At 46.2% G+C, this 144,179-nt stretch overlaps 1 protein-coding gene across 1 annotated transcript; it reads right to left on the bottom strand.

Annotated features, from left to right (window-relative positions):
- Positions 1 to 39,222: 39,222 nt before the first annotated feature.
- LOC144687966 (sperm flagellar protein 1-like) lies at positions 39,223 to 124,536 on the bottom strand. Its single transcript, XM_078554629.1, has 7 exons — positions 124,427 to 124,536; positions 120,916 to 121,027; positions 85,343 to 85,502; positions 66,346 to 66,385; positions 54,247 to 54,334; positions 41,432 to 41,543; positions 39,223 to 39,971 (listed from the first exon to the last, which is right to left on the bottom strand). Exons 1-7 carry the CDS (start codon positions 124,533 to 124,535, stop codon positions 39,870 to 39,872), a joined length of 723 nt encoding a protein of 240 aa, XP_078410755.1. The 5' UTR covers position 124,536; the 3' UTR covers positions 39,223 to 39,869.
- Positions 124,537 to 144,179: the final 19,643 nt, after the last annotated feature.

Below are 144,179 nucleotides of genomic sequence, written 5' to 3'. Positions count from 1 at the left end.
ACATACACGCACATACACACTGACTCTCTCACATACACGCACATAAACACTGACTCTCTCACAAACACGCACATACACACTGACTCTCTCACATACACGCACATACAGACTGACTCTCTCACAAACACGCACATACACACTGACTCTCTCACATACACGCACATACACACTGACTCTCTCACATACATGCACATACACACTGACTCTCTCACATACACGCACATACACACTGACGCACCCACATACACGCACATACACAATGACTCTCACACACATGCACACACACACTGATTCTCACACACACGCACATACACACTTACTCTCAAATACACACTGACTCTCTCACATACATACTGACTCTCTCACATACACACACATACACACTGACTCTCTCACATACACACTGACTCTCTCACATACACGCACATACACACTGACTCTCTCACATACACACTGACTCTCTCACATACACGCACATACACACTGACTCTCTCACACACACGCACATAGACACTGACACTCACACACGCACATACACACTGACTCTCTCACATACACACTGACTCTCTCACATACACGCACATACACACTGACTCTCTCACATACACGCACATACACACTGACTTACATACACGCACATACACACTGACTCACATACACGCACATACACACTGACTCTTTCACATACACGCACATACACACTGACTCTCTCACATACACACTGACTCACATACACACTGACTCTCTCACACACACGCACATACACACTGACTCACATACACACTGACTCTCTCATATTCACGCACATACACACTGACTCTCTCACATACACGCACATACACACTGATTCTCTCACATACACGCACATACACACTGACTCTCTCACATACACACTGACTCTCTCACATACACGCACATACACACTGACTCTCTCACATACACACTGACTCTCTCACATACACGCACATACACACTGACTCTCTCACACACACGCACATACACACTGACTCTCTCACACACACGCACATACACACTGACTCTCTCACATACACACTGACTCTCTCACATACACGCACATACACACTGACTCTCTCACATACACGCACATACACACTGACTCACATACACGCACATACACACTGACTCACATACACGCACATTCACACTGACTCTCTCACAAACACGCACATAGACACTGACTCTCCCACATACATGCACATACACACTGACCCTCTCACACACACGCACATACACACTGACTCACATACACACTGACTCTCTCACACACACGCACATACACACTGACTCACATACACACTGACTCTCTCATATTCACGCACATACACACTGACTCTCTCACATACACGCACATACACACTGATTCTCTCACATACACGCACATACACACTGACTCTCTCACATTCACACTGACTCTCTCACATACACGCACATACACACAGACTCTCTCACATACACACTGACTCTCTCACATACACGCACATACAGACTGACTCTCGCACACACATGCACATACACACTGACTCTCTCACACACACGCACATACACACTGACTCTCTCACATACACACTGACTCTCTCACATACATGCACATACACACTGACTCTCTCACATACACGCACATACACACTGACTCACATACACGCACATACACACTGACTCAAATAAATGCACATACACACTGACTCTCTCACATACACGCACATACACACTGACTCTCTCACAAACACGCACATAGACACTGACTCTCCCACATACACGCACATACACACTGACCCTCTCACACACACGCACATACACACTGACTCTCTCACATACACGCACATACACACTGACTCTCTCACATACACGCACATACACACTGACTCTCTCACATACACGCACATACACACTGACTGTCTCACATACACGCACATACACACTGACTCTCTTACATACACGCACATACACACTGACTCTCTCACATACACACTGACTCTCTCACATACACGCACATACACACTGACTCTCTCACACACGCACATACACACTGATTCTCACACACACGCACATACACACAGACTCTCTCACATACACGCACATACACACTGACTCTCTCACACACACACACTGACTCTCTCACAAACACGCACATACACACTGACTCTCACATACACGCACATACACACTGACTCTCTCACACACACGCACATACACACTGACTCTCTCACATACACGCACATACACACTGACTCTCTCACATACATGCACATACACACTGACTCTCTCACATATACGCACATACACACTTAGCCTCACACATACACGCACATACACACTGACTCTCTCACATACACGCACATACACACTGACTCTCTCACATACATGCACATACACACTGACTCACCCACATACACGCACATAAACACTGACTCACACACACGCACATACACACTGACTCTCTCACATACACGCACATACACACTGACTCTCACATACACGCACATACTCACTGACTCTCTCACATAAACACTGAGTCTCTCACATACACGCACATACACACTGACTCTCTCACATACACACTGACTCTCTCACATACACACACATACACACTGACTCTCTCACACACACGCACATACACACTGACTCTCTCACACACACGCACATGCACACTGACTCTCACACATACACACTGACTCTCTCACATACACGCACATACACACTGACTCTCTCACATACACGCACATACACACTGACTCTCTCACATACACGCACATAGACACTGACTCAAATACACGCACATACACACTGACTCACATACACGCACATACACACTTACTCTCTCACATACACGCACATACACACTGACTCTCTCACAAACACGCACATACACACTGACTCTCTCACATACACGCACATACACACTGACTCTGTCACATACATGCACATACACACTGACTCTCTCACATACACGCACATACACACTGACTCACCCACATACACGCACATACACACTGACTCTCACACACATGCACACACACACTGACTCTCACACACAAGCACATACACACTTACTCTCACATACACACTGACTCTCTCACATACATACTGACTCTCTCACATACACACACATACACACTGACTCTCTCACATACACACTGACTCTCTCACATACACGCACATACACACTGACTCTCTCACATACACACTGACTCTCACATACACGCACATACACACTGACTCTCTCACACACACGCACATACACACTGACTCTCTCACACACACGCACATACACACTGACTCTCTCACATACACACTGACTCTCTCACATACACGCACATACACACTGACTCTCTCACATACACGCACATACACACTGACTTACATACACGCACATACACACTGACTCACATACACGCACATACACACTGACTCTCTCACATACACGCACATACACACTGACTCTCTCACAAACACGCACATAAATACTGACTCTCTCACATACACGCACATACACACTGACTCTCTCACACACACGCACATACACACTGACTCTCTCACATACACGCACATACACACTGACTCTCTCACATACACGCACATACACACTGACTCTCTCACATACACGCACATACACACTGACTCTCTCACATACACGCACATACACACTGACTCTCTCACATACACACTGACTCTCTCACATACACGCACATACACACTGACTCTCTCACACACACGCACATACACACTGACTCTCTCACACACACGCACATACACACAGACTCTCTCACATACACGCACACACACACAGACTCTCTCTCATACACGCACACACACACTGACTCTCTCACAAACACGCACATACACACTGACTCTCTCACATACACGCACATACACACTGACTCTCTCACATACATGCTCATACACACTGACTCTCTCACATACACGCACATACACACTGACTCTCTCACATACACGCACATACACACTGACTCTCTCACATACATGCACATACACACTGACTCTCTCACATACACGCACATACACACTGACTCACCCACATACACGCACATGCACACTGACTCTCTCACACACATGCACACACACACACATACACACTTACTCTCACATACACGCACATACACACTGACTCTCTCACATACACGCACATACACACTGACTCTCTCACATACACGCACATACACACTGACTCACATACACGCACATACACACTGACTCACATACACGCACATACACACTGACTCTCTCACATACACGCACATACACACTGACTCACATACACGCACATACACACTGACTCACATACACGCACATACACACTGACTCTCTCACATACATGCACATACACACTGACTCTCTCACATACACACTGACTCTCTCACATACACGCACATACACACTGACTCTCTCACACACACGCACATACACGCTGACTCTCTCGCACACACGCACATACACACTGACTCACATACACACTGACTATCTCATATACACGCACATACACACTGACTCTCTCACATACACGCACATACACACTGATTCTCTCACATACACGCACATACACACTGACTCACATACACGCACATACACACTGACTCACATACACGCACATACACACTGACTCTCTCACATACACGCACATACACACTGACTCTCTCACAAACACGCACATACACACTGACTCTCCCACATACACGCACATACACACTGACCCTCTCACACACACGCACATACACACTGACTCCCTCACATACACGCACATACACACTGACTCTCTCACATACACGCACATACACACTGACTCTCTCACATACACGCACATACACACTGACTCTCTCACATACACGCACATACACACTGACTCTCTCACATGCACACTGACTCTCTCACATACACGCACATACACACTGACTCTCTCACACACGCATATACACACTGACTCTCACACACACGCACATACATACAGACTCTCTCACATACATGCACATACACACTGACTCACCCACATACACGCACATACACACTGACTCACACACACGCACATACACACTGACTCTCTCACATACACGCACATACACACTGACTCTCACATACACGCACATACACAGACTCTCTCACATACACACTGACTCTCTCACATACACGCACATACACACTGACTCTCTCACATACACACTGACTCTCTCACATACACGCACATACACACTGACTCTCTCACACACACGCACATACTCACTGACTCTCTCACACACACGCACATACACACTGACTCTCTCTCATACACACTGACTCTCTCACATACACGCACATACACACTGACTCTCTCACATACACGCACATACACACTGACTCTCTCACATACATGCACATATACACTGACTCTCTCACATACACGCACATACACACTGACGCACCCACATACACGCACATACACACTGACTCTCACACACATGCACACACACACTGATTCTCACACACACGCACATACACACTTACTCTCACATACACACTGACTCTCTCACATACATACTGACTCTCTCACATACACACACATACACAATGACTCTCTCACATACACACTGACTCTCTCACATACACGCACATACACACTGACTCTCTCACATACACACTGACTCTCTCACATACACGCACATACACACTGACTCTCTCACACACACGCACATACACACTGACTCTCTCACATACACACTGACTCTCTCACATACACGCACATACACACTGACTCTCTCACATACACGCACATACACACTGACTTACATACACGCACATACACACTGACTCACATACACGCACATACACACTGACTCATTCACATACAAGCACATACACACTGACTCTCTCACATACACACTGACTCACATACACACTGACTCTCTCACACACACGCACATACACACTGACTCTCTCACATACACACTGACTCTCTCATATTCACGCACATACACACTGACTCTCTCACATACACGCACATACACACTGATTCTCTCACATACACGCACATACACACTGACTCTCTCACATACACACTGACTCTCTCACGTACACGCACATACACACTGACTCTCTCACATACACACTGACTCTCTCACATACACGCACATACACACTGACTCTCTCACACACACACACATACACACTGACTCTCTCACACACACGCACATACACACTGACTCTCTCACATACACACTGACTCTCTCACATACACGCAAATACACACTGACTCTCCCACATACACGCAAATACACACTGACTCTCACACACATGCACACACACACTGACTCTCACACACACGCACATACACACTTACTCTCACATACACGCACATACACACTGACTCTGTCACACACACACATACACACTGACTCTCTCACATACACGCACATACACACTGACTCTCTCACATACACGCACATACACACTGACACTCTCACATACACGCACATACACACTGACTCACATACACGCACATACACACTGACTCACATACACGCACATACACACTGACTCTCTCACATACACGCACATACACACTGACTCTCTCACATACACGCACATAAACACTGACTCTCTCACAAACACGCACATACACACTGACTCTCTCACATACACGCACATACAGACTGACTCTCTCACAAACACGCACATACACACTGACTCTCTCACATACACGCACATACACACTGACTCTCTCACATACATGCACATACACACTGACTCTCTCACATACACGCACATACACACTGACGCACCCACATACACGCACATACACACTGACTCTCACACACATGCACACACACACTGATTCTCACACACACGCACATACACACTTACTCTCAAATACATACTGACTCTCTCACATACATACTGACTCTCTCACATACACACACATACACACTGACTCTCTCACATACACACTGACTCTCTCACATACATGCACATACACACTGACTCTCTCACATACACACTGACTCTCTCACATACACGCACATACACACTGACTCTCTCACACACACGCACATAGACACTGACACTCACACACGCACATACACACTGACTCTCTCACATACACACTGACTCTCTCACATACACGCACATACACACTGACTCTCTCACATACACTCACATACACACTGACTTACATACACGCACATACACACTGACTCACATACACGCACATACACACTGACTCTTTCACATACACGCACATACACACTGACTCTCTCACATACACACTGACTCACATACACACTGACTCTCTCACACACACGCACATACACACTGACTCACATACACACTGACTCTCTCATATTCACGCACATACACACTGACTCTCTCACATACACGCACATACACACTGATTCTCTCACATACACGCACATACACACTGACTCTCTCACATACACACTGACTCTCTCACATACACGCACATACACACTGACTCTCTCACATACACACTGACTCTCTCACATACACGCACATACACACTGACTCTCTCACACACACGCACATACACACTGACTCTCTCACACACACGCACATACACACTGACTCTCTCACATACACACTGACTCTCTCACATACACGCACATACACACTGACTCTCTCACATACACGCACATACACACTGACTCACATACACGCACATACACACTGACTCACATACACGCACATTCACACTGACTCTCTCACAAACACGCACATAGACACTGACTCTCCCACATACATGCACATACACACTGACCCTCTCACACACACGCACATACACACTGACTCTCTCACATACACGCACATACACACTGACTCTCTCACATACACGCACATACACACTGACTCTCTCACATACACGCACATACACACTGACTGTCTCACATACACGCACATACACACTGACTCTCTCACATACACGCACATACACACTGACTCTCTCACATACACACTGACTCTCTCACATACACGCACATACACACTGACTCTCTCACACACGCACATACACACTGATTCTCACACACACGCAAATACTCACAGACTCTCTCACATACACGCACATACACACTGACTCTCTCACACACACACACACACACTTACTCTCTCACAAACACGCACATACACACTGACTCTCACATACACGCACATACACACTGACTCTCTCACACACACGCACATACACACTGACTCTCTCACATACACGCACATACACACTGACTCTCTCACATACATGCACATACACACTGACTCTCTCACATACACGCACATACACACTGACTCTCTCACATACACGCACATACACACTGACTCTCTCACATACACGCACATAGACACTGACTCAAATACACGCACATACACACTGACTCACATACACGCACATACACACTTACTCTCTCACATACACGCACATACACACTGACTCTCTCACAAACACGCACATACACACTGACTCTCTCACATACACGCACATACACACTGACTCTCTCACAAACACGCACATACACACTGACTCTCCCACATACACGCACATACACACTGACCCTCTCACACACACGCACATACACACTGACTCCCTCACATACACGCACATACACACTGACTCTCTCACATACACGCACATACACACTGACTCTCTCACATACACGCACATACACACTGACTCTCTCACATACACGCACATACACACTGACTCTCTCACATGCACACTGACTCTCTCACATACACGCACATACACACTGACTCTCTCACACACGCATATACACACTGACTCTCACACACACGCACATACATACAGACTCTCTCACATACATGCACATACACACTGACTCACCCACATACACGCACATACACACTGACTCACACACACGCACATACACACTGACTCTCTCACATACACGCACATACACACTGACTCTCACATACACGCACATACACAGACTCTCTCACATACACACTGACTCTCTCACATACACGCACATACACACTGACTCTCTCACATACACACTGACTCTCTCACATACACGCACATACACACTGACTCTCTCACACACACGCACATACACACTGACTCTCTCACACACACGCACATACACACTGACTCTCTCTCATACACACTGACTCTCTCACATACACGCACATACACACTGACTCTCTCACATACACGCACATACACACTGACTCTCTCACATACATGCACATATACACTGACTCTCTCACATACACGCACATACACACTGACGCACCCACATACACGCACATACACACTGACTCTCACACACATGCACACACACACTGATTCTCACACACACGCACATACACACTTACTCTCACATACACACTGACTCTCTCACATACATACTGACTCTCTCACATACACACACATACACAATGACTCTCTCACATACACACTGACTCTCTCACATACACGCACATACACACTGACTCTCTCACATACACACTGACTCTCTCACATACACGCACATACACACTGACTCTCTCACACACACGCACATACACACTGACTCTCTCACATACACACTGACTCTCTCACATACACGCACATACACACTGACTCTCTCACATACACGCACATACACACTGACTTACATACACGCACATACACACTGACTCACATACACGCACATACACACTGACTCATTCACATACAAGCACATACACACTGACTCTCTCACATACACACTGACTCACATACACACTGACTCTCTCACACACACGCACATACACACTGACTCTCTCACATACACACTGACTCTCTCATATTCACGCACATACACACTGACTCTCTCACATACACGCACATACACACTGATTCTCTCACATACACGCACATACACACTGACTCTCTCACATACACACTGACTCTCTCACTTACACGCACATACACACTGACTCTCTCACATACACACTGACTCTCTCACATACACGCACATACACACTGACTCTCTCACACACACACACATACACACTGACTCTCTCACACACACGCACATACACACTGACTCTCTCACATACACACTGACTCTCTCACATACACGCAAATACACACTGACTCTCCCACATACACGCAAATACACACTGACTCTCACACACATGCACACACACACTGACTCTCACACACACGCACATACACACTTACTCTCACATACACGCACATACACACTGACTCTGTCACACACACACATACACACTGACTCTCTCACATACACGCACATACACACTGACTCTCTCACATACACGCACATACACACTGACACTCTCACATACACGCACATACACACTGACTCACATACACGCACATACACACTGACTCACATACACGCACATACACACTGACTCTCTCACATACACGCACATACACACTGACTCTCTCACATACACGCACATAAACACTGACTCTCTCACAAACACGCACATACACACTGACTCTCTCACATACACGCACATACAGACTGACTCTCTCACAAACACGCACATACACACTGACTCTCTCACATACACGCACATAACCACTGACTCTCTCACATACATGCACATACACACTGACTCTCTCACATACACGCACATACACACTGACGCACCCACATACACGCACATACACACTGACTCTCACACACATGCACACACACACTGATTCTCACACACACGCACATACACACTTACTCTCAAATACACACTGACTCTCTCACATACATACTGACTCTCTCACATACACACACATACACACTGACTCTCTCACATACACACTGACTCTCTCACATACATGCACATACACACTGACTCTCTCACATACACACTGACTCTCTCACATACACGCACATACACACTGACTCTCTCACACACACGCACATAGACACTGACACTCACACACGCACATACACACTGACTCTCTCACATACACACTGACTCTCTCACATACACGCACATACACACTGACTCTCTCACATACACTCACATACACACTGACTTACATACACGCACATACACACTGACTCACATACACGCACATACACACTGACTCTTTCACATACACGCACATACACACTGACTCTCTCACATACACACTGACTCACATACACACTGACTCTCTCACACACACGCACATACACACTGACTCACATACACACTGACTCTCTCATATTCACGCACATACACACTGACTCTCTCACATACACGCACATACACACTGATTCTCTCACATACACGCACATACACACTGACTCTCTCACATACACACTGACTCTCTCACATACACGCACATACACACTGACTCTCTCACATACACACTGACTCTCTCACATACACGCACATACACACTGACTCTCTCACACACACGCACATACACACTGACTCTCTCACACACACGCACATACACACTGACTCTCTCACATACACACTGACTCTCTCACATACACGCACATACACACTGACTCTCTCACATACACGCACATACACACTGACTCACATACACGCACATACACACTGACTCACATACACGCACATTCACACTGACTCTCTCACAAACACGCACATAGACACTGACTCTCCCACATACATGCACATACACACTGACCCTCTCACACACACGCACATACACACTGACTCTCTCACATACACGCACATACACACTGACTCTCTCACATACACGCACATACACACTGACTCTCTCACATACACGCACATACACACTGACTGTCTCACATACACGCACATACACACTGACTCTCTCACATACACGCACATACACACTGACTCTCTCACATACACACTGACTCTCTCACATACACGCACATACACACTGACTCTCTCACACACGCACATACACACTGATTCTCACACACACGCAAATACACACAGACTCTCTCACATACACGCACATACACACTGACTCTCTCACACACACACACACACACTTACTCTCTCACAAACACGCACATACACACTGACTCTCACATACACGCACATACACACTGACTCTCTCACACACACGCACATACACACTGACTCTCTCACATACACGCACATACACACTGACTCTCTCACATACATGCACATACACACTGACTCTCTCACATACACGCACATACACACTGACTCTCTCACATACACGCACATACACACTGACTCTCTCACATACACGCACATAGACACTGACTCAAATACACGCACATACACACTGACTCACATACACGCACATACACACTTACTCTCTCACATACACGCACATACACACTGACTCTCTCACAAACACGCACATACACACTGACTCTCTCACATACACGCACATACACACTGACTCTGTCACATACATGCACATACACACTGACTCTCTCACATACACGCACATACACACTGACTCACCCACATACACGCACATACACACTGACTCTCACACACATGCACACACACACTGACTCTCACACACAAGCACATACACACTTACTCTCACATACACACTGACTCTCTCACATACATACTGACTCTCTCACATACACACACATACACACTGACTCTCTCACATACACACTGACTCTCTCACATACACGCACATACACACTGACTCTCTCACATACACACTGACTCTCACATACACGCACATACACACTGACTCTCTCACACACACGCACATACACACTGACTCTCTCACACACACGCACATACACACTGACTCTCTCACATACACACTGACTCTCTCACATACACGCACATACACACTGACTCTCTCACATACACGCACATACACACTGACTTACATACACGCACATACACACTGACTCTCTCACATACACGCACATACACACTGACTCTCTCACATACACGCACATACACACTGACTCTCTCACAAACACGCACATAAACACTGACTCTCTCACATACACGCACATACACACTGACTCTCTCACACACACGCACATACACACTGACTCTCTCACATACACGCACATACACACTGACTCTCTCACATACACGCACATACACACTGACTCTCTCACACACACGCACATACACGCTGACTCTCTCACACACACGCACATACACACTGACTCACATACACACTGACTCTCTCACACACACGCACATACACACTGACTCACATACACACTGACTCTCTCATATTCACGCACATACACACTGACTCTCTCACATACACGCACATACACACTGATTCTCTCACATACACGCACATACACACTGACTCTCTCACATTCACACTGACTCTCTCACATACACGCACATACACACAGACTCTCTCACATACACACTGACTCTCTCACATACACGCACATACAGACTGACTCTCGCACACACACGCACATACACACTGACTCTCTCACACACACGCACATACACACTGACTCTCTCACATACACACTGACTCTCTCACATACATGCACATACACACTGACTCTCTCACATACACGCACATACACACTGACTCACATACACGCACATACACACTGACTCAAATAAATGCACATACACACTGACTCTCTCACATACACGCACATACACACTGACTCTCTCACAAACACGCACATAGACACTGACTCTCCCACATACACGCACATACACACTGACCCTCTCACACACACGCACATACACACTGACTCTCTCACATACACGCACATACACACTGACTCTCTCACATACACGCACATACACACTGACTCTCTCACATACACGCACATACACACTGACTGTCTCACATACACGCACATACACACTGACTCTCTTACATACACGCACATACACACTGACTCTCTCACATACACACTGACTCTCTCACATACACGCACATACACACTGACTCTCTCACACACGCACATACACACTGATTCTCACACACACGCACATACACACAGACTCTCTCACATACACGCACATACACACTGACTCTCTCACACACACACACTGACTCTCTCACAAACACGCACATACACACTGACTCTCACATACACGCACATACACACTGACTCTCTCACACACACGCACATACACACTGACTCTCTCACATACACGCACATACACACTGACTCTCTCACATACATGCACATACACACTGACTCTCTCACATATACGCACATACACACTTACTCTCACACATACACGCACATACACACTGACTCTCTCACATACACGCACATACACACTGACTCTCTCACATACATGCACATACACACTGACTCACCCACATACACGCACATAAACACTGACTCACACACACGCACATACACACTGACTCTCTCACATACACGCACATACACACTGACTCTCACATACACGCACATACTCACTGACTCTCTCACATAAACACTGAGTCTCTCACATACACGCACATACACACTGACTCTCTCACATACACACTGACTCTCTCACATACACACACATACACACTGACTCTCTCACACACACGCACATACACACTGACTCTCTCACACACACGCACATGCACACTGACTCTCACACATACACACTGACTCTCTCACATACACGCACATACACACTGACTCTCTCACATACACGCACATACACACTGACTCTCTCACATACACGCACATAGACACTGACTCAAATACACGCACATACACACTGACTCACATACACGCACATACACACTTACTCTCTCACATACACGCACATACACACTGACTCTCTCACAAACACGCACATACACACTGACTCTCTCACATACACGCACATACACACTGACTCTGTCACATACATGCACATACACACTGACTCTCTCACATACACGCACATACACACTGACTCACCCACATACACACTGACTCTCACACACATGCACACACACACTGACTCTCACACACAAGCACATACACACTTACTCTCACATACACACTGACTCTCTCACATACATACTGACTCTCTCACATACACACACATACACACTGACTCTCTCACATACACACTGACTCTCTCACATACACGCACATACACACTGACTCTCTCACATACACACTGACTCTCTCACATACACGCACATACACACTGACTCTCTCACACACACGCACATACACACTGACTCTCTCACACACACGCACATACACACTGACTCTCTCACATACACACTGACTCTCTCACATACACGCACATACACACTGACTCTCTCACATACACGCACATACACACTGACTTACATACACGCACATACACACTGACTCACATACACGCACATACACACTGACTCTCTCACATACACGCACATACACACTGACTCTCTCACAAACACGCACATAAACACTGACTCTCTCACATACACGCACATACACACTGACTCTCTCACACACACGCACATACACACTGACTCTCTCACATACACGCACATACACACTGACTCTCTCACATACACGCACATACACACTGACTCTCTCACATACACGCACATACACACTGACTCTCTCACATACACGCACATACACACTGACTCTCTCACATACACACTGACTCTCTCACATACACGCACATACACACTGACTCTCTCACACACACGCACATACACACTGACTCTCTCACACACACGCACATACACACAGACTCTCTCACATACACGCACACACACACAGACTCTCTCTCATACACGCACACACACACTGACTCTCTCACAAACACGCACATACACACTGACTCTCTCACATACACGCACATACACACTGACTCTCTCACATACATGCTCATACACACTGACTCTCTCACATACACGCACATACACACTGACTCTCTCACATACACGCACATACACACTGACTCTCTCACATACATGCACATACACACTGACTCTCTCACATACACGCACATACACACTGACTCACCCACATACACGCACATGCACACTGACTCTCTCACACACATGCACACACACACACATACACACTTACTCTCACATACACGCACATACACACTGACTCTCTCACATACACGCACATACACACTGACTCTCTCACATACACGCACATACACACTGACTCACATACACGCACATACACACTGACTCACATACACGCACATACACACTGACTCTCTCACATACACGCACATACACACTGACTCACATACACGCACATACACACTGACTCACATACACGCACATACACACTGACTCTCTCACATACATGCACATACACACTGACTCTCTCACATACACACTGACTCTCTCACATACACGTACATACACACTGACTCTCTCACACACACGCACATACACGCTGACTCTCTCGCACACACGCACATACACACTGACTCACATACACACTGACTCTCTCATATACACGCACATACACACTGACTCTCTCACATACACGCACATACACACTGACTCACATACACGCACATACACACTGACTCACATACACGCACATACACACTGACTCTCTCACATACACGCACATACACACTGACTCTCTCACAAACACGCACATACACACTGACTCTCCCACATACACGCACATACACACTGACCCTCTCACACACACGCACATACACACTGACTCCCTCACATACACGCACATACACACTGACTCTCTCACATACACGCACATACACACTGACTCTCTCACATACACGCACATACACACTGACTCTCTCACATACACGCACATACACACTGACTCTCTCACATGCACACTGACTCTCTCACATACACGCACATACACACTGACTCTCTCACACACGCATATACACACTGACTCTCACACACACGCACATACATACAGACTCTCTCACATACATGCACATACACACTGACTCACCCACATACACGCACATACACACTGACTCACACACACGCACATACACACTGACTCTCTCACATACACGCACATACACACTGACTCTCACATACACGCACATACACAGACTCTCTCACATACACACTGACTCTCTCACATACACGCACATACACACTGACTCTCTCACATACACACTGACTCTCTCACATACACGCACATACACACTGACTCTCTCACACACACGCACATACACACTGACTCTCTCACACACACGCACATACACACTGACTCTCTCTCATACACACTGACTCTCTCACATACACGCACATACACACTGACTCTCTCACATACACGCACATACACACTGACTCTCACATACACGCACATACACACTGACTCTCTCACATACACGCACATACACACTGACTCACATACACGCACATACACACTTACTCTCTCACATACACGCACATACACACTGACTCACAAACACGCACATACACACTGACTCTCTCACATACACGCACATACACACTGACTCTCTCACATACATGCACATACACACTGACTCTCTCACATACACGCACATACACACTGACTCACCCACATACACGCACATACACACTGACTCTCTCACACACATGCACACACACACACATACACACTTACTCTCACATACACGCACATACACACTGACTCTCACAGACATGCACACACACACTGACTCTCTCACACACACTGACTCTCACACACACTGACTCTCACACACACATTGTCTCTCTCACACACATGCACTGACTCTCAAACACACTGACTCTCACACACACACAGACTCTCACACACACGCACACACACATTGTCTCTCTCACACACATGCACTGACTCTCACACACACTGACTCTCACACGCACACACACACTGACTCTCTCACACACACTGACTCTCACATGCACACACACACTGACTCACACACACTGACTCTCTCACACACACTGACTCTCTCACACACGCACACACACGCTGACTCTCTCACACAGACGCACACACAGACTCTCACACACGCTGACTCTCTCACACACCCTGACTCTCTCACACATGCACACACACACTGACTCACACACACTGACTCTCACACACACTGACTCACACACACGCACTGACTCTCACTCACACACTGACTCTGTCACACACACTGACTCTCTCACACAGATGCACACACACAGACTCTCACACACACTGACTCTCACACACACACTGACTCTCACACACACATTGTCTCTCTCACACACATGCACTGACTCTCTCACACACGCACACACACACTGACTCTCTCACACACACTGACTCTCTCTCACACACACACAGACTCACACACACGCATACACACATTGTCTCTCTCACACACATGCACTGACTCTCACACGCACACACACACTGACTCTCACACATACTGACTCTCACACGCACACACACACTGACTCTCTCACACAGAGACTCTCTCACACACACTGACTCTCTCACACACGCACACACACACAGACTCTCTCACACACACGCACATACACACTGACTCTCTCACATACACACTGACTCTCTCACATACATGCACATACACACTGACTCTCTCACATACACGCACATACACACTGACTCACATACACGCACATACACACTGACTCAAATACATGCACATACACACTGACTCTCTCACATACACGCACATACACACTGACTCTCTCACAAACACGCACATAGACACTGACTCTCCCACATACACGCACATACACACTGACCCTCTCACACACACGCACATACACACTGACTCTCTCACATACACGCACATACACACTGACTCTCTCACATACACGCACATACACACTGACTCTCTCACATACACGCACATACACACTGACTGTCTCACATACACGCACATACACACTGACTCTCTTACATACACGCACATACACACTGACTCTCTCACATACACACTGACTCTCTCACATACACGCACATACACACTGACTCTCTCACACACGCACATACACACTGACTCACATACACGCACATACACACTGACTCAAATACATGCACATACACACTGACTCTCTCACATACACACACATACACACTGACTCACATACACGCACATACACACTGACTCAAATACATGCACATACACACTGACTCTCTCACATACACGCACATACACACTGACTCTCTCACAAACACGCACATAGACACTGACTCTCCCACATACACGCACATACACACTGACCCTCTCACACACACGCACATACACACTGACTCTCTCACATACACGCACATACACACTGACTCTCTCACATACACGCACATACAGACTGACTCTCGCACACACACGCACATACACACTGACTCTCTCACACACACGCACATACACACTGACTCTCTCACATACACACTGACTCTCTCACATACATGCACATACACACTGACTCTCTCACATACACGCACATACACACTGACTCACATACACGCACATACACACTGACTCAAATACATGCACATACACACTGACTCTCTCACATACACGCACATACACACTGACTCTCTCACAAACACGCACATAGACACTGACTCTCCCACATACACGCACATACACACTGACCCTCTCACACACACGCACATACACACTGACTCTCTCACATACACGCACATACACACTGACTCTGTCACATACACGCACATACACACTGACTCTCTCACATACACGCACATACACACTGACTGTCTCACATACACGCACATACACACTGACTCTCTTACATACACGCACATACACACTGACTCTCTCACATACACACTGACTCTCTCACATACACGCACATACACACTGACTCTCTCACACACGCACATACACACTGATTCTCACACACACGCACATACACACAGACTCTCTCACATACACGCACATACACACTGACTCTCTCACACACACACACTGACTCTCTCACAAACACGCACATACACACTGACTCTCACATACACGCACATACACACTGACTCTCTCACACACACGCACATACACACTGACTCTCTCACATACACGCACATACACACTGACTCTCTCACATACATGCACATACACACTGACTCTCTCACATATACGCACATACACACTTACTCTCACACATACACGCACATACACACTGACTCTCTCACATACACGCACATACACACTGACTCTCTCACATACATGCACATACACACTGACTCACCCACATACACGCACATAAACACTGACTCACACACACGCACATACACACTGACTCTCTCACATACACGCACATACACACTGACTCTCACATACACGCACATACTCACTGACTCTCTCACATAAACACTGAGTCTCTCACATACACGCACATACACACTGACTCTCTCACATACACACTGACTCTCTCACATACACACACATACACACTGACTCTCTCACACACACGCACATACACACTGACTCTCTCACACACACGCACATGCACACTGACTCTCACACATACACACTGACTCTCTCACATACACGCACATACACACTGACTCTCTCACATACACGCACATACACACTGACTCTCTCACATACACGCACATAGACACTGACTCAAATACACGCACATACACACTGACTCACATACACGCACATACACACTTACTCTCTCACATACACGCACATACACACTGACTCTCTCACAAACACGCACATACACACTGACTCTCTCACATACACGCACATACACACTGACTCTGTCACATACATGCACATACACACTGACTCTCTCACATACACGCACATACACACTGACTCACCCACATACACGCACATACACACTGACTCTCACACACATGCACACACACACTGACTCTCACACACAAGCACATACACACTTACTCTCACATACACACTGACTCTCTCACATACATACTGACTCTCTCACATACACACACATACACACTGACTCTCTCACATACACACTGACTCTCTCACATACACGCACATACACACTGACTCTCTCACATACACACTGACTCTCTCACATACACGCACATACACACTGACTCTCTCACACACACGCACATACACACTGACTCTCTCACACACACGCACATACACACTGACTCTCTCACATACACACTGACTCTCTCACATACACGCACATACACACTGACTCTCTCACATACACGCACATACACACTGACTTACATACACGCACATACACACTGACTCACATACACGCACATACACACTGACTCTCTCACATACACGCACATACACACTGACTCTCTCACAAACACGCACATAAACACTGACTCTCTCACATACACGCACATACACACTGACTCTCTCACACACACGCACATACACACTGACTCTCTCACATACACGCACATACACACTGACTCTCTCACATACACGCACATACACACTGACTCTCTCACATACACGCACATACACACTGACTCTCTCACATACACGCACATACACACTGACTCTCTCACATACACACTGACTCTCTCACATACACGCACATACACACTGACTCTCTCACACACACGCACATACACACTGACTCTCTCACACACACGCACATACACACAGACTCTCTCACATACACGCACACACACACAGACTCTCTCTCATACACGCACACACACACTGACTCTCTCACAAACACGCACATACACACTGACTCTCTCACATACACGCACATACACACTGACTCTCTCACATACATGCTCATACACACTGACTCTCTCACATACACGCACATACACACTGACTCTCTCACATACACGCACATACACACTGACTCTCTCACATACATGCACATACACACTGACTCTCTCACATACACGCACATACACACTGACTCACCCACATACACGCACATGCACACTGACTCTCTCACACACATGCACACACACACACATACACACTTACTCTCACATACACGCACATACACACTGACTCTCTCACATACACGCACATACACACTGACTCTCTCACATACACGCACATACACACTGACTCACATACACGCACATACACACTGACTCACATACACGCACATACACACTGACTCTCTCACATACACGCACATACACACTGACTCACATACACGCACATACACACTGACTCACATACACGCACATACACACTGACTCTCTCACATACATGCACATACACACTGACTCTCTCACATACACACTGACTCTCTCACATACACGCACATACACACTGACTCTCTCACACACACGCACATACACGCTGACTCTCTCGCACACACGCACATACACACTGACTCACATACACACTGACTCTCTCATATACACGCACATACACACTGACTCTCTCACATACACGCACATACACACTGATTCTCTCACATACACGCACATACACACTGACTCACATACACGCACATACACACTGACTCACATACACGCACATACACACTGACTCTCTCACATACACGCACATACACACTGACTCTCTCACAAACACGCACATACACACTGACTCTCCCACATACACGCACATACACACTGACCCTCTCACACACACGCACATACACACTGACTCCCTCACATACACGCACATACACACTGACTCTCTCACATACACGCACATACACACTGACTCTCTCACATACACGCACATACACACTGACTCTCTCACATACACGCACATACACACTGACTCTCTCACATGCACACTGACTCTCTCACATACACGCACATACACACTGACTCTCTCACACACGCATATACACACTGACTCTCACACACACGCACATACATACAGACTCTCTCACATACATGCACATACACACTGACTCACCCACATACACGCACATACACACTGACTCACACACACGCACATACACACTGACTCTCTCACATACACGCACATACACACTGACTCTCACATACACGCACATACACAGACTCTCTCACATACACACTGACTCTCTCACATACACGCACATACACACTGACTCTCTCACATACACACTGACTCTCTCACATACACGCACATACACACTGACTCTCTCACACACACGCACATACACACTGACTCTCTCACACACGCACATACACACTGACTCTCTCTCATACACACTGACTCTCTCACATACACGCACATACACACTGACTCTCTCACATACACGCACATACACACTGACTCTCACATACACGCACATACACACTGACTCTCTCACATACACGCACATACACACTGACTCACATACACGCACATACACACTTACTCTCTCACATACACGCACATACACACTGACTCACAAACACGCACATACACACTGACTCTCTCACATACACGCACATACACACTGACTCTCTCACATACATGCACATACACACTGACTCTCTCACATACACGCACATACACACTGACTCACCCACATACACGCACATACACACTGACTCTCTCACACACATGCACACACACACACATACACACTTACTCTCACATACACGCACATACACACTGACTCTCACAGACATGCACACACACACTGACTCTCTCACACACACTGACTCTCACACACACTGACTCTCACACACACATTGTCTCTCTCACACACATGCACTGACTCTCAAACACACTGACTCTCACACACACACAGACTCTCACACACACGCACACACACATTGTCTCTCTCACACACATGCACTGACTCTCACACACACTGACTCTCACACGCACACACACACTGACTCTCTCACACACACTGACTCTCACATGCACACACACACTGACTCACACACACTGACTCTCTCACACACACTGACTCTCTCACACACGCACACACACGCTGACTCTCTCACACAGACGCACACACAGACTCTCACACACGCTGACTCTCTCACACACCCTGACTCTCTCACACATGCACACACACACTGACTCACACACACTGACTCTCACACACACTGACTCACACACACGCACTGACTCTCACTCACACACTGACTCTGTCACACACACTGACTCTCTCACACAGATGCACACACACAGACTCTCACACACACTGACTCTCACACACACACTGACTCTCACACACACATTGTCTCTCTCACACACATGCACTGACTCTCTCACACACGCACACACACACTGACTCTCTCACACACACTGACTCTCTCTCACACACACACAGACTCACACACACGCATACACACATTGTCTCTCTCACACACATGCACTGACTCTCACACGCACACACACACTGACTCTCACACATACTGACTCTCACACGCACACACACACTGACTCTCTCACACAGAGACTCTCTCACACACACTGACTCTCTCACACACGCACACACACACAGACTCTCTCACATACACGCACACACACACAGACTCTCTCACATACACGCACACACACACTGACTCCCTCACAAACACGCACATACACACTGACTCTCTCACATACACGCACATACACACTGACTCTCTCACATACATGCTCATACACACTGACTCTCTCACATACACGCACATACACACTGACTCTCTCACACACACGCACATACACACTGACTCTCTCACATACACACTGACTCTCTCACATACACGCACATACACACTGACTCTCTCACATACACGCACATACACACTGACTCTCTCACATACACGCACATACACACTGACTCACATACACGCACATACACACTGACTCTCTCACATACACGCACATACACACTGACTCTCTCACATACACGCACATAAACACTGACTCTCTCACAAACACGCACATACACACTGACTCTCTCACATACACGCACATACAGACTGACTCTCTCACAAACACGCACATACACACAGTCTCTCACCTCCACGCACATACACACTGACTCTCTCACATACATGCACATACACACTGACTCTCTCACATACACGCACATACACACTGACTCACCCACATACACGCACATACACACTGACTCTCACACACATGCACACACACACTGACTCACACACACGCACATACACACTTACTCTCACATACACGCACATACACACTGACTCTCTCACATACATGCACATACACACTGACTCTCTCACATACACACTGACTCTCTCACATACACGCACATACACACTGACTCTCTCACATACACACTGACTCTCTCACATACACGCACATACACACTGACTCTCTCACATACACACTGACTCTCTCACATACACGCACATACACACTGACTCTCTCACACACACGCACATACACGCTGACTCTCTCACACACACACGCACATACACACTGACTCACATACAGACTGACTCTCTCACACACACGCACATACACACTGACTCACATACACACTGACTCTCTCATATACACGCACATACACACTGACTCTCTCACATACACGCACATACACACTGACTCTCTCACATACACGCACATACACACTGACTCTCTCACATACACGCACATACACACTGACTCTCTCACATACACGCACATACACACTGACTCACATACACGCACATACACACTGACTCACATACATGCACATACACACTGACTCTCTCACATACACGCACATACACACTGACTCACATACACGCACATACACACTGACTCACATACATGCACATACACACTGACTCTCTCACATACACGCACATACACACTGACTCACCCACATACACGCACATACACACTGACTCTCTCACACACGTGCACACACACACACATACACACTTACTCTCACATACACGGACATACACACTGACTCTCTCACAGACATGCACACACACACTGACTCTCTCACACACACTGACTCTCACACACACTGACTCTCACACACACATTGTCTCTCACACACATGCACTGACTCTCAAACACACTGACTCTCACACACACACATTGTCTCTCTCACACACATGCACTGACTCTCACACACACTGACTCTCACACGCACACACACACTGACTCTCTCACACACACTGACTCTCACATGCACACACACACTGACTCACACACACTGACTCTCTCACACACGCACACACACGCTGACTCTCTCACACAGACGCACACACAGACTCTCACACACGCTGACTCTCTCACACACCCTGACTCTCTCACACATGCACACACACACTGACTCACACACACTGACTCTCACACACACTGACTCACACACACGCACTGACTCTCACTCACACACTGACTCTGTCACACACACTGACTCTCTCACACAGACGCACACACACAGACTCTCACACACACTGACTCTCACACACACACTGACTCTCACACACACATTGTCTCTCTCACACACATGCACTGACTCTCTCACACACGCACACACACACTGACTCTCTCACACACACTGACTCTCTCTCACACACACACAGACTCACACACACGCACACACACATTGTCTCTCTCACACACATGCACTGACTCTCACACGCACACACACACTGACTCTCACACATACTGACTCTCACACGCACACACACACTGACTCTCTCACACAGAGACTCTCTCACACACACTGACTCTCTCACACACGCACACACACACTGACTCACACACACTGACTCTCACACACACTGACTCACACACACGCACTGACTCTCACTCACACACTGACTCTGTCACACACACTGACTCTCTCACACAGACGCACACACACAGACTCTCACACACACTGACTCTCACACACACACTGACTCTCACACACACATTGTCTCTCTCACACACATGCACTGACTCTCTCACACACGCACACACACACTGACTCTCTCACACACACTGACTCTCTCTCACACACACACAGACTCACACACACGCACACACACATTGTCTCTCTCACACACATGCACTGACTCTCACACGCACACACACACTGACTCTCACACATACTGACTCTCACACACACACACACACACTGACTCTCTCACACACACTGACTCTCACACGCACACACACACTGACTCTCTCACACAGAGACTCTCTCACACACACTGACTCTCTCACACACGCACACACACACTGACTCTCTCACACACACTGACTCTCTCACACACACTGACTCTCACATGCACACACTGGCCTGAATTTCAACCTTGGCGGCCGCCGCGCATGATTGTTGGGCCTGGGAACGGTTGGGGAACAGGTAAGAGTACAGTGCACAGATTTGAGAGTTTCAGATGGTGCAAACATTCTTGTGCAGTCTCTTCATTGATGGGAGCCTCAAAACTGGATTCCCCATTGGTCATTGAAAAACGATGACCCCCGATGCAGATCTCCATTGCCTTACCAGGGTGTCTTCGGAGATAACATGGACAGTGACAGTGTGATGACTTAAACCAATGACATGTCATTGTTCTCCCTTAGATTCGCCAGCAAGCACTCGTTTGCAGGATAGCGAAGAGCTACCCCTGATGCCAGAGGACCAGCGGACTTCAGATGCACCTGCATCGCACCTGCTCTCTGAAACAGGCACCAGCGCAGATACCAGCACCTCGGTGGGCATTAGATTGGCGGCTAGAAGTCTGTGCACAGTGGGGAGGGCACTTCATACTCGCTCGAGGAGCAGGCAGAGGTAGAGAGTGCCCAGGGTGTCGGCAGTTGGAGGACTGCTGGAGACCAGGACGATTGAAGAGCTTTGGCACCTGGGAATGTGTCAGGATATAAGTGTCATGGAAGCTGCCAGGGTACCTCGCACAGACTTGCTGAATCTGCGTCTTGTGGTCATTCTGGACATTCATTGAGCGGAATCCCTTCCTGTTGATGAAAGCACTCGGCTGACCCGCTGGCGCGTTGATGGCCACATGTGTGCAGTCAATTGCGGGGGAAGCCAGCAATCGCTGAGAAGCCTCTGGCTCGCTCAGCCTGGCTGGCCTTGCCCGTACAGCAATGAGTAAATGTCATTTCCCATCTGAACAGAGCTTCTGTCACCAACTTGATACAACTGTGGACAGCTGATTGGGACACTCCACACAGATCCCCCACTGACCCCTGGAAAGAGCCGGAGGCATAGAGGTTGAGGGCCTCTGTGACCTTTAGAGCCACTGGCATGGGGTGTCCGCCCACACAGTCGGAGCTGATCTCAGGCGCAATCATATGACAAAAGGAGGCCACATTCTCCATTGAGAGGCGGAGCCTCCTTTGGCATTGCGCCTCAGACATGTTGAGCTAGCTGCATCGCTGCCTGTAAACCCTGGCAGCTGGAGAGTGGCGTTTTCTGTGGCTCCTTCCGCCATGGACTACCTGGGCCTGTGCCCCTTGTGCCTGCGCCTCTCCTCCCACAGGTCGCTCCCCTGGAAGCTGCATTGGGATACCTGGCCTCCTTTCCCTTCTGCTCCTCTCCTCCTCAGAGGAGGAGGTGCCTCCAGCGGGGAGCACAAGCCCTATTACCAGGATATGTCTGATGCCCTGAAGGGTCCGCACGGTCAAAATTCTCTGGGGGCATTGGAGACACCAATGAGTCCTGAAACGAAGCCTGGAAATGCTAAGAATGAAATTCAGGACAGAGATGAAGCTGTCAAGTTCAAATAAGCAACCAGCAGCAAACCATCTGGCGAGGGGCCAAATGGTCTACTCCTGTTCCTATTTCTTATGTTCTATTTGCTAAACTATTAACTACTCACAATGGCAATGCTGCTGACCCTTTTTATCCTGCCCTTGGATGAGGTTTTGTAAAAAATGGGCTGCCCGCCTGCCCATGAGACGAGCGTGAAATCGCACGGGCAATGTAAAATCTGGTTCAATTGGCTTTTTAATGGCCTAATGTGGCCCTTTAATTGTTGGGCATCGACACATGTGTGCGCCTGCCAACCTGCAACCCCACCCCCCACCCCCGGTACCCGTGCGGAATGACGTCGGGGCGCTCACCCGACGGTCATCTTGCGCGATTTTACGCCCGATCCCCTCGATGCATAAAATTCTGCACACTGAAACTCACAGACACACACTGACTTTAACATGCACATTGGGCAGGATTTTTCGCCCAGCGGGCAGGCATGCGCCCCACCTGCTCGAGCATAAAAAGACGCACTACGTCAGGCGAGCGTCCTGATATCATCGCGCACTCGCGTGATTTTTCAGCTGGCGGGCACGCATGGGAGATGGCAGCGGGCACGCCGACAATGAACAGATTTATTAAGGCCATTAAAGTGATAATTAAATGCATTTTTTTGCTGCCCGTCCAACCTTACGGTTGGCTGGCAGGTGAATCAGCCAGGCGGCCTTTGGATTTTTTAATGGAACCTCATCTACGGGCAGGGTGAGGTTTCCAACAGAAATCTTCAGCTCCCTGTGCCTTCTGGTTTCTGTGTGCACACGCAAACTTCCACTCTCGCCCTCCTCCTGCCCCCGCCCTGGCAACGCTCAGTGTTGCAGCGGGCGAGTCACGCTGGCCGGCCACTGGCAGCCAGCGTGAAATCGTGGGTTGGGGCCTGATCGCGGGCGTTGGTCAGTTCCACAACTGCTCCCCGGGCCCACCCGCCGCGCCCTCCTGACAAGATAAAAATCTTGCCCATGGACAATCTCACATGTGCTGACTCTCTCACACACACACTGATTCTCACAGACACACACTGACTCTATCACACATGACACTGAATCTCACACACATTGGGCGGAATTTTCCCAAATTCACATGAAGGCCAGTAGCGGGCGGGTTAAACAACAAGGCGGGTTTTCACGCTGTATCGTCCCGAACCTGTCTCATTATTTATGTATTCCCAGGAAGCACGCTATTTCTATGGCGGGCAGGCTCTCATTCGCCCTCCAGCCATCACCCTGCCGCTGCATCATGCCAGGCAGAATGTTTAAAGTCTAGCCACAAGCACAGCACTCGTTGCTTCCAGCTCACCACCACTGCACGGAAGACATGGCCCTGAAACTGCAGAAGACTTGCAGCACCCCAGTTCAGCAACGTGTCTCTCGAGCAACTTTTGGATGCCGTGGAGGTCCGCCGGGGTGTCCTCTACCTCTGCTCTGGCCGCAGGGTACCAGCAACAGGACTAACCAGACTTGGGAGGTGGTGGAAGTGGTGGTCAGTGCCAACGCTCTGCAAAAGAGGACAGCCACCCAGTGCCGCAAGGGGATGAATGATCTCCTCCGTTCTGCCAGGATAAGTCACTGATCAAATCACTCTCAACTCACACACTCACAAACCCATCACACAGCCACAGGGCCCTCACTCACTGCTGGTTCAAGGGACATCACACTCACCGTCATTGTCCTCATCCCGTTCATGGGACCACTCACCACACGCACAGGCCAGGCATCCTTATCATCTGGCCTGGAAGGTATCTTGCTTACACTTTCTCCATCTCTATCCATACAGGACAAGCTGGCGATAAGAGAGGTCACAGACTGGTGGTGGAATGCCTGAAATCAAGGTCCTCATGGACTCTGAAAACAGAGCCTTCCAGCTGTCCGGTGAGTACCTGGCCGGTCCTGTGCTGACGGTGAAGTTGGCGCTGCTCTACCAAGTGAGGATCCAGCAGTGCAACATCCATCAGACAATCATGCTGTGAGTGATGTGTCCTGTTTCACAGGCCACTCCTATGCACTAATGATCTCTTCTTGCTTTCGCAGGCACATCTGCCAAACAGCCGACAAAGTCCATGACCCAGGACCTCCAATCAAGCCCTGAAGAAGCCTCTGAATAGGAATCTGGAGGCACCCTCCCTGAAGTCCCATCACAGCTCTCACCCACACCCTCCATCAGCGCAGAGACACAAACCTCGGTGGGACCTAGCTTTAGGGTAGCCCCGGGATCACAATCTAGTGAGCACATCACACTGGCTGATCCATAACAGGCAGAAGCAGGGACTTCCCAGGTCCCCAACACTCGGAAGGCTGCTGGAGACCAGAACGTTGCTGAGTCTGAGTCAGATGATGAGCCTCTGGACTCGGTCACACAGTTGCTGGAGCTGCAAAGGCAAGCTCGGGAACATCAGGAAGGGATGTCCACTGCACTCCTCGGATTGCAAGGCAAGATGAAGGAGTCCATCCGCCTTCAGGCTGAGGTGATAGCGCCGGCATGCCAATGCACCGAGGTCAACACTGGTAGGATGGCGGCCGCCATGGAGACCTTGGTCCAGGACTTCGCTCCTGCACTGCTGCGCGGGCACAATTCCATCGCTGATGCCATAGTTGGCCTTCAACAGCGTGAATGCGAGAGGGGTGCCGGGCAGCTTAACCTCAGCGACCGCTGCTCCACAAGGAGTCAGCCCGGAGCCCCCGGGCACCCATAGGGAGGAGGATCCGCAGGTGCACACTCCGGGGCCATCCATCCAGGTGACTCCGAGAGTGTCCAGCCCATCTGACTCCCCTCTTCCTGTGACCTCAGCATCTCTAACCCTCCAAGTCTCGGGTCTCCAGAGGACACCTGCCAAAGTCATCACAGACAGGGTGTAGCGGTCAGCAGGCTGCCCCCACCTCCACTGTGGATGTCCGGGGAGCACCAAGATGTAGCGGCAGCGTTAGGAAAGTTAAGGAGAATTAGTTGCACAGCCTGGCCATGGTGTTGATCACTTGTACACACTGTTCACTATTGTCAATAAACTCCCAAGAATGTCTCCCTGCCTATGGCTCCTTGTTCTGATGAGCAGTGTTCTTGTCACTCAGATGTGAAACCTTTCTGCACAAGATAAAGGCAGGTGTCTCAGTCCAGGCCTCTTCTCTGTGTTCTGTGCAGCCTTCAGACCACAGTGATGGTCTGGCCTCACACTCCCTGGAAACATTATTGATACCTGCACCTCAGAGCTGCTTGTCATTGCTGCCAGAATGTAGTGTGTAGGTGCCACAGAGTTCTCTCCTCCTCTCGGTATGCTCTCAGCACCTTTAAGGAGAGGCTGACTCCCTTCTCATCAACATATGTGACCACTGATGCTGTTCTCCAGCTCCTGAAGAGCTCAGGTGCTGAAGGCGGACAAAGCATCAGATGCTTCTAAAGTTTCATGGCTGTGTCTCTATGATATGACCCTGATCACGGAGGACAAGTGAGCTGCCCTCGGCCAGACAGGAGTTGGACATTCTCAGAGGATGTGTGAAGATTTATGGATTGTCCTCAATGCATGTCATCATCATACTCCTGCAATCGAACGACTATTAGGGCCTCCACTGTGTCTCCATGACATGAGCATTCTCACAAAGGGTATTGCATTGCCATAAGCCAGACTGGAGTCAAACATTCACAAATGCGATATGAGGAACTATGGGGTCACCTCACTGCATGTCGTCATCCTCCACAAATCTAACAGCTGAGTGCCTCCCGAGCCTGCCTCGCTAGCCAGTGTGAGGGCCTCGTCCCCGTCATCATCTCTTCCAAGGACCTCCTCAACCTTATCCCTGTTGGTGTCCTCCTCATCGTGCAGCTCCTCCATCTCCTCCTAGTCATCTCATTTCCTTGTTGGAGTGACAAGTTGTAAAGGGCGCAGCAGACAACAACGATGCGTGACACCCTCTGTGGACTGTATTGCTGGGCTCCACCAGACTGGTCCAGGCGCTGGAACCTCATCTTCAGCATCCCAATGGTCTGCTCCACCAAGCTGCGAGCTGGTGCATGAGCCTCATTATACCGTCAGTCTGCTGGAGTCTGAGGCCGCTGCATGGGTCTCATCAGCCACGACCTCTCGGGTAGCCCTTGTCCCCGAGTAGCCAACCCTGCAGCTACTGTGGACCCCGGAAGACTCCAGGGATCTGTGACCAACTGAGGATGTAGGCGTCATGCACACAACTGGAAATCATGTGCACACCTGCAGGGTGCCTTTCTGGTGGTCGCACACCAGCTGCACATTCAGAAAATGGAAGCCCTTGCAGTTGATGTAGTCCACCATGTGTTGCAATGGAGATCTGAGTGCCACATGAGTGCAGTCAATGGCACCCTGCACCTGTGGGAAACCTGAGATCTGGGCGAATCCAATTGCTCTTGCATCCTGTCTATCCTCATACCAGGCAAAACGCACAAAGTTGTGTACCCTCGCAAAGATGGCATCCATGACCTCATGGATGCATTTGTGGGAGGAGGCTTGAGAGATCCCACCGAGGTCACCTGTGAAGCCCTGAAAAGAGCCACTGGCATAGAAGTTGAGCGCCACTGTCACTTTCACAGCCACTGGCAGTGGATGTCCCCATGTTGCCAAATCCTGCAATAACTGGCAGATGTGAGCAACCAGTTCCCTAGACAATCGCAGTCTTCAGCGACACTGGTTCTCAGTCATCTGCAGGAATGAAAGGCGGCGTCTATAGACCCTGGGTGATGCTAGGCATCGGCCCGCGACAGCTCGCTGTGGATCTTGAGCAGTGTGTGCGGGAGCCCCAGCCGCCCCTTCGTCCTGAGTTGCTGCCCTTGCCTCTGCGCAGCCAAGAGCCTCAGTTGCTCTCTCCTCCATCTTCTTCATGCTCATGCAGCTAGTTCACCAGACTCCATGATCCTGATGTACTCCTCATGCAGGATGAGAGAGAGACACACGGTTAGCACAGGTGTACTAAGATCCTGAACAAAAACAGAATTACCTGGTAAAACTCAGCAGGTCTGGCAGCAACGGTGGAGAAGAAAACAGTTGACGTTTCGAGTCCTCATGACCCTTCGGCAGAACTGAAGTATAGTTAGGAGAGAGGTGAAATATAAGCTGGTCTAAGGTGGGGGGGCGGGGGGAGAGAGAAGTTGAGGGTGGGGTGGTTGTAGGGATAAGCAAGCAGTGATAGGAGCAATAATCAAAAGATGTCACAGACAAAAGGATCAAAGAGGTGTTGAAGGTGGTGATATTATCTAAGAAAAGTGCTAATTAGGAATGGATGGCGGGATACTCAAGGTACAGCTCTAGTGGGGGTGGGGTGGAAAGACTAACAAAGTATTAGTTGTAGATTTAAAAATAATGGAAATAGGTGGGAAAAGAAGAATCTATATAAATACGCCCTTACGCCCTCATCTCAATGAATTTCGGGCTCGGCATGATGCTGAACTCTTCTTCCGCCGTCTTCGTCTCCGTGCTCACTTCTTTGGGCAGGAGTCCTCTCCCCGTTCAACGGATCCTTTTACCCACCTCCAATATTCTCCCTCCACCTGGACCCCTCCCTCTGGATTCTTACCTTCTCTTGATCTTTTCATTGAGAACTGTCGGCGTGACATTAGCCGTCTCAATTTCTCTGCTCCTCTCACCCATTCTAATCTGTCTCTCGCTGAACTTACTGCACTCCGTTCTCTCAGGTCCAACCCCAACATTGTCATCAAACCCGCTGACAAGGGTGGTGCTGTTGTTGTCTGGCGCACTGACCTCTACCTCGCAGAGGCTGAGCGTCAACTCGCAGACACTTCCTCTTACCTCTCCCTGGACCATGACCCCACCACTGAACATCAAGCCATTGTTTCCAGGACTGTCACTGACCTCATCTCCTCTGGTGATCTTCCTCCCACAGCTTCCAACCTGATAGTCGCCCAACCTCGGACGACCCGCTTCTACCTCCTACCCAAAATCCACAAACAGAACTGTCCTGGCAGACCGATCGTGTCAGCCTGTTCCTGCCCCACGGAACTCATTTCTCGTTATCTTGACTCCCTTCTCTCTCCCCTTGTCCAGTCCCTTCCCACCTACATCCGTGATTCCTCTGTCACCTTACGTCACACCAACAATTTCCAGTTCCCTGGTCCCAACCGCTTCCTCTTCACCATGAATGTCCAATCCCTCTACACCGCCATCCCCCACCAGGATGGTCTGAGGGCCCTTAGCTTCTTCCTTGAACAGAGGCCCAAACAATCCCCATCCACCACTACTCTCCTCCGTCTGGCTGAACTTGTTCTCACACTGAACAATTTCTCCTTTAACTCCTCTCACTTCCTCCAAATAAAAGGTGTGGCTATGGGTACCCGCATGGGCCCCAGCTATGCCTGTCTCTTTATGGGGTACGTGGAACATTCCTTGTTCCAGTCCTACTCCGGCCCCCTCCCACAACTCTTTCTCCGGTATGTCGATGATTACTTCGGTGCTGCTTCATGCTCTCGTCGGGACCTGGAAAAATTTATTAATTTTGCTTCCAATCTCCACCCCTCCATCATTTTCACATGGTCCATCTCTGACACTTCTCTTCCCTTCCTTGACCTCCCTGTCTCAATTTCTGATGATAGACTGTCCACCAATATCCATTACAAGCCTACCGACTCCCACAGCTACCTCGACTACAGCTCCTCGCACCCCGTTTCCTGTAAGGACTCCATCCCATTCTCTCAGTTCCTTCGCCTCCGTCGCATCTGTTCTGATGATGCTACCTTCAAAAACAGCTCCTCTGACATGTCCTCCTTCTTCAAAACCGAGGTTTTCCACCCATGGTCGTTGACAGGGTCCTCAACCGTGTCCGGCCCGTATCCCGCGCATCCGCCCTCACGCCTTCTCCTCCCTCCCAGAAACATGATAGGGTCCCCCTTGTCCTCACTTATCACCCCACCAGCCTCCGCATTCAAAGGATCATCCTCCGCCATTTCCGCCAACTCCAGCATGATGCCACCACCAAACACATCTTCCCTTCACCCCCCCCTGGTGGCATTCCGTAGGGATCGTTCCCTCCGGGACACCCTGGTCCACTCCTCCATCACCCCCTACTCCTCAACCCCCACCTATGGCACCTCCCCATGCCCACGCTGAAGATGCAACACCTGCCCCTTCACTTCCTCTCTCCTCACCGTCCAAGGGCCCAAACACTCCTTTCAAGTGAAGCAGCATTTCACTTGCATTTCACCTAACTTAGTCTACTGCATTCGTTGCTCCCAATGCGGTCTCCTCTACATTGGAGAGACCAAACGCAAACTGGGCGACCGTTTTGCAGAACACCTGCGGTCTGTCCGCAAGAAAGACCCAAACCTCCCTGTCGCTTGCCATTTTAACACTCCACCCTGTTCTCTTGCCCACATGTCTGTCCTTGGCTTGCTGCATTGTTCCAGTGAAGCCCAACGCAAACTGGAGGAACAGCACCTCATCTTCCGACTAGGGACTTTACAGCCTTCCGGGCTGAATATTGAATTCAACAACTTTAGATCTTAAACTCCCCCTCCCCCCATCCCCACCCCGTTTCTTCCCCCTCCCTTTTTTTTCAATAATTTATATAGATTCTTCTTTTCCCACCTATTTCCATTATTTTTAAATCTACAACTAATACTTTGTTAGTCTTTCCACCCCACCCCCACTAGAGCTGTACTTTGAGTATCCTGCCATCCATTCTTAATTAGCACTTTTCTTAGATAATATCACCACATTCAACACCTCTTTGATCCTTTTGTCTGTGACATCTTTTGATTATCTGCTCCTATCACTGCTTGCTTATCCCTACAACCACCCCACCCTCAACTTCTCTCTCCCCCCGCCCCCCACCTTAGACCAGCTTATATTTCACCCCTCTCCTAACTATACTTCAGTTCTGCCGAACGGTCATGAGGACTCGAAACGTCAACTGTTTTCTTCTCCACCGTTGCTGCCAGACCTGCTGAGTTTTTCCAGGTAATTCTGTTTTTGTTTTGGATTTCCAGCATCCGCAGTAGCTTTTAGCTTTTTGTTTTTATTTTTGTACTAAGATCCTGTCGTGGTTAAGTGTGACGGCCCCTTAACACTTCCTGGAGATTTCTGGCCACCACTTGGATGGCCAGAGATTAGTGTGCTACATGGCTGCCCTGTTAGCTTGAACCATGGTGGATTCCGCCCACTGACTTGCTCACAGAAACAGATTCACTTCCCACCAGGGCCCACAAAGTTTGGACACTTTACGTCAGGAGGAATTGATCAGGAAGTAGCGGGTGGGCCCTCCTCCCATGTGGCAGGCCTTCCCGACCTCCACCTGCTCCGCAGACCATGTTGCTGCTTCTAGTTCCGCGGGCCTACTGACCTCCACCCGCTCGACAGATCTTCCTGACCCTCCACTTAATTGCTGAACATGTGTTGCTTTTCCTCGTGGCTCTCTCCACCACCTTGGCCCTGCGCTCCTTTAGGGGCTGGTGCCTGCACAAAAGGCCGAGAGAGAGCATGCGCGCTTTGAAAACAGAGGAGCCACTCACCTTCACACGCTGCTCCTCCATTCAGAGACTGATCCTCTCCTGAATTTACTGCTGATAGACTTGCCTCTGAGCCTATCAGCAGTAAAGGCAGGAGAGAAATGGCACGTTATTGGAGCAGCAACTTCTTGCTGATCTTTCATTCAACTTGACAATAGTTCGAACAGTGAGTCCACTGGCCGGATACAGAGGCTTTGGGGACCGGGTTGTGGTCCGCGGGCCAGGCATTGGACAAGCCTATTCCATATAAATACGGCTTGAAAAGATTTGAACTGAGTTCTTAACTGGATGTACAATTCAAATCTCTGTCTCTGTTAGCACTAAATTAACAATCTCACTGAGAGCTCACAGGATGATTGGAGTGGGAGATGGAAAAGTGTCAGTTCATTTCACAGTATTGATGTTCAGAAACACTACTAAAAACTATAATCTTAAATTATGGTTGAAGGAGTATTTGCGATTCTTTATTAACATCTTTATTTAAAGGATTTAAATCATAATGTGGGTAAATATGGTTTTACATCAAAACTTGTTAAAATCAAGGCAAACAATTCTAAATCAATTATATAATTTTCCATTAGCGTCCCATTCTGTGGAAAAAAATAGTATATTCTGTGAAAGTAAATTGTCAGATACCGAGAAAACTACTTTTAATTATTGCAACTCAAGTTTCAATCCAATTAAATCAATGCTTCTCATGTACATACTCTATACTTTGTAATCCTTTGTTTTTTTTACAAGAACCTTTAGCAGCTGAAGATCATTCAACATTTCTAGACATTAATACCATTTCATCCCTGAACCACAGATTATAAGGCTGCTCAATTCACTGATACAGTTAATCTTCAAAGAGCTTCAACTCAAAGGGAATGGAAAGTTTGGGTGGGTAGGGGAGGCGAGGGATACGTTTTACTCAAAGTGCTAATCCATTGCCTGTTAAAAAAAAATGTAAATGATAAAAGTTTAAAAAGGTAAATTAATTGAGGAGATAAATAATGAACCAGATTGTTCTGAAATTATAACTCCCCTGACATCAATAGAACTGCATTGTTAGTCACATCACTACAGTGGCTTAGCAGTAAGGAGAGCCAACACAATACATGGCTCTTCCATTTGGGTGAGTTAATTGATTTGCTGTTTTGCAAGGGCAAGGATGCTAAGCCATTGATATTGCTGGTGGATCTCTCATGATGGTACTCACAATGAGTCAGAGGATGTGCTGTTTTATCAGGGCAGGCGTTATTATATTATGTAATGTACAGTGTACTGTTTCTCACTAAAGAGTAGTTGTAAATCCTTTTCAGGCTAGCCATTATAAGGTGCGATCACTATGCTCAGAGGCAACATCTGGTTGGACTCACTTGAAATTAGCATATGCGTTAATTAGATGCATGATATTTGCCAAATAATTAGATGTCAAAGAAAGTGTGATGGCAGAAAATGCATATGCATGCGTTGTTTACTGTTAAATTACAGAAATTATCTTTTTTCATAAAGATGTCTGAGAAATCTAAATGAAAGAGAATTCCACCCCCCATCCCACCACCACCATTTAATGATTATATCCTTTAATAATGTTAATTCAGCACCTGCACAATGTTCAGTTAGTCCAAGAAGCCAATACTGTCAATGGCATCTTCAACAGTCATCATAGACATTTCAAACAAATATGAATGGTTCAAAAAATAATCTTAATCATAATTCTTCATAGCAGCTGATTCTTGAAGGAGTCCCTTTTTAACACAGTAACAAAATCAATTTACTAAAATTAACATTCGACCTACTGGTGGTATACAAGACACTCAATATTAAAGTGTTAAATAAAGCACCTGTTGTGGCTGTGAATGGGACCACAGCACGCTCTTGTCTAAAGGTTGTGAATGCTTTGCGGCTTGCTGAAACTGTTAATTTGATAAAGGAAGCAGAGTGTGTTCTGCTGGTCACCTACCTGCATATGCAAGAGAAAAGGCAATTATTCGCTACGATCATGCTCATTGCTAACCCGAGTTAATGAACGCCATCCTGAGCTCACTCCCCTCTCAAGGAGCTTTGCGTATCATAAATGTCTTGGAGTGCAGTGTCTCGAGGCAAACATGGCAGCCTTTTTGTATTTATTGAGCTCCGACAAATTAGTAACAAGATGGATGACGAGTTTCTTTCTCCCCCTTGGTAACATTAGTTGTGGGAGTAATATTAGTTTGGGAGAAGCATGATCTTTTCATCCTTGAAAGGAGGTGACCAAAACTGCTGACCTCATGGCCGTGACAAAGGAAATAAATTTTGTCGCAGTTTAAAGCCGTGAGGTGATTTCAAAATAATGGTAGCACTAAGGCAAGTGGTACAAACTCAAATTAGCTGAAAACAAATTGAGGACAGGTGCCAGGAAAATCTTCCTTTAAAAAATTTGATCAAGACTTGGAACAGACATCCAGATAAGGCAGAAGGCAAAAACACTGAAGTCATTTTAGAAAAAAATCAGAGCGTAAGATGGGGACACTGTGGGCCCTTTTTGGAGGTATTACTTAAGGTGATGAAAAAGGCCTTCCTCTGTGTCTATTTTGTGATCGGAGTCACTATTGTAGCTGACATGAGGGCTGAAAATGCGACACAATTACTAGGTTCCATACAAGACTGAGGCCATAGCTCATCATCCTAAATGTGCTGAGTTTGACTATGTTTCTGAAAAGGTTACATGAACAGTTTCAGTGTACTGGGTTAGACAGTGGAAAATTGCTTGTCACAATCCAGTAGACCAAGCCATAAGGTGCATGCAAGTTGATGTCAGGTGAGGAAGGATTGGGGTCTGGTTTTGATGCCCAGCAGCCCAAATTAGCTGCTACATCTGAGACCAGGTTCATAGTTCCCATTGACAACCTGCTATACATTTTCAGTCAGGTTGGTAAATGTCAAGAGATTTTTGTGATCATTAATCCTTTTAAACACTGATCCGTAAAAAGCTTTAATATGGTTGTCATGGCTGAAATGAGAGGTGAGAGGAAAGGCGCTTTTATCTTTGCTCAGCTTGCTGCACACGCCGTGTGAGGTCATCAATTCGGACGTTTTTCAGGTATAGAAGGTGCTCAAGTCGGCGAACTTTCACCTGGAGTATCTGAAACACAATACCCAAGCTCCATTTAAAACAGTGATATTGACATCATCCCAGATCCCAGGACCTCAGCTGCAACATTAGAAGAGTGACTACACTTTTAAAAAAAAAGTACTTCATTATCTTGTAAAACGCTTTAGGATTTCTTGTGGTCATGAAAGGAGGGATATAACTGGAAGTAGTCCTTTCTTTCTAGTAATGAAGAAAGACTCAGATGCCAGAACTTAATTCTGCTGGAGAAGACTGAAGAGGAGGCACGATACAGAACAATGAAAGGCATAACCAAAGGTCCACTATCTGGTTGACTTTTAATAAAATAAAGCAAAAAAAAAAGACTTAAGTTTGTAGGCACATTTCAGGGTGCCTCAAAGCACTTTACAGCCCACAGAGTAATTTTTTGAAGTGCAGTTATTATTAGAATAAGAAATGTCCTCTGTCAAGCAGCTTAGTTATAAATAATTGTGAGAATGATTACCAATAAGTAGGAGTAAAGCAGTTCAAGAAGGCTGTCCACACCACTTTCTCAGGATAGGGCAATAATATCTGCCTTGGCAGAGTTACCCACATCCCTTGAAGCAATAATGATTTTTTAAAAAGTTGTATAGCTTAAATCTATTCAATGCCAGGTGAATTATGAGGACAAGTTGAATGGATTCGGAATAAAACCAGAAACTGTTGGGAAATACTCAGCAGGTCAGGCAGCATCTGTGGAGAGAGAAACTGCGGTAATGTTTCAGGCCGTAGACCTTTCATTAGAACATGAAAACAATCCTGTCAGAAGGTCATCAACCTGAAACGTTAACTCTGTTTCTCTCTCCACAGTTGCCACCTGAGTATTTCCAGCATTTTCTGTCGTTATTTCAGATTTCCAGCATCAATAGTATTTTGATGGAAGATTAAGGGGTGACCTAATAAGATGATCGAAAAGGAATTGATGGGCTAGATGGAGAGAAACAATTTCCTCTGGTGAAGGAATCCAGAACAACCTTAAAATTGGAGCTAGGCCATTTTTAAAAAATTCATTCACGGGATGTGGGCTTTGCTGGCTGCCATTCAGAGGTGTTGTCAGAAAACACTTCTTTACACAACGGTCAGTAGAAGTTTAGAACTCCCACCTTCAAAATAAACCTGTTGAGGCTGGGGGTGTACTGACAATTTCAAAACTGAGATCGTTAGGTAAAAGTATTAAGGGTTTCTGAACCTAGATGGTTAGATGGAGTTAAGATACAGAACAACGATTTCAAAAGGAAATTGGATGGGCGCTTGAGGGAAATAAACTTGCTGGGCTACGTGAATAGGGCGGGGGAATGGGACTGGCTGGATTGCTTTACAGAGAGCTGGTGTGGACTCAATGAGCCAAATCGTCTCCTTCTATGACGCAATAATGACTCCATTACTCTAACAACCATGATCTAATTAAATGGCAGAAGTAGCTTGAGGGGCTCCTGTTTGTGTGTTCCTACCTGGATAGTTTCCTGAAAAGCCATCATTGCCTGTTCTTTTTCCTCCATCAAGATCCGTACCTCTGGGCTCAGTTGGCTTTTCTGTGTGCATGCAGGTGGTGCCTTCATTGGACTGGGGATTAAGACAAAACTGCAAACATTATTCATGACTGGGTCAAGAACCTGTGTAGAAAATTAAAAGAGAAATTCGACTAGCAGATCCCCCCCTATCCGTTGACCAATTTATGAGTGGCACAGTGACCGAAGGAAATTTATTTGTTCTGGCTAGGTGAAAAAACTCAATCTTCCCTCTGGTTCCTTTGCCAATTGCAGTAACTTCATTCTATTAAATCTGGCTAATGAGCCTCAAGGCAGTGGAGACAGTTTCTCTTTTTCACTTTTATAGCTCTATGCAAGAAGGCCAAGTTGAGATCAAAGGAAATAGAAATAATTGTTCTGGTAGATTATTCTACATTATGTTTCTTTTTATTTCATTGATAGTTGGGGCTTAACTGTGCATAAATTGGGTGCCACATTTGCCTACATAACAATACTATTGTATTTCACAACTGATTGGAAGTAGTGAAAGGCATCTCCCATGCAAGTTTCTTTTTAATTGAAGAAAATAAACAGGCTGGGATATCCTATGTCTAAATCTGATCCCCCCGCATTCTTTTTGCTGGGTTAACAAGAAAAATTAAGACAGGATAAGGCGCTGAGTCCCAGTTCAGTCAAAGCTTTGTGTGCAATCAGTCTTTTTTCCTATCTCTAATATTTTTATAACTAATAAATAGAGCGTTCAAAGAAAACAAAAAAAAACGCACAATTTGCTTTAAAATCTTGGGTTTGTTCAGGCCAGTGTTCTGTTGAGCAATCATTCATTTTAGAAGATTTTAAGGAATCTCCATTCCAGTACATTCTTTTTCTAGATGTGCTTACTATTAATATCTATGATGTTTCCTTTTAATAATGGATTAAATACATATGAACAATTGTGGATAACAGGAGGCCCAATGGTCGATCCACAAAAACAACAGTAAAATTCTATTATTTTTTAATTTGCTGTATGTAATTGTTTTCTCGACTAAGGGCAGAATATCCCCGCTGTTGTGCGGGGGCGGGCCCCGCACGTCTGCGTGTAAATTGACGCGCGGTGAGGTCAGGTGAGCGTCCCGACATCACCGTGCGCCATCACGATATTTCGCTGGGTGGGCGTGCAATGATGTCTGACGCCCACCCGCCATTAATTAACGGGCCACTTAAGGCTCTCGAGTGTTCAATCAACACCGATTTTTTGGCGACGGTGCAATCGTCGGATCGGCGCACGGGCGCAACGGGCAGGCGGGTAGGACACATTTGTATAAACCTCATCCGCGGGCGGGATAAGAGGGCTCACTGGGGTCACGAATGTGCACAGTCAAGGATTTATTCATGAAAGTTTGTCAAACTTGTCTGCGTGATCTGCAGTGCTTCAAAACACATACCAGCTGCTTTTTCTGGCCTCCTAACCTTCAGGTCAGCGCTCTGCAATGGAATCTTTTCTGGGCCTGCAGGTTTCAGGAAGCCTTCCCTTAGCCTGGGAATGGGAGATGAACTGTCCATTGGAGGCACCTCCTCTGAGGAGGAAGGGAGGGCTAGAAGGAGGAGGAGGCCAGGAGTGCACATTCAGCCTCCAGGGGAGGACACGCGCAGGGCCAAGGCGGAAGGGGCCACAGAAGACGCCAATATCTTGCTGCCAGGGTATACAGGTGGTGAAGCAGCTATCTCAACATGTCTGAGGTGCTGTCCCGAAGGAGGTTCCGTCTCTCAAGGGAGACAGTCAACAATATCTGTCAGATGATTGGGCCTGAGATCTCTGCTAACTGTGTGGGCGGACATCCCATACCAGTGACTCTAAAGGTCACAATTGCCCTCAACTTCTATGCCTCTGGCTCCTTCCAGGGCTCAGTGGGTGATCTATGCAGTGTCTCCCAATTGGCTGTCCACACTTGTGCCAAGCAGGTTACAGGCGCTCTGTTCAGACGGGCATTGACTTTCATCCACTTCCGTTGGGACCAGGCAAGCCAGACACAGTGAGCCAGAGGCTTCGTAGTGATTGCTGGCTTCCCCTGCATCCAGGGTGCTATAGACTGTACACATGTGGCCATCAAGACGCCAGCAGGTGAGCCCGGTGCCTTCGTCAACAGGAAGGGCTTCCACTCCATGAACGTGCAGATAGTGTGTGACCACAGGATGCTGATTTTACAAGTCTGTGCAAGGTGCCCAGGCAGCTCCCACGATGCCTACATCCTCAGACACTCCCAGGTGCTGGGGCTCTTCAGTGCTCCAGCCTGGCTGGATGGGTGGCTACTGGGTGACAAGGTGCTATCCCCTCAGAAGGTGGCTCACGACGGTGTGAGAGGGGGCCTCTGCTGCTCCTCCTCCCAGCCCTGCTCCAACGATGCTGAAAGGAAGAACAAGGACAGCGGATCAATTAGTGTGGAGACAATGACAAAGTTCATCCCTGTCCCGCGGATCATTATGCGCTCATCCTTCCATAACCAATGGTCAAGCCATGTTGCAAAATTAAATCATTTAACATTCAGCAGTGCTTTGGCTGTTGGGAGGACAATGTTACCCTCACTGTTGGCCACAAACACCTGGTCGTGGCACCCAGCCTCACTGACACCAGTGGACCTGGGTGCATGGCACCTCTCCAGATCCAGGGTCTCCTGTTCGAAGCGGCTGAGAATGGTGATCTGTGCCTGGCCGCTGCCAGTCCTCACACGCTCTGCTTCATTATGAGCATTCTTCTCCTGAAAATGAGAGAAGAGCATTGATTAGTGAAAATTGCACATGGACTCTGTTTGCGCACGGCCCACCCCAACGAGAGTGGAACATATCAGGGCTCCAGTGCCTCCTCACCCTGCTGCCGGCGAGCACTCACACAAAGATGTTAGGCCTGTTCCACACCCCCCTCCTTGGACAGATGCTGCCTACATCAACATTAGGCACCACACGGTATATCCTTCCATAGCAAGGAGGTGCAAGCATGTGGAGCGCAGAGGGCAGCAGATGTTTCGTTGCCACGCCAGCTTGAAACTCACCTCCCACCATCTCATCACCCTAACTAGGACATGTCCTGGAGTTCCAGCACAGCGCCTAGGTGCAGCTCCTCCAGGTTGTCCCCACACCAGTCATGTGGGACTCAGTGTAACACATGATGCGGGGGCAAAACACATCTCTTCACCACCCTCTCAGGCTGACCTCAGCATGGGCAATATCTGCTTGCCCACCCAGCAAAGGACAAATGCCGTCAATGGTTCAATGCAGCCATGACACTCAGATTGCTGGGTTAAATGCCCAATGCCAACATGGTACTCACCCTGCCAGAGCACAACAAGTCGTTGAAGCACTTGCAGCACTGGATCCAGGTGCACCACGCCACGTCGCAGGAGCTCTCTGCCACCTCCTCCCAGGCACGTTTCGTCATGTGGGAGGGCCTCTTCCTCCCATCCTGGGGGACCAGCATCTCTTGCTGCACCTCCTGAAGGAGGGCAGCAAGGCACTCATCCAAAAAACAAGGGGCACACTGGCCCCTCCGCCCTACCCTCCAGCCTGGCCTGTCCCACTGCCCTACCCTCCAGCCTGGCCTGCTCCGTTGGCCTAGCCTCTGGACTGGCTTGCTTAGCAGAAGTCCTCTGCTGTGGCCTTGCACTGGCCATTGTGAGCAGCCAACAAAAGGCTGCCAAGCCTTCATTTAGACAGACTGCCAGGTCGCCATTGAACCCGGCGGTCTGTGTACGCCCACCGCTGCCTGTCCACTTCCGCTATCCTCGGGAGTCGAGAAATACGCTGGGAGGCTTTAATTGGCCCACCCACGTAAAATGGCGGCGCGGACCCCATCATGGGCAGTGATCGGGTCCGAGCCTGCCCATGCCTGCTCTGCTCCGCCGCCAACCAGAAAATTCAGGCCTATATTTTCAATTGTTTCAAGGCTGAGTGAGGAAACATGATGTTTCAGTCTTCACCCCATATGCCATGGGATACACTTGGTCATCCTGAAATATTGGGCTGAATTTTACAGCCTCCCGCCGGCATATTTGAAGGTGAATGCGGGAGGTTGGCGGGAGTGGGAACTGCTTGTAGTCCCAGTATGTGGACAATATTTGATCCTGGCACTGCTGAAACTCCAGAGCTGTCAGCCAATCAAATTCACTGACAGCTCTCGAGGGCTGGATTAAGGCTGCTCCAGTATATTGTCGCTGCGGGGCAGTCAGTTTTCTGGTCAGTGCAGCAGATATCCTTCCCGAAATAGCACTGGTGAACCAGATGGTTTTTAACGACAAACAATGATCGTTTCGTGGTCACCATTACTGAAACTAGCTTTATATTCCAGAGTTATTAATTGAATTTAAATTCCACTAGCTGCCATGGTGCGATTTGAACCCATGTCCCCTGAGCATTCGTCTTGGCCTCTGGATTAAAGGTCCAGTGATTTAACCACTAAACCACCATCTTCCCCATTAATCTGACAGAATGGATCATCCACCATTCACAGTGCCTGCCTGATTCTCATTTCATTGATTTGATTTCAATGATATGAAAGTCATGGACAATTTCCCATTGGTTATATGCAGAGGTTGAAATTGCTTCCAGAGAAAACAGAGATTAAGTGAGAATAAGGGATAGGGAGAATGGAGCGACAGATAAAAAAGGCACACACACACAAACAGCCACTCGGCCCCTTGAGCCTGCTCTGCCATTCAATTAGATCATGGCTGATCTTATTTGTAACCTCAACCACCCATTCCTGTCTACTTACAATAACCTTTCACCCCCTTATTTATCAAGAATCTATCTAGCTCTGTCTTAAAAATATTCACATACTCTGCTTCCACCACCTTTTGAGGAAGAGAGTTCCAAAGTCTCACCACCCTCTGAGAGAAAAAAATTTCTCCATCTCTGTCTTAAATGACCGATCTCTTATTTTTAAACAGTGACCCCTGGTTCTAGATTCTCCCACAAGAGGAAACATCCTCTCCACATCCACCCTGTCAAGATCCCTCAGGATCTTAAAGCTTTCAATCATGTTTCCTCTTACTCTTCTAAATCCCAGTGGATGCAAGCCCAAGACCATAAGACGTAGGAGCAGAAGTAGGCTCCGCCATTCAATGAGATCATGGTTGATCTGATAATCCTCAACTCCACTTTCCTGCCTTTTCCCCATAACCCTTGATTCCCTTACTGATTAAAAATCTGTCTATCTCAGCCTTGAATATACTTAACGACCCAGCCTTACAGCCCTCTGCGGTAAAGAATTCCACAGATGTTTCGAGTCCATATGACCCTTAGTCTCTCCACTGATGCTGTTAGACCTGCTGAGTTTTACCAGCATTTTCTGCTTTTGTTTCAGATTTCCAGCATCCACAGTATTTTACTTTAACCTTTCAGCATTTACCCTGTCAAGCCCCCTAATAATCTTACATATTTCAATAAGGTCACCTCTCATTCTTCTAAACTCCAATGAATACAGGACCAACCTACTCAACCTTTCCTCATAAAAAAATCCCTCCATGCCTGGGATCAACCAAATGAACCTTCTCTGCACTGCCTTCAATGCCAGTATATCACACAGTGCAGAAGAGGTCCTTCGGCCTATCGAGTCTGCACCGACACGTGAGAAACACCTCACCTACCTACCTAATCCCATTTACCAGCACTTGGCCCATAGACTTGAATGTTATGACATGCCAAGTGCTCATCCAGGTACTTTTTAAAGGATGTGAGGCAACCCGCCTCCACCACCCTCCCAGGCAGTGCATTTCAAACTGTCACCACCCTCTGGGTAAAAAGGTTTTTCCTCACATCCCCCCTAAACCTCCTGCCCCTCACCTTGAACTTATGTCCCCTCGTGACTGACCCTTCAACTAAGGGGAATAGCTGCTCCCTATCCACCCTGTCCATGCCCCTCATAATCTTGGTACATCTCGATCAGGTCACCCCTCAGTCTTCTCTGCTCCAACGAAAACAACCCAAGTCTATCCAAAACAAAAACAAAAATACCTGGAAAAACTCAGCAGGTCTGGCAGCATCTGTGGAGAGGAGCACAGATAACGTTTCTAGTCCACATGACTCTTCAACAGAACAGTATTCCACTAATGCCTCCGCTGATTTGCTTCCCTTGTACCTGCTAAAAGCCTCTCTTTTCCTTCTCATCATATCCTGAATATCCCTGGTCATCGATAGTTCTCTGGGCTTATTACTCCTTCCTATCACCCTAGAGGGAACATGTTGACCCCATTTCCTTTTTGAACGACCCCCACTGCTCCTCCGTAGATTTCCGCACAAGTAGCTGTTTCCAGTCTACCATAGCCAGGTCCTGCCTTATTTTACTAAAGTCCGCTCTTCCCCAATCCAAAACATTTTTTTGCAACTTGTCTATTTCTTTGTCCATAACAAGTTTAAATTGTACCATGTTGTGGTCGCTATCACTAAAATGCTCCCCCACCACCACCTCAGCCACCTGTCCGGCTTCATTCCCCAGAATTAGGTTGAGCACTGCACCGTCCCTTGTTGGACCCTCCACATATTGACCTAAAAAGTTCTCCTGTACAGATTTTAAGAAATCCACTCCATCCAAGCCCTTAACACTATGTCTATCTCAATTAATGTTGGGAAAGTTGAAATCACCAAAAATAATTACCCTATTGTTATAGTTTTTACACACCTCTGCGAAGTGTGCACATATTTGCTCCTCAATTTCCTGCTGACTATCTGGGGGTCTATAATAAACACCTAATAATGTGGTTGCCCCTTTTTTATTCCTAAGCTCTACCCACAAAGCTTCATTTGATGCCCCCTCCAAAATATCATCTCTCCTTACTACAGTAACTGATTCCTTAACTAATAATGCAACGCCTCCTCCTCTTTTACCCCCTCCCCTGTTCACCTGAAGATTCTATATCCCGGAATGTTGAGCTGCCAATCCTGCTCCTCCCTCAACCACGTCTCAGTGATGGATACTATATCACAATTCCACGTGTCAATCCTCACCCTTAACTCATCCGTTTTACCAGTAATACTCTTGGCATTAAAGTAGAGGCCATTTGCCTTCCCTATTACTGGTTGAATTTGTAAGTTAGCTTTTTGGGATTCATGGACAAGGACTCCCAAATCACTCTGTGCTACAGCCTTCTGCAGTCTTTCTCCATTTAAATAATATTCAGCTCTATTCTTCCTGTCAAAGTGCATAACCTCACATTTTCCCACATTACATTCCATCTGCCAAGATTCTGCCCACTCACTTGTCTATATCCCTCTGTATATCCCTCTTTGTGTCATCTTCACCACTTGCCTTCCCATCTATTACATAACTTGTCCAACCTTTTCTCATTAGACAACCCGCCCATTCCTGATACTCGTCTTGTAAACCTTCTCTGAACTGCTTCTAGCACATTTACACCTTTCCTTAAATAAGGAGACCAGGCCCCTGGCCTCCTTGCTCCAGGCCTACTTTACAGGCCCCTGACCCCCGCTGTTCCCTAGCCTCCCTACTGGCCCCCGGTCTTCGCTGCTCCCAGACTTACTTACTGAGCTCCGGTCCAGTGCTCACAGCCATCTCTGACCTTGATTGCTAGTGTGTTAATGATGACAGGGAAGGGGAATCAGCATGGGTCTGGGGAGGGTGAAATGGCATGGTGGGGGGGTGGAATGGCATGGGTGGGGGAACGGGGACGGCACGGGAGAGAAGCTCAGAAGAAAGTATGAGATGGGGAATGGGATTGGGATCATATAAGAGTGAAAGGAATAGAATAGGTATGGCTTGAGGGGAATGGCATGGGAAGGGTGGGTTGGGGATTTAGTTAAGTGTTGTTACAATAAAGATACTAATTTCATCGCAGAGGTTTTGCAGTTCTCTGCTTGTATCATAATAATATAGCCAAGCTTTATTCATAATAGCTCACTTATCCAAAAAGGAGGGGGGTAAGGGGTGAAGGTTACATCCCTCGAAAATCCTACTGCTTCCATGCAGCCATTAAGTTGATGAGAAGTAGCCAAAGTTTCATACTTCAGCAGCTGAGTCACAGCTCTGAATCAAGTTACTTTCTTGGAATCCATAGTGAATTTACCAAAATTGTTTATTGTGTAACAAACAATTATCTTTCAGGCTGGGACTCTTATTCAAAACAGTTACGGTATATGTGGAATTTTTCTGTCATGTGGTAGCAGACACTTGTGCTAGCACAGAACAAAGCATGCAAGGCTGTGCTGGTGGTTTCCATTTCTCTGAATCACAGGGAATGCAACCAAACTGCCCTGGCGGCATTCCGTAGGGATCGTTCCCTCCGGGACACCCTGGTCCACTCCTCCATCACCCCCTACTCCTCAACCCCCACCTATGGCACCTCCCCATGCCCACGCTGAAGATGCAACACCTGCCCCTTCACTTCCTCTCTCCTCACCGTCCAAGGGCCCAAACACTCCTTTCAAGTGAAGCAGCATTTCACTTGCATTTCCTCTAACTTAGTCTACTGCATTAGTTGCTCCCAATGTGGTCTCCTCTACATTGGAGAGACCAAACGCAAACTGGGCGACCGCTTTGCAGAACATCTTCGGTCTGTCCGCAAGAAAGACCCAAACCTCCCTGTCGCTTGCCATTTTAACACTCCACCCTGTTCTCTTGCCCACATGTCTGTCCTTGGCTTGCTGCATTGTTCCAGTGAAGCCCAACGCAAACTGGAGGAACAGCACCTCATCTTCCAACTAGGCACTTTACAGCCTTCCGGGCTGAATATTGAATTCAACAACTTTAGATCTTAAACTCCCCCTCCCCCCATCCCCACCCCGTTTCTCCCCCCTCCCTTTTTTTTCAATAATTTATATAGATTCTTCTTTTCCCACCTATTTCCATTATTTTTAAATCTAAAACTAAAACTTTGTTAGTCTTTCCACCCCACCCCCACTAGAGCTGTACCTTGAGTATCCTGCCTTCCATTCTTAATTAGCACTTTTCTTAGATAATATCACCACCTTCAACACCTCTTTGATCCTTTTGTCTGTGACATCTTTTGATTATCTGCTCCTATCACTGCTTGCTTATCCTCACAATCACCCCACCCTCAACTTCTCTCTCCCCCCGCCCCCCCACCTTAGACCAGCTTATATTTCACCTTTCTCCTAACTATACTGAGTTCTGCCGAAGGGTCATGAGGACTCGAAACGTTAACTGATTTCTTCTCCACCGATGCTGCCAGACCTGCTGAGTTTTTCCAGGTAATTCTGTTTTTGTTTTGCCCAATCCATTCCTTGCACATGCACAGCCAGGCAACACACACAGCCAGGCAATGGACACCAGTCACGCAACCTGTGTAGTCAGGCAATGCGCGTCACCAGGCAATGCACACAGTTAGGAACATGCAACCAGGAAACACGCAACCATCAGGCAACCCGCAGTCCGGCAATGTGTCACCAGGCAACGCACACAGTTAGGAACATGCAACCAGGAAACACGCAACCATCAGGTAACCCGCAGTCAGGCAATGTGTCACCAGGGAATGTATACAGTTAGGAACATGCAACCAGGAAACACGCAACCATCAGGCAACCCGCAGTCAGGCAATGTGTCACCAGGCAACACACACAGTTAGGAACATGCAACCAGGAAACAAGCAACCATCAGGCAACCCACAGTCAGGCAATATGTCACCAGGGAATGCATGCAGCCAGGCAGTGTGTCAGGCATAAAAAGTACTTGCATGGTTGTGCACCCTTAATAAAATACATACCTCAGTTCATTTCGAAGAGGTGAAAATAAACGTTGTAAAGTGAAAGGAGAACTAGGGGAGGTTGCCAAAGGCATAGGCAAACAGTAGGTTTGAGCTGGCTTTTGAAGGAGGGGAAAAATGTAAAAAGTAGAGATATTTTTGATTGCTCTCAGGAATATGGATCCAAAATGACTGATGGTCCAGCAGGTGGAGAGTGAAGGTAAGAGGGGGAGTGGTTTTTAAATGTGAAATAAAACAGAAAATGTTGGAAATACGCAGATCTGACAGCATCAGTGGAAAGAGAAACAGTTAACGTTTCACTTAGATAATCTGCATCCGCTGTATTTTGCTTTTATTTTAAATTTGATCGGTTTAGGGATAAAGCAGTGAACATAGGTTAGCTAGAACGAAGGTCATGGACAACTGGGGTTGGTCCGGCTATGAAAGTCAGGCTTTGGACAGTTTACACTTTGATGATAGGTAACCAACAAGTCGCTGTGGAACTTGAGTCTCAGGTGACGAAGATATAGATAAGAATTTTGAAAACTTGGAAGCAAAGATCTTGGTACATTAAAAAAAGGAACATAAAGGCAGACTGTAAAATCTTCTATAAGTATGTAAATGAAAAAGATTAGTAAAGACAAATATAGGCCCCTTACAGTCTGAAACAGGAGAATTTATAATGGAAAATGAGGAAATGGCAGAGCAATTAAAGAACTACTTTAGTTCTGTCTTCACGGAGGAAGACACAAATAACTTCACAGAAATACTAGGGAATCAAGGGTCTAGCGAGAAGGAGAAATTGGAGGAAATTAGTATTACTAAAACAGTAGTGCTGGAGAAATTAATGGAACTGAAAGCCGATAAATCCCCAGGGCTTGATAATCTATCTCCCAGGGCACTAAGGGAGGTGGCCATGGAAATAGTGGATGTGATGGTTGTCATTTTCCAAAATTATGTAGATTCTGGAAAAGTCCCAGCAGATTGGACAGTGGCAAATGTAGCCCCGCTATTTAACAAAGGAGGGAAGGAGAAAACAGCGCATTACGGACCGGTTTGCCTAACCTCAGTAGTAGGGAAAATGCTAGAATCTATTATAAAGGATATGATAACAGGACACTTAGAAAATATCAACGGGATTAGGCAAAGTCAACATGGATTTATGAAAGGGAAATCATGTTTGACCTACTGGAGTTCTTTGAGGATTAACTAGCAGAATAGATAAGGGAGAACCAATGATGTGGTGTATTTGGATTTTCAGAAAGCTTTTGACAAAGTCTCACATAAGAGGTTAGTGCGTAAAATTAAAGCACATGGGATTGGGGGTAATATATTGGCATGGATTTGTATTGGTTAGCAGACAGGAAACAGAGAGTAGGAATAAATAGGTCTTTTTCGGAGTGGCAGACGGTGACTAACAGGGTACTGCAGGGATCAGTGCTTGGGCCCCAGCTATTCACAATAAATGTCAATTATTTGGATGAGGCAACCAAATGTAATATTTCCAAGTTTACTGACGACATGAAACTAAGTGTGAAGTTATCCACTTTGGTAGGAAAAACAGAATGGCAGGGTATTATTTAATTTGGTGATAGATTGGGAAATGTTGATGTACAAGGGACCTGGGTGTCCTTGTACATCAATCACTGAAAGCAAGCATGCAGGTGCAGCGAGCAGTTAAGAAGGCAAATGGTGTGTTGGCCTTCATTGCGAGAGGACTTGAGTACAGGGACAAGAATGTCTTACTGCAGCTGTACAGAGCCTTGGTGAAACCACACCTGGTGTAATGAGTGCAGTTTTGGTCTTCTTACCCAAGAAAGGATATATATACTTACCACAAAGGAACTGCAGTGAAGGTTCATCAGACTGATTCCTGGGATGGCAGGATTGTCGTATGAGGAGAGATTGGGCCGACTAGGCCTATATTCACTGGAGTTTAGAAGAGCGAGAGGGGATGTCATTGAAATATATAAAATTCTGACAGGGATTGACAGACTAGATGCAGGGATGATATTTCCTCTTGCTGAGGGGTCTAGAACAAGGGGTCACAGTCTCAGGATACAAGGTAGACCATTTAGGACTGAGATGAGGAGAAACTTCTTCACTCAGAGGGTGGTAAACCTATGGAATTCTCTGCCACAGAAGGCATTTCACTGAGTATATTTAAGAAGGAAATAGATAGGTTTCTTGGCTCTAAAGGCATCAAGGGGCAAGGGAAGTGCGCGGGAGTATGGCGTTGAGATAGAGGATCAGCCATCATCATAATGAATGGCAGAGCAGCCTCGAAGAGCCAAATGACCTACTCCTGCTCCTATTTTCTATGTTTCTATGGTAGCGGCTTGGTAGGATTTGGTGCATTATACTTTTAACATCAGAGTTGATGGAGTCAATATAAAAGGCTTCAATTATCGCACCATTCACTAGTAAGAAATTCTGACCCAGCCATGGCAATGTCAGATGCGTAGTCTTACAGCACAGAGGTGGTTGTGAGGTCAATTAGACATGGTGAAGAGATTGAGTTGCCACAGTTTCCAATCATTGCCTCACCTCCATCTTTCCTTTCTTGTTAAAGTCCTAGAACTCATCATTACCCTGCAGTTACATTTAATCCTCTCCTTGTTCCAGGCCCTGTAAGCAGGCAAACTCCACAAGCAACATGCTAAAGCCTACAGCCTCACCCACACAAAGTACTGGCACATCGCCACCATCCTGCACTACTGGCGACCCTTTCTCCACAGCACAGAATGCATTCCTTATCGTCATTTTCAAATCCTTGTTCTTCTCCTCTAGCTTTATGCTCCATCCTATTCCAGCCCTCTCAAGATAAAGATAAATATTTCACTACCATTTTTAATTATTTTTAGACATATCCACCAGCTTTCAGTGATTCTGTACGTGGACCCCCCAAATCTCTCTGCTCACCCACAGTTCCTAGCTTCCCACTATTTAGAAAATACCCTGGCCCACTCACTTAATCTACCTATATCATTTCGCAACTTTCTATTATCACCTATGTTTAGTGTTCTATTGAACTTGGTGTCATCAGCTGTACTCCTTTTTATCTATTCACAGAATTATGATTGGCAGTACCTCAATGCTGGATGGTCAGCTTGTAGTTGAATATAGTGATGATCTTCTGTTGCATAGCCCTTTGATCGTGGTGATGCCGGAAGCTGGCCTTGTGTGAAATGAAATAAATATGTCAATATAATATAAAAATAAAATACTGCAGATGCTGGAAATCTGAAATAAAAACAGAAAGTGCTGAAAAAGCTCAGCAGGTCTGACAGCATCTGTGGAGAGAGGAATAGAGTTAACGTTTCGAGTCCGTATGACTCTTCTTCAGAGCTTGGATTAGGACTCAAAACGTTAACCTCGTTTCTCTGTCCACAGACACTACCAGACTTGCTGAGTTTTTCCAGCATTTTCTATAAATATGTCAATACATTGGGAGGTTTTTCCAGAATAGTTCTCATTCAAGTAGTCTTGGAGTTACACAGAAACGAAGAGGAACAGGTGGCAAGAGTGAGATTTACAGTCAAGGAGTGAAAGAGAGATAAGCTATAGTTAAAGACACACAATAACTAGTCCGAGCTCTGAAGAAGTCATATAGATGCGAAATGTTAACTCTGTCTTTCTCAGATGACAGGTGCTGTCAGAGCTGCTGAGTTTTTCCAGCACTCTTTTTGTTTCAGGTTTCCAGCATCCGCAGTATTTTGCCTTTATAATTAAAGCCATGCCTGTCAATCTGTATACTTGCACATCTGGTTACAACTTTTATTTTTCCAATGCTCTCTCCTGAAGGCACTGAGGTATGGCAGTTGACGGTGACAGCTTTCTAGCATCTCATCCACCTGATCATTCCAAGGATGTGTGACTAGTCACAATGTGACATGGGGACAAATCACTTAAGGGTCTACATTTAAAACAAGTAGTGCAGTTTGCTATTCAATTTTGGGTTTAAAGTCCCAGACTCCCAATGATCATGCCAGTTTCTGGTATTTCTTAGTGATTCTTCAGGTGTGAGCCCCAGCAGAGAAAATCAGTGGTCTAATTTATCCTGGAGGAAATAACAACTAAACCCGATTCAATAATCATGAGAAGTTGTTAAATGTGTGCATATTCATTAGAGGAATCGCCGGTGTAAGTCCTGTGTAAAATGGGATTAGTGTGTTTGGAAATTCAACTCTTTCGAGTACATTCACAGTTCTTGGTTTTTTCCGGGAGTGGGACATGAACCCACAACCTTCTGATTCAAAGCCGAGGGTGCTATGAACTGAGCCACAGCTGACACCAGTGCAGTCATTAAAAGCCAGTTCAGATTAACAATTGCAGCAACCAGTTGAAGGAGTAATAGATAAGTATGAAAGTGCTTGCCTTATTCAGTTCATGGGCAGGTCAATTGATTGGGTACTTCATGAGTTGGACCACTTTTCAAGAATGCCTGCCAAAGAAGCAGCTGGACTCACTTCAGTGAACAGAGGCGAAACAGACAGTTGGGTGCCAGTGGGAAAAAGACTCCAAAAAAAAGTATCTTGTGCCATCTGAAGAGAGGCACTAAAGGTGTCGAGTGCAACCTCTCTCGCCCACAGGACTGCAAGCTACTTCCCCAAGAAGATCAATGATCTAAATCGGGCAGATGAATATTCTGATCATTCTACATTTTCTCCTATGGGCACCAGCACACTCTTCACTCTCACAAATTAAAAGTTGCACAAATAGCCTGTTATGAGGCACTCTGTGAACCAAGAAGACTCAAAGGACGGAATCAGGGCTGATTTGCACTAAGTGCGGTTGCGGGCGTGAGAAAAGTCGTTTTATCTGCTGGCCGCAATGGCAGGTTTTCATGCCGAGTCGTCCCATTCCCGCCGTGTCCCGCCTCATTAATAATGCATGTGCTGGAAACACTCCAGATCGCTGGCGGGATTACCTCTGATTCGCCCACCCCATCGTCACTTCAGGCCTTCAATAATCCGGGTGCCATATTTAAAGGGCACCCCTGCACAGACCTAGCACTTTCTAAAGGATTGAAAGCTGCTGGAAAGACATGGCTGCCAAGGGGAGGAAACATGTTGTCCCCAAATTTAGCTTTCCCTCGCCTACTGAGCACAGTGGGAGCCCATTGTGAAGTCCTCTACCCCTGCTCTGGGTGAAGACCAGCAAGCAAGGTCACCAATCCAACATAGGAGGCGGTGGCACACATGGTCAGCACCAATACCCTACAAAAGAGGACAGTTACCCAGTGCCAAAAGAGGATGAAAGATCTCCTCCGTTCCACCAGGGTAAGTCACATCACTCTCAACTCACAAAACCATCACACATCCACAAGGATATCACTCACTGTCAATTCAAGGGACATTACCATTCACTCTCACACACACCACCATCTGTGGATCGTGTCCTCATCCTGTCCATGGCACCACTCAACGCCCACGCATTTTTAAAAAATTCATTCATGGGATGTGGGCTTTGCTGGCTGGGCCAGCATTTATTGCTCATCCCTAGTTGCCATTGAGAAGGTGTTGGTGAGCTGCCTTCTTGAACTGCTGCAGTCCATGTGGTGTAGGTACACTCACAGTGCTGTTAGGAAGGAAGTTCCAGGATTTTGACCCAGCGACAGTGAAGGAATGACAATATATTTTCAAGTCAGGATGGTGAGTGACTTGGAAGGGAACTTCCAGCTGGTGGTGTTCCCATCTATCTGCTGCCCTTATCCTTCTAGATGGCAGCGATCGTGAATTTGGACGGTGCTGTCAAAGGAGCCTTGGTGAATTCCTGCAGTGCATCTTGTAGATGGTACACACTGCTGCTATTGTGCGTCGGTGGTGGAGGGAGTGAATGTTTGTGGATGGGGTGCCAATCAAGTGGCTGCTTTGTCCTGGACAGTGTCAAGCTTCTTGAGTGTTGTGGGAGCTGCACTCATCCAGGCAAGTGGAGGGTAATCCATCACACTCCTGACTTGTGCCTCGTACACAGGCTTTGGGGAGTCAGGAGGTGAGTTAATTGTCGTAGGATTCTTGCCTTTGACCTGCTCTTGTAGCCATGGTATTTATATGTGGTCATCTGGGGGTCAAATTTGACACCAAAGTTGCAAACAGTCTGCTCAGCCTCAGACAGTTGCCAGAGAGGGGCATGAAGTCAGTAACGAGAGAATGGAGTTTGTGTGGGGGGTCTAATTGCTTTCATAAAATATATGGATATGCACTTCAAATGCCTCAACCTACAGGGCTATGTATCAGACACTGGAAAGCGGGATTTGGCTGGATAGCACTTTTTTGATCAGCATAGATACAATGCACCTCCTTCTGTGCTGTGTATTTCTATGACCCTATGACTCTATTGCTGCCAGAATGTCGTGGGCAGGCATCACAGTGTTCCGTCATTCTCTCTGTGTGCTCTCAGCACCTTTCAGGTGGGGCTGGCCCCCATCTCTTCAGTGTCTGTGACCAGTGACGCTGTGCTCCTGAAGCGGTCAGGTGCTGAAGGTTGACAAAGGATCAGGTGCATTCAAAGTTTCACGGCTGTGTCTCTATTATATGAACCTGATCACACAGTGCAAGTGAGCAGCCCTCAGCCAAGCAGAAGCCAGACATTCACAGAGGCTAGGTGAAGATCTACGGAGTGTCCTCACTGCAAGTCGTCATCATCCTCCTGGAATCTAGCGACTATTAGGGTCTCCATTGCATCTCCATGACATGAGCCTGATCACTGAGGATATGTGTGCTGCCATCAGCCACACAGGAGTCAAACAATCATAGATGCAAGGTAAGGATATCAGGGCTGTCCTCACTGCATCTCGTCATCATCCTCCACAAATCTTGCAGCTATGAGGGCCTCCCGAGCATGTCTGCCTTGTCGGGGCCAGTGCGAAGGCCTCATCGCCAGTATCGTCACCTTGGAGGACCTCATCATCGCCATCCCCTTCGATGTCCTCCTCATCGAGGAGACATGTAGCTCCTCCATTTCCGCCTCAGCCAGGTCCTCCCACCGTTGCAGCGCCAGGTTTTGGAGCGCAGAGCAAGCGACAATGATGCGCAACACCCGCTAGGGGCTCTACTGCATTGCTCCACCAGACTTGTCGAGGCACAGGAATCTCATTTTCAAAATGCCTATTGTTTGCTTCACCAAAGTCCAGGTCGCGGCCTAAGCCTTGTTATGCTGTCGCTCTGCGAGGCTGCTGCACTGGCGTCATTAGCCACGTCCTTTGTGGATAGCCCTTGTCCCAGAACAGCCTATCCTGTAGCCTCTCCAAGCCCTGGAAGGTGTCAGGGAGCTGAGAACTGCTTAGGATGTAGGAGTTGTTGGGCACTACCTAGGAATCGTGCGCAGACCTGTAGGATGTGTCTGTTGTGGTTGCACACCAGCAGAACATTCAGTGAGTGGAAGCCCTTGCGGTTGACGTAGTTGACTGCTTGCTGTCACGGAGGTCTAAGCACCATGTGAGTGCAGTCAATGGCACCCTGCACCAGTGGAAAACCAGAGATTTGCGCAAATCCTAGTGCTCTTGCTTCCTTACTTTCCTGATCCAGGGCGAAATGCACAAACTTCTGTGCCTTCACGAAGGTTGTGTCCGTGACCTCCTGGATATACTTGTGCGTGGAGGCTTGTGAGATCCCGCGTAGGTTACCTGTGGAGCGGTGGAAGGAGCTACTTGCATAAATATTGAGCGCCACGGTCACTTTCACAGCGCTGTAAGTGGATGCCCTCCATATCCCTGTGGCACCAAATCCTGCAGCAGGTGGCATATGTGACCAATCAGTTCCCGAGGTATGCGCAGTCTTCAGTGACACTGGTTCTTAGTCATCTGCAGGAATGACAAGCGCTGTCTATAGACCCTGGGTCTAGCAAGGCACCTATGAGCGATGGCTCACTATGGATCTTCAGCTGCGTGTGCATGTGCCCCTTCAGCTTGAGGAGGTGCTCCTCCCTTTGCTGAACCAGGTGCCTCCCCCGCTCTCTTCTTCTTCTCTTCTCCCTGTAAGCCATGAGGCATATTGCTGAATCACCAGGCTCCATGATCCTGATGTTCTCCTCCTTCAGGATCAAAGAGGGAGATGCGTGGGCAGCATAGGTGACCTAAGAACCTCTCTTAAGTCTGAAGGTGCCTTCACGAATGCAGGAGAGTGATGGTCACCACTAGGATCGCCAGTTTATTGTGCGCTCAGTGGCTGTCCGAAACCACCTCTCACCTCTGTCCCATTCCACTTGACTGATTGGCAGCAGCTTCAGTCACTAGGCTGCATGCCGTGCTCTCAGCTCAGGTGCAGGCATTCTCCTAACACACAATGCAAGGCTGTGCTGTTAGCTTGAACCATGATGGATACTGGTCCAAACTTTAAGGGGATGTAAGTGCCTCTGCCAGTGGCAGCGCTATGGCTGCCTTTTGCAAGGGGATTCTACAACTTGCCCAGTCAGCCAATTGCTCTGTGGCCCCCTAAAACGCACATTAATTTGCAGTCTGCGTCTGAGGGGTGAAAAGTTCTGGACCATTTGGTGGCACTTTCATGCTTTTGCGTTGCTTGAGTGGACAGAAAAGTTTCAGAGGCCTGACTCCAAGCATGACAATGGAGCTGCAGCTGAACCATCTCAGCTGCAGCTGCGAAAGAATGCTCACTTTTGACAAGCTTTTCCAGGTGTGTGGCCGCTTTTCTCACCTCCCCACCCCACCCCCCCACCCCCACCCCCGCCAACCCCACCACCCCCGCCCCGGCATGTGCTTGAGTACTTTCTTCAGTCTGTGCTGCCTTGCCCCCGACCCTGCCGGCAAGTGCGTGAGTACTTATTTCAGTCTGTGCTGCCTCGCCCCCCCACTGTCACCCATCCCCGGCCTGGAGCCCTTGCCCCGGCACCGCCAGGAAGAAGCAACTTGTCTGTGCCCCCTGTGAATGCATACCGCCTCTTTCTTGATGTCCCACGGGCGATGCTTGTGGGCACTGCGCAAGGCTATGTGCACTCACCTCCAAGTTCCCTTCGAGTTCAGGTCACCTCAGGTGCATCAGTTGCATGCCTTTGAATGGCAGTCGTGAAGCACGCTGTTCTGAAGTCAAGCCAATGTGGGTGGTAAATTTACTGTGGGAGGATGATTCAAGCGAGCAGGGCTCTTAATGAGATGTTAAAGTATTGGAATTAGGTTCCTCACGTGTGGTGGTGGGAAACGTGACCGTCATTGATGGGTGGAGAGGACGATTGCAAACTGGCTCATGACGGCGTGAAACCGATTTTTGGCCTATGTGCCATATTGTTTCCCCCCCTACCCCCTGCCCATCATGACACCTGGCGCCAATGGGGTCAGAAAATTCAGGCCGAAGTTGGGATCTTAATACTATGTGTATAAACCGTCCCCTTACAGCAATGTGGAAAATTGCCCAGGTATGTCCTGTACACAAATAGCAGGAAAAATCTAGCCCAGCCAATTGCCGCCTCATCAGTCTATTCTCCATCATCAGTAAAGTGAAGAAAGGGGTCATTAACAGTGCTATCAAGTGGCATTTAGCAATAACCTGCTCACTGACGCCCAGTTCCACCAGGGCCACTTAGCTCCTGACCTCATTACAGCCTTGGTTCAAACATGGACAAAAGAGCTGAACTCCTGAGGTGAGGTGAGAGTGACTGCCCTTGACATCAAGGCAGCATTTGACCGAGTGTGACATCAAAGAACCCTAGCAAAACAGGAATCAATGAGAATAACAGGGAAAACTCTCCGCAGGTTGGAGTCATACCTAGTAGAAAGGAAGATAGTTGTGGTCGTTGGAGGTCAGCCATCTCAGCTCCAGGACATCACTGCAGGAGTTCCTCAGGGTAGTGTCCTTGGCCCAACCATCTTCAGCTGCTTCATCAATAACCTTACTTCCGTCATAAGGTCAGAAGTGGGGATGTTCACTGATGATTGCACAATGTTCAGCACCATTCGCAACTACTCTGATACTGAAGCAGTCCATCTCCAAAGCATGGAAAACATCCAGGCTTGTGCTGACACGTGGAAAGTAATATTCGTGTCACACAAGTGCCAGGCAATGACCATCTCCAACAAGAGAGAATCTAACCATCATCCCATGACATTCAATGGCATTACCATCGCTAAATCCCCCACTATCAACATCCTGGGGGTTACCATTGACCAGAAGCTGAACTAGACTAGCCATATAAATACTGTGGCTACAAGAGCAGGTCAGAGGTGAAGAATCCTGTGACAAGTAACTCACCTCCTGACTCCCCAAAGCCTGTCCACCATCTAAAGGGCACAAATTAGGAGTGTGATAGAATACTCTCTCCTTGCCTGGATGTGTGCAGCTTCAACAACACTCAAGAAGCTTGACACCATCCAGGACAAAGCAACGCTTGATTGGCACCACATCCACAAACATTCACTCCACCACCGACACACAGTGGCAGCAGTGTGTACCATCTAAAGATGCACTGCAGAAATTAACATCTAGAAGGACAAGAGCAGTAGACATATAGAGCTGGATTTTGCCGTTGTCGGGCGGGCATGGTGGGCAGGCCTGGGAGCGGCTGCAAAACCGGCCACCACTCACGATCAGGACCCAGCCACAATTTAACGCTGGTGGGCCAATTAAGGCCCACCCAGTGTGAAACACGCTCATCACTGGACGTGAAGGGCCGAAGGGCCTGTTTGCCGCCAGGCCCAATGGCGACCTGGTGGCTGGTATAAAGAAGGCCTAAGCTGCTCCAGAAAGGCTACCAGGGAAGGACGTCTGGCTACCGTTTTGAAGATGCACTCGAGTACGGCAGCAAACGCCAGGCAGGTGGGCAGGTCGGGTATGCACTCAGCCCCCGCTTTTTGGATTAATGCCTCGTGGTCCTGCTGGAGGAGGTGGCTGCCAGGAGGGACACCGTTGTCTTGAGAGATGGGAGGAGGCCACACCTCACCAAGAGGGCATGAGAGGAGGTTGCAGCCTGATGAGCAGCCCTGACGTGGTGCGGCATACATGGGTGCAGTGCCGGAAGCGCTTCAATGACCTACTGCCCTCAAGAAGGGTGAGTACCATGTTGGCATGGGTCAGTGTGCAGAAGCGTTAAGGTGTGGCCCTCCCACCATGGACCTCAGGAGTGTTAGAGTCTGAGTTCCAATTGTCAATCAAGTCGGAGTTGGCCAAGGGGTTGAGTGAGCCCTGGCTGCTTGGACTGAGTGCCTTGCGGCTTGAGGTTCACGTCTCTGATGTGCCCTGTGAGGTGTTCCTCAGCTGGGGTTGGCCAGGCTGCAATAGTGCTGCAGGTAGAGAGTGGATTAATCAATGCTTCTCTGTCCTTTCAGGAGAAGACAAACCATAACCAAGCCGAGAGGGCATGTACAGGCGGAGGCCCACCAAACCTGCTGATGTTCTCCTGGTTCGAGCAAGATGCCCTGGAGCTCGAGAGCCAGCACGCTCCCTGTGTAACGAGGCGTGGAGAGGCAGGGGTACGAACGTAAGAGCACAGTGCACAGAGGGGAGACTTTTGGATTGTGCAACCATTCTAGTGCAGTCTCCTCATGGATGTGAGCCTAGAACCTGGAGTCCCCATTGATCGTTGGAAGATGATGGCACCATGATGCAGATCTCCATTGTCTCACCAGGGTGCCTGGCATGCACAGTGACAGTGTGATGACAAACTAATGTTATGTCCTTCTTCTCCTTTTTAGGTTTTCCAGCAGGCATTTACCATCTGAGACCCCAAAGGGCCACCCCTGACGCTGGAGGACCAGTGGGCATCATTGTCATCTGCGTCACATCCGCTCTCTAAAGCAGGCACCAGCGCAGATACCAGTACTTTGGTGGGCATTAGATCGGCAGTTCGTATCTCAGTACACATTGGTGAGGGCACCACACTCGCTTGAGGTGTATGTGGAGGCAGAGAGTGCCCAGGGCACTGGCAGTCAGAGGACTGCTGGAGACCAGGGCACTGCTCAGTTGATGGCTGATTGTGAGCCTCTGGAGTTGTCCATTAGACAGCAGATGCTGGATGTTGAGCGAGATGTGCGAGAGGATCTAGCGGAGATCCATGAGGGTCTGTGTGCCATGGTCTCCATGATGGAGAAGTCCATGCGGAACATGAGCACAGCGTTGACCGTCATGGGCGAGCACACTGCCTTCTCCATTGAGAGAGTGGAGACTCTTATTGAGAGGCTGCTCCAGGGACAGAATGAGGGGTTCCTGAGGTTGTGCTTGGATCTGCAAGCCCTCAGGTGTTCAGTGTCAGTGTGGGAGATGGATGAGCCACCCAGTATCCCAGTTAGGTTCCCGACCATCAATGGCAAGCAGGGAGGTCCATAGCAACCTCACGTTGGCGCACAAGCTGCCTGTCGTCTCAGCGGGCTCCTCTCAGGGCGCTCTGGATGATGGCAGCAGCTCCTCCCGCCCCTCTGCCAGTGACCATGGCATCTGATGAGGCTGCGGCGACTGGGCGTCAGCCGTGGCACTGGCCACTCCCTTCCAGGCGGGGAGAACACAGCCTCCACTGGCCAGAAGACAACCACCAAGGTTATCAAGGCCAACAAGGCAGCATGGTCAGCAGGCTGTCTCCAATGCTGGTGCCAGTGAGGAGGGAGCACTTAGCACTCGCAAGCATAAGTTAAAGGCACCATGAGCACAAAAGGGACAGGTCACAGGTGAGTTTTATGTTCATTTATGTTTAATTAATATATACTGGTCTGGAAATTAAGACAAAAGAGGTTTATGTACATAATCTATAATTGTCAAAATGATATAAACTTTGTTTTTGCCATCATAGCCTGAGTGTGCTTCACCTTTTTATTTTATTGGTGCAGGGTACGCCAATATGTACACGTGGCTCTGAACTTTATTGCACAGGTGCTGAGTGTTCTTTGTGTTCAAATGAATGTATCCTATCCGGGGTGGAAGAGGAAGCCCTGGCATGCATTTGAAGCTGATCTTTGGTAGCCTAGCTGAAAAAGCATTGGATCAAGGCTACCCTGGAGTCCCTGCCTCCCTGGAGGTTACCAAGGTCTGGCTCCATGCCCTCAGCGTTCTCCTCACCGTGCTCCTCTTTGGACTCACCACTGGACTCATCATCTGTGGCCTGTGCAGCTGTGTCAGGATCCCCTTCATCCAGTGGGACCCCCTTGCCAGTGCCAGATTGTAAGAGAGCGCAGTGTGCAACCCACTCTGGGGGATACTGTAGTGCTCCCTATGAATGGTCCAGGATTCGGAAGTGCATCTTGAGAAGAACTATGGTCCTCTCTACCACCGCCCTTGTGGAGCCATGACTCATATTGTAACTCTTCTCTGCCTCTGTTCTTGGGTGGCGGAGAGGCATCATCATATTTTGAGGGGATAGCCCTTGTCACCCAGCAGCCATCCATCCAGTCAAGGTGGAGCACTGAACAGCCTCGGCATCTGGGAGTGCCTGAGGATGTACGTATCATGGGAGCTGCCTGGGTACCCTGCACAGACTTGCAAAATCTGCATCCTATGGTCACAAACTATTTGCACGTTCATGGGGCGAAATCCCTTCCTGTTGACAAAGGCACCCGGCTGACCCGCTGGCACCTTGATGGCCACACGTGTGCAGTTGATGGCACCCTGGACACGGGAGAACCCAGCAATTGCTGCAAAGCCTCTGGCTCACTCAGCGTGGTTGGCTTTGTCCGTACGGTAAAGAATAAAAGTCAATACCCGTCTGACAGAGCTTCTGTCACCAGCTTGACGCAACTATGGACAAGCTGATTGGGACACTCCACACAGATCCCCCACTGAGACCTGGGAAGGGCCGGAGGCATAGAAGTTGAGGGCCACTGTGACCTTCAGAGCCACTGGCATGGGGTGTCCATCCATAAAGTCGGAGCTGATTTCAGGCCCAATCATCTGGCAAATGGAGATCACGGTCTCCCTTGGGAGGCGGAGCCTTTTTCGGCACTGCACCTCAGACATGTTGAGGTAGCTGCATCATCGCCTGTAAACCCGAGCAGCAGGATAGTGGCATCTTCTAAGGCCCCTTCAGCCTTGGACTACCTGCTGGCCCTATGCCCCTTGTGTTTGCACCTCTCCTCCCATAGGTTGCACCCCTGCAAGCTGCACTGGGACACCTGGCCTCCTCTCCTTTCTGCCCCTCTCTTCCTCCTCAAAGGAGGTGCCTCCAGTGGAGACCACAATCGCCATTACCAGGGTAAAGGAAGGCTGTCTGATACCTGGAAGGGTCAACGTGGTCTGAATCCTCTGGGGGCCTGGCCGACAGCAATGAGCCCTGAAACGAGGCCTGGAAATGCTAAGAATGAAGCCCCAAACAGAGATCAAGCTGCCAAGTGCCAACAGGCAACCAGCTGCAAACTATCTCCAAATCTGCTCACTGCTCACACTGGCAATGCTGTGACCCTTTTTATCCCGCCCTTGGATGAGGTTTGTGAAAACGTCGACTGGCCACCTGCCCGTTTTGCCCGTGTGACGAGCAGAAAATCGCACGAGCAATGAAAAATCACAGGCAATTGGATTGTTAATGGCCTTAAGTGGCCATGTTAATTAATGGCGGACGCTGCTCTGGCAGCAGCCGCACGTGCCTGCTGATTGAAATATCAGGCGAGTGCGCGACGATGTCGGGATGCTGGGCCGATGTCACCGCGCACTATCTTACTCCCATTCAGGTCGGGTGCGGGCCTGGCCACGGGATGAAAAATTCAGCCCGTGGGAACACCACCGCCTGGAGGTTCCACTCACCATCCTGGCTTGGAATATATCACCCTCCCTTCACTGTCACTGTCAAAATCCTGGAACTCCCTCCCTAACAGCACTGTGGGTGTGCCTACACCACATGGCCTGCAGCGGTTCAAGAAGGCAGCTCACCACCACCTTCTCAAGGGCAACTAGGAATGGGCAATAAATGCTGGCCCAGCCAGCGAAGCCCACAACCCGTGAATGAATTTTTAAAAAAAAATGCACGCCCAACTTTAGTTAAAAGATTGTGGTTAATAATTACTCCAAGAGCAGTTTCCATAGAAGCTACATACTTCAGACTGAAGATAGTTTTTTTTGTGCAATAATGTCCCTCCCTTCTTTCATTCATTTCCAATTAAAGGAGGATTAAAAATTTCAACACTGCACATACTGGAAAATCAATGCGAACATTCACATGAAACTGAACACCAATTTATTCCGAGTAAAAGCGTTTTTTTTGCAAATTGACAATTCTCAGAGATTTTAGCTATATATCTATTTTACATTGTAAATAAACTCTTACCTATGTCTTGTTCCATTGCTGTGCTATAATACTCATGGTCCTATGAAAAACAAGGCGAAAAGGTTATTGGAAACACTCCTTTCAGCAGTGTTACAACAAAATGAGTAAAGATGAGATTGAAATTTGAAACCAGCCATGGCCCCTTGGGCATTCCAGATTTTAATCGCTCCATCACTGGCAGCCGTCCCTTCAGTTGCCTAGGCCCTAAGCATTCTGCCTCTCTACCCCTCTTTTCCTCCTTTAAGATTCTTATTAAAGCCTACCTCTTTGACCAAGCTCATCTACCGTAATATCTCCTCACGTGTCCAATCTTGTTTATCAATGCTTCTGTGAAATGTATTGGGATGTTTGATGATGCTAAAAGTGCTTTATAGTTCTATACGAGAACACAAGAAACAGGAGCAGGAATACACCATATGGCCCACCTAGCCATCAGTCAATATGATCGTGGATGTTTTTGGGCATCAATTCCATTTTCCTGCCTGCCCCCCATATCATTTACTTACTGTCGATCCCAGCCGTAAATGTACTCAACGATAGAGCAACCATACCCTATGGGGGAGATAATCCCAAAGATTCACAATCCTTAGAGTGAAGTAATTTCTTCTCATCTCAGTCCAACCATGCAGCTCAACCATGGATAACAAAAGAAATTAAGGATAGTATTAGATCCAAAGAGGAGTCATATAAAGCTGCTAGAAAGAGTAGCAAGCTTGAGAATTGGGAGCAGTTTAGAATTCAGCAAAGGAGGACAAGAGATTGATTAAGAGGGGAAAAATATGAAAGTAAACTTGCAAGGGACATAAAAGCAGACTGTAAAAGCTTCTTTAAGTATGTAAAAAGAAAAAGACTAGTGAAGACAAATGTAGACCCTTAGTCTGAAACGGGAGAATTTATAATAGAAAACAAGGAAATGGCAGAGCAATTAAACAACTTCCTTAGTTCTGTCTTCACAGAGGAAGACACAAATAGCTTCCCAGAAATACTAGGGAATCAAGGGTCTAGTGAGAAGGAGGAATTGAAGGAAATTAGTATTACTAAAACAATAGTCTGGAGAAATTAATGAAAACCGATAAATCCCCAGGGCTCAATAATCTACATCCCAGGGTACTAAGGGAGGTGGCCATGGAAATAGTGGTTGTGTTGGTTGTCATCTTCCAAAATTCTGTAGATTCTGGAACAGTCCCAGCAGATTGGAGGGTGGAAAATGTAACCCCACTATTTCAAGAAGGAGAAAATAACGAATTACAGACTGGTTAGCCTAACCTCAGATGTAGGGAAAATACTAGAGTCTGTTATGAAGGATGTGATAACAGGACACTTAGAAAATATCAACGGGATTAGACAAAGTCAACATGCGTTTATGAAAGGGAAATCATGTTTGACAAATAGCTGGGGTTTTTTGAGGAGGTAACGAGTGGAATAGATAAGGGAGAACCAGTGGATGTGGTGTATTTGGATATTTTTTATTCATTCATGGGATGTGGGCTTCGCTGGTTGGGCTAGCATTTATTGCCCATCCCTAGTTGCCCTTGAGAAGGTGGTGGTGAGCTGCCTTCTTGAACCACTGCAGTCCATGTAGTGTAGGTACACCCACAGTGCTGTTAGGAAGGGAGTTCTAGGATTTTGACCCAGCAACAGTGAAGAAACGGCGATATATTTCCAAGTCAGGATGGTGAATGGCTTGGAGGGGAACTTCCAGGTAGTGGTGTTCCCATCTATATGCTGCCTTTGTCCTTCTAGATGGTAGTGGTTGTGGGTTTGGAAGGTGACGTCGAAGGAGCCTTGGTGAATTCCTGCAGTGCATCTTGTAGATGGTGCACACAACTGCCACTGTGTGTTGGTGGTGGAAGGAGTGAATGTTTGTGGATGTGGTGCCACTCAAGCAGGCTACTTTGTCCTGGATAGTGTAAAGCTTCTTGAGCGTTGTTGGAGCTGTACTCATCCAGGCAAGTGAAAGAATTCCATCACACTCCTGACTTGTGCCTTGTAGATGGTGGAAAGGCTTTGGGGAGTTACTTGTCACAGGATGCCTAGCTTCTGACCTGCTCTTGTAGCCACAGTATTTATATGACTAGCCCATTTCAGTTTCTGGTCAATGGTAACCCCCAGGATGTTGATAGTAGGGGATTCAGTGATGATAACGCCATTGAACATCAAGGGGTGATGCTTGGATTCTCTCTTGTTGGAGATGGTCATTGCCTGGCTTATGTGGCGCGAATGTTACTTGCCACTTGGCAGCCCAAGGCTGGATATTGTCCGGATCCTGCTGCATTTGGACATGGACTGCTTCAGTATCTGAGGAGTCGCAAATGGTGCTGAACATTGTGCAATCATCAGCGAACATCTCCACTTCTGAGCTTATGATGGAAGGAAGGTCATTGATGAAGCAGCTGAAGATGGTTGGGCCTAGGACACTACCCTAAAGAACTCCTGCAGTGATGTCCTGGAGCTGAGATGACTGGCCTCTAAAAACCATAACCACCTTCCTTTGTGCTAGGTATCACTCCAACCAAATGAGAGCTTTCCCCCTGATTCCCATTGACTCCAGTTTTGCTAGGGCTCCTTGATGTCATACTCTGTCAAATGCTGCCTTGATGTCACTCTCACCTCACGTTGCAAGTTCACCTCTTTTGTCCATGTTTGAACCAAGGCTGTAATGAGATCAGGAGCTGAGTGGCCCTGACGGAACCCAAACTAGGCATCAGTGAGCAGGTTATTGCTAAGCAAGTGCCGCTTGATAGCACTGTTAATGACCCCTTCCATTCCTTTATTGATGATGGAGAGTAGACTGATGGGGCGGTAATTGGACGGGTTGGATTTGTCCTGTTTTTTGTGTACAGGACATACCTGGGCAATTTTCCACATAGCCAGGTAGGTGCCAGCATTGTAGCTGTACTGGAACAGCTTGGCTCGGGGCACGGCAAGTTCCGGAGCACAAATCTTCAGTACTTTTGCCAAAATACTGTCACGGCCAATAGCCATTGCAGTATCCAGTGCATTGAGTCATCTCTTGATATCGTGTGGAGTGAATCGAATTGGCTGAAGACTGGCATCTGTGATGCTGGGGACCTCCGGAGTAGGCCAAGATGGATCATCCACTCGGCATTTCTGGCTGAAGATTGTAGCAAATGCTTTTGCACTGATGTGCTGGGTTCCTCCATCATTGAGGATGGGGATATTTGTGGAACCTCCTCCTCCAGTGAGTTGTTTAAATGTCCACCACCATTAGCGACTGGATGTGGCCGGACTGCAGAGCTTAGATCTATTGGCAAGGATTGAGAATTGGTTAGCGGACAGGAAACAGAGAGTAGGAACTTTGTTTACAAAATTGTGAGGGGTATAGACAGAGTAAATGCGAGTAGGCTCTTTCCACTTAGATTAGGAGAAATAAACACGAGAGGACATGGCTTTAGGGTGAAAGGGGAAAGGTTTAGGGGGAACATTAGGGGGAACTTCTTCACTCAGAGAGTGGTGAGAGTGTGGAACGAGGTACCATCTGACGTGGTAAATGCGGGCTCACTCTTAAGTTTTAAGAATAAATTAGATAGATACATGGATGGGGGAGGTCTGGAGGGTTATGGACTAGGTGCAGGTCAATGGGACTAGCGGAATAATATTTCAGCACAGACTAGAAGGGCCGAATGGCCTGTTTTCTGTGCTGTAGTGTTCTATGGTTCTGAATAAATGGGTCTTTTTTGGAGTGACAGGCGGTGACTAGTTGGGTATCGCAGGGATTAGTGTTTGGGCCCAAGCTATGCACAATATATATCAATGATTTGGATGAGGGAACCAAATGTAATATTTCTAAGTTTGCTGACGACACGAAGCTTTGTGGGAATGTGAGCAATGAGGTGGTTGTTAAGAGGCTTCAAGGCAAATAAAACAGGTTGTGTGAGTGGGCAAATACAAGCCAGATGCAGTATAATGTCAATAAGTGTAAAGTTATCCGCTTTGGTAGGAAAAATAGGATGACAGAGTATTTTTTTAAATGGTGATAAATTGGGAAATGTTGATGTACAAAGGGACCTGGATGTCCTTGTACACCAATCACTGAAAGCAAATATGTAGATGCAGCAAGCAGTTAAGAAGGCAATTGGTATATTGGCCTTCATTGAGACAGAACTTGAATGCAGGAGCAATAATCTCTTACTGTCGTTGTACAGGGCCTTGGTGAGACCATGCCTGGAGTATTGTGTGCAGTTTTGGTCTTCTTACCCAAGAAAGGATATACTTGTCATAGAATAGAGTGCAGCGAAGGTTCACCAGACTGATCCCTGGGATGGCAGGATTGTCATATTAGGAAAGATTGGCCGACTAGGCCTGTATTCACTGGAGTTTAGAAGAATGAGAGGAGATCTCATTGAAACATATAAAGTTCTGACAGGGATGGACAGAATGGATGCAGGGACGATATGTCCTCTGGCTGGGAGGTCTAGAACAAGGGGTCCCAGTCTCAGGATACGGGATAGACTACTTAGGACTGAGATGAGGAGAAACCTCTTCACTCAGCAGGTGGTGAACCTATAGAATTCTCTACCACAGAAGGATGTGGAGACCAAGTCACCAAATATATTTAAGAAGGAAATAGAGAGATTTCTGGACTCTAAAGGCATCAAGGGGTTGGGGAGAGCACAGGAGTATGACGTTAAGATAAAGGATCAGCCATGATCATACTGATTGGGTGAGCAGGCTCGAAGGGCCAAATGACATTTTCTATGTTTCTATGCCCTAAATAATTGGCCCCTTGCCTTGAAGCTGTGTCCCCTTGTTTTAGACTCCCCAACCAGTGGAAAGAATCTCTGAGCATCTACCCTATCAAGCCCTTTCAGGATCTTGTACAGTTCAATGAGGTCGCCTCTCATCCTTCAATTATTTAGGAGCTTGCTGCTCCATTCAACATGATCATGGCTGATCCTCTATCTCAGCGCCATTCTCCTGCACTCTCTCCATATCCCTTGAAGCCTTTAGAGTCTAGAAATCTATCCACTTCCCTCTTAAATATATTCTTCTAAACTCTAAAGAATTACTTAGCCTCTCATCATCAGACAACCCTCTCATCCCTGGGACCAATTTCGAGAACCTTTGCTGTACTGCCTCCAATACAAGATATCCTTTCCTAAATGTGGAGACCAAAACTGCACACAATATTCAGATGTGGTTTCACCAAAATCCTGTACAATCAAAGCAACACTTATTTATTCTTGTACTCTAATCCCCTTGCAATAAAGGCCAACATGCCATCCGTCTTCCTCATTGCTTGCTGCACCTGCAGGCTAACTTGCAGGTTGTAGGAATTTGTGCATTCCTTGTACAAGCACACCCAAGTCTGTTTGGACATTAACACTTACAAGTTTCACACCTTTTGATTTAAGATGTTTTTATTTAAGATGTTTCAAACTCAGCTTTGAGACTATGCTTAGGGATTTTGGCAGAAAAGATGTTAACACCTTCAACCTCAGTTACTTTCTCCATCAATGTGGAGAATGCCCGCACTAAAATAGGAGAGGAAATAATTTCATATCATATAGAGCACAACAAAAGAGACCAGGTGGGCATGTTAATTGTTTGTACAATCCCATGCTGTGACTTCACAGCTCTTTTGTAGTTTTCTAAATAGACGAAGTATTTGGATGCTTACTTAGTACTATCCAAATTAGCTTTGGAAATAACATGGAGGTCCATCACATTGCCTATCCTGTGAAAAATGCTTTCAGATCTGTCTCATCAACACCATGAGGTAGGTTGCTGACAAATAATTGATGACTGTCTAGGTATCGGATTATGCACTGTATTTTTGTATCCCCTGGTTCATTTTCACTGCGACCTGGCATGGGGCCCTCTGGTGGCATATGAATATATGCACAAACATACAAACTAGGAGCAGGAGTAGGCCACTTGGCCCTTCAAGCTTCCTCTGCCAGTTAATAAGGCCATGGCTGAACTGACTGTAAGCTCCCACCTACCCCCGATAATCAAGAATCTATCTAGCTCTGTCTTAAAAATATTCAAAGGCTCTGCTTCCACTGCCTTTTCAGGAAGAGAGTTCCAAAGACTCAGGACCTTCTGAGAGAAACAATTTCTCCTTATCTCTGTATTAATGAGCGACCCCTTATTTTTAAACCGTGACTCCCTAGTCCTAGGTTCTCCCACAAGAAGAAACATCCTCACGATGGAACAGTCCGTCCGTCTTCAGGCTGAGGTGATAGAGCTGGCATTGCAATGCACCGGGGACAACACTGGCAGGATGGCGGCCGCCATGGAGACCTTGGTCCAGGACGTCACTCCTGCACTGCTGCATGGGCTTAACTCCATCGCTGATGCCATAGTTGGCCTCCAACAGTTCGCACGCGAGAGGGGTGCTTGATCTCAATCCAGCTACCCCTTCCGCTCATGGAGTCATCCAGGGGAGGAGGATCAGCACGTGCACACTCCGGGGCCATCCGGCCAGTTGACTCCGGGAGTGACCGGCCCATCCGAATCCCATCTTCCTGTGACCTCCGCAGAGCCAGCTTCACAGGCCAAGGAGGGTGCCACTGCCACACAGCAAGACCCTGAAAGCAGGCTTGGACCCTCCAAGTCTTGGCCCTCCAGAGGACGCCCACAACATTCATCATAGACAGGGTGTCACAGTCAGAAGGCTGCCTCCACCTCTGCTGTGGTTGTCCAGGGAGCACCAAGACGTAGTGGCAGGGTTAGGAAAGTTAGGTAAAAGAAGTGGCACAGCCTGGCCACGGGTGTTGATCACCTGTACATACTGTTCACTATTGTCAATAAACTCCTAAGAATGTCTCCCTGCCTGTGGCTCCTTGTTCTGATGAGCAGTTTTCTTGTCACTCAGATGTGAAACCTTTCTGCACAAGATAAAAGGCAGGTGTCTCAGTTGCTTTCTCCTCCATCTCCTATCATCTCTGTAGGCCATCAGACATACAAATAGGTCACCAGGATCCATGATCCTGATGTGTTCCTCCTGCAGCCGGAAAGATAGAGAGGGAGAGACATGGTTATCATGGCTCTGCTTAGCACCTTTCCTGCCCCTGTGTGACTGCCCCTTAATGCTTCCTGGAGAGTGCTGGTCACCCCATGGATGGTCAGAGATGAGTGCACTGCACTGCTGCCCTGTCAAACTGTGATATAGTGGACACTGGTCCAAACCAGGATGCTGAGATTGGAAGGGGCTGTGAGCACCTCCAGCAGTGACTGCTACATGGCCAGCATTGGCGAGGAGATTGTACAACGTGTGCAGATCAACTGTTCCGCGCCAATAAAGTGGTGGCGGCCTCGAAGTCTGTTTCAGGGGGTGATTGGGGGGAGCTGGGGGGTGGTAAAGGTATGGAGCACTTGGTGGACCTTTGGAGCCTCCACGTTGCTTGCATGGGCGGGCAGGCTAGGAGCCCGACCCCAATCATATCACTGTGGTTGCACCTGATCTGTCTTAGTTGCTGAGGCCTGGTCAGTTTACCAGGTGTCCCTAATGTGAGGCCACTCCACTCACTTACCCTGCCCCCCTCCTCCATTGCCTGTGTGCGGAATGCAGCGCCAGGGCAGCATTTGACCCCTCCCCCATCCTCAGCAGTCGCCTCCGAGGCTGACCAGCACTTGCCCCCAGACACCATCCACCACCCCCTTCTCCACCCCTCAGCAATCGCCTCTGGGGCCAGGCATCAGTTGCCCTCATCCCCTGGCACCCGTGATGCCTGTAAACAACGGGTGAGCTGTGGAGAACGCTACTGCTCACTCACCTCAGTTCCCCCAAAGTGAAGGCCGCCAAGTGCGTGTCACCTGCGTGCTGTTGTGAAACATGTCGGCGCGCTTTCCCGCTGACATGGACGGACAATACAGCGGGGTTCCAAGAGCCTGGTGGGATGGCCTTTTAATTATCTGCTAATGTATTACACTTAGCTCCCCACCGACCAATGGTGGCAAAAGCGGCCTGTCGGCGGGGAGCTGAGCGGAAGATTGCGACCTGCTTTCACGCCGCCATGAAGCAGGTCCTGCCATGTTTTCCATGCACACCACCTATCACGCCTGCCGCCAGCGGGCTCGGAAAATTCCGCCCTTGATGTGGCACCTTATCAAATGCCCTCTGGAAATCTAACTAGAGTACATCCACCGGTTCCCCTGCAGCACTGCTGGCACACCTTGCCGTTCCCTAATTCGTTCGTCTCGAGGCCTTGGAGGTGGAATCTGCATTTCTGGTTTTGTCTTCAGTCGGGGCTGTTGTGTCGGGGCTTTGACAACACAAGTGGGCAGATTCGTACTTGTTACTAAAGCCCAGGATCAAGTCCTGGAATCCTCAACTACATTGGGTGCTGGATCGGCAGGTGGAGGGGATGGAAATTTTACCACCGGGTCCTCAGCGACTTTCACCTCCAATACAGGCTCAGGCTCTACTTCCTCCACATGTGCATCGGGTTCTGATTTGGAATGTGTTCTTCTAAGGGTTCTGTGTGTTCCCTGCTGATCTCAGTCCTCCCTCCGTGGTGAGTATGTATGAAAGTGTGTGAGTGATAGTGTGAGTGACAGACAGTGTGAGTTTGTGAGTGAGAGTGTGCGTGTGTGAGCATGAGTGAAACTGAGGCCGGGATTTTCCGGCCCTGTCACGGGTGGGACCCGCCATGGGTGAGACCCTTCACAGGCGAGACCCGCCGCGGGCGAGGCGGCGCACCAGCCCGAAGTCCATGACTTGCAGCGGAACCGGAAGATCGCGGCAGCGGGCGGGTGCGGAAAATCCCGCCGTGAGAGTGTTTATGTGTGTGAGCGTGAGCGAGTGTGTGTCTGAGAACCCAGGGTGGAAGTGGGACGGGCGGGCGGGCTGGCCCACACATGCGCACGCAGACGCATGCAAGCATACACAGGCTGTTTGGAGAGGTTGGGACTGTTCTCCTGGAGAGAAGGCTAAGAGGAAACTTGATAGTGTTCAAAATCATGAGGGGGCTGGACAGAGTAATAGGGAGAAGCTGTTCCCACTCATAAAAGGATCAAGAATGAGAGGGCACAGATTTAAGGTGATTTGCAAAAGAAGCAAATGTGACGTGACAAAAAACATTTTCACACGTGTGGTTCGGGTTTGGAATGCACTGCCTGGAAGTGCGCTGGTGCCAGATTCAATCAAGGCATTAGATGATTATTTGAATAGAAACAATGTGCAGGGATACGGGAAAAAGGCAGGGCAATGATACCAAGTCATTATGCTTATTTGGAGAGCCAATGCAGACACGATGGACCAAATGGCCTCCTTCTGTGCCGTTAAAATTCTGCGATTCTGTGATCTTGTCATTGTTGTCGGTTAGACCATAAGAACATAAGACATAGGAGCAGAAATTAGGCCATTCGGCCAATCGAGCCTGTTCCGCCATTCAATCATGGCTGATAAGTTTCTCAACCCCATTCTCCCGCCTTCTCCCCGTAACCTTTGATCCCCTTACCAATCAAGAACCTATCTATCTTGGTCTTAAAATACACTCAATGACCTGACCTCCACAGCCTTCTGTGCCAATGAATTCCATAAATTCACCACTCTCTGGCTAAAGAAGTTTCTCCTCATCTCTGTTCTAAAAGGTCTTCCCTTTACTCTGAGGCTGTGCCCTCGGGTCCTAGTCTCTCCTACTAATGGAAACATCTTCCCCATGTCCACTCTATTCAGGCCTTTTAGTCTTCTGTGAGTTTCAATCAGATCCCCTCTCATCCTTCTAAACTCCATCAAGTACAGACCCAGAGTCCTCAAACGTTCCTCATATGTTAAGCCTTCCATTTCTGGGATCATTCTCGTAAACCTCCTCTGGACCCTCTCCAGGGCCAGAACATCCTTCCTGAGATACGGGGCCCAAAATTGCTCACAATATTCTAAATGTGGTCTGACCAGAGCCTTATAAAGCCTCAGCAGCACATCCCTGCTTTTATATTCTAGTCCTCTCGAAATAAATGCCAACATTGCATTTGCCTTCCTAACTACCGACTCAACTTGCAAGTTAACCTTAAGAGAATCCTGGACTAGGACTCCCAAGTCCCTTTGCACTCCAGATTTCTGAATTCTCTCCCAATTTAGAAAATAGTCTATGCCTCTATTCTTCCTACTAAAGTGCATGACCTCACACTTCTCCACGTTGTATTCCATCCACCACTTCTTTGCCTATTCTCCTAACCTGTTCAAATCCTTCTGCAGCCTCCCCACCTCCTCAATACTACCTGTCCCTCTACCTATCTTTGTATCATCTGCAAACTTAGCCAGGATGCCCTCAGTTCCTTCATCTAGATCATTAATGTATAAAGTGAAAAGTTGTGGTCCCAACACTGACCCCTGCGGAACTCCACTAGTCACCGGCCGCCATCCTGAGAAGGACCCCCTTATCCCCACTCTCCGCCTCCTGCCAGACAGCCAATCTTCTATCCATGCTAATACCTTGCCTCTAACACCATGGGCTCTTATCTTACTGAGCAGCCTCCTGTGTGGCACCTTGTCAAAGGCCTTCTGGGAGTCCAAGTAGATAACATCCATTGGCTCTCCTTTGTCTAACCTACTCGTTACCTCCTCAAAGAATTCTAACAGATTTTTCAGGCATGACCTCCCCTTGATGAAACCATGCCGACTTTGCCCGATTTTACCATGCACTTCCAGCCCACAACAAGAATGTCTTCATAAAAAGGTAAGCTCTCTGCTTCCAGGAGGCTGTAATTCTGCTGGTGATTATAATCAGTTCGATGAATTCTTCAGAATTTCTTTATCAAGGTACAGATCAAAGGATTCCTACTCTTCGTCTATCTAAAGGTTACTTCTTCTGAACGTGAAATTTGTTTTCCTTTGGAACAATGAGATCAACATTTTGTTGAAACTGTGTTGGAATTCTCTTCCCTAATTCATGTTAAAGAAACGATTGCTTAGACAGTTCAATGAATTTTAAATGAGCCAAAAAGGATTCCTATCAAATAACAGAACTCTGTTAACAGGAAGATTACAAGCAAACTGAAACTTAAAAGGGAGATGCATAATTACATGAGGGTCAACAATGCTGAAGAATATAGAAAGTGTAGTGGAGAAATGTATACAGAAATTAGGAGGGCTAAAAGATGAGCAGTTAAAATAAAGGGAAAAAGAATTTAATTTATAATTAAATAAAAAATAAGAGAATGCTTAAACAGATAAAAAAATGTTTAATTGTGCAATATGAAGACATGATAAACAATTAAATATTTTATTAGTTTTTACAAATGAGGAAAATGCAGTTGAACTAAAGAAGGGTATAAAATATTTATTAGAAGTAATTTAACATAAGGAACTGCTTCTGAAAAAAACCTGAAAAGTGGAGAGGTCAATAAACTTTGATGAGGCCGCACTCAAGGTCATACAAACATACGCATTAGGAGCAGGTGTAGGCCACTTAGCCCCTCGAGCCTGCTCCGCCATTCAAGATCATGGCTGATCTGAATGTAACCTCAACTCCACATTCCCCCCTGCCCCCAATAACCTTTCACCCCTTGTTTATCAAGAATCTATCTACCTCTGCCTTAAAAATATTCAAAGATTCTGCTTCTACTGCCTTTTGAGGAAGAGAGTTCCAAAGGCTCATGACCGTTTGAGAAAAAAGAATTCTCCTCATCTCTGTCTTAAATGGGCGACCCCTTATTTTGAAATAGTAACCCCTAGTTCCAGATTCTCCTACAGGAGGAAACATCCTTTCCACATCCACCCTGTCAAGACACCTCAGGATCTTATATGTTCCAATCAAGTCACCTCTTACTCTTCTAAACTCCTGCAGATACAAGCCTAGCCTGTCCAACCTTTCCTCAGAAGACAACCCGCCCATTCAAGGTATTAGTCTAGTAAACCTTCTCTGGACTGCTTCCAATGCATTTACATCCTTCCTTAAGTAAGGAGACCAATGCTGTACACAATATCCAGATGTGGTCTCACCAATGCCCTGACTAACCAAAGCATAACCTCCCTACTTTTGTTTTCCATTCCCCTCACAATAAACAATAACATTCTATTAGCTTTCCTGATTACTTGCTGCACCTGCATACTAACCTTTTGCGATTCATGCACGAGGGCATCTAGATCCCTCTGCATCTCAGAGCTCTGCAACCTCTCACCATTTAGATAATATGCTTCTTTTTTATTCTTCTTTCCAAACTGGGCAATTTCAAATTTTCCCACATTATACTCCATTTGCCAGATCTTTGCCCACTCACTTAACCTGTCTATGTCATTTTGTAGCCTCCTTATGTCCTCTTCACAACTTACTTTCCTACCTACCTTTGCTTCATCAGCAAATTTCATCCAAGTCATTTATATAAATTGTAAAAAGTTGAGGCCTCAGCACTGATCCTTGGTGCACTCCAATCGTTACATCTTGCCAATCAAAAAATGGCCCATTCATGCCTACTCTCTGTTTCCTGTTAACTAGTCAATCTTCTATCCATGCCAATATGTTAACCTCTACACCATGAGCTTTTATTTACTGCAATAACCTTTGATGTGGCACCTTATCAAATGCCTTCTGGAAATCTAAGCACAATACAAATTCTCAAATGGATGGGGTAAACATTGATCATAGATTTATACAGCTGCATTTTCTCCATCAGGCAGAGGTGGGGTGGAAGAAGTTGTAAAACAGCACATCCGGTCAGCAACATGACAGTTTCCCACATCCAAGCAATTTTTCCAGAGGTGAGGTCAACGAGGCAGAGGCTGCCTGTCTGGCAATGGCGAGTAGCTAATTGAGATCATTCATGGGCCAACTCGGATAAAGCTAGGATGGGTGGCAAAGGATAATGGAAGCCTGGAAGTTGGCATTAGACTTGGCATTTAAAATTGTCCGAGCCTCCCTGCTACCAGCCTCAGCAGCTCAGCTGCCCGGAAGTAAATATTGACCACCATATCTTTAAACATGCATTTACTACACTGCCTTTTTTTTTTCAATATGGGCTACTGCATGCTACTAGTAGTAATCTTGTAATTACCATGTTTGATATTCTATGTCACTGGTTTAATGCGAACAACAGCTACCAAAAGTATCCATCCATCCTTAGACCTTCTGCAGCAGCTCCACCATGTCACTTACATTGGCACATGAGTGGCAATATAGCATTCAGGACTAATGTTGGCATTTATAGGAGCCACATTAGTGGCAGAAAATTGTATTTAAATAGCGCCTTTACTTGGTGCTTCACAGAGGTGTTATCAGACAAAATTTGAAACTAAGCACATATGGTGATTTAAGGGCAGATGACCAAAATCTTAGGCAAAGAGGTAGGTTTTCTGGAGCTTCTTAAATGAGGAGAAACAGGTAGAGAGGTTTAAGGAAAGAATTCCAGAGTTGAGGGCCTAGATACCTGAAAGCACAGCCACCAATGCTGCAGCGATTAAAATCAGGGATGCGCAAGAGGCCAAAATCAGAGCAATGCAGAGATTGCGAAGGTTTGTAGGGCTGGAGGAGGTTACAGAGGGAGGGAGAGGCGAGGCCATGCAGGATTTGAAAACAGATGAAAATTTTTAAATTGAGGCGATACTGGGCTGGGGGCCAATATCGGTCAGTAGGCATGGGGGTGATGGATGAATGGGAATTGGTGTGAGTTAGGATATGAGTCAGGATATTGGTCAGGAAAGTAAAAGATTCAGGGTAATGTGGCAAACTGGATAAAAGGTTGGCTTTGTAACAGGAAACAAAGGGTAATGGTCGATGGATGCCCTTGCGAATGGAAAGTTGTCTCAAATGGTGTTCCACAGGGCTCAATGTTGGGATCCTTGCTGTTTGTATTACATATTAACGATTTGGATGTGAACATGGGGGGCATGATTGGGAAATTTGCAGATGATACAAAGATTGGCCGAGTAGTGGATAGCGTAGAGGATAGCCATAATCTCCAAAACGGTATAGATGGGTTGGTGGAGTGGGCAGTAAATTGGCAGATGGATTTTAACATAGAGAAGTGTGAGGTCATACATTTAGGGAGGCCAAACAGTTACAGGGATTACAAAATAAATGGAAATATACTAAGAGGGGTAGATGAAGTGAGAGATCTTGGCGTACAAGTTCACAGGTCCCTGAAGGCAGCAGTTCAAGTAGACAAGGTGGCGAGTGTCCGACTGGCAGGACCAGAAATGAGCGGGACTTCCATTCGGAGGTGGAGTTCGGAGGCCATCACGCGGCAGTTAGCCAATTAGCTACGCACATTCGAGGGGCATGGCCAATTGTGCAGCAGGGATGGACAGGGAAGTCACCGACTCCGACATTATTTCACAGCGGTCGAAGGTCCAGCACCATATTTAAACGGCAACCTGAAAGGTATCCACTTCCTGCAAACCAACCGCATCATTCTGTGTGTTTGAGGGAAGGGTTTTGAACTTGAACCATTGCCACCTGCTCTTCACCTCACCACTCGAATCCCTGGTCCTGCAAGTCACCATCCTGAACCCTCCCTCAGTCACCTTTGACCTTCCTTTCATCATTTTTAACTCTCCCTCCATCACCCTAGTCCTGTCTTCTGACCCTCAAGCCTCCCACCATCACCTTTGATCAACCATCTGTCAACCTATTACCATCAAGCTGTCACCATGCACCCTGGACCTGCCCCCCATCACCTTTGACTTTCTAATCATCATCCTTAATCCTCTGTCACACTTGACCTGCCCTCAGTTACCCTTGACTTTCCCAACCTCATCACTAACCAGCCCTCAATCACCCTTGATCTGCACTCTATCATGCTTGAGCTGCCCTTGGCATAGATTGACCGTCCATCTGCCATCCAGCTTCCTCCCTTCATCTCCCATGATCTCTCTTAGGGTCACCATGATGTGACCTCACTCCCTCGGACAGTCATGACTCGACCTCCCTGGACAGCTGCCATCTGAGCTTAATGCAACAGCTCAGCCTCCTCTCCTCTGATCCAATAAAGTTCCCTATACAAGAAAAGCAGCTCCTACACACTTCAAATGTACCAGGAGGGCGACCTTGACTGCTGCACTCCACCTTTAATCAGTCGTGAATCTGAAGGCACCTGATTCTTGTTTGCTGCCAACTTAATCACAAAGATACGTGTGTTTTAATGAGTGTGCAGGGCATGCTAATGCATTAAAAATAGCTTACTGCCGCTTACCATTGGGAACCATGATCCACTTTTAATCTGCTGCCAACTTACTTCCCAACTTTCATTCCAACATCAAGAAGCTGATATTTTGCCTTCTGCAAAATTAAGTGCCCCTGCCTGTCTCGCTTCCCATTCCAGGGAACTTCACTTGATTCTGCCCAAAGCCTTGTACTGAAGGGAGAAGTGAGAAGGGCTGTATCAGAGGGAACAACCAGAGTGAGAGACAGGGGGCAGGATTTTACCGTGGGCGAGCGGGGGCAGGGCCTGCTCGCCAACACGTAAAATGATGCATGGTGACGGTGGGCGGAACTCCCGATGTCACCGCGCCCCATTTAAATTTTCAGGAAGGCGGGGGTGCAACCAAATCAGCTGCGCGTCCGCCAACCTGTCAATGGCCAATTGAGGCCATTGACAGATCAATTGAAGTAATTAGTGGACCTGCCCGCCCAACCTTAAGGTTGGCGGTGAGGCCAGGAGCCCCGGAGGGAAATGCAAATAACATGAAACCTCATCCATGGGCGGGGTGAGGTTTCATACAGGGTTTTAAAAATTTTAACAAGGTTTTTTTGAAAATTGTGAACATGTCCCAACTCTTGTGACACTGTCACATGAGGGGACATGTAAGGGAATTTATTTTTTTCTATTTTTAATATTTTTGAAAGTAGAGACGATCTCTCTGAGGCAGCACTTAGCCTCAGGGAGATGAGTGCGCTCTTTCACGCGCAGGTGCGAAAGAGCGCACTCTCGATTTTAGGCATTCCCCCCTTCCCGCCTGCACAGGGAGTGCATAGCGCTTCCCTGCGGACGTCACTCTGGGTGGGTCTTAATTGGCCCATCCACGTAAAATGGCGCTGCGCCTCCGATCGGGGGCACCAATCAGAAGCATGCCCGCCCATCAACTTCCCCCTCAACGGGGGGAAAATTCTGCCCAGTATGCCTGTGACAGGTAGATTAGTGAGGATGAAGTCAAGTCAATAATTTCCTTAAATTGGTTCCCTCACTGTCTGATGCAGACCAATTCTGACAACTATGTCCTTTAGGTTAGCGGTGATGATGCAACTGAGCGACTCTTTGTGTCAATGTTGAAATGCCCACCCAGAATACCATCTGTGTCCTTGATATAGAATTCAAGAAATTGCGGATAGCTGAACCACAGAGAAGTCGAAGAAAAACAAAACATGCCGGCCCTATCAAGGTGATAAAACTCTTAATCACTGTACAATGTCCATTCATACACAACTTCATGTCAGCTACTAAAAGTTAAAATGTTACTAAAAAATAACCCATTAATATCTAGTCAACAAAATGTTACTGGACCAATGTTTTTGGAAACTTAACTTGGAATTTAACTTAACTCTGAACAATTCAAGGCAAACTGAGTTACTGTAAACTGAAGCTAGAGCAGGTTTTTCACCTCATCAGCCTTCCTGTGTCCACTCTCGATAAACTACACAGTCCAAGTCCTCTCCATTACATGGTTATGGAGATCCCTGTCACCCTGTCCTCCCTGTTCCCTGCGTCCCAGCAAAATGGGCTTAAGATTTCTGTCAAATCCCTCTATAGTTTACCACTGGATTTCAAATTACTCTCCAGCCATGCACCCAGCCCACAAACTCGGTTCATTTGACTTCAGGCTGTTGTTTTATCACTGCCTCTTCCAATCCGTCAACCGGAGTTGACCTTCCTGGAACTCCCTTCCGAAACCACTTTGCCTTGCTACCCCTCTTTTGCTATTCAAAAGTCTCTGAAAATCAGTTTCTTAGACCATGTCTTCAATTGATCCTAAAATTCAAGATGTAATGATGAATTTGCATAAACCTGTAAGAATATAAGAGCATAAGAAATAGGAACAGGAGTAGACCATTTGGCCCCTCGAACCTGCTCCGCCATTCAATAAAATCATGGCTGATCTGCTTGTGTTTCGAATTCCACATTCCCATCTACTCCCAATAGCCTTTGATTCCCTTGCCTAACAAGAGTCTATCTACCTCTGCCTTAAAAATATTCAATGACCCCGCCTCCACTGCCTTCTGAGGCAAAATTCCAAAGTTGCACAACCCTCTGAGAGAAAAATTTCCCCTCATCTCTGTCCTAAAAGGGCGACCTCTAATTAAAACAGTGTCCCCTAGTTCTGGACTCACCCACAAGAGGAAACGTCCTTACCATGTTCACCTAGTCAAGGCCATTCAGGACTTTTTTCTTCTTTATTCTTTCATGGGATGTGGGCGTCGCTGGCAAGGCCACCATTTGTTGCCCATTCCTAATTGCCATTGAACTGACCTTGCTAGGTCATTTCAGAGGGCAGTTAAGAGTCAACCACATTGCTGTGGGTCTGGAGTCACATGTAGGCCAGACCAAGTAAGGATGGCAGATTTCCTTCCCTAAAGCACATTAATGGACCAGATGGGTTTTAATGACAAGCGTTGACAGTTTCATGGTCACCGTTACTGAGGCTAGCTTTGCGTAACAGATTTATTAACTGAATTCAAATTCCACCAGCTGCCATGGTGAGATTTGAATTCATGCCCCCAAAGCATTAGCCTTGGACTCTGGATTAATAGTCCAGAATCTTGTATACTTCAATCAAATCACCCCTCACTCTTTTAAATTCCAGTGGAAACAAGCCCAGTCTGTCCAACCTTTCCTCATAAAACATAGTAAGACCATAGTTGGAGTACCTTGTGCAGTCCTGGGCTCCACAATGTAAGAAGGATTTCTAGGCAATGGAGATAGTACAGTGTAGATTCATGAGGATGCTGCTTAGTTTCAGCAAATATAAAATTCTGAACCAGACTTGTAACATTGGGGTTGTTTTCCTTAGAATAGAGGAGATGATGGGATGATTTGATAGTGGTTTAAAATTATGAAGGGATGAACATTGTAGATAACAATAAGGTCTCAGACCTGAAATATTAACTTTGTTTCTCTACGTAATTAATGCAGTCTGACTTGTGAATGCTTCCAGCATGACCTGTTTTTATATCAGATTTCCAACTTCCACAGTATTTTGCTTTTATTTTTAGATAACAGCATACCATTGTCAGTTGTTAAGTAATCAAAATAGAAAGGTCAAAGATATAAAATTAAATACTAATTAATAACATAGGTGCTATTAATTAAGACTTTTTTTTTTACAGGGGGTTGTAAAGCTGGCAAGCACACTACTGGAGTTAGTGACTGAAAGGGGGACCAAGTAATAGGAATATTGGAACATATGAGTAAGCACTCAAGCCTGTTCTATCAGGTTGTGGCTGATCTGTATCTCAACTCAACTATGTCAATATAGATACTTTGAAGGACGTGAGCCAGTTGCAGTTTCAGAACAATTCAACAGAATTCTTGGTAATTTTTCAGGTGCCAGCTGACAAACTACCTGATTTTACTGAGTTCAATTCTGCAACTTGCCACTGTGGAACTTAAACTCAAACTCCGGATTGCCAGTCTAGCAACACACAATATTGTACCAGAAGAGTTCCAACAGCAAGTGAGGTGTTAAGAAATGAGCAAGTTTGTTCGGAAAATGAAGGGAAGTTAGTCAGGACTTTATTCTTAAATCAAAGTGTTTGCAATGCTAAGGATTTGCAATAAATAGTGCTAATTAGCTCCTGGGGTAGTGAGCTGCATCTGGGAGAGACAAATGATGAAGGGCTGTGGTGAGAAAATGAATAGGTGGAAAGCAACCATAAAGCTGAGCCACACAGCTTTTATTATATCTGTCGTTAAAAGTATCTTTCTTATGAATGTAGAGGTAAAACATCATCCAAAGCATGATGAGTAGCTCTTAAACAAAGTAGAAGTGTAGTGCCAACAAAGCCTTTCTAGTCATTCAATATGATGAGCTAGTAGCTACATCTCCACTAAAAAAGAAATCCTTGACAGATTTTTGGAACTTTCTGGCATTTGTCCATACCTGTGGTGATGAAGCCGCCTTATTCTTTCTCTCTTTTAGCTTCTCTCCAATCTTGAGTCGTAACGTGCTCAGCACAAGCTCTACAACTCCGGGAGAACACTGGGCGACCTTGCGAACCACGTCATCGGGGATGTAGAAGTTGAGTCTGTTGAAAACCTTCCTACGTTCAGAATTAAAAGAAACTTAAATTTTCAATCAACTCCCCAGAGTGCCCGAAAGGGTGGTGGAAGCAGATTCAATAATAACTTTCAAAAAGGATTGGAAAAATCCTTGAAAAGGAAAGCTAATTTCAGAGCTGTGTGGAGCAGGAGAGTGGAACTAATTGGATAGCTTTTTCAAAAAGCCGACACAGGCATGACAGGTTGAATGGCCTCCTCTAATGCTGTAACATTCTATGATTCTATTGCAGCCACACACACGTAGACAACTGATCTGCTTGGATGCAGGCGCTTGGGAATTGAAAAGGATAATGTTAGAATTAAAAATTGAGAAACAATAAGGGTAACCATTCTATGGAAAGGAATCATTTATGTTTGATTTCATTTTGTATTCCACAGTCAAAAATTAGAATTAAAGACTGCAAACGGAACTAACAACACAAATGTCTGGACAGAAGGGACTTCTGAAGACCAGCTGGTACATGTTTACATTTACATCTGCTTTACCATACTAAACTGGAAACTCAACACTGCTGTTTTGATGGAATCACTCCCAATGTGACACACTGGGTGGAGGAAGGAGTCAGGAAGGGGGGTGGAGTAAGGGCTGGGGGGAGTCTGGGGCGTAGGGGGGTAGTCCAGTGGAGGGTAAGGAATTCCAAGGGGGGGCCTGGGGGGAGTCCAGGGGGTAGGCGGGGGAGGAAGGAGTTCCAAGAGGGGAAGGAGTCTGGATGGGGGGGGGAGGTTTGTGCAGGTGAACGTGCAAGGGAAGGCTCTGTTGTGTCCATGACAGCCTCCTGGAGAGCAAGGGAGGGTTGGCGTGGTAGAAGGGAATGGTGGGATTGACCGAGAGCAGAGTGAGGCACTAGGGTGGGAGGGTGAGGGTGCGACGGTATCGGTAGCAGGGACGATGAGGGTGGTTAATGGGGACTCGGAGGCAGACACAGACCTTGGGGGTGAGAAGGAGGAGGTCGGGGATGTTAATGTGGATGGGGGTGGGATTTTCGGGAAGGAAGGGAACATGCACGTTCACCTTGACACCCCCGAAAGAAAAGGGTTGTGGCTGTAGGTCACGGTGGGAAGGTGGAAGGCGATGCCAGGGGGGTCGACAGTGATGGGGGAAAGGAAATGGGTGACTGGGTGAGGGGAAAAGATGGGAGAGCACAAGAAAAACTGTAGCACTGCCGTGCTGTCTAAATCAAAACTGAAACAAGAGTCGTGCTGGAAGAGAACAGGTGCTGCATGGGAGTGTGATCAGTAGGTGGGCAGAGATGCCGGTCAGCTCAGATGATCAATTGAAAGTGAACCCCAGCAGGCAGCATTGAAAATGCTCAGGACATTGAGATGAGTGTGATACGTGAAGGATCCGTGATGAGCATGGAAGAGTGCTTGGTCGAGGCTCTGAATGGTACTGACACACGCACATGCACATGCACACGCACACTCCCACACACACACACACACACACACACGACAGAGGACGAAGTTGGGGGGGGTCACAGGCAGAGGGTACTCGGAGGGAGTGAGCACCCTCTCTGAGATTCCTGTGGAGGACCCAGGGGTGTCCAGCAGCTGCTCCTCCTCCCTTTGGGTGCCCGAGGGCCCCGGCCTGACTCCTTGAGGGCAAAGAGCACCTGAGGGGACATCACGTTGCCACTGCAGGAGCTCACCCAGGGCTACCACGATGGAGTGCAGGTCTACACACATCTCCGCATTCTGCTGGACCAGGATCTCCACGGCATCCGCCCTCCTCCCCATGGAGACTTCCATCAGCACAGATGTGGGCATCACTTCATCAGAGAGCAGGCAGACACAATCCTCCAACTCGCATGCCACTCTGTTCAGGGCTTCCAACAGCTATGCATGATGTTCCCCTGCCTTCTGCTGACTGTCCAGGATGAGTTGGAAGGCCAAATCCAGAGGCTTGTCATCTGGCTCGGACCTCACAGAAATAGGGAAGTCTTGCTAAAACTATACAAGGCACTCGTTAGATCACACCTAGAATACTGTGAATAGTTTTGGTCCCCTTATCTAAGGAATGATATACTGGCATTGCAGGCAGTCCAGAGAAGGTTCACTCGGTTGATCCCGGGGTGGAGGGATTTCCTTATGAGGAGAGGTTGAGTAGATTGGGCCTGTACTCATTGGAAGTTAGAAGAATGAGAGGCGACCTTATTGGAACATATAAGATTCTTAGGGAGCTTGACAAGGGTATATACTGAGAGGTTGTTTCCCCTTGTGGGAGAGTCTAGGGCCAGAGGGCATAATCTCAGAGTAAGGAGGGGCGCCCATCTAAAACAGAAGTGAGGAGGAATTTCTCCCCAGAGGGTAGTGAATCTGTGGAATTCTTTACCACAGAGGGTTGTAGAGGCTGGGTCGTTAAGTATATTCAAGGCGGAGATAGATAGATTTTAAATCAGTAAGGGGATCAAGGGTTATGGGGAAAAGGCAGGAAAATGGAGTTGAGGATTATCAGATCAGCCATGATCTCATTGAATGGCAGAGCAGTCTCGATGGGCCAAATGGCCTACTTCTGCTCCTACGTCTTATGGTCTTCCCCAGCAGTCCTCCAAATGCCAGGGAACTAGGTTGAACCTGCTTCCTCCTCCTGTGGACACATGTCTGTGTGGTGACCATCAGATTGTGAACCAGGGCCTGCTCTAGATCTAGGTCCCACTGAGGTGTGTGTCTCTGCGCTAGTGAAGGGTGTCAGTAAGCGTTGTGATGGGTCTTCCAGGCTGCCTATTTCCAGCTCTTCCATGGAGAAGAAGTCCTCTTGGCTGGAAGTGAGGACGTGGATGGAGCTGACTGACTGGCTGGCTGAGGGTGTCAGTCACTTGGCAGAGCTCCCTGTGAACCAAAGTAGAGATAATTAGTGCATGGCAGCACAGTCAAAAGCAGGAGAGAGACTCCTCACAGTTGCATTGAGAAATGGATGATATGGTGCAGGAACCTCGCAAGGTGTTTGCTGTCGGCCTCACCGTCGCTGCAGGCACGGTCCACATCCTCAACAGTCAGCGCGATGACACACTACTCAAAGTGAATGGGGGGCCAAATGTGGGCTACTCCACCCTTGGTCTGGGACCTCTCCCTGCTGTTGTGAGCCAGCATCTCCTGCGTGAAAACAGATGGAGAGGATATGAGCAGGACACATGGCACTGTGTGGAATGTTTGTGTGGTTTGACTGGATGAGGACGTGAGCTCCAGAGGATATGAGCCTGATGGAGATGTGAGGGTGTGCGTGAGAGTTAGTGGTGTTGTCCCTTGCGGTGTGAGATCCCTGTGGATGTGTGATGGGTTTGTGAGTCTGTGAGTTGAGAGTGATGAGAAGAGTGAGTTACCTTGGCAGAATGGATGAGACCATTCATCCTGTTGTGGCATTGGGTGGCTGTCCTCTTTTGCAGAGTATTGGCGCTGACCACCACTGCCACCACCCCCCATGCTGGATTAGTGATGTTGCTGCCTATCTTGCAGCCAGAGCAGGGATCGAGGACATCATGGCAGGCCTCCACTGCGTCCAAAAGGTGCTCGAGGAACGGGTCATTAAACCAGGAGGCTGCAGTTTTCTTGTCTTTCGGGACCTTGTCTTCTTTGTAGCAGTCCTGGGGCTGGAAGCACTGAGAGGTGTGCGCGCAGCTGCATTTTAAATATGGCGCCCGGTGTGATGAAGCTGTGAGGTGAAGGCGCGACAGGTGAGTGAGAGCCCGCCCATCATGAACACGGCATGTTTCCCAGGAACGCATAATTAATGAGGCGAGATTGGGACGATACGGCATGAAATGCCACCCTTGCGGCTGGCGCAGAGAACGTCCTTTTTCCCACTCACTACTGCACTTAATGCAAATCTGCCCAGAAAGTCTACCAGAACAATAGCTACATGGAAAAGCGATTTTCCTAATCACAGGATTTTAACGGCACAGAAACCCATCATTCAGCCCATTGTGTCTGCACCGGCTCTCCACATGAGCATTACGATCTACTGCTATTGCCCTGCCTTTTCCCCATAACCTTGCACATTGTTTCTATTCAAATAATCATCTAATGTCCTCTTGAATGCCTTGATTGAACCTGCCTTCACCACACTTCCAGGCAGTGCATTTCAGGCCCAAGCCACTCGTTGTGTAAAAAAGTATTTTCTCATATCACATTTGCTTCTTTTGCAAACCACTTTAACTCTGTGCCCTCTCATCCTTGATCCTTTTACGAGCGGGAACAGCTTCTCCCTATCTACTCTGTCCAGCCCCATCATGATTTTGAATATCTCTATCAAGTTTGGTCTTAGCCTTCTCTAATCTCCAAGGAGAACAGTCCCATCCTCTCCAATCTATCCTCATAGCTGAAGTTTCTCATCCCTGGAACCATTCTTGTAAACCTCTTCTGCACTCTCTCCAGTGTGTTCACATACTTCCTATAATGTGGCACCTAGAACTGTGCACAATGTTCCAGCTGAGGTCTAATGAGTGTCTTATATAAATTCAGCATAAACCCCCCTGTTCTTGTACTCTATGTCCCTATTAATTAAGCCCAGGATTCTGTATGCTTTATTAACTGCTCTTTCTGCTCCTGCACCCCTTCAAAATTTCAGCCCTTATTTTACATTGTCTGTCCATGTTCTTCCTACCAAAATGCATCACCTCACACTTCTCCGCATTGAACTTCATCTGCCATCCATCTGCCCACTCCACCAACTTGTCTATGTCCTCTTGAAGTTCCACACCATCCTCCTTGCAATTCACAACACTCCCAAGTTTTGCATCATCCGCAAATTTTGAAATTGTCCCCTGCAGACCAAGGCCTAGATCATTAGTATATATCAGGAAAAGCAAGGATCCCAATACTGACCCCTGGGGAACTCCACTACAAACCTTCCTCCAGCCCAAAAAATATCCCATTCTCTCCCAAGTTAAGACCCTATCTCTGTTACAGTTTAAAAATCCAGCACAGAGATAGTGAATTTCCACTGAAAGCAACTTCAGGTGTAAAAATCATCGACTTCTGGAAAGGATGGATTATGTTTTTCAAGAAATTAACTCTGGCAATTACAGTTTTACATGGGCTTCAACTCCTGGAATTTTAAGATCACCATGGAGGAAAATCGACCGCAACCACATATACCAGGAAAAGGCACATAAACAGTGAACTCTCCTTTTTTTTTACCTTTTAGCATTGAATTTTTAATTTGGTTAAGAAAGCAACTTCCTCCCATAAAGCTTGTAATTCTGAATGCTTGTGTGTGTGTGTGTGTGTGTGTGTGTGTGTGTGTGCGGGTTTACCTTTTTCAATGTTTTTATATCTTTACCTGGGTGGGTTTTTAACTCAATAAAAATGAACTTAAGAAAGCCTGTCAGACTAGTTTCTTGACAATTAGCATATAAAAGGATAAGCACAGACATTGAGTAAATATCTTCATCCTTCACAAATTCACATTCATTTACAGTCAGACTTGGAGTGGTATAATAGGGGAGTCATTTTTACCCCTCCTCACGTGGCAGTAACAACTTCAGTTTTGGCCCTCAGTCTGTCCACATGACCATGATGCACATGATGTCTGGATCTTCGATATTCTTTATTGCTAAACTAATTACTTACCACACAGTAAGTTTGCTATTCACATTTGTCTCCTTTACTTTCCTGCTCCTAAAAATAGACTGTGGTATAATCCGATAAGTGGCAAGGGAGGGGAGGAAGTGGGGATGGCCACCCTCTGACATGCCACCAGAGCTATTCTTCTAAGTGGCCAGGCAACAAGTGCTGGGAGGTTATTTGGCTTTAGATAGCATCACAGTTCAGCTATCTCCAATCATTTCCTTTGTGCTAATCTTCACAAACAGGCTTCTGTCTCATTTAACTGGATAACAATCCAGATACTAAGTTGAGGTCCTGTCACATAGTGTTAAAAGCTCAATGGCACTGCTCAAAGAAATGCAGAAACACTCTTAGTGTACTTGCTAACATTCCAACCTCAATTAACATCAAGAGTCGATTAACTGACCATTTTATTGCTGTTGTGGGGCACTGCTGTTCACAACACGGCTGCAATGTTAATTGACTTTGAAAGTAAACCGCTGCTTTGAACTGCTTCTAAGAAACCATAAGACCATAAGACATAGGAGCAGAAATTAAGCCATTCAGCCCATCGAGTCTGCTCCGCCATTCAATCATGGCTGATAAGTTTCTCAACCCCATTCTCCCGCCTTCTCCCCGTAACCTTTGATCCCCTTACCAATCAAGAACCTATCTATCTCGGTCTTAAATACACTCAATGACCTGGCCTCCACAGCCTTCTGTGCCAATGAATTCCATAGATTCACCACTCTCTGGCTAAAGAAGTTTCTCCTCATCTCTGTTCTAAAAGGTCTTCCCTTTACTCTGAGGCAGTGCCCTCGGGTCCTAGTCCACTTCATTCCTACTAATGGAAACACCTTCCCCACGTCCACTCTCTCCAGGCATTTCAGTCTTCTGTAAGTTTCAATCAGATCCCCCCTCATCCTTCTAAACTCCATCGAGTATAGACCCAGAGTCCTCAAACGTTCCTCATATGTTAAGCCTTTCATTCCTGGGACCGTTCTCGTGAACCTCCTCTGGACCCTCTCCAGGGCCAGCACATCCTTCCTGAGATACGGGGCCCAGAATTGCTCACAATATTCTAAATGTGGTCTGACCAGAGCCTTATAAAGCCTCAGCAGCACATCCCTGCTTTTATATTCTAGTCCTCTCGAAATAAATGCCAACATTGCATTTGCCTTCCTAACTACCGACTCAACCTGCAAGTTAACCTTAAGAGAATCCTGGACTAGGACTCCCAAGTCTCTTTGCACTCCAGATTTCTGAATTCTCTCCCCATTTAGAAAATAGTCTGTGCCTCTATTCTTCCTGCCAAAGTGCATGACCCCACGTTGTATTCCACCTGCCACTTCTTTGCCCATTCTCCTAACCTGTCCAAATCCTTCTGCAGCCTCCCCGCCTCCTCAATACTACCTGTCCCTCCACCTATCTTTGTATCATCTGCAAACTTAGCTAGCATACAAACAAAAAACTGCGGATGCTGGAAATCCAAAACAAAAACAGAATTACCTGGAAAAACTCAGCAGGTCTGGCAGCATCGGCGGAGAAGAAAAGAGTTGACATTTCGAGTCCTCATGACCCTTCAACAGAACTGAGTAATATTAGGAGAGGGGTGAAATATAAGCTGGTTTAAGGTGGGGGAGGGTGGGGGGAGAGAAGTTGGGGGGGGGGAGGGGTGGTTGTAGGGACAAGCAAGCAGTGATAGGAGCAGATATTCAAAAGATGTCACAGACAAAGGAACAAAGAGGTGTTGAAGGTGGTGATATTATCTAAACGAATGTGCTAGTTAAGAATGTATGGCAGGACACTCAAGGTACAGCCCTAGTGGGGGTGGGGTGGAAAGACTAACAGGGCATTAAAGGTATAGATTTAAAAATAATGGAAATAGGTGGGAAAAGAAAAATCTATGTAAATTATTGGAAAAAACAAAAGGGAGGGGGAAGAAACGGAAAGGGGGTGGGGATGGAGGAGGGAGTTCAAGATCTAAATTTGTTAAATTCAATATTCAGTCCGGAAGGCTGTAAAGTGCCTAGTCGAAAGATGAGCTGCTGTTCCTCCAGTTTATGTTGGGCTTCACTGGAACAATGCAGCAAGCCAAGGACAGACATGTGGGCAAGAGAGCAGGGTGGAGTGTTAAAATGGCAAGCGACAGGGAGGTTTGGGTCTTTCTTGCGGACAGACCGCAGGTGTTCTGCAAAGCGGTCGCCCAGTTTACGTTTGGTCTCTCCAATGTAGAGGAGACCGCATTGGGAGCAACAAATGCAGTAGACTAAGTTAGGGGAAATGCAAGTGAAATGCTGCTTCACTTGAAAGGAGTGTTTGGGCCCTTGGACGGTGAGGAGAGAGGAAGTGAAGGGACAAGTGTTGCATCTTTTGCGTGGCCTCCCCATGCAGTTCCTTCATCTAGATCATTAATGTATAAAGCGAAAAGTTGTGGTCCCAACACTGACCCCTGCGGAACTCCACTAGTCACCAGCCTCCATCCTGAGAAGGACCCCCTTATCCCCACTCTCTGCCTCCTGCCAGACAGCCAATCTTCTATCCATGCTAGTACCTTGCCTCTAACACCATGGGCTCTTATCTTACTGAGCAGCCTCCTGTGCGGCCCCTTGTCAAAGGCCTTCTGGAAGTCCAAGTAGATAACATCCATTGGCTCTCCTTTGTCTAACCTATTCGTTACCTCCTCAAAGAATTCAAACAGATTTGTCAGGCATGACCTCCCCTTGATGAAACCATGCTGACTTTGCCTGATTTTATCATGCACTTCCAAGTATTCTGAAATCTCATCCTTAATAGTGGACTCTAAAATCTTACCAACGACCAAGGTCAGGCTAATCGGCCTATAATTTCCTGTCTTTTGCCTCACTCGCTTCTTAAACAGGGGGGTTACATTAGCGTTTTCCAGTCCTCTGGGACCCTCCCTGGCTCCAGTGATTCCTGAAAGATCACCACTAACGCCTCCACTATCTCTTCAGCTATCTCCTTCAGAACTCTGGGATGTAATCCCTCTGGCCCAGGTGATTTATCCACCTTCAGACCTTTCAGTTTTCCTAGCACCTTCTCCTTGGTAATGGCCACCATACTCACCTCGGCCCAATCTCCACTTTTGCCTCTCTGTTACCGTTTATATATCTAAAAAAAACTCTTGCAATCTTCTTTTATATTACTGGCTAGTTTACCTTCATATTTAATCTTCTCCCTCCTTATTTCTTTTTTAGTTGTCCTCTGTTGGTCTTTGCAGGCTTCCCAATCCCCTGGTTTCCCACTACTCTTCGCCGCATTGTATGCTTTCTCTTTAGCTTTTATGCTGTCCCTGACTTCCCTTGTCAGCCATGGTTGCCTCGTCCTCCCTTTAGTATGCTTCTTCTTTCTAGGGATGAATTTTTGCTGTGTCTCCCAAATTACTCCCAGAAACTCCTGCCATTGCTGTTCCACTGTCTTTCCTGCTAGGCTCATCTCCCAGTCAATTCTGGCCAGCTCGTCCCTCATGCCTCTGTAGTTGCCTTTATTCAACTGTAATACCGTTACATCTGATTCCAGCTTTTTCCTCTCAAATTGCAGGGTAAATTCTATCATATTATGGTCACTTCCTCCTAAGGGTTCCTTCACCTTAAGCTCCCTCATCAAATCTGCCTCATTACACATCACTAAATCTAGAATTGCCTGTTCCCTTGTGGGCTCCACCACAAGCTGCTCCAAAAAGCCATCTCGTAGACATTCTACAAACTCCTTTTCTTGGGATCCACTACCAACCTGATTTTCCCAGTCTACCTGCATATTGAAATCCCCCCATGATCACTGTAACCTTGCCTTTCTTACACGCCTTTTCTATCTCCTGGTGTATCTTGTGCCCCACATCCTGACTACTGTTCAGAGGCCTCTACATAACTCCCATTATGGTTTTATTACCTTTGCGGTTCCTCAACTCTACCCACACAGATTCTACATCATCTGACCCTACGTAATTTCTTGCTATTGATTTAATTTCATTTCTTACTAACAAAGCAACCCCACCCCCTCTGCCAACCTGCCTATCTTTTCGATAGGACTTGGATATTTAGCTCCCAGTCCTGATCCCCTTGCAGCCATGTCTCCGTAATGCCCACCACATCATACCTGCCAATTTCAATCTGCGCCACAAGCTCATTTACCTTATTTCGTATACTGCGTGCATTCCGATACACCTTCAGTCCTCCCCGTATTTCCCGTCCCCTTTCTCATTGTCGTCCCTTTATCTGATGAGCTTGAAGTTAGATTCCTAGCCCTTTCCAAACACTCTGTCCTATTTTGTGTTCTGGAGACTTTAATAGCCTCTCCTGGGCTCTCCTTTCTTTTCAGTTTTTTCATAATTTTCCATGAAGTTGGATCTAACCACCCCCTCCCACGCGCTAACCTGCTGCTTTGTTTCCCATTAGTCATACTTCTTGGAGTTTTACCCTTCCCTCCCCCTACACTTTCTAGTTTAAAGTCCTGTTGACATGATAAGAATTTTATCACATTTCTAAGAAACATTCTAAAGTACATCACGGGCAATCCATTGATTTATTGCAGAGATTAATGGTGGTTTGACATATACTATACTTGTATTTTGATATTACCCTCCCTGTACATTTCAGAACACTTCGTCGGAGGAAAGAGAACCCAAGCAAGGCGATAGGTGACAGATTTACCTCCCTACTCAACTCCCACCATCAATACAACTTACAATTTTTTCTATTTGAAGAAATCTTAAAAGTGAATGTGATGGTTGCTTGAAAAAGATGAATATTAAAGGCAGAATGAACAGGTTTATTCGTAAAATGTGGCTTTGATGGCTAGGCCAGCATTTAATGCCCTTCCCTAGTTGCCCATGAGAAGTTGATGGTGAGCTGCCTTCTTGAACCGCTGCATTCCATGTGGTGTAGGTACACCCATAGTGCTATTAGGAAGGGAGTTCAAAGGATTTTGAACGGCGACATATTTCCAAGTCAGGATGGTGAGTGACTTGGAAGGGAGCTTCCAGGTGGTGGAAAGTGGGATTAAAATACATGGCTCAAGTTATTAAAAACACCAGTTCAGTCTTGATGGGCCAAATGATCATGCCACCTCTGATAAACAGAAGATATGGCAGAGGTGGAATGAGGGAGCGCACTGTTAAAGTCTGAGGTCCCATGGGGCAGAAAGGGGCATTAAACTGACAGGATGCAGTCAGCTTGAATCATCAACAAACTAACATCCAGGTTCAGAGACAGGGAGCTACTTGAGGGGCATAGTGTCTGTGGCTACCACTGCTGGAAGTTCATCACTGCTGAAAGTCAGCCATGAACCACCAGACAGAATTACAGAATTTTAACGGCACAGAAGGAAGCCATTCAGCCCATCGTGTCTGCACCGGCTCTCCAAATGAGCATTTTGACCTAGTGCCATTGCTCTGCCTTTTCTCCATACCCCTGCACATTGTTCGTGTTCGATAATCATCCAATGCCCTTTTAATTACCTCGATTGAACCTGCCTCCACCACATTTCCAGGCAGTGCATTCCAGACCCAAACCACTCATTGGGCAGAACTTTCTGCCTGGCGGGCCCGACCCAATCTCCAGCGGGCGGGGATCCAATTCCCGCCGGAGAAGCGGGCACCACCGCCATTTTAAGTGAGCAGGCCAATTAAGGCCTGCCCAGCGTGACGTCCGCTGGGAAGTTCCTGTGCGGGCGGGCGGGTGGTGGGGGGGAATTCCCCAAATGCGAGAGTGCGCTCTTACGTGCATGCGCACAAGAGAGCGCACATCTCCCTGAGACTAAGTGCTGCCTCAGGGAGATCGCTGACAGCTGTATATACTTTAAAAATAGAAAAATAATAAAATTCTTAACATGTCCCCCTCATGTGACAATGTCACGTGAGATGGGAAATGTTAATAAATTTCACTGAAACTTTAATAAACTTTTTTAAACCATACATGAAACCTCATCCCGCCAGTGGATGAGGTTTCATGTTTTATCAGAAGCCTGCTGGGGTTCCTGGCCTGCCCACCAGCCTTAAGGTTGGACGGGCAGAGCCTTTAATTGGCTTAACTATCCTGTCAATGGCCTCAATTGGCCATTGACAGGTCAGCAGGTGGACAGCTGATCTTGCCGTGCCCTCGCCTTCCTGAAAATTTAAATGGGGCGGCCCCTGCCCCCTGCTCGCCTACGGCAAAATCTAGCCCATTGTGTGAAAAAGTTTTTTCTCATGTCACATTTGCTTCTTTTGCAAATCACTTTAAATCTGAGCCCTCTCGTTCTTGATCCTTTTATGAGCAGGAACAGCTTCTCCCTATCTACTCTGTCCAAACCTCTCATGATTTTGAACATCTCTATCAAATCTCCTCTTCGACTTCTTCTCTCCAAAGAGAACAGTCCCAACCTCTCCAATCTATCTTCGTAACTGAAGTTTCTCATCCCTGGAACCATTCTTGTAAACAAAATACGAAGTCCAGCAGAGGTGTGTGGTGTCCCCCCTTTTAGTAAGGCATACAACGTATCAAGAATATCATCACAGGAGTGGCATGGGGCAGAATCTTTCGGTCCATCTTCAACAGGAAGCTTGGTGGGTGGGGGAGGCTTAATTTGGTGTGAAGCCAAAAATCAGCTTCCTGACGGTGGTATGAACTTTAGGAATTCTGTTCTCAGGACTTTAAAAGCGGATTAAAGGCAGGTTGAGCTTCCCGACGAACAAGGTTCAGAAGCCCTTTTGCATGTATTAGCATGTCACGCATGCCCATTAAAAGGCCAGCTCACCAGAATTTAGTTCCTCCTCTGAAATAAGTTCCCCCTCCAAATTAAGTTCCCTGCCAGCCAGAACTTAGAATGTTCATCTTTATGACTGCACATAAGTGGCGTGCATCTGGTGAGATAGACTTCTTCCATGATTAACAGTGAGGTGGTGCTGGATTGTCCTCTTTGGAGAGTGTCTGTAAATGTCAGCCTACGCTTGAAACTGGGTGGTGGCAGTGCAAGTTGCGTGGAGGATGACTAAGGAAGGGAGGAAGGGTTAGCGAGTAAGGGTGAAGCAGTGGCCAGGTAAAGGTGAAAGGGATAGTGCAGGCTGCCTGGGTGCCTTTTAAATATGGCACCCGGACCTTCGACCCCATGAGGTAACAACAGGGACAGTGCCTTCAAGCCTTGCCATGCCACAAGAATCGGCGAGCTACTCACGGATTCATATTTCATGAGCTAAACAGCGTCAGATCGTGCTTGATCAGCCATCCCACCCCTCACCGGAAATCACTCCCACTTCTGCACCCACCACTAAAACTAAACTCCAGAACAGAAGATTCTGGCCATGCAGTGGGAGTGAAACTCAAGGACTGGGAAGCCCAGGGGGCCAGGGGGTGAAAGCTAAAGCCACAGAATCATTCCAGGTAAGGCAGCTAATCCAAGGAACAGCTGTAGGGAGGTGAGGAGCGCACAGACCCGGAGCAGTAGTATGACTTTCAGGAATTAGTCCAACCCAGTTCTGAAGAATGAGTGAAGACTGGCATGGGAAGTTAGTGAAAAAGCAGCCAAAAAGAGATAATTTGGCAGCAAGGTAGTAGAATTCAGAAACAAGATGGAAGCCAGCAGGAACAGATCAGAACTAGAACAACACAGTGAAAACCTCCAGCAGAAGAACAGAAAGCTGGGATTGCAGAAGTTGAGTAGGCCAATTATTCAAATAGAGGTGGTCAAGCACGCAATGCAATCTCTGTGGGAAGCGACGATGGAGGTGCAATAAAAGCCTAGAAGCCAGCGTGTATGGCCCAGAAGTATGCAGAATTCTGTCCAGGATCCAGAAAAGAAACAGAATAAAGTTGAGAATCCAGTAGGATGTTGAAGTACAATCCTGAAAACAATGGCAGGTGGGGATGTGCACTGTAGGCTGGAACAGGTTTTCTTAAAACTTTAAGCAAGTGACTGGCAGAGCAACACCATGGCAGCTGGACACAAGAACTACTTGCAAATTTGGGCTCTAGGTGTACATGAAACTACGCAAAAAAAACTTTACTGAAGTTTTGTTTTAAATTCCTGATAGGCATTGCAGCAATTAGATTGCTTTCAGGACAGGAATCACCTTGTACTCCAGATTTAGGCATAACACTTAGATCGTTCTCTTCTCTTCTCCTTCTCCTTCTAAGGCTGTCCCTTGGGATCAAGGATGACTTGCTTTCACTCCAGTTTGATGGGTTCTGAGATGGATGACAAGTTCAACGTGCGATCTGCAGACTCTGCCACATGTGGGGCAGGTGGTGCATGAAGGATTGGATAGATGACTTGTTTGGAGGTTGGTGCAACTTCACCTCTGCACATTCCCTATGATGTCCCTTGATGGGTTCGGTGCCTTGCCAATTGAGCCTTCTCCATTTTGGTCGGTTACAAGACAGATACTCCCATGAGTCGGTGGGAACATTTGACCTCTTCAGGGATGCTTTGAAGACATCCCTAAAACGTTTCTGCTATCCTTCCGCGAATCTCATACCGCAAACGAGTTCCAAGTAGAACTACATTGTTATGGAAAAGGACTAAGATAGAACAGGAGTAAAAGTTCTAAATTCAGGGAAGTCAAATTTTGCAAAGCCGAGAGGTGAGCTGGCAAGAGTGGAGTGTTTACAGCTATTAGAAGGAAAAACTGTGTCCAATCAGTGGAAGGCATTCAAAGGCGAGACTCTACAAGCACCGTGTAGACTTGTCCCCACAAAGAAAAAGAGTGGTACTGCCAAATCTAGAGCCCTCCGGTTATTCAGAAGCATACAGGCCAAGATAAAGCTGAAATGGAGAGCTTATGAGGGTTACAAAAGACAATACTGCAGAAAGCAAGTTAGGGGTGACATTGAATCAACAATCTTATCTAGAAAATGTTAATCATATCCCAATAGCTTGTGGTAGATCCTCACAAAAAGAGGATCCTGCTACCAAGGAAGAAATGGAACAGTTGAGAAGCTTGATTGGGCAGTTGAACTGGTTGTGCACTCAGACTAGGCCTGGCATTAGTTATGATGTGTTGAAGCTGAGTACCATAATGAAAAGTGCTACAGTTGTGCATGTTCTGAGAGCAAATAAAACACTTTAAAAATTAAATTCTGAGACATGTGTGCTCAAGTTTCCAGCCTTGGGTGATCCAGAAGATGAGGTTGGTCATTTTTAGTGATGCTTCACATGCCAATCTTCCATTTAGGTACTCTAGCACAGCAGGGTTTATCATATTCTTGGTGGGAAAGAATGATAAATGTTGCCCACTGACTTGGGAGGCCAAGAAAATAAAGGTAGTGAAAGGCACCTTAGCTACTGAAACGCTGGCCTTGGTAGAAGCATTAGATTTGGGGGTTTACTTATCCAATATACTGACAGGAATATTATATAAGGGGCAAGGTGGGAAAAGTTTGCCCATAGAATATTATGTTGATAACCGGTCTCTTTGGGCCAGCGTTCATTCCACGAAAAGTGTCACTGAAACAAGGCTACGAATAGACCTAGCCAGCATAAAAGAGATGTTAGAGAGAAGAGGGATCTGTAAGATAAAATTGGTTGACACAAGTCACCAACTATCAGACTGTTTTACGAAAAAAAGTGCCTAGTCTAAGAAATGATTAAATGTGTTGGAAGATTTAATGATGGGAAAAAAAAAATTTGTTTTAGAATTGTTTATATATGTGGTAAAAGAAGTTCTGGAATTATAGATGTGGAAATACATGACATTTCCTTCTGTTTGTTTTAAAAAAAAGTTCTTCAAGTTTTTTTAAGTTTTAGAAAAAGAGGGGAATCTGTTAATATCACAATCATCTTGTTAAAACCAATTGCTAGTTAAACGGGTGATGGGCATTGATTATCTCATCTAAATAGAATAAAGATACAGCTGGAACACTGTGTGGAAGCTACTTGGAAGTCAGTAGCAGAGTTGTCTTGAAAATAAACCAAAAGACCAGCCTGGATTAATTCTTCCGCCACGACCTCTTATTGTGAGTAACAAGACTAACATCAGTAGTCGGGAAAATGCTAGAGTCTATTACAAAGGATGTGATAACAGGACACTTAGAAAATATCACAAGGATTATACAAAGTCAACATGGATTTATGAAAGGTAAATCATGCTCGACAAACCTACTGGAGTTTTTTGAGGACATAACTAGTAGAATAGGTAAGTGAGAATCAGTGGATGTGGTGTATTTGGATTTTCAGAAAGCTTTTGATAAAGTCCCACATAAGAGGTTAGTGTGCAAAAATAAAGAACATGAGATTGAGCATAATATATTGGCATTGATTGAGAACTGGTTAGCAGAAAAGAAACAGATTAAGAATAAATAGGTCTTTTTCAGTGACTAGTGGGGTACCGCAGGGATCAGTACTTGGGCCCTAGCTATTCACAATATATATCAATGATTTGGATGTTTGCTGATGACACAAAACTTAGTGGGAAGTGAGCGGTGAGGAGGATGTTAAGAGGCTTCAAGGCAATTTAGAGTGAATGGGCAAATACATGGCAGATGCAGTATAACATGGATAAGTGTGAAGTTATCCACTTTGGTAGGAAAAACAGAATGGCAGGAAAAACAGGATGGCAGGGTATTATTTAAATGGTATTAGATTGGGAAATGTTGATGTACAAAGGGACCTGGGTGTCTTTGTACACCAATCACTGAAAGCAAGAATGCAAGTGCAGCTAACAGTTAAGAGGGCAAATGGTATGTTGGTCTCATTGCGAGAGGACTTGAGTACAGGAGCAAGTATGTCTTACTGCAGCTGTACAGGGCCTTGGTGAGACTACACCTGGAGTACTGTGTGCAGTTTTGGTTTCCTTACCTAATAAAGGGTATACTTGCCATTGAGGGAATGCAGCGAAGTTTCACCAGACTGATTCCTGGAATGGCAGAATTGTCATACGAGGAGAGATTGGGCTGACTAGGCCTGTATTCACTGGAGTTTAGAAGAATGAGAGGAGGTCTCATTGAAACACATAAAATTCTGTCAGGACTGGACAGACTGGGTGCAGGGATGATGTTTCCTCTGGCTTGCGGGGGAGGGGCGGGGGGGGGTCTAGAACAAGGGGTCACAATCCCAGGGTATGGAGTAGGCCATTTAGGACTGAGATGAGGAGAAACCTCTTCCCTCAGAAGGTGGTGAAGGTGGAATTCTCTACCACAGAGGGCTGTGGAGGTCAAGTCACTGAATGTATTTAAGAAAGAAATACATAGCTAGATTTCTAGACTCTAAAGGCGTCAAGGTGTATAGGGAGAGAGTAGGAATACGGCGTTGAGAAAAGAGTATAAGCCATGATCATATTGAGAGATAATGTGCCCTCCACCCCCTCCCATGAGTTTTCATACAACTTTAAATTGACATGGAATTGTATTGAACTACATAACAGGTCTATATGTTTTCACATTTACTTCATTACTGATTACATGTGCCAATCTCCATTGCCTAGTACAAAATGAAATTCAACAGTTGGCACTAATAGAGCTCATAAGCTATGCCCTCACTTTTAAGGCTGTTTGCACAGATGTTAACAGATTCTCACATTATCTCTCACTCCACTTACTTCATAAAAATCAAGATCAAGATCGAACAGGTAAGTTCTCGTTTAATCTTTCGATTATATTTCAGGCAATCAAAATTTCTAAGACGAACAAGGAAATGTTAGGAAACTCAGATTATTTTAAATCGGCAGTTGCAGGTCAGGAACTACAGTTCCTGGTGGCCTCGGGTCTTCTGAGCATGTGCCAGCCGAGAAGTGGCCACACGCATGCAGTTCATGTGTGTTCATCAGGCTACAAACCGGCCCAACACGCATGGGCAGAAGAAAACAGAAGTCAAACAGCACGAAAAGCAGGTCAGGTTACCTGTTAATGGAGCGCCATTGCAGAGAAAGAGTCCCAGGGAGCAGGACACTGGGAGAGGGACAGAGAGAAGGTCCCAAATCAGGAAGTGGGATATAAAGAAGTCCTAGAAAGTCCCAGGCAGGAACAAAGACAGGGATCAGAAAGAGGTCCCAGAAGTCAAGATGAAAGAAAGGAGCAGAGCAATAGGCTCTGAGTTAAAGAGAGAGCCTGAGATGAGCAGACTTGAAGCGAAGCAGGCTTGAGAAGTCCTGAAGATATGAGGTGGCAGCCAAAGGTTGGTGACTCCTCACTACAGGCCTTTGGAGCAGTAGTGTTCTGCTTGGTATGGCCGGGGATCTGATTTTTGTGCCTGGAAGGTGAAGTTTGAGTGTACTCAGGAATCCAGGGGAAAGGAATCTCAGAAGGCAAGATTAAAACCTTGGTCATTGTTGCAGCCACCTGAGTGCGAGCAACATTTGGAGAGAATTCCTAGGCAAGTTCTTCATTGGAAACCCCCGTGAGGAAGACAAGACTATCATGAGGCTGTTTGGCTCACAATGTGACAAACATCTGGGTGGGTTGCATAGGATCAGAATCCCCTCCAACTGAACTCTTAAACATAAACCCCAAATACCTTGCTTCATGGATATAAACACTGCAAAACAAAACAGGCCAAGCCTCAACACAGAGCAGGATGTACCGTAAGGGTGCTGCAAGGGGTTAATCTTCAAAATTTGCCAATACCAAAACCAAACCAATGCTATGTAAAGATACTGAGACTTGTTCATCTCAAAGACACAAAGCAGGTGCCATCAGACAATCCAATTGAAGAAACTGGGAGACCATCACAGCAAATGGCCCGAGGCAACAGCCATTACATAAACAAACATCGACAACAGCGAAGGAGATATGGATTTTATCGCATGCACATTAAGCTGAAATCCTGAGACATCACACTGGGATGGGGTCCATTGTTTTGGTAATGGAAACAACATCGCGATGAATGGATTGTCTGAACCAAGGCAGGAACCAGACTAAAGAAATTAAAGGTGCTAAACACCGACCATCCAAACAGAATGTGCTCCAGAAAACGTACTTTGATACTATAATCAAGATTTGTAATAGAAGGGCCAAGGCCGTGGGGTCTGGCACTGCAGTCACCAAGGAGGATCAGAAACGGTCAACCTGATTCACTGACCTACAGCTTGCATCAGGGCGGCCAACCATTTGGGGAGTTGTATCAGCCAGATCCACAGATTTTGGGGCTGAAAATTAAGGATAGCTTTAAGGGTAGTAACTAAATCCTGAAAGGGAGTTTGAGTTGGCCCATGTAAGTTTTGGGGCAGCAACGTGGGGTTTTGCCTGTGGTTCTACTTTTTAGTGGAGTTTTATGAATGAGTCTGTGGTTTAGAGTACAAAAACAGAATTACCTGGAAAAACACAGCAGGTCTGGCAGCATCGGCGGAGAAGAAAAGAGTTGACGTTTCGAGTTCTCATGACCCTTCAACAGAACTAAGTAAAAATAGGAGAGGGGTGAAATATAAGCTGGTTTAAGGTGGGGGGAGAGAAATTGTGGGGGGGGGGGGTGGTTGTAGGGACAAGCAAGCAGTGATAGGAGCAGATAATCAAAAGATGTCACAGATAAAGGAACAAAGAGGTGTTGAAGGTGGTGATATTATCTAAGAGAATGTGCTAATTAAGAATGGATGGCAGGACACTCAAGGTACAGTTCTAGTGGGGGTGGGGTGGAAAGACTAACAGGGCATTAAAGGTATAGATTTAAAAATAATGGAAATAGGTGGGAAAAGAAAAATCTATATAAATTATTGGAAAAAACAAAAGGGAGGGGGAAGAGACGAAAAGGGGGTGGGGATGGACGAGGGAGTTCAAGATCTAAAGTTGTTGAATTCAATATTCAGTACGGAAGGCTGTAAAGTGCCTAGTCGGAAGATGAGGTGTTGTTCCTCCAGTTTGCGTTGGGCTTCACTGGAACAATGCAGCAAGCCAAGGACAGACATGTGGGCAAGAGAGCAGGGTGGAGTGTTAAAATGGCAAGCGACAGGGAGGTTTGGGTCTTTCTTGCGGACAGACCGCAGGTGTTCTGCAAAGCGGTCGCCCAGTTTACGTTTGGTCTCTCCAATGTAGAGGAGACCGCATTGGGAGCAATGAATGCAGTAGACTAAGTTAGGGGAAATGCAAGTGAAATGCTGCTTCGCTTGAAAGGAGTGTTTGGGCCCTTAGACGGTGAGGAGAGAGGAAGTGAAGGGGCAGGTGTTGCATCTTCTGCGTTTGCATGGGGAGGTGCCATAGGTGGGGGTTGAGGAGTAGGGGGTGATGGAGGAGTGGACCAGGGTGTCCCGGAGGGAACGATCCCTACGGAATGCCACCAGGAGGGGTGAAGGGAAGATGTGTTTGGTGGTGGCATCATGCTGGAGTTGGCGGAAATGGCAGAGGATGATCCTTTGAATGCGGAGGCTGGTGGGGTGATAAGTGAGGACAAGGGGGACCCTATCATGTTTCTGGGAGGGAGGAGAAGGCGTGAGGGCGGATGCGCGGGAGATGGGCCGGACACGGTTGAGGGCCCTGTCAATGACCGTGGGTGGAAAACCTCGGTTAAGGAAGAAGGAGGACATGTCAGAGGAACTGTTTTTGAAGGTAGCGTCATCAGAACAGATGCGACGGAGGCGAAGGAACTGAGAGAATGGGATGGAGTCCTTACAGGAAGCGGGGTGCGAGGAGCTGTAGTCGAGGTAGCTGTGGGAGTCGGTAGGCTTGTAATGGATATTGGTGGACAGTCTATCACCAGAAATTGAGACAGAGAGGTCAAGGAAGGGAAGGGAAGTGTCAGAGATGGACCATGTGAAAATGATAGAGGGGTGGAGATTGGAAGCAAAATTAATAAATTTTTCCAGGTCCCGATGAGAGCATGAAGCAGCACCGAAGTAATCATCGATGTACTGGAGAAAGAGTTGTGGGAGGGGGCCGGAGTAGGACTGGAACAAGGAATGTTCCACATACCCCATAAAGAGACAGGCATAGCTGGGGCCCATGCTGGTACCCATAGCCACACCTTTTATTTGGAGGAAGTGAGAGGAGTTAAAGGAGAAATTGTTCAGTTTGAGAACAAGTTCAGCCAGACGGAGGAGAGTAGTGGTGGATGGGGATTGTTCGGGCCTCTGTTCAAGGAAGAAGCTAAGGGCCCTCAGACCATCCTGGTGGGGGATGGAGGTGTAGAGGGATTGGACGTCCATGGTGAAGAGGAAGCGGTTGGGGCCAGGGAATTGGAAATTGTTGATGTGACGTTAGGTGTCAGAGGAATCACGGATGTAGGTGGGAAGGGACTGGACAAGGGGAGAGAGAAGGGAGTCAAGATAACGAGAAATGAGTTCCGTGGGGCAGGAACAGGCTGACACGATCGGTCTGCCGGTACAGTTCTGTTTGTGGATTTTGGGTAGGAGGTAGAAGCGGGCCATCCGAGGTTGGGTGGCTATCAGGTTGGAAGCTGTGGGAGGAAGATCTCCAGAGGAGATGAGGTCAGTGACAGTCCTGGAAACAATGGCTTGATGTTCAGTGGTGCGGTCATGGTCCAGGGAGAGGTAGGAGGAAGTGTCTGCAAGTTGACGCTCAGCCTCCGTAAAGCAATCCAGTCAGTCCCACTTCACTGCTCCTCCGCTGACAGGTTTAAAGGCACGTGGGGTGTGGGGGTACATTAAATCCAGTGGGCGGCCTGACTGCAATTATACCAGTGAAGGAGGTGGCGTTGGGCAGCCCGTCTGCTAGTTGACTAATTGAGGCCCTTTAATGGGCAATTAATGGGGCCTTACCCTCGCTGCCAGGATTGAACCAACAGCGGGAGAGGCCCACACCAAGCGCTCAAGCTCAACAATTTTCCCTGTGTGAGCTGTGGCAGACTGGGGAGGCAGGGTGGGTCTCTCTTCAATGGACACCCTGGGTATTAGCCCTCCCAGGTTACCTTTTCCCCATGGCCTCTCAAACCACAGCTCCCCATCCTCCTCTCCCCCGCTCACCAGGGCCTGCCAGTTTGGCATCCGGCGAGGTCACCAAACACTTACCCAAACCCTGGATTCAGCACTGCACGTCTCTTCTGAAGTCCTGGAGAACTGCCAGACTCTGATTGACCAGCAGCTCTCTAAGGTGGGATTTCCTGATCACCCACCCCCAGCATATCGATGGTTGATTGGCTGTTAAATGGCTGCTGGACAGCTGGTGTTCCCCTCATTGGGCTCCCCCCTCCCCCTGACATTTTGGCTGGGTTGGGGGTGAGGGTGGGGAACCCAACGCCTCGAATAATTCAGCCCTTCATGTGTAAAGACCTCATTGAGAATCACTTATGGGTGGCACAGGATAAGAAATCTCTGTCTGTTCTGTCCCTAAATTTTTATGTGCTGCACCACAAATGGTGTACAAACAACATTCCACATCACAGAAAGAAGTCATACGGACTCGAAACGTTAACTATTTTCCTCTCCGCAGATGCTGCCAGACCTGCTGAGTTTTTCCAGGTATTTTTATTTTTGTCATAGAAAGAACTTGTTCTACGAGATCTTTTGTGGTAGTGTGCGCATTACATTGGCAGGCGATTGTGGCTTTGAGCCACTTGGTGAAGGAGTCTATGATGAAATATTTTTTGCCTCAATGTTTCTGTGCCTGCTTGATAGTTACTAAAAAAAATGCAGCTAGTCTTTACGTCCAGCATTGTTATTTGGCTAATTGGAGGAAGGGGTTAATTATTTCTTCACTCATATTGTCAGCATCAGCAGTATTTTGCTTTTGTACCAATTAATTCTTCTTGGCTAAAGTTGCAAAACAATGAAATAAGGTAGATTGGAGGCAACCGTCACAGCAATTCCAGGCTTGTTAAATTCAAATTTTAAGAAAAAGATTTGACAAGGCTACTCCCCCTTTACTTTTCTTTTAACATTTAACAACGGTATTGTATTTCCTATGAATTTACAAAGTTGCTACAATCAACTCAAAGTAAATCTTTTTTAAAAACCCCAACACTGTAAAGTCGCAAGTACAATTTACCCCAACAAACAACAACTGCAAGACTAACAAGAGTGAATTTAGTTATTTCCCTTTGAAATTCAAGGGCACTACCATCACCAAAACCTCCACCATCGAAATCTCGAGGGTCATGACTGAGCCAAAACCTAACTGAACCATCACAGAAATACTGTGGCCAAAAAAGGTCAGAGGATGGGAATTCTGTGGACAGTAAGTCACTCCCTGACTCTGCAAAGCCTATCCTTGTGCCACAAGGCACAAGTCTGGAGTGTGATGGTGTGCTCTTCCCTTGCCTTGGTGAATGCAGCTTAAACAATACTCAACATTATTCACTTCATTGGCACCCATCCACCACCTTTAACATTCACTCCCTCCACCACCGCAGTGCATACCATCCACAAGATATCCTATCTAGGAAGGGAAGTTGGGGCAGTCAGCAGATGAGGAGTATAAAGCCAAGTTATCATGAGGTGCATAAGGCTAATTGGAGAAAGGAACCTATCGCGGGTTTGGGGTAGATAGGAGAGGTGGCTTTAGGGTTCAGGCTTGTTGAAAGTGCAATCAACAGAGCAAGCTGAACAGATGGGGTGATAGTAGTAGCACCAACAGCAGACTGGAAAGTCAGTGCTGTTTCCAGGAGCACTGAGGCAATCCTATGTCCATCAGGGAATTAACTGCTCAGCATTGGGTCTCCCATTCCTTTAAGGGCAAAGATCCTGCCTCCAAGAGCTTCTGGCCAATCAGATCGACCAGTGGCCACGGCTGGGACTGCACCTAGCCAGGACAGGCAATGATGGAGAAGGCCTCGAACGCAGGTAAATGGGTCGAGCTTGCTGGGGCCAGTCAAGCAAGCCCTGGCAAGGTGTTGGATCACTGCTCAGGGGAGGGGAGGATGGGAGTGTTTCAGCAGGAGATGCCCTTGCCTTCAGGGAGGTCTTCTGTGGGCTATTGGGTGCCTGATTGGGAGGCTCCTGCCACCCCCGCAGCTTTTATTGGGCGGCGTCTCCATGTGCTGGAGAGTTTCATAGTATGATTGAATTTTACATTCCATTTGACGGAGAGATGCGTGGGTCCAAGACTAGAATTTTAAACTTAAATAAAGGCAATAATAAGAACATGAAAGCAGAGCTAGTTAAAGTGAATTGGCAAATGAGGTTAAGAGATAGGTAGAGATGCAATAGCAGGCATTAAAAGAGAATATGCAGAATAGTTACATTCCAATGAGAAGGAAAAATTCCAAGGGGAGGACCCACCATCCGTGCTTAACTAAAAAAAAATATAATTACGCAAAGACGAGTGGCAGGTCAGAAGATTGGACAGAATGTTAAGAGCAACAAAGAATGACAAAAGGATTAATAAGGAGGGAAAAATTAGAGTATGAGAGAAAGATAACTAGAAACATAAAGGCGGATTCTTAAATAAGAAAAGAGTGAACAAAGTGAGCACTGACCCTAAAGTATGTGAGCCTTGGGAAATTAATAGTGGAAAATAAGGAGATAGCAGATGAATTAAACAGGTATTTTGCTTCGGTCTCCACTATAGAGGATACAAGTAACATCCCAGAAATAGCTATAAATCAAGAAATGGAAGGGAGGGAGAAACTCAGGAAAATTACAATCACCAGGGAAGTGGTGTTGAGCAAATTGTTGGGGCTGTGGGCTGACAAATTCCCAGGTCCTGATGGTCTTCATCCTAGGATCTTAAAAGAAGGTTCTATTGGATTGGAAAATAGCAAATGTAACTCCTTTATTCAAAAAGGGAGGGAGACAGAAAGCAGAAAACTACAGGCCAGTTAGCTTAACATCTGTCACAGGGAAAATGTTAAAAACTTTTATTAAAGATGATATGGCAGGGCACTTAGAAAAAAATCAAGACAATCAGGCAGAGTCAACATGGTTTTGTGAAGGGGAAATCATGTTTAACAAATTTATTGGAGTTCTTTGAAGGAGTCATATGTGCTTTGGATAAAGGGGAACCAGTGGATATAAGTACTTAGATTTCCAGAAGGCATTTGATAAGGTGCCACATCAAAGGTTATGGCAGAAAATAAATGCTCATGGTATAGGGGGTAACATACTGGCATGGATGGAAGATTGGCTAACAGGAAACATAAATGGGTAATTTTCTGGTTGGCAGAATGTAATGAGTGGTGTGCCACAGGGATCAGTGCTGAGGCCTCAGCTTTTTGCAATTTATATAAATTACTTGGATGAAGGGACTAAAGGTATGGTTTCTAAATTTGCTGATGACACAAACATAGGGAAGAAAATAAGTTGTGAAGAGGACACAAGGAGGTTACAAAGGGACACAGATAGGTTAAGTGAGTGGACAAAGATCTGGCAAATAGGGTATAATGTGGGGAAATGTGAAATTGTCCATTTTGGCAGGAAGATTAAAAAAGATGCATATTATCTAAATGGTGAGAGATTTCAGAGCTCTGAGATGCAGAGGGATTTGGGTATCCTAGTGCATGAATCGCAAAAGGTTAGCATTCAGGTACAGCAAATAATTAGGAAAGCTAATAGAACACTATCATTTATTGCTAGGGGAATTGACTACAAAAGTAGGGAGGTTATGCTTCAGTTGTACAAAGCATCGGTGAGTCCACGTCTGGAGTACTGTGTACAGTATTGGTCTCCTTATTTAAGGAAGGATGTAAATGAGAATCCGACCATTGCCCCTTGATGTTCAATGACTGGGTAGATGTGAAGAGGATGTTTCCTCTGGTGGAAGAGTCCAGAACTGTTAAAATAAGGGACAGTGATGAGGAGGAACGTTTTCTCTCAGAATGTTGTGAATCTTTAGGACTCTCTTCCTCAAAAGATGGTGGAAGCAGAGTCTTTGAATATTTTTAAGGCAGAGCTTGGTAGATTCTTGATAAGCAAGGGGGTGAAAGGTTATCAGAGTAGGCAGGAATGTGGAGTTGAGGTTACAATGAGATCAGCCATGATTTTATTGAATGGTAGAGCAGGCTCGAGGGGGTGAGTGGCCTACTCCTGCTGCTAATTTGTATGTTCGTATGTTTTCCTACCATTGGTAGAATGCCTCCTTAAAACCTACCTCTTTGGTCAAGCTTTTGGTCATCTCTCCAAATACCTCCTTAGGTGGTTATGTCAAATTATGTTTGATAATACTCCTGTAAACCTTTACTATGTTTAAGTTCCTATATAAAGAGATTGTGGTTTTTGTTGACCGTCTTTTCATTGATTTAAGACAATGGGAGCTGGCACGGTCAAAGTGTTGTCTGTGAATATGGGTAGAACAGGTTATATTGAGCGACTGGCTTAACAAGGGGAAGGAGGACAATAGATTTAGATGAAAGAGGGCAAGGGGAGCTGAGGTGGCGATTAGGATACGAAGAGTCACTCTATGCAGATGCAAAGAGAGGAAAGGAAAAGGAAGCACAGATTTCAATTATATAGAACTTCCTCATCTCTATCACGGTGCTTGATTTATAAGATTACTTTGAAGTCCAGTAATTATTGCAATGTCGGCCAACGATGCAGCCAATCCGGCATAAACACACAGCCAGCAATAATTAGTAAGACTGATTTTGGTGATATTAGTTGAGGAAGGAATGTTGGCCAGGCTACTACTGCTGTCCTTCAAAAAACTGTCACAAGATGGTTCACTGAAACAAGTAGGCAGGATGTTGATCAATAAATCATTCAAAAATCATGAGATGCATGTTACGAACTGATATGCACAGAACATTAAAAAAACAAAGTTTGGCAGAACATTAGCCTTATCATGAAGAAATCTGTTTCAAAAGAAATACTTTAGAAAAACATTCAACAGCTGCATAAATATAAGCATATATGATATGGATCACTACATCCTTCGTAAAAACACAAAACAAAGAGCTAAAGCACAAACTTACTCATCTTACCATCCAAATGTTTCAACAACTCTCATCATTACACAGGACTAACTATCCCTAACAAACCTCATCGGCAGCCTTGGCTTGTGCACAGCACACCTCACTAGCAGACATCACTGTGCAAGGACATATAACAACAACTTACATTTATATAGCACCTTTAAGCCTCCCAACACCACCCCCCCCCCCCGCCAAGACACTTCAAACAGCATAAACAAACAAAATTTGGCGCTGAGCCACATTAGAAGATATTAGGACAGGGGATCAATAACTTAGTCAAAGAGTTATATTTCAAGCAGTGTCTTAAAGGAGGAGAGATAGGTAGTGAGTTGGAGATGTTTAAGAAGGTAAATCCACAGCTTAGGGCCAAAGCCGCTGTCACTTCCAATGCCGGAGCAATTAAGATTAGGGGTTTGCGATAGGCCAGAATTGGAGAAGTGCAGCAATCTCAAAAGGGTTGTAAGGGCTAGGGGAGGTTACAGGAAGGGATTTGAAAACGTGGATGAGAATTTTAAAATTGAGGCATTGCCAGCCTGGTAACTTATGTAGTTTAGGGAGCACAGAGTGACGGGTGAGCATTACAACTTGCACTTTACCAGCTCAGGCGTGATGGATAAGTGACCGCCAGCCAAACGGCATGTACCTGTTGCCGACTCTTTTTGCTTTTTTGAGCAGCAGACCTGATTCCTGGACCTGAGCACTCTCTTTCATCCATTCAACAGTAGGACCCAAAATTGAGGTGAGTAACTATGACCTGAGCTTGCAGTGCAACCAATGTTAGACACTGCTATCTCCAGATGGTTGGTGGTAGTGGGAATTTTGTTTTGATTCAGTTACACGATGTGGGCATCGCTGGCTAGGCCAGCATTTATTGCCCATCCCTAATTGTCCTTCAGAAGGTAAGCTGCCTTCTTGAACCGCTGCAGTCTTTGTGGTGTAGGTACACCCACAGCATTGTTAGGGAGGGAGTTCCAGGGTTTTGACCCAGTAACAGCGAAGGAACAGCGATATATTTCGAAGTCAGAATGGTGAGTGACTTGGAGGGGAACTTCCAGGCAATGGAGTTACCATCTATCTGCTGCCCTTGCCCTTCTAGATGGTAGTGGTCGTGGGTTTGGAAGGTGCTGCCTAAGAAGCCTTGGTGAGTTTCTGCAGTGCATCTTGTAGATGGTACACACTGCTGCCACTGTTTGTCCGTGGTGGAGGGAGTGAATGTTTGTGGAAGGGGTGCCAGTCAAACTGGCTGCTTTGTCCTGGATGGTGTCAAGCTTCTTGAGTGTTGTTGGAGCTGCGCTCATCCAGGCAAGGGGAGAGTATTCCATCACACTCCTAACTTGTGCCTTGTAGATTGTGGACAGGCATTGGGGAGTCAGGAGGTGAGTTACTCACCACAGGATTCCTAGCCTCTGACCTGCTCTTGTAGCCACAGTATTTATATGGCTAGTCCAGTTCAGTTCCTGGTCAATGGTAGCCCCCAGGATGTTTCTAATGGGGGATTCGATGATGGTAATGGCATTTAATGTCAAGGGGCAATGGTTAGGTTCTCTCTTGTTGGAGATGGTCATTGCCTGGCACTTGTGTGATACGCACGTTACTTGCCACTAGTCAGTCCAAGCCTGGATATTCTCCAGGTCTTGTTGCATTTGGATATGGAGTGTTTCTGTATCTGAGGAGTCACAAATGGTGCTGAATATTGTGCAATCATCATTGAACATCCCCATCTCTGACCTTATGATAGAAGGAAGGTAATTGATGAAACAGCTGGAGGTGGTTGGGCCTAGGATAATACCCTGAGGAACTCCTGCAGTGATGTCCTGGAACTGAGATGATTGACCTCCAACAACCACAACCATCTTCCTTTGTGCTAGGTATGACTTTGTGGAGAGTTTTCCCCGATTCCCATTGACTCCAGTTTTGCTGGGGCTCCTTGATGACACACTCCATCAAATGCTGCCTTGATGTCAAGGGCAGCCATTCTCACCTCACCCCTGGAGCTCAGCTCTTTTGTCCATGTTTGAACCAAAGCTTTATTGAGGTCAGCAGCTGAGTGACCTGGCAGAGCCCAAACTGAGCATCAGTGAGCAGGTGATTGCGAAGCAAGTGCAGCTTGATAGCACTGTTGACGATCTCTTCCATCACTTTACTGATGAGCGAGAGTAGACTGATGCGGCAGTAATTGTATAGGCTGGATTTGTCAAGCTTATTGTGTACAGGAAATACCTAGGCAATTTTCCATATTGCTGGGTAGATTTGGACTATGATTTAGAAAATACATACAGCAAAGCAATTGAAGTATCCTTTCTTCCAGAGGCACAGCCTCTCTATTTGGGCTTGAACAGGAGGGAACAAAAGCAAACAACAGTGGATTAACAAAAATGTCCTGAGCTAAAGGAAAAAAAAAAGGTACAACATAGGGCAAGGAGACTTTCACGCTACAAAGTTCTCTTTGATCGATGCGCATTTTAAACTATGAGAGTTAAGATTCACAGAAGCCGAGCTGAGCAATCACACTACAATTTGTACAACCCTTTCCAGTTATAACCATGTTACTATACTCCGTGCCAATACAGACACAAACCGGAGAATCTAGTAATTACTGGCAAATCTGAGGATCTCACAGCACAACCTGAAGGACCAGAGGACAGTGGGCGATAGAAAATCATCAACAGCCTCAGAACTGATCATGGTAGATACTGGCACCTTCTTCATAGATAAAAGATTCAAGCATAGGAATGCAGTTCAGCCCCTCAAGCCTCTTCTGTCATTCAATAAGATCTTGGCTGTTCTGTGATGTAATTCTGTATACCCAACTTTGCCCCATATTTGTTATCTTTGGCTAATAAAAATCTATCAATCTCTTGGTTTAAGATTAACAGTTGGTCTAGCATTAGTTGGTGTTTGCGGGAGAGAGTTCCAAACTGTTACCACTCGTTATGTGTAGAAGTGTTTCCTCGGGCTGGATTTTCAATCTAGGGTTGGGAACTGGATGCCTGGATCATTTCCAGATCCTGACACCACACCGCAGGATACAATGCAACTTTCACATGAAAAGTGTGCATTTGGCTCAGGGGTGGGTTTAACGCCCAACTAGCGGCACCAGGAGCTGCCTGGAGGCGGGATCTAGAAGAGGCTAACCATAGCCATGAATGGGCTCACCGTTTGCTGATGAGCTGGCACAGCAAGGTGCTTAAAAGGACAGTGCTGGTATGGGTAGGTGTCTACAGGCAGCACCAAGTTTCTCAGATGCTTTCCTTTAGGCTTTAACTGCGACAGTGGTGGACAGGCAAGAGGTATTGTACCTGGTAGCTGGAAGAAGAAGCATGGCCAGAGACACAAACAAGGTGATGACAGAATTCAGCAGCAGTCAAAGAGTGATGAAGGGGGTCACTCCTCAAGGGGCACCAGTGTCATCCTTCACCTTTTCAGCTCTTCTGTCTGAGTAACCATCCATGCTGCAAAGCCCTGTGACAGAGGCTGCCCCTGCAATGACGGAGGCACTACAGCCTGTACAGGAGCCCCCATGGGGACAGAGGTCACAGGCATCTCAGTCAGGTGCAGAGACAAGGAGCAGATCACACCCACCTCATCTTCAGCAACAGGGGAAGCACCATGTAGATGTGGACGATAATACAAGGTGCCATGGTATTAGTTGTTCTTTATGAGTCACATGGGTCAGGTTCTCTCAATTTGTTTGTGCATTTGCTTTTCCTGTAATAATAATTGCCTATATTCTCAATTAGGCTTGTGTGTTATTAATGCTTGATGTCAAAAGGAAATGGAATTGAGTGGTGGGGAGGGGGCTGGGTTTGCTGTGTTGCTACGGTCTATGATCTGGGAGAATGTTGGCGATGGAGACCCCATTTTCACTGTTCTTGGTTGGCAATGGGATTCCTCAGGTGTCTATGCTCGCTGGATGATTTCTCTCTATGCTGGAAGGTGAGTTAGAGTCATTTCTCATAGGACTGAGAGGCGCTCAAATTAAATATTGCTGAATTGTGTGACCCTTATGGCCACGTCAGCCTGCCAATCGCCATGAGGCTCGGGATGGTCTCAGCACTCTTCCTCCAATGCCTGGCTGCCGGGCACCTCTGAAGCATCCCTTTCAACCTCTTCCTCACCCGAGGAAGAGTGGCATTCCAGGTCCTCCTCTTCACCCAGCTTCTGGCCTCTTTGTATAGTCATACTGTGCGCAATAAGAGACACCATGGCTGGCTTGTAGTGGAGGGCACCGCCTAAGCAGTCAGGGCAATGGAACTGCATCTTTTCTTTCATTCTTTCATAGGATGTGAGCATCAGTGGCTAGGCCGGCATTTGTTGTCCATCTCTAATTGCCCTTGAGCCACCTTCTTGAACCGCTGCAGCCCATGTGGTGTAGGTACACCCACATTGCTGTTCAGGAGGGAGTTCCAGGATTTTGACCCAGTGACAGAGAAGGAACGGCGATACAGTCCCACATCAAGGCGGTGTGTGGCTTGGAGGGGAATTTGCAGGTGGTGGTGTTTCCAGGTTGTGAGCTTGAAAGGTATTCTTCAAGAAGATGAAACCATTCTTCAACGGTCTGTTTAATGCGCAGGTTCATGTTAGGCAATAGCTCTGGCTGTGGTGCCTCTCTCTACCTCTAGCTGCGTACCAGGCAGGCATCAGAGCCACCTCCACAGAGTATAGCCCTTATCCCCCCCAAGCAGCCACATGCTGAGTCTGGATGTTGACTTGAAGAGGTGTGGCACCTGAGACACTCAGATGTTGAAGGGATCATGACAGCTGCTCGAGAACCGAGTGCAGACCTGCAAGATGCACTTCCTGCTATCACAGACCAGCTGCACATTCAACGAGTGGAATCCTTTTCTGTTCAGGAATCTGGCTGGCTGGTCTGCTGGCGCTCGAGGGTGACCTGAGAGAATCTATCAATGATGGAAAATCCCAATGCCCTCTTTGTCTGAACTGGTCCATCTGTCTAAAGATGGGAGTAGCCCCCCACCCTCTGGAATAAGGCATCCATGACCTGCCTGATGGCGTGATGAGCTGCTGACTGAGATGCCACCCAAATCTACAGCTGATCCCTGGAATGATCAGATGCATAAAAATTAAAGGCATTGGTGACCTTGACAGCTGCTGCTAGAGGACTGCCATGGCACTCGTGAGGCCTCAGGTCCTTGTGGACCAGAGCACAAATGTCCGATACCATCTCCCTGGATAGTTGCAATCCATATGTCACTGGTTTTCTGTCATTTAAAGGTAACTGACTCTTGGGCGGTACTCCTGATGTTTTGGGTAGCACCTTCTTCCCCTTGCAGCTGCTTGACATGCTCCTTTGGCCTCCTCCTGACCAGGACAATGCATTAAAAAAAGACTTGCAATTATGTCGTGCTTTTCACAGACTTCTCAAAGTGCTTACAGCCAATGAAGTACATTTTGTAGTCACTGTTGTAATGTAGGCAACACAGCAGCCAGTATATACGCATATACCCAGAAACAGCAAAGTGATCAAAGTGATAATCACCAGATAATCTGTTTTTGTGATGTCAATCAAAGGATAAACTTTGGCCAGGGCTTAGGGGAGAACTCCCCTGCTCTTCTTCGAAATAGTGCCATGGAATCTTTCACATACACTCGAGCAGGCAGTTCAGTTTAACTCTCATCTCAAAGATGGCACATCCAACAGTGCAGCACTCCCTCAGTGCTGCATTGGAGCTTTGATTTTTATGGATTAGGATTTGAATTTGGAACCTTTGCAGTCTGAAAGAGAGTGCTGCCAACTGAGCCACAGCATCTGCTGAAGCTCCGCCTCGCTAATCCCCCCCAATGTCAGAGTAGCCTGCTCCCATTTCAACTCCCACATTTGTTTACCTGAGCTTCTCCTTTGCTCTCCTTTGTCAACCTTTGCTCCCCGAGTGATGTCAGCAGCCTCATGTCCCTCTCAAAAGTCCGTTCACGGCTCACAAATGCAATCCTCTCAGCTCCAGTGGCAGCAACTCTGTGCTGCTGACTCAGCAGCTAAACATCATTCTCCGCTTTTTCATTATGCTGACCAGTGCATCCATTCGTTCCCTGGCTTTCCAACGTGTTCACCCTGATGTGTCCCAGGCACTCACTGCATGTACCAACCAATTGAAAATTTTAAACTGCTCCCCTGAAGCCTTTTAATGAGCCCAGAAACAAGCTCAACAAGCACTTATTGGAGGTGTGCGGGTTTCCAGCTGCCCCTCCCATTTCCCTTCAAAAATCGCTTTGCATTCTGGAGGTGTCGGGATCCAGTGACGCCTTCCAAGAACAAGATTTTCAATCCATATCCACAACCTTGCTTGCACACCAAGAGTAATTAAAAATCCAGTACCTGATGTTCCGAGGATGTGTTTTCTAAAAAAAGAGATACTTGCTGGATTTTTAAAAAACAGTAAAGTGTAATCCTAGTCAAACAATGGAAGACTGCCAGCCAGTCACAATATGCAATTTGCATTCCACCCAAGTGGGATAAAATAGAACAAACATCAACCCCCTGAGGACTGTGAATGACCCCTTCTCCTGTTGGCATTTACACTATCCTGATAATCTTCAAAAGCTTCTGAACTGAGACACCAAAATGCAATTATAAAAGCAAAAAACCGCGGATGCTGGAAATTCAAAACAAAAATAAAAATACCTGGAAAAACTCAGCAGGTCTAAATCAAAATCCAATTACTTATTCTAAAAAACAAGAGTGATTGAATTCCTCTGGAATACACAACCCAGCAGGACTTTAAGAAGTCTACCAAGCCAGAGAGATCAGAGATCAGAATGATGTACTAAAAGGCTGCAAAGAAGCTGTTTCCCTCTCTCTCTCTCCCCCTAAAATATTGTGCCAGAACTTGTAAAAATAACCATCCCAAGAAGAGAAATCTACTGCAAACCAAGGTCTTTTAGGAATAAAATGTGGCAAACTGCTCCATATAACTACACCCAGGAAGACAACTGAACAAAATGGCCGCAACATGAAATCACCACATAGAGATCAGCCAAAAGACAGTTAACCATTTATTGCTTTGTTTGTTTATCTTCTTCATGATCTGTAAAAAAAATCTTTACGCCTACCCTCTTATTCCACTAGTGTGTGTATGTGCGGGCCAAGGAATTTTTTAAAAATTTAATTCAGGGGATGTGGGCTTTGCTGTCTGGGCCACCATTTATTGTCCATCCCTAGTTGACCTTGAAAAGGTGGTGGTGAGCTGCCTTCTTGAACTGCTGCTGAACTTGTGGTGTAGATACACCCACAGTGCTGTTAGGGAGTTCCAGGATTTTGACCCAGCAACAGTGAAGGATCGGCGACATATTTCAAAATCAGGATGGTGAGTGACTTAGAGAGGAACTTCCAGGTGGTGGTGTTCCCATCTATCTGTTGTCCTTGTCCTTCTAGATGGTACTGCTCGTGGGTTTGGAAGGTGTTGTCTAAGAAGCCTTGGTGAATTCCTGCAGTGCATCTTATAGATGGAACACACTGCTGCTACTGTGCATTAGTTCTGGAGCACAAGTCTTCAGTACTATTGCCGGAATATTGTCAGGGCCCATAGCCAGTAGGATAGGACATACCCAGGGATGGTAATGGTGGTGTCTGGGACATTGTCTATGAGATATGATTCCGTGAGGATGACTATGCTAGGCTGTTCTTTGACAGGTTTGTAAGACAGCTTTCCCAATTTTGGCACTAGCCCCCAGATGTTAGTAAGTGGGGCTTTGCAGGGTCAACAGGGCTGAGTTTGCCGTTGTTGTTTCCTAGGTCGTTGCCAGGTGATCCGGTTTTATTCCTTTTTTGAGACTTTGTAGCGGTTTGATACAACTGAGTGGCTGGCTAGGTCATTTCAGGTCTGAAGTCACATGTAGGCCAGACCAGGTAAGGACAGCAGATTTCCTTCCCTAAAGGACATTAGTGAACCAGATGGGTTTTTATAACAGTTGGCAATGGTTTCATGGTCATCATTAGACTTTTAATTCCAGATTTTTATTGAATTCAAATTCCACAGCGGCAGAATTCAAACCCAGGTCCCCAGAGCATTACCCTGGGTCTCTGGATTACTAGTGCAGTAACAATACCACTACACCATCACCTCTGCTAAAGTGTGACATATGAATGGTGGCTGTCATTTACTGTTCTTTTTTAATTTGTGAAGTTTTTTTTTTATTCATTTATGGGGTGTGAGTGTTGCTGGCTGGGCCAGCATTTAATGCCCATCCCGAATTGCCCTTGAGAAGGTGGTGTTGAGCTGCTTTCTTGAACCCACTGCAGCCCATGTGTTGTAGGTACACCCAAAGTGCTGTTAGGGGCAGAGTTCCAGGATTTTGACCCAGCGACAGTGAAGGAATGGCAATATAGTTCTAAGTCAGGGTGCTGAGTGGCTTGGAGGGGAACTTCCAGGTGGTGGTGTTCCCATGTATCCGTCGCCCTTGTTCTTCTAGGTGGTAGTGGTCGTGGCTTTGGAAAGTGCTGTCGAATGAGCCTTGGTGAGTTCCTGCAATGCATCTTGTAGATGGTACACACTGCTGCTACTGTGCGTCGGTGGTGGAGGGAGTGAATGTTTGCGGATAGGGAGCTAATCAAGTGGGCTGCTTTGTCCTGGATGGTGTCAAGCTTCTTGAGTGTTGTTGGAGCTGCACTCATCTAGGCATTCTTGACTTGTGCTTTGTAGATGGTGGACAGACTTTGGGGAGTCAAGAGGTGAGTTACTCATCAATAAACGTATCTTATTCTTTAAGATCAGAAAACCTGTCTGACTAATTCTTTATAATCCGAAAGCATACATAATGGGACTCCTGCAGTATTGGCAAAGCACATACTCTTTAGATCACAAAAAAACCCTGTCACAGTCAGGCCTGGAGTGATAGCACGGGGAAGCCATTTTTACCCTTCCTCACATGGTCATTACACAAATTTCAACCCTGAAACATCTGTCTCTAATTTCTGGACTATTTTCCCCAGTGAAACACTATGCTCAAAGGCTAATGCTTTGGCAACCTTATATCTGGCCTTAGGCAAGCATAATATTCTTGTGAACTCCTGGGAACGCTTCATTAAACCATCCAAACACAAGCCCATGCAACTGCTTCAATATGTTATGCCCAACAGTGGCTGATGGTATTGTGCATTCTTTGGTGACAATCTGTTACCTGTTCAGATGAGCCCAGTTGTTCAATTTCTGCTGGGTTGAGTTGGCTGGTGTGTAGTTGTGCATCTCAACCAGTTTTGGGAAATGAAACTTCACCACTTCAGCGATTAAGACTGGAATCAAAGCAAAGAGAATTTCAGAATGCATAGACAAAAACTACCCCTGGAGTGACACTGAACTCACAATACAGGCACAAAACCTGCCCATTCTTCTAAGTTCGCAATATAGAAGGAATGTACTGGATTTTAAATTTTATTTTTACCTTCTGTTCTCCTGAAGACATTTGTTCCTTGCTGGGCTGCAGTTTCATGGATGCAGGCAGCCCTGGGCCAATTAATTACTTCTCATTTGTGAGCTTAAGGCTGTGAGTTACTAGCAGACTCTTCAAACATAAGGAGTTACCACAATACTGCAACCTACCCTTCCCTTAGGTCCGCACCCATCGGACACTTTCCAGATGCTGAATTTTCATGAATGCCAATGCCACTCATTCTGGCACAGGAAGACAAATCCGGGAAAACATAATGCTGTACAAAGCCAACTTATGATGATGGAAAGTAAACGTGTATGAGGGAAGATGGTGGCACAGTGGTAATGTCACTAGACCAGAAACCCAGGCTAATGCTTTGGTGACATAGGTTCAAATCCCACCATGGCAGCTGCTGATGGAATTTAAATTCAATTAATAAATCTGCAATAGTAAGCTAGTTCTCAATCTGCCATCATCACCTGGTTTGGCCTACATGTGACTCCAGACCCACAGCAATGTTGTTGACACTTGACACTGAAATGGCCTTAGGAGTGGGCAACAAATGCTGGACTTGTCAGCAAAGCCCGCATCTCATGAAAGAATTTTTAAAATGCACTATATGGGACAGCAGCACTGAACTGAATGGAAGTCAGGAGCTGAAGGAAATCATTTGTCCATCCACATCATGAAATTCCAAGTCTCCATTGGAAACAGTCAGAAAACAGCCCACGAAAGGTTAATTCAGTGGAGCGCAGCTAGATTGAGTCCTTTGGCAGAATTATCCAACTCGTTTTATTGTAATTTTGGTATTCTGGTAAGAGGTTGAAGAGTTTTCTTCATCGAAACTCACCACAATTTACACACAGCAAAGGAGCTATATTAACTCCTTACATTAATTTTTTAAAAAACCCTTTAAACCTTATTATAAAATACATGCTGCAACAGTAGTAGCATTGTCAGAATGCGGATCGTGTTCGCCATTTAACAGCATAGGCACAATGAGTCAAACGGCCTCCTACACTGCATCAGTCTCTGATCCTATGCCATTCACCCAGCTGAATTTTTAGAGCTATTTTAGTGGATGGCCTTAACCCCTTAAAAAAGTGGTGATGCCTTCCTTGGGGACTATAATTCATTTAAATCATTGTCTTTCTACCTGGGATCCTCGAGGATGTCAGATTTAATATCAACTGAAAGTTTCTGTCGTTGCTGACATTCTTGCATGTTATTTCTGCACTATCCTTTTGCTTTGGACAGCTAATGGTGTTTTCAAGTTTGGAAAGGTGATACAACACATTAGGACACCATTTGGCCCATCATGTCTGTGTTGGCTTCTTTGAAAGAGCTAGCCAATTAATTTCACTTCCCCTGCTCTTTCCCTGTAGGTCTGCAAATTTTTAATTTTCAGATATATCTCCAGTGTCCTTTTGAAAGTTACTGTTCAGTCTGCTTCCACCACCCTTTCAGGCAGTGAATTCCAGGTCATCTGTTTAAATATATTTCTCCTCATCTCCCCACTGATTCTTTTGCCAATTACCTTAAATCTGTGTCCTTTAGTTACAACCTCCTTTCCAGTTGAAACAGTTTCCCCTTATTTACTCTATCAAAACTCCTTGTAATTGCAACCATATCCTTTCTGTGTAAGAATGCAGAAAAGATTTACCAGAATGGCTCCAATGGTGGGGAATTTTAGTTACACGGTTTGGTTGGAGAAGCTGGGTTTGTTCTCCTCAGAGCAAAGGAGATTGAGGGGAGATTTGATAGAGGTGTACAAGATTATGACAGAATTAGATAAGGTGGACAAAGAAAAGCGCGTTCCCGTTAGCTCATGGCACAAGGACTGGGGGATACAGATTTAAGGATTTGTGTAAGAAATGCAGGGAACATGAGGAAGAACTCTTTTACACAGTGAGTGGTAATGACCTGGAACTTGCTGCCCACGAGGGTTGTAGAAACAGAAACAATCAATGATTTCAAAAGGAAACTGCATGGGCACTTGAGGTAAATAAACTTAGAGGACTATTGGGATAGAATGGGGGAATCAAACTGATTGAATTCCTTCACAGAGATTCAATGGGCTAAACAACCTCCTTGTGCTCTTATGTCTCTCGGACTATTAAATCCCCCTTTAACCTTCTAGGGAGAACAATTCCACTTTCTCTAGTTGCTCTCTATAAATTAAGTCCCTCATCACTTGTACTATTCTGGTAATTCTTTTCTGCACCCTTACACAGAAACGTTTGACACCACTGATTTAGCAATGAAAAGTGAGGTTGCAAAAAAAGCTTTTCCTAATGAAGTTCATTGCATTTACAAAATAATAGAACTGGCTGCAAATAAATTATAACTTTACTTTCTAACGAATGAGGAAATCTGCTTCATTTCAATAACCATTTACACTTAGTCAATGTAACAAGCTCTTACAGCAAGATATGCTTCAAGAAGCCTACTGTGTTGTGTAAGATATATCTATTTGAGTGGTGTATGTGTGTAAATATATAAGTGCATGTATATGTGATGAATGTGTATGTATACTTAATAATACATATATTTGTATATGTATGAATGTATATATGTGAGTGTGTATCTGTACAAGTATGTGTTGCTGTGCATGCATCTGTGTCCATTCTGATGAAAGGTCACCAAGCTGAAATGTTAACTGTTTTTTGCTCCATAGATGCTGCTGGACCTGCTGAGCATTTCTAGCATTATTCGTTTTGTTCTTTCAGATTTTCAGGAACGTGTAACATTTTCCTTTTGTCTGTGCCTATATATGAGTTGTGTGTGTGTCTGCATAGGTGTTTGTCTGTGCCTATATACGTGTGCATATGTATGTGTGTGGCTGTATAAGTGATTGTGTGTTAAGCACGTATCTGCATGCATATGTGTGTCAGCCATGTGCCTGTATATGTGAGTATGTGTGTTCAGCATGGGTCTGCACCTGTAAATGTGAGTGTTGAGCATGTATCTGTGGCTGCATATGTGTTGTATGTGTGTCTGCACTTGTACGTGTGTGTGTGTACAGCATTTTCTCCTTTTGTTTCAGATTCCCAACATCTGCCTTTGTGGGTTGGTTTTGTGTGTGGTTTGCAGACAGGTTAAAACGGGTGACATTTTAAAATAAATCACACGAGAAACGTTGTTGTTGGGCACGGGTGTGAAGTTGCTGATTTGACTGGTTGTGGGGGGTGGGGGGGTGGTGGGGGGAGAGCTGTCTCTCCCTCTGTCTCGGGGGTGGGGGGGGGGGAGAGTCCACATTCACCTCCATCGCTGAAATCCCTGGCGATGTTGCGCTTGGCTCTGGAGAGGTGGATGGTGTCGACCCAGGAGTACAGATCCTGCAGGCTCTCCTCATCCATCCCTGCCGCCATGCCGGCTTTCCCACACGGCTCCAAACTATTCACAAAACACTTCTCGTTGCTAAACCAGAAAAAAAATAATAACAACAACAAACTGAACGTCCGACTTTCACCAGCCACAGAACGGGATGGGAAAGGAGATTTTCCCCCTCTTCACCTGCGGAGGGACGCCATGTTGTTTTCTTCATTGCCGTGGAAACCGACCTGCGTTGCCTCGCTGCTGGTGAGCGGAATTCTGGGAGTTGTAGTTTCGTTCCCGTCGAACCCTCCCCGCGAGGCCTGAGCGAGGCTCCATGCGAAACTACAACTCCCGACAAGGCCTTGTGCCCCCAATGGGCGGACGCAGCTGCTGCCAGCTTGAGGCCATTCTGCTCATCCTGCCTGTACTGGTTGATGGAAGCTCTCGTAATGTTTTAAAATAACTCTCCGTTGTCCCAGTGCCACCCACCCACCCAACGAAAATCAAATGTGCCCTCCCCTTCCCCTTCCCCACCCACTCCCTTCCCCTTCCCCACCCACTTTTCAAGGGGTATAACTAATAAATAACTTTTTAAATGTATTCTTTCATGGGATGTGAGCATTGCTGACAAGACAAAACACTCCAAGGCGCTTCACAGGAGCATTATCAAACAAAATACAACATTACTGAACCACATAAAGAACTTAACTTTTATCAATGCAAAGTGAACTTACAAAATCAAATCATAATTTTATTACTATTATCCCCTGCTATCCTATACTTCTATCCTTGCAGTGCAAAATGTAGTTTACAGGCTAAAACTGTTTCACTTTATTGCAGGCATCTGGGAGTTGGTGCACATTGATATTCTGAAAATTTTTAACGATTGTCTTTTATTGGTACCCTGCACCCACCCCCAATATTTCTATTTAAATAGTTCTCATGAAGGCCATTGGTTGCAAGGACTTACTGATGAGTCTGAGAGAATAAATTACTAAAATTATCAAAGAGCACGTGACCATCGATACATACCGGGGTTTTTAAGTACATTCATGGGATGTGGGCTTCGCTAGTTGGGCCAGCATTTATTGCCCATCCCTAATGATATGATTCTGACTAAAGATCACTGACCTGCACCTTTAGCTCTGCTTTTCTCTAAACAGGTGCCTCATGATGTGCTGAGTACTTCCAGAATTTTCTAATTGTACTAATGATATATCATCCACTGTCATTCAGGGTTCAAATTCCTTGAGTTAGTAGCATGGAGGAGAGAACCTCAATTTGTTATGGCCGGGACTGGACCCGAATTTTTTTACGCTCCCGGGTGAGGAGGAATGAGCTGGCCCCCCCTTCTTTATTCAAAACACCCCTTGGTTGGTCACAACAAGGTTAATTTAAAAAAGATCCCTTTCCCTCTTATCCCAATCCAAATGTATTTATGTTTTAGAAGGAGCCAATTTAACCAGGCTTTCTTCAGTCAAAGAAAGAGTAAGTATATTGGTTACGAAAAAGTCTGAGAAAAAAATAGCAAAAACGCAACACACATACACACAGATAAGAAATGTTAAAAAGTTAAAAGTTAAAAAATACATACAAGTCAGTCCTTTGAGTGGTAGTACTTTGCGGTACTTTGCGACCGTTAAGTTGGGTGATTTCGTCTCCAACCATTTTACACATTCTGATATATAAATCAACAGGAAATGGATTTTTGGGTGACTGCTGAGATGTGAAAATCAGAGTTTTGTCTCCGCAATTGCAGGAGATTAAAGTTCAGTTTTCTTGCATCATTCATATCTCCCGTTCAAGAAGGCTTTTGATAAGGCCCCACATAAGAGGCTAGTGGGCAAAATTAAATCACATGGGATTCGTGGGTAATATACTGGCATAGATTGAGAATTGGCTGACAGACCGGAAACAGAGAGTGGGGATAAATTAGTCTTTTTCCGGGTGGCAGGCGGTGACTAATGGTGTATCACAGGGATCAGTGCTTGTGCCCCAGCTATTCATGATATATATAAATGACTTGCCTGAGGGAACCAAGTGCAATATTTCCAGTTTGCTGATGACAGAAAATTGGGCGGGGTTGTGAGGAGGATGCAAGGAGGCTTCAGGGCGATTTAGACAAGTTGTGTGTGTGGGCAAACACGTGGCAGATGCAGTATAACGTGGATAAATGTGAAGTTATACACTTCGGTGTGAAGAACAGGAAGACAGAGTATTATTTAAATGGTGATATATTGGGAAATGTGGATGTACAAAGGGATCTGGGTGTCCTTGTACCCCAGTCAATGAAAGTAAATAGGCAAGTGCAACAAGCAATTAGGAAGGCAAATGGTATGTTGGCCTTCACTGTAAGAGGTTTTGAATTCAGAAGTAGGGATGTCTTACTGCAGTTATAAAGGGCCTTGGTGAGATCACACCTGGAGTATTGCGTGCAGTTTTGATCTCCCTACCTAAGGATATACTTGCCACAGTGGGAGTGCAGCAGAGGTTTACTAGGCTGATACCGGGAATGGCAGGATTGTCATATGAGGAGAGATTTGTTCGACTGGGCCTGTATTCACTAGAGTTTAGAAGAATGAGAGGGGATCTGATTGAAACATATAAAATTCTAACAGGGCTGGACAGACTGGATGCAGGGAGGATGTTTCCCCTGGTTGGGGAGTCTGAACCAGGGGTCATAGTCTCAGGATACGGGGCAGGCCATTTAGGATTGAGATAAGGAAAAATTTCTTCACTAAGTGGGTGGTCAACCTGTGGAATTCTCTACCACAGAAGGCTGTGGAGGCCGGGTCACTGAGTATAATCAAGAAAGAAATTGATACATTTTTGGATATTTGGGACATCGAGGGGTATAGAGAGAAAGCAGGAATATGGCATTAAGATAAAGGATCAGCTATGATCATATTGAATGGCAGAGCAGGATAGAAGGGCCGAATGGCCTACTCCTGCTCCTAGCTTCTATGTTTCTATGGACCAGTTGCAAAATTTCATACAAAAACTGTTTCTCCACCGTAAACTCTCAACCTTCACTGTGAACACCATGATTCACTTTCAAACTACCCTGGTTTCTCTTCACCTTCCCTTCTAAATTAAGGAATACTAGATTTAATCTTGTACAAAGTCAGCACTTCATTAACAATTCTAAAGGTGTTAAACCAGTGGTCCCATGAGGAGTTGTGTGATAGCTGAACAGAAATCTTGAAATTTGTGTTTCCACTGTTCCCTCTGCTAGTTTCTTCATGCCTGTTTTAAAGGTTTATACTGCTCTTTCTGCCAAGCCATTAGACAAGGGATGGTACGGTACTGTGCTGATGTGGTTAATCCCAATTAGGTTCACGAGTCTTTGGAATTCAGTGGTAGTGAAAGCCATACTATTGTCTGACACAATAGCTTCAGGTAAACCATGAATACTGAAACGCTGGTGCAGTTTTTCTATGTTTGCAGATGAAGTTGGTGATCTCTCTTCAAACACATCCATCCATTTGGAATGTGCATCAATAATCATAAGAAACATGATACCAAGAAACGGACCTACATAGTCTACATGTAGTCTAACCCAGGTTTGACCAGGCCTGGATGAAGTGGAGCTGAAACGGACAACTCCTGCTGTTGCTGGCCCTGAAGACAATGTCTCACCGTTTTTCTCTATCACTGTCTATACCTGGCCACCATATATAACTTTGTGCGAGCATCTTCATTTTCAAAAAACCAGGATGTGCACTATGAAGTTCTTCCAATAATGGTTCTCTTCCTTGCACAAGGATAACTACTCTTGCTCCCCATAATGAGATACCACCCCGACAACTCAGTTTGGATCTACGTACAAAGGATGGTTTTAATTCTTCGGGAACTTGTGCATCTGACCGTCCTTGTGTTATTTGTTCATGGATTCTTGCTAAAATTGGATCCCAATTTGTCCAATTCTTTATCTGTCTCATGTAGATTGCTGCAATTTAATGCAAGTACTGCCTGTTGAGGTACTGGAACATGCGTAATGCTGTCAGGCAAAGGTAGACGACTGAGGGTGCCTGCATTTGCTATATGCACACCCGAACGGTGCATAAAAGCGTACTCGTATACCGACAAAATTAAAGTCCATCTTTGAATTCTAGCAGAAGCTATCGGTGGGATTGCCTTATCCTCACTAAGCAATCCAAACAGTGGTTTGTGACCTGACACTATGGTGAAGTGTTAAACATGTAATTATCGATGAAACTTCTTTGCTTCAAATCAATTCCTTATATGACACGATGAGTGCAAAGGCTTAACTCTAGTGAAGGCTTCCTCTTGCTGAACCTTTCAGGACCATCTGTGGTTCTTCTGTAATAATAACTGCAAAGGGGCTAACACTGTAGACAGATTAGACAAAAATCGACCAAAATGGTTTACCCTGCCCAAAAGTGACTTGAGCTCCTTGATTGGTAGGAGAGGGCGCTTCCTTGATTGCCCTGACTTTCTCCTCTGATGGGTGCAACCTTTGGGCATCCATTCAATGACCCAGATACGCAACTTCCCTTGCTTGGAAGGTGCACTTTTCTTTTTTTAAACGAACGCCAGCCTCTAAAAATCTATTCAGAACCTCTTCCAGGTTTGCCACATGCTCAGCTTCTGTAGATCCTGTAACTAGGATGTCATCCAGGTACACTATAACTCGAGAGAGTCACAGAATCACAGAATCACACAGTGCAGAAGAGGCCCTTCGGCCCATCGAGTCTGCACCGACACATGAGAAAGACCTGACCTACTTACGTAATCCCATTTAGCAACACTTGGCCCACTTGACTTGAATGTTATGACGTGCCAAGTGCTCATCCAGGTACTTTTTAAAGGATGTGAGGCAACCCACCTCCACCACCCTCCCAGGCAGTGTATTCCAGACCGTCACCACCCTCTGGGTAAAAAAGTTTTTCCTCACATCCCCCCTAAACCTTCTGCCCCTCACCTTGAACTTATGTCCCCTCCTTCCAGCAAGTTTTTCATGGTTCTCTGGAAAATCACACAGGCAGAGGACACCAAGAAGGGTAGGCGTGTATATTGGTACAGGCCCTTTTGCGTGTTTATGGTGAAGTAGCATCTTGATGTGTTGTTCAGCTCGAGCTGCTGATACGCATGGCTCATGTCCAGTTTAGTATAGCATCTTCTTCCGATGAGTTTTGCATACAAATCTTCAATATTTGGGAATTGGGTATTTGTTTAATTTTACAGCCTTGTTTACTGTTAATTTTTAATCCCCACAGATGTGAATGGTTTGGTCCACTTTTAGCACAGGGGCGATGGGTGCTGCCCATTCTGGAAACTGGACTGGCTGTATTATTCCCAATTTCTCCAAACAACATAATTCTGCATCAGCCTTTTCTCTCAGAGCGTAAGGCACAGGTATTGACTTAAAAAAATCAGGGTGTTACTTCAGCGTCCATGTATATTTTGGTTTGCAAACTTTTGATTTTCCCCAACTTATCTCGGAATACTCTGTCATACTTTTTCAGTCCTCCTGTCCTGACCTGAAAAACTTCTGACCAGATTTCCTTCAACCAATCATGGCCCAGAAAGCTAAGTCCTCCTCCAGTTACAGCAATTATTGACAGCTGATCCGTCTGTTGTCTGTGTGATACAGGTACAGAGGTGATGCCGTTCACCTGTATTGCTTCTCCTGTACATGTTTTTAATTGAGCAGCGACTTTCTCCAAACTCTGGGTACCTGGGAAGGCTGGGTACCTTCTCTGAGATATTTAAAGGTGTGTTCTCCCACCCCTGTGGTTGATGCTCCTGTGTCCACCTCCACGAACAGAGGCTTTCCATTTACTTGAAGTGATTGGTTCAGTTTTCCCGGCTTTCAGATTGTGTAAGGGATAAACATCAGCCTCAGTGACTTCTGGCTCTTCTATATTGTGCACTTCGTCTAACTTGACTTGATGCCTGAATGGCTGCCTTGATCTAGTCTTGCATGGTTTAACAACTTGCCCTTTTTTGTGGCAGTGGTGGCATTCTGCCTCTTTAAATCTGCAGACTTCGGGTACGTGATTTCCCCCCACGACAGTAACACTTTAACTTCTGGGTTACTGGTGAGCAGCTTCCAGCATTTCTTTTTGTCTTTCTAGTGGTAGGGACCATGTCCTGATTCACTGTAGCCTCCCTGATCTTTGGCCCATGCCCGGTGGCAGGTTCCCGCCCTAACTGCAAAACGGTGCCGTGTTGCACACACTGCAGAGCTTACGGGTCCCTCTCAGCGCTCCCCATTGCCAGCGCTATCTCCATGGCGTGCTACAGGTCTATCTCAACTTCTGTGAGCAAATGGCGCTGAATGGCGTCGTCATTTGTACTACAGACTAAACAATCTCGCAACGTGTCATTTAAAGTATCACCTAAGCCACAGTGCCCCGATAACTGTTTTAACTTTGCGGTGTGCATTGCGATCAACTCACCGGGGGCCCTTACTCAAGAATTAAACTTGAATCTTTGCATAATCACGGCGGGTTTAGGCTGAAAATGTCATTTCACGAGGTCGACTAGCTCGGTGAAGGATTTGGAATTGGTGCTTTCGGAGCTGCCGAGCTACGGGTTAAATTATAGGTTTTTCTCCCGCAGACATTTAGGAGAATTGCCTTCTTTTTCTCCCCCACCGTTATTTCGTTAGCTACAATGTAGAAACCTAATCGCTCAATGTACTGACCCTAGTCTTCAATGGATGAACTGTACGGGTCAATTCTGCCAAAGTGAGGCATTGCAGGTGAGTATATTTCTTTTCTTCTCTCAAAATATCGGAATACTCACAGTCGCGAGGTGAGGTGCCGCGTCGGCGCTATTTAATCCTCGACGCCAGTGGTAATAAACTTGGAGATTGCAAGACAGGTTTCTTGTAAGAAACAGTAAACTTTATTAACAGACTTCAGAGGAGACTACATGCTTGTTCTCAGGCCAAGGCTAAAAAGCTCTGCCCCTAAGATTTCCTGTGCTTAGGGCTGTTTGGCCTATACAGTCACATGATTCCCATAACAGTAAGAAATGGTGTAACTTACAATTGTTACAGGTATATATTTAATGCAAGGAGTATGGCAAATAATGCAGATGAGCTGATGGCATAGATAGAAATATGGCAGTATGATATCATAGCTATTAGAGAAACATGGCTTAAAGAGGGACAGGTAACATTCCTGGTTACAGACTATACAGGCGAGATAGAGAGGGGGATAAAAATGGAGGGGGGATGGCAATTTTGCTTAGAGAAGCAATTACAGCTGTGAGGAGGGATGAAATGTTAGAAAGGTCTTCAAATGAGGCCATATGGAGTGAGCTTAGGAACAAAAAAAGGGGCAGTCACACTGCTGGGAGTGTACACTAGATAACCCCCAAACAGTCAGAGGGAGATAGAAGAGCAAATATGTAGACACATCTCTGAGAAGTACAAAAACAGAAGGGCAATGATAGTAGACGATTTTAACTACCCCAGTATTAACTGGGTAAGATTATGCAGAAAAGGAAAGCTTATGTCAGACACCGAGAATGCAATACTACAGAAAGCCGAGAGGAGTATAGAAACAGGAGGGGGTGAAATCACAAAGGAAATTAGGAAAGCAAAGAGAGGGCATGAAAGAATATTGGCAAGCAAAATCAAGGAGAACCCAGAAGTGTTTTATCAAAACATCAAGAGTAAGAGGGTAATTAAGGAAAGAGTCGGGCCCATAAAAGACCAAAAAGGTAACCTACGTATGGAGGATGTCGGTATGGTTCCTAATGAATACTTTGTATCTGTCGTCACAAAAAGGGGACTGTAGTAACTGAGGGTATAGCCTCTCCTGCTGATTATCAGGGGTCACGTGAAGTTCTGGGGGCTCCAACCAATGAGCCCTAAGCGTGGGCAATCCGGGGGGGGCGGGACTTCCTGATGAGACTCCTGATCGAGCATGTAGCACCTGAAAAGCTCTCTGGAATAAATTTTCTCTGTTTCCTGTTGAAAACTGTTCGCTGGGTAAGTCGAGACATTACATTTGGCGACAAGGGTAAAATAGCTCTGACGCTGCCCCTCGCCATGTTACCGTGAGTACATTGACTCTTAAGAAAAAGAAAAGACTACTCACCAGTCATGCCACTCTTCAAGCAGAATCGATCCTTATGATGCAACTATGGAAGACTGGAGCCAGCATGTAGAGCACCTTGGTTTTTATTTCATAGCGAATGAAATTACCGGCAGGGGGGAAAAGAAGAAAGCCGTGCTTTTGAGTGTTTGTGGCAGTAAGTCATACAACCTCATTCGCAACCTGAAGGCCCTGAGCATGTCCAGTTCTAAGTCCTATAATGAATTGGTGGACCTCGTGGAAACGCACTTCCAGCTGAAACCATCTGCAATAATGCAGCGTTTTAAATTTAATATCAAAGATTGGGCCTGCAGAGAGTCCATTACAATGTTTGTAGTGAACCTGAAGCAGTTAACAGGACACTGTAGTTTCAGGGACCTTTAAATGATTTGCTGTGGGGCTGATTAGTTTGTGGAGTTCAGGGCGACCCCATTCAGCACCGTTTACTCACCGAAGTCGACATCGGCTTGAAATGCGCCCTAGAAACCTCCCTCACCAATGGAAAGCGCTGCGAGAGACTCACAGGCTTTGCAACACATACAACATGGCGCTGTTCTTCATGTGGGGCAGGAACCTACTGCTGAGCGTGGCGTGAAAACCAGACCCACAGCATCACAGCGAGAGGCAATGTCCGCTGTTAGAAACAGGAAAAGGCCAAGTAGAAATGCTTCAGCAGTGAATTCAAGATTAATTTGTTATAGATGTGGAGGTGACCACAGGCCAAACACCTGTAAATTCAAGGAGGCAGAATGTCATTACTGCCATAAGAAAGGTCACGTAGTAAGGCAATGCTGGGCGAAGTCAAAACAGCCCATAAAGCAGCAAACCAACATGATTAAATTAAAGAATACAGCAGAATCTGAAGCCACCAACACCAACGCTTATTCCCTGTATAACATAACCACTGTGAAAACCGAATCTATCACTGTGACAATCCAAGTCAATGAGAAGCCACTGATAATGGAGGTAGAAATGGGTGCCTTAACTACAGTGGTGGGATAGCACACTTTCAAATACTTAATGAAGGAAGACAACCAATAAGCCAGGAGCGGACAACCGCTAAATTAAGAACATACACGGGAGAATCTATTCAAGTAAAGGGCATCGCCCACAGTACCAGTATCTTACAGGCAACAGGCAGTCCAGTTGCCTGTGATAATAGTGAAAGGAGAAGGACCCAGTCTTTTAGGCTGAGACTGGTTACAGAAGATCACACTTGACTGGTCTGAGATATTTCACCTGAAAACAGGAGGAGTTCCTGAACTGCTAAGGAAATACGACAGTGTATTTCGGGATGAATTAGGGAAGTTAAAAGGCATGCATGCCAAGGTATATGTGGATCCTCAGGTGACACCACATTTCTTTAAGGCCAGGCCTATGCCTTATACATTGAAGGAGAAGGTCGATGCAAAACTGTGCCAGTTAGAAAAGCTGGGCATCATCCAACCTGTCCAGTTCTCGGAATGGGCAGCACTCTTAGTTTCTGTGGTTAAGCCTGACCAAACCATACACATCTGTGGGGACCATAAATTGACCGCAAACAAGGCAGTGAAACTAGATAAGTACCTCATTCCAGAGAGAGATAACTTATATGCAAAGTTGGCTGGAGGCAAGTCCTATACAAAATTGGATATGAACCATGCCTACCAACAATTCGAACTGGATAGCACGTCGAGAGAATATGTGACTATTAACACACACAAGGATCTTTATCCGTACTCTTGCCTACCCTTTGGATTATTGTCAGCATGCGCTATCTCCCAGAGAACAATGGAGAGTCTTTTACAAGGACTTCCTCAAATTGTAATTTACCTAGATGATGTTCTGATCACGGGGTCAACCGAGACCAAACACTTGACCAACCTGGAGGAGGAGCTAAGAAAGTTCATGGAAGCTGGTGTACGGTTAAAGAAGGAACAATGCACATTTCAAGTATCAGAAATTACTTACCTGGGTCACAGGGTGGACGCCATGGGTTTGCATCAGGCAGAAGAGAAAGTTTGGGCAATAAAAGATGCACCCTCACCATCCAATGTAACTGAACGCAGGTCCTTCCTGGGTAAGATCAACTATTATAGCTGCTTTTTGCCTCACTTACCAACTTGTGTTGGCACCATTACGCTTGTTGTTAAAAAAGAATCACCCTTGGTCATGGAATTCACAACAGGAAGAAACCTTTGTGAAAGTAAAGGAACTGTCATATTTGTCATGTTTATTGGTACAGTATGACCCATCGAAAGAGTTGGTATTAACATGTGATGCCTCTCATTATGGTGTAGTAGTCGTGTTATCATATAGAATGGAAAATGGATCAGAAAGGCCAATTAGCTATGTCTCGGGAACCCTTTCCACAGCCGAGAAAGATTATTCCCAACTAGAAAAGGAAGGTTTATCGGTGATATTCGGAGTAAAGAAATTCCACCAGTACCTACATGGATGACATTTCACCGTTGTGTCAGACCATAAATCATTAATGGATTTATTCAGTGAGGATAAGGCCATTCCGCTAATAGCATCAGCAAGAATACAACGTTGGGTTCTGTGATTGTGCATGAGTATATTTTTATGTACCATCCTGGCTTACACGTTGCAGATGCTGATGCACTCAGTCGTTTCCCGTTACCAGATAGCATTGTACATGCTCCTGTTCCACAAGAAGTTGTGCTATTTCCCAATTTCTTGCATTCTTCATCTGTGGGTGCAAAGTAAATTTGAAATTGGATGAACAGAGATCCAATATTGTCAAAAGTCAGAGACTTTGTTTTGCAAGATAGTCAAATTCACCTGTATCTGAAGATTTGAGATCATTCCATGCCAAAAACACTGAGTTAAGCTGTCAAGATGGAATTTTGTTGTGGGGATCAAGACTTGCCATCCTATCACAAGATAGAGAACTGTTCTTGACAGATGAAAATGCCTGTGCAAAGCTATGTCTGGTGGCCAGGCATTGACAGTGACATTGAAAGCATGGTCAAGCACTGTCTCCATTGTCAGCAATAACACAAGTTGTCTGTTTCAGCTCCCCTGCATCCGTGGGAGTGGCCTGGTTGACCCTGGATTAGACTACATATTGATTATGTAGGACCATTCTTAGGTACCATATTTTTGTTGATTGTTGATGCACATTCTAAATGGATGGATTTGTATGAAGTCAGATCACATCAAGCACAACTATCGAGAAGCTGCGTCACTGTTTTGGCATACGTGGCTTACCCGAAATTGTCATTTCTGAAAACGGTGCAGCCTTTACCAGCACAGTGTTTCAGAAATTCATGGATCTGAATGGAATCCGTCAAATAAAGATAGCCCCTTGGCATCCCTCATCGAATGGTTCAGCTGAGTACAAACTTTCAAGTCTGGTATGAAAAGGTCATGAGAAGGTACACTAGAATCTCAACTTTCCCGCTTTCTCTTCAGTTATTGTACAACACCACATTCACTAGGGGTTCAACACCATCTGAATTATTGATGAAATGCCACCTATGTACACGATTCAGTCTGGTGTTTCCAAATTTAGAGGTGAAGGTAGAGCGGAATCAGAGTAATCAAAAACTTAACCACGGCATACAAAGTAAAGCTCGCACATACAGTGTAGGTGACTCAGTATTCATGTGAAATTTCAGAATTGGACCTTGTTGGGTTCCTGGAACCATTGTCTCACAGACTGGGCCATTATCTTTCCAAGTACAAGTGGAAGATAGAATTGTTCATAAGCACGTAAATCATATTCCTGCTGGAGAGACATCCCAACAATCAAAAAGTCCCCCTGTGATTAATGTCGAACCGTCAAACCCTGAGGTGACCAATCTATCTAGAATAGACATGCCCGATGTCTCTGTAGAGTTGCCAAACCCTGAACTGCCACTTTCTGATGATGTGTCTCATGCTGCAGTTCCAGATCCTGTCGACCCTGTTGAGGAACCTCAAGTTCTTAGAGCTACACTGCCCTAGCTGTATAAGGAGAGCACCTCAGAGACTTGATATTTGATTACCTGAAGTTGTATATATATATGTATACGTTGTTGGATGTTCAAATGTTTCTCTGTTAATATACATTGTAAAAAGCTAAAGTAGGGGTATAGCCCCTCCTGCTGTTTATCAAGGGTCACATGATGTTCTGGGAGGGTCTGACCAATGAGCCCTAAGCTTGGGCAATCCAGGGGGTGGGGCCTCCTGACACAAGTCCTGATCAAGCATGTAGCACCTGAAAAGCTCTCTATAATAAAGTTTATCTGTTTCTTGTGGAAACCTGTCCACTCCGTTGAGTCATTACAGAGACAATGCAGACATTGTAGTTAAGGAGAAGTGTGAAGTATTGGATGTGATTAAACATAGGGAGAGAGGAAGCATAAAGGGGATTTGCATCCTTGAAAGTGGATAAATCACCAGGCTGGATGAAATGTACCCCAGGCTGTTAAAAGAAGCCACGGAGGAAATAGCAGAGGGTCTGACCATCATTTTCCAATCCTCACTGGACACAGGTGAGGTGCCAGAGGATTGGACAACTGCTAACATTGTACCTTTGTTTAAAAAAGGAGTGACGGATAGACCAAATAATTACAGGCCAGTCAATCTGATCTTGTAGTGGGCAAAGTATTGGAATCAATTCTGATGGACAGCATAATCTGTCACTTAGAAAGGCAGTCAGCATGGATTTGTTAAGGGAAAGTTGTGTCTGACTAATTTGATTGAATTATTTGAGGAAGTAACAAGGAGGTTTGATGATGGTAATGCGGTTGATGTGGTCTACATGGATTTTAACAAGGCTTTTGACAAGGTCCCACTTGGCAGACTGGTTGAAAAAATAAAAGCCCATGGGATCCAGGAGAATGTAGCAAGGTGGATACAAACTTGGCTCAGTGGCAGGAACCAAAGGGTAATTGTTGATTGGTGTTTTTGTGACTGGAAGGCTGTTGTCAGTGGAGTGAGAGTTAGAGTCACAGAGGTCTACAGCACAGAAAAAGGCCCTTTGGCCCATCGAGTCTGCGCCAGTCAAACAAGTACCTAACTATTCTGATCCCATTTTCCAGCACTAGGCCCATAGCCTTGTATGCCATGGCATCACAAGTGCACATCCAAATACTGTTATGAGGGTTTCTGCCTCTACCACCCTTTCAGGCAGTAAGTTCCAGATTCCCACCACCCTCTGGATGAAAAAAATCTTCCTCATATCCCCTCTAAACCTCCTGCCCCTTACCTTAAATCTATGCCCTCTGGTTATTGATCCCTCCACCAAGGGGAAAAGCCTGTCTGCCCTAGTTATGCCCCTCATAATTTTATACACCTCAATCATGTCCCCCCTCAATCTCCTCTGCTCCAGGGAAAATATCCCCAGTCTATCCAATCTCTCGTCATAACTAAAACTCTCCAGCCCAGGCCCAGGGTTCCACAGGGCTCATTATTAGGTCTCCTGCTTTTAGTGGTATATGTTAATGATTTGGATGTAAGTGTAGGGGGAATGATTAAGAAGTTTGCAGATGACACAAAAATTGGCTGTGTGGTTGATAGCAAGGAGGATTGCTGTAAACTGCAGGAAGATATCAATGGACTGGTCAGATAGGCAGAAAAGTGGTAAATTGAATTAAACCCGGAGAAGTGTGAGGTGATACATTTGGGGAGGTCAAACAAGGCAAAGGAATACACAATAAATGAGAGGACACTGAGAGGTGTAGAGGAAGTGAGCGACCTTGGAGTGAATGCCCACAGATCCCTGAAGGTAGCAGGAAAGGTCGATAAGCTGGTTAAGAAGGCATATGGAATCCTTTCATTTGTTGGCCGAGGCATAGAATAAAAGAGCAGTGAGGTTATACTGAAACTGTATAAACCATTAGTTAGGCCACAAATTGAGTACTGTGTGCAGTTTTGGTCACCTCATTACAGAAAGGATGTAATTGCATTAGAGAGGGTACAGAGGATATTTACGGGGATGTTGCCAGGACTGGAAAATTGCAGCTATGAGGAAAGATTGGATAGGCTGGGGTTGTTCTCCTTGGAACAGAGGAGGCTGAGGGGAGATTTGATTGAGATGTACAAAATTGAGAGGGGCTTGGATAGAATAGTTGGGAAGAGCCTATTTACTTCAGCAGAGGGGGCATAGATTTAAAGTAATTGGTAAAAAGATTAGAGGGGAGATGTGGAAACATTTTTTCACCCAAAGGATTCAGTGGGCCTCGAACTCAGTGGGCCTGAAAGGGTAGTAGAGGCAGAAAACCTCAGATCATTTCAAAGGTGTCTGGACATGCACCTGAAGTGACGTAACCTGTAGGGCTATGGACCAAATGCTGGAAAGTGGGATGAGGCTGGGTGGCTCATTTCTTGGCTGGCGCAGACATGATGGGCCATGTGGCCTCTTTCTGTGCTGTAAACTTTCTATGACTTTTCTGATGCGGCCTGGATCTGAATAGTTGGAAGTTGAGGTGAAGGTGGTGTGATGTCTTGATTGTCTTCAAATTCTGTCCACAACAGTAGCATTTCCTTGGATCTAAATTCTCCACACGTTTAACAAAATTGGCTGTTCAGACAACTTCCCATTCAAAGGCACAGCCCAGAAACCCTGGATGCTAGGTTTATTTATGTGAAGTGATAGAGAACACCGAGCATTACCAACAGGAAATCGAATAGTTTACCCATTCAAACAAATCTGTAAGCAATAACAGAAAAAAGCTCAAAATTGAAATGAGATCGATTTCTTTCAGAAACTAACACTTTGGAACTCAGTATCTGACTAATTTCAGACATAGGATTACATAGGCTATACAGCACAGAAAGAGGCCATTCAACCTAAACTGGTTCATGCTGGTATTTATGCTCCACTTGAGCCTCCTCCCTTTCCTCATCTAAATCTGCCATCAGAACCCTATATTCCTCCTCATGTGATTGTCTGACTTCCTCTCAAATGTATCAACCACTTCCTGTGGTGGTGAGTTCCACATTCTCACCCCTCTTTGGGTAAAGACTTCTCCTCTGAATTCCTTATTGGATTTCTTGGTGACTGTCTTATATTGATGGTCTCTTAGTTATGCTCTTCCGCAAAAGGAGAAACATTCCCCCTGTATGCACTTTATCAAAACCTTTCATAATTTTAAAGGCCGCTTTTCGGTCAGGTAGGGGTGTGAGGGTCCCCTGTGTCATGTCACTTAGGCTCGGACTGTACTCTGGGCATAACAGGAAGGAGTGACTCAATGCCAAATAATGTATGAATACAAAAATTTTTGTTAAGCAGTTATGAAGCAGTATTCGCGATTAAGAGAAATAGGAAGAAAGATAACTTCCCTGTGGAATAATGGCTACCCTGATCAGATCATTTCATGCTGTGTGTCATGCAAGCTCATGAATGGGCCCAAGGCCATCACTTTCAGCCCTGAAAAGTGCCCAGTCTACCTCAGATTACCCTGAAAGGGCAAGGTATCTCAAAAATTTGAGCAAGAGTTGAAGCTCGCCATTTCATGCTGCTACATTGCTGTCAGGAAGATATAATAATAATGTTATTGAAATGTATTGTAAGATAGTGATATCTTTGTCTGTATGTGTCTCTGTGCATGTGTGCGCGTGAGAGAGAGACTTAATCGGATTAAAGATCTGAAGGCTTTGATGTGGTAGAAGATGAGCCAGGTTTGAAATGTTAAGTAGGCAAACATAGGTGTCAAGGGAACCTTTGCATTTTTAAATAAAGCAGAATAGGTTGTTTCAAAGGAGGGGTGAAATGAGTCACCTAGTCAGGTGAAGTTCAGAAACAATGTGTTTATTTTTGCCAAAGATTACTGGTAAACTTAGTACTATGAGAGATTTTTATTATCAGAAAGGTAAAGTTCAAAGGCACAGTGAAACAATGGGAATTTGCATTCAAAGGGGAAAATATGTTTAAAGGAGCGAAGGTTGTGTGTAAGGGTAGGAATTTCAAGATCTAACAAGTGTGAAAAGCCTTCAGCACCTAAGCTTCAAGCTGCTGCCTACAATGAACTGCAGTTAAGAAAACTCACTTTGAATGAAACATCAGAGTATCATGGTTCTTTGCCTGGGTTTTTTAAAACCTACGTGTCTTACTCAACACAAACACAGAATTACCTGGAAAAACTCAGCAGGTGTCTTACTGTTCTACGTGTCTTACTGTTGCCTTAACAAAATTGTAACTGGGAGTTAGATTGATTAGGGGATTCAGAAGTTATTATAGTGGTAATTTATAGATATATATATATATGCTTAAGATCATTTCTCTTATTAATAAATGTTTAACCTGGTTTTGCAAAAACCTATAAGACTGGGTAGTCTTATTACTACTGAATTCAGGGCACGTATCTCAAAATTTATACAAATTGCAAAACAAGTTATGGCAGTTGTTTAAAATTTTCCTCTGGGTTTTGAACAACTCAGCACTCACCATCAGCTGTGCCATAACATATGTAGTAGCATATGCAGCAGTGGTATTCGCCACTAACAGGGTGCTGTTGTCAAGCCAAAAAGACATTCTGCCTATCACACATATGAGTAATGTGGTGTATGAACGTCAGTGCCAGTGTGATGCTAGGCATGTAGGCTATACATCCCAAAGACTGGCGGATCATATCAAATAGCTACTGTTCGCAACACGCAGGGTACAGACCATACCCAACCAGTCCTTGCTTGCTTGCAAAACTCAAAACGCAGTGTCCAACATTAGATGTGATTCCATGATTGGGCAACATTTGTTAAATAATCCTCAGTGTGCTAAGAATTATGCTGCCAAGCAATTTAAGATTGCCAGTCAGGTTTGTAGTGTGGTGTTTTTGCATGTACTGGAAGCTAAGTATATTAATACACAGGGCCCTGTTCTTAGCAGACACAAAGAACATGGACGCACATATCGCCTGTTTCAGCTAAACAAAATAAGTGGCATCCATTTGCTGGTTCATTCCCTAAGGCAATGTTTTGTCCAATCAGAGTCAAGTTGCCTGCTTTAAATTTCAAACAATGCTTGGCAGTTAACTGTCAGTCATAATCAGCTGGTGCATTCTACATGACAATGCCTCTATCAATAAGACTCCACTTACCAACCAATCAGCACTCTTTTCTCATATAGTATAAATATGTTATTTCCCCTGACATTGATATTTTCTTGATATTGTCCTGATGAGTGCAAGACGAAAAGCTTTGACAAAAAATGTCTCTTTTTTCAGCAATACTCAAGTTCTGTACTGCCAACTGACTATAAAGATAACTTCATTAAAAAGAAAGAAAAGAAGAAAAAAAGCACTTAAAAGAAAGGAAGAAAGATAACTTTGTTTTGGCACAAATGTAACCCCAAATTGGTCTGTTCAAGACATGTCTCCAAAATAGTAAAACAACCCCAAATTAGTTTGTTGGAGACAGTTCCCTAAAATTATAACATTCCCCTTGGTTCATCACTAAGTTCCTGAATAACAGGGGAGTGGACCCTCTGGTCAGTCACTTTGTCGACTTCCCTTCCCCTCATAGTCTTGAGTGGTTGATCAATCCACTCAGGCTGCAGCCCCAAACGCTGGATGCTGTGCCCCTTTAAGTATAATTTCTGGCTCCATTCCAGCTTTTGGAGGCTTCCATCCAGACACTGGAATACCCACGACCACTATCACCTAGAAGGACAAGGGCAGCAGATACATGGGAACACCACCATATGGAAGCTCCCCTCCAAGTCACTCACCATCCTGACTTCACAGAATCACAGAATCACACAGAATCACAAAATCACAATGCAGAAGAGGCCCTTCAGCCCATCGAGTCTGCACCGACACATGAGAAACACCTGACCTACCTACTTAATCCCATTTACCAGCATTTGGCCCATAGCCTTGAATGTTATGATGTGCCAAGTGCTCATCCAGGTACTTTTTAAAGGATGTGAGGCAACCTGCCTCCACCACCCTCCCAGGCAGTGCATTCCAGACCGTCACCACCCTCTGAGTAAAAAAGATTTTTCCTCACATCCCCCCTAAACCTCCTGCCCCTCACCTTGAATTTATGCCCCTTTGTGACTGACCCTTCAACTAAGGGGAACAGCTACTCCCTATCCACCCTGTCCATGCCCCTCATAATCTTGTACACCTCGATCAGGTCGCCCCTCAGTCTTCTCTGCTCCAATGAAAACAACCCAAGTCTATCCAACCTCTCTTCATAACTTAAATGTTTCATCGCAGGCAACATCCTGGTGAATCTCCTCTGCACCCCCTCCAGTGCAATCATATCCTTCCTATAATGTGGCAACCAGAACTGCACACAGTACTCCAGCTGTGGCCTCACCAAGGTTCTATACAGCTCCAACATGACCTCCCTACTTTTGTAATCTATGCCTCAACTGATAAAGGCAAGTGTCCCATATGCCTTTTTCACTACCCCACTAACATGCCCCTCTGCCTTCAGAGATCTGTGGACACACATGCCAAGGTCCCTTTGTTCCTCAGATCTTCCTAGTGCCATGTCGTTCATTGAATACTTCCTTGTCAAATTACTCCTTCCAAAGTGTATCACCTCACACTTTTCAGGGTTAAATTCCATCTGCCATCCGCCCCCTTGGTCCCTTATGGGCCCGACTTGGAAATATACCGCTGATCCTTCACTGCCGCTGGGTCAAAATCCTGGAACTCACTCCCTAACAGCACTGTGGGTGTACCTACACCACATGGACTGCAGCGGTTGAAGAAGGAAGCTCACCACGACCCTCTCAAGGGCAATTAGGAATGGGCAATAAATGCTGGCCCAGCCAGCGAAGCCCACATCCCATGAGTGAATAGAAAAAAAAATTCTCAAAACAAGAGTCTGGCAAATGTGAGTCCTTATCATAGACACCGTGAGGCTTGTAGATTTTGCAATATTCAGGCTGCTTTCATATTTCTTTGATGGTGTCTTCCACCTTCCATCAATAAGGTAACACTGTCCATCAATCAAACTCCATCTCCCGATTCCATTGTCCTGGCTTGTAGTTCAAGGATCATCGAATACAATAAGAACTAACTCTTGTTAAACAATAGAAAACTACTTTTATCTAGCCAGAAGAGAAAAAAAACCCAGCAGTTTAGACAAAATAACAGCTGCGAATATGGTCTGCCCAATATGAAAAAAAGGCAAAGGAGTGAGAAAAACTAGCCCACAGTTAATAATATCACTGCTGATTACTATTGACTACATGATTGATTAATTGCTTGACTTAATCAAAGATTACCCTGACATCAAGGCATCATTTGACCAAGTATGGCATCTAGGAACCCTAGCAAAACCTGGAGTCAATGGGAATCAGGGGGAAAACTCTCTGCTGACTGAAGCACAAAGTTGTGGTTGTTGGAGATCAATCATTTCAGTTGCAGGAGTTCCTTAGGGTAGTGTCCTCAACCCAACCATCTTCAGCTGCTTCATCAATGACCTTCCTTCCATCATAAGGTCAGAAGTGGGGATGTTCGCTGATGATTGCATAATGTTCAGCACCATTTGCGACTCCTCAGATACTGAAGCAGTCCATGTCCAAATGTAGCAAGACCTGGACAATATCCAGGTTTGGGCTGACAAGTGGCAAGTAACATTTGTGCCATGCAAGTGCCAGGCAATGACCATCTCCAACAGAAGAGAATCTCACCATCACCCCTTGACATTCAATGGCATTACCATCGCTGAATCCTC

Source organism: Cetorhinus maximus, chromosome 1, assembly GCF_964194155.1.
Source record: "Cetorhinus maximus chromosome 1, sCetMax3.hap1.1, whole genome shotgun sequence".
In the NCBI taxonomy this organism is placed as follows: Eukaryota; Metazoa; Chordata; class Chondrichthyes; order Lamniformes; family Cetorhinidae; genus Cetorhinus; species Cetorhinus maximus.
This window is presented reverse-complemented; position numbering and strand designations above follow the sequence as displayed.

What these genes read in the sequence shown, in the direction of transcription:
- LOC144687966 (XM_078554629.1), bottom strand. Translation starts at nt 124,535, where the DNA reads ATGGCGGCAGGGATGGATGAGGAGAGCCTGCAGGATCTGTACTCCTGG. An exon ending in AACTGGGCTCATCTGAACAG is followed by an intron (nt 85,503 to 120,915) that starts GTAACAGATTGT and finishes TTCTGAACGTAG; the next exon opens with GAAGGTTTTCAACAGACTCA. An exon ending in AGGCGGCTTCATCACCACAG is followed by an intron (nt 66,386 to 85,342) that starts GTATGGACAAAT and finishes TGTTTTTCATAG; the next exon opens with GACCATGAGTATTATAGCAC.